Here is a 119,973-nt window from a genome sequence, read left to right as displayed (position 1 = left end):
AATGTTTTCCTCACACAAAGGGTTTTACCACGTATATTTGGTGTTCATTGTTCTTACTTCTTGGTTAAATCCTTTAATTCGGCATCTTATCACAACAGTTATTAAAAAAAAAAGGTGGGTGGTAGTAGCTGCTAAGCAATGATCAGACTTTCTTGTAGGAGAAAAAGAAGGAAGAGTTATTGGATTTGAAATATTATATGAGAGGCGATGCACATAGTCAATTACAGTTCAGAATTCATGTGAAATTTATGCCATCTGTATAGATTACAATGTGCCCATGGGCTTCTAATTCGAGTTCAGTGCACAATCTTTACGGTGGTTCTGTGTCGTACTGCTTCTGCCATCAGCTGCTGAGCCTAGGTTCGTTGTGACGGTTCGGTTTATTGACCAGAGTTTAGGCAAAGTCATAGAGGATGTTTCAGGGAAAGTTCTCGTTGGGTTCAAATGCATGCAAGTCGAGTGCAAACAGGCCCATATAAGCATTTTGATCCCATGAACCCAACAGTAATAGGCCCCAAGAGACATCTTGTGACAACATTATCTGGATGAAGAGATTCTATTAATACAGAGCCGATTCCGATACGAATGTATGCATACAGGAATCATGGGGGACAAAATACCAAGAGACATGCCAATGAATATGAAAAAAGCTTCATAACTTCTTTTAGAAGAATACGACAACAAAATATCAAACATAGGACAAATCGAAGGTTAAGAAGCGCCGGTTGAATAGGTATCGGAGCGTGATCGCTAACAAAGAAGAAAAAATTTAAGAGGTGGAGAGGATTTATAGTTTTTAATTAACTTTTCATGATTCTTTACGGTAATTTGAGACGAAAATATAAGCAATGGTGCAGGTCGAAGGTTAAGATGGTGTGAATCGAAAGAATGGCATTTTTTTTTTTACCTTACTTTTTGGGAAATAAACAAACCAATAATAATAAGAAGAAAAATGATGACACCCGAGAGCACTACATGCACGTTGTTTTAGCATTTGGATTCTTAGATATATTGATCGGTAGCACCTCATAGAAAAGCACCAATTCTGATATACCGAAACCCACTTACTCAATCAAACTCGAGTCATTACTTCACTAGTGAATGCTACATACGAGACGTGGCAAGTGACATCAACTGAGTACCTTCTTATAGAGATAGCCTCACCGAATTGCGAAGTTCGTGAAAGAAACAACTGCTTGTTCATATATGTTGCTTCGACTTGGAAGTTAAAATTAAAGGCGTATTTCTCTATTCATTTCAAGTTGTCTGGATAATCAATTAACAATTCGAGTCAAATTAATAAGAGGAAAAATTAGAAGAAATTTATTGGCATTTGAAGTAGAAAAACAGTAAAACCGAGCCTCATGGAACAAGACGCAATCTTTCCTTATTCATTGTCGACAACTTCGTAGGCATATCAATCAATATATACGATACTAGTAGGAACCCGAGCTGTCAATAGCCACCAACTCCATAAGAATTTTCCCTACATTTTAAAATGGCAAAATTATGATCTCATCATAATTTTTCGATTGCAAATATGATCTTCTTTGGCAGGTTAATGAGTCACTTCGCAAACTAATCATTTCCATGTTCAGCTCCAACAATTTCCAATTAGCATTTGCAAATACTACACGCATTTTTCGGAAACTTCGTTGCAACATTTCTTCAATCCGCAGCATTCTGAAACCAATCCTGAAGCTCTAATCTCAGCACCAATTCTGAACTCTTAATTCGACAATGGCTCTAAATGGTATTTACAAAGGCTAATCTCATTTGTTGATGAATGCACTTTACAACTTTGTAAGCATTTTCATTGGTAAATGTATGAGATTCAAAAGATGATGGTCAGTAGAATTTACGAATCGTATGGATAAGTTAAGAAATAGCTCTTGCAAGTAAACAATAAACTGCCATTGAGATCAATTCCAGCAACCATGAGAATCCAAAAGAATGACACTTCTCATGGTTTCACTTTCAAAAAATGCAACGGTATCCAAATCTACCTTCAAACTTATTGTCTAAGTCATCAAAGGCAGGCTGATGTAGACTCAATTGTGGACTGAGGGGAAGCCGAAATGAATCAATTATTTATGAGGTTGTCCAAGACACAGAACCTGGAGACTTCACTGTTCCTCAGCTATGATGCTGATCTCCCCTTTCTCTAGCATGTCATAAAATGCCCGAACTTTCTTCTGCTCGTTCCAGTGGTGCATTTTCCAGAGGGTGCCAGCAGCCAGAGCAATCGTGAAGCCTATTATTATCTCCTTGATGACACTCGGTCCCTGCAATGTAGCGTGAGCAACTTTGTGGCCAGCCATTTACCTCCTATACACTAGGACGAGCAAAACCTAATGACCCAACAGACAGACAGCAACAAACAGAAAAGAAGTGTCACTTCTTGTTTCTTCTTTGGTCTATGCAAACCATGTCAACAAGAAATAATATTGCGAAAACAATACACAGAGTAACCCAAATATATCATAACACTTTCATAATATATTTAAAATCTTAGTAATATATGTCTAAGTAAATTTACTCAGAATAACATAATTAACCTGGCATGATCAAATCCAACGAGAAGGCTCAAAGGTGAAGAGGGAAGAAGTCTGTCTTCCCAAGGATGAAGGTGGGTTAAGCATTCGAGATCTCAACACTTGGAACAAAGTTTGAGTTTTAAGGACTGTTTGGTCTCTACTACTTAACTCGGGTTCTCTTTGGGTTGCTTGGGTGCACAAGTTCCTCATTAAAGGCAAGAGTTTTTGGGTAGTTAATGCCCCTGGTGATTGCTCATGGAGTTGGAACAAGATATTGCAGTTGCGACCTTCAATAAAATCGTTTATCAGGTATAGCATGGGTTCAGGTGAGAGTATTTTCTTTTGGCATGACCCATGGATATTGGACATCCCTCTCTCGGATTATTATTCTAGAGGATTTTTTTGCTTCCTAACTGTAGAAAAAACTCGAAGGTAAATTTTGTTCTAAAGTCTGGTGGATGGGAGTGGCCTCGGACATCTGACGTCCAAGCCGAGGAATTGAAGTTACTAATATATGCTCTTCAGTTGTAGCAGTAAGATAGTATTGTTTGGACTGAATCTAGAATTAGACGGTTTACTTCTACCTCAACTTGGGAGCAGCTCCGAACAAAAAAATGCAAAGGTTCAATGGAGTAAAGCGATATGGTTCTCGTGGAACATTCCAATGGCCTCTTTTATTTGTTGGCTCCCTTTGAAAGATAGGCTTGCTACAAAAGAGAGGCTACTGAGATGGGGGCTTATAGTAATGGCTCTAGAATGTGAATTATGTGGTTTGGAACTTAAATCTCAAGACCGCGTGTTCTTTACTTGTCCAGTTACTGAAGCTTTTTGGAAGAGTGTTCTAAGCAGGTTTGGTGTTCACAAACATGTTAAGAATTAGACATATGAAGTGGAGTGAGTCTGTGACTTTAAACGTCGGAAGTTTGATTATATTGTGTTGCATTTATGTTGAACCTGCTATGTTTATCAAATATGGCGGGAAAGGAATGCTCATGTTTTTCAATGAAAATGCAGCATTGTTTCCTCCATTCTATAGCAGATTACAAGTCTTGTACAGTTTAGAGTGCAATCTATTTCGAATCTAGAGTTTAAGTTTAGATTCTCTTTAGCTGTTAGGAGTTTTAAATTTTGATCTTGATGTAAATAGTTTTATTTAATGGTTCTCTTTGGGTAAGTGTCCTATGTACATTCTCTCTTTGGTTAATGGAATTCATCACTTACCCAAAAAAAAAAAATTTTGATCACCACTCGAGCATTTATTAGATATCTGGGCAATATACTAAGAATCCACGTAAACTTTCCATCCAAACTAGATTGACATCAAAGCAATAGTTAAATGACGTAGACATCAGGCCAAAATTCCTTCATCTCCATCCCAGACATTCAGTATCGATTAGCTTATCTATCTATCTATCAATCGAATGATCAATATGCATTAGCATCTAGACCCGACTGCGAACTCAAAGCTCGAACTTTCTGTCCTGCATTACATCCACCATATCAAATCAATTAAACACGATTGTTAGTCTACAAATCTTCAGAACCCTAAAGCGAAACCAGTTACCTCTTTTCACTTCAACTGGGCAATGGCAATGAGAGGATCGATCTGCTTCGCACCCACCGCACGAAGAGGATAGTGAATGAACCGATGAGGAGGAAGAGCTGAGCAGCCGCTGAGGAGAGTGAGACGTAGACAAAGAATTTCCTGTCAGTTCAGAGTCCAGACCTTAAAGAGATACGAATATGGGCCGTATGGGCGTTGAAAATGTCAATGGATGGGTGAAGAGTTTAATTTTGGATAAATTCGGGGTGCGCTCCCTATAGTTTAGTAAAATGCGGCTCGCATCCCCTGTTCGAAAAGTATGTCACAAAAACCCCCTTATTTTTGCTGAAGTGGCTTTATATGGACACGTGACTTATATTTTCTTTTTTTAATATTTTAAAAAACAAAACTTGAAAATAAGAAATTAAAATTGCCGTCTATGAAGGAGGACTAGGGGGGGGGGGGGGGGGGGGGGGGGGCTCAGCATCGTTGAGGGGGAAGGGGGCTTGAGCAAGGTTGCAGATGGCATCTAAGGCTACTAATGACCTCACTTGGGATGACAATGGGCTCTGAGTAGCCACCACGGCCCTGAGGGAGGGAGGTATCAAGGCTATGGTAGCTCACTAACGGCCGGCACCATCACTATACTGGAGATCCCAGCGAAATTTGTAGCCTCAGGCGACTTAAGTTTAAGTGGAGAGGAGGCAGCCTCCGACGTGCTAGCTACCACCACCCCGATCTGCCTCCCCACTTTCGCTCTTGAAAGAGAGAGACAGAGAGGAAGGAGGCAAATCATGGCACAATGATTGCTTGTAGGAGGCTACAAAAGCCCTGAGCAAGTTGTCGGCCGCTTCGGATGCCATCAAAGACCTTGCTCATGGGGGAGGTTCTCTTCGGCAAGCTACCATCAGCCCCTCTACCTCAATGGGATTTTTTTATTTAAATTTTAGTATTTTTTTTTACCTTTTTTAAAATGAAACTATAAAAGGCTACGTTATCAGATATGTTTACATGGCACCACATAAGTTGCCCCCTCAAAAGAAAAAAAAATAGAGGGTTCGTGTCATATGTACCTGGCGTTCTATTAAACGATAGGAGATGTACGAGAATTTGCTATTTAATTTCCCCTTTTATTTATATTTTCTTGAAAAACAAAAATAGTATCTGAAAATATTATCTTGAGTTTGCAATTCGGCTAAAATTATTACAAAATTCATGAAAATCTTCCAATTTTTTTCGATGTTTTAATTACTCAATTTTTTTTTGTTAACTCCGGATTCCTCATTTCAAAATTCTTCATTTATATTTTCTTCCCTCATGCGTTCTCAAAAGTGATATGGGAAATTGGCTATTTTCTGGGAGGAAAAAAAGAAGAAAGACTACATTTTAATTATTGTGAGAATGTAATAAAATTAAATGCAGTGAAAAAAATGGGAAAAAGAAAACGAATCTGCATTTTAAGAAGTCTGGAAACCTTTTTTTATGAACAAATGGTTATAAGTTTTTGGATTTCGTAGGTATTAGTATAAATGCAATATATAACAAATTCATTGTCTTTTTATTTAGGGTAAATTACAAAAAAAAATCCAAGTTTTGTAAAATGTCTCAATTTTGTCCTAAATTTTGTTTTGTAACAAAAAAAACCATAAGTTTTCTAAAATGTCTCAAAAATGACCTCCGTTATAACTTCCGTCAATTTTTGCTGTTGATGGTGGGTCCCTTTAACAGTCCACGTAGGTCACACGTAGGCAAAAATTGACGGAAGTTATAACGGAGGTCATTTTTTAGACATTTTAGAAAACTTATGGTTTTTTTTGTTACAAAACAAAATTTATGACAAAACTGAGACATTTTACAAAATTTGGATTTTTTTTTGTAATTTGCCCTTATATTTAATATAGAATATTAGCATGAATATTTTTCATTATTGCTTACCATGTATAGTTTATGTATTTTAGTCATGTATAGATAGTTTACATACTTAGAACTCTGTACATCACTATTTATTCTAATGAATTCACCTCACACGGTAAGTGTGTATTCAGGCAATACTCGGTCCTTTCTACATGGTATCAGAGCTCTAATACGGATAACTCCGATTAGCTCATCTGCTTCCGCTCTTTCTCTTTTCTTCTTCTTCTCCAATTAGTGACCATGGCCGATACCACTTCATCTTCACCCCCTGTTATTCAGACGCCAACCACTATTCCAACAATCCCAGTCAAACTCAATGGCCAAAATTACCTATACTGGAGAGGTGTCATGACACCTTTACTGGCCACTTACGGTCTACTAGACCATGTTGAGGGTCGGGCTACCGTTCCGAACAAGACAATTGCTGAAGCAGATGGTGTCCAAGTCACAAATCCTGACTACCTAAGATGGGAATCTAGGGACAATTTCGCCCTCACTTGTGTCATGCTGGGAGTCACCGAGGCAATTGGGGTGACTATCCTCACTGCCAAAACATCTCACGAGGCATGGACTTATCTGGAATGGGCTTTTGTTAATCAGACAGCTGCACAGGAAGATTTGCTTGATCAACAGTGGCGCGATTTGAAGAAAGGTTCCAAATTGATGGCTGCATATATCAATTATGTAAAGGAACATACTCTAAGGTATGCCCAAATCGGGAAGCCCAAGACCATGGCTGAGATTAATCGTCGGATTTACACCGGGCTCGGTCCCGAATGGGAACCCATTGTACTTGCTCAATCCGAACGAATGCTTACCATTAGCACGGATGAGCTTCAATCGTTGCTTGTCGGGCACGAAGAGCGGCGTTTGTATGTAGCCACCCATGGAGATCAAACAGTGTAATCGATTTCCTCCGTTGGCGCTATCAGCACCCCATTTTGGTCCACCGGCTCTAGGATATGACATCAACAAGGCTTCTGACTAGGGTTCCACAACTCTAACAAAAAAATGACGACGGCAACATATGGAATTTTGCAGCATACACAATTGATTCCGAAGAGTAAGGCACGAATTATCAATATTCGAACCGAAGGCAGTGGACAAAGGGGAAATCACGTCTCTGTATCATTTTCTTCGGTGAGAACGACTATCTTCGTGGATTCTAGAACTAAGTTCGATATTTTTAGATCAAGGTTTGGTGAGTTGGGGACATTTCAATGCAAAAATCACGTCGAGAGCCCTTTCGAGCAAAAAGATAAAATTCGTGGGAGCTGGGGTGCCCAAACAGTGAATATAGCAGCTCGAGCATGGGATTCGACGCATCATATCATGGTCAATCCTGAACCTAAAAGGGTGAATTCCATATGCTTGACCTAGGAAATCGAGTTAGGTTCAATTTTATGGGTCGTTCATTCCAATATTCAATACAGAGAGAGAGTTATGAATTTTTGAGCGCACCATGCCCGAAACTGTTAAACCGGGACAGACTCTACCAATCGAGGGAGAAATCCATAAGCAATTCAATTCTTCGCGTCTTCGAGCATGGCCAACGGCATTGGATTCCCAATTCACTGTAGATTCAGAAAATCAAGAAAAAGGGGATGCATTTTTGGCTAGATTAGTACAGAATTAAGGGTCTCTTCACAGATAAGGACCAAATTTCCCGGTTCGGACCAGCTATCGAAGAAAAATTGTTTCGAGAACTTCCCGAGGCCGAACGATCTTCAAATTTTACAAGGATGTGCCCAGCTCATGTAGGGATCAAGGAAAAATATCACATAGACCGAAAGGTTCATGAGAAATTCAGGAAAATTCCGGATGTTCGGGTCATCCCATGGACCAATGGTCACAGCTCTGCCTCTCCTGCCTTTTTTTCCCCGCTGCCCCCATTTCCTCTTCTGGTTCTTCTTCTCTTTTCTTTTCTTTTCTTTTCTTTTCTTTTTTCGGGGGGTCCAAAAAAAAACGAAAAAACCTCCAGCTCACTCTCAGCTGACGTTCCCTTAGCTGGCAACGAAAAAAAACCCTAAGGCTCAAGGGAAAAAAAGGAAAGCAGATGGTGTCCAAGTCACAAATCCTGACTACCTAAGATGGGAATCTAGGGACAATTTCGCCCTCACCTGTGTCATGCTGGGAGTCACCGAGGCAATTGGGGTGACTATCCTCACTGCCAAAACATCTCACGAGGCATGGACTTCTCTGGAACGGGGTTTTGTTAATCAGACAGCTGCACAGGAAGATTTGCTTGATCAACAGTGGCGCGATTTAAAGAAAGGTTCCAAATTGATGGCTGCATTTATCAATTATGTAAAGGAACATCCTCTAAGGTATGCCCAAATCGGGAAGCCCAAGACCACGACTGAGATTAATCGCCGGATTTACACCGGGCTCGGTCCCGAATGGGAACCCATTGTACTTGCTCAATCCGAACGAATGCTTACCATTAGCACGGATGAGCTTCAATCGTTGCTTGTCGGGCACGAAGAGCGACGTCTGTATGTAGCCACCCATGGAGATCAAACAGTGTAATCGATTTCCTCCGCTAGCGCTCCTCTCTCCAGAATACTCAGTGCTCCTCTGACTGAAGCTCACTACGTTGATGGCCGGAACATTTCGAACAGCCACAACAAGGGTAAAGGTAAGGGAGGAAAAGGAAACGGAAAAGCAGGAGGTTCGAGTGATCGCTCGGCTTCCTTTGGTGTTTCGTCTGATCGCGGCAGTGGGAAGAAAATCCCCAATCAGGGATCGGGTGGAGAAGACAAGTTGAGCGGGTCGGGTTATGTCAGTTCGGGTCAAGCCTACCTGCGTGTTGACCCGCGCCTTGGCCTGATCAACTATGGGCCTTATTTCGGTAGTCGGCCCAATCCAATCACTTCCTCCGCCCGTGGGTCCTTTCCTCTTGGGCCGAATCAGCAGCACGGTCCAATACAACACTCCAAGCCCAGTTTTTCTATTGTCTGTCATATTTGCAATCGAGTTGGTCACACCGCGCCATTCTGTCAGTTCTCTGGAGCTCAAGCTCATATGGCCTATGGATCCTCACCGGCACTCTATGATCCAGACTGGTATATGGACTCGGGAGCTACACACCATGTGACTTCAGATATTTCTAACCTCAGTATTCATGATGATAATCAGAGTTCTAATCATCTTTTTGTGGGTGATGGTAAATCTCTCCCGGTTTTAGCCTCTGGTTCTCTACCATTAAACTTCCTTCATGGCCTTTACATCTAAATCACATCCTTTATGCTCCTAATATTTCCAAAAATCTCATTTCCATTTCCAAAGTTGCTAAAGATAATGCTTGTTTCTTTGAGCTTCACCCAAATTGTTTCATTGTGAAGGATCGTCGTACACGCCAGGAGCTTATGCGTGGCCTAGTTAAAAATGGACTCTATTGTTTTCATTCGAGAGGCAGGCGCATCAACCGTCCTCAAGCTCATTTCTCTGTGTCCGGGTCCAGTATCTTATGGCATCAACGCCTTGGGCACTCCTATTTTCCCATAGTTTGTTGTGCTTTACGTTTTCTTAATAATGATCATGTTGGTCATATCTAAATTGCAGTCAATGGTATCTTCCACCGTATCTCTTGTCCTCATGTTCCTCAACAGAACAGCTCTGCTGAACGCAAACACCGTCATATTGTTGACATGGGTATCACATTACTCTCTCATTCTTCTGTTCCATCGAATTTTAGGATTTTGCCTTCGAAACAGCAGTGTACCTTATTAACAGGTTAACTACAAAATCCCTTGGTTTCAAATCTGCTTTCGAGGTACTTCATAGTAGTCTACCAGATTACTCTAATTTACGGGTTTTTTGGTGTCTTTGTTATCCTTACTTACGATCTTATATACGTCATACATTAGAACCTCGATCTCAACCCTGTGTCTTCCTTGGATATCCTTACCATTATCAGGGATATCGATGTCTAAATTCTATCACTGGTCGCATCTTCCTATCCACTCAAGTTGTTTTCGATGAGCATTCATTTCCTTTCAGGACAGGTGCGCCTATCTCGGTGGATGCTAGTCGGTCCTCAATTGGTCCCGCACTTGCTACTAGTATGTCTATTCCCTCCTCTTCAAGTAACAATTCTACTTATATTCCCATTCCTTCATCTGTTTCTATGCCTTTTCATGAGCCCTGTAGTCCCGCCACCCTACCTTCTAAGTTGCATGTTCCAACTCCTGAGATTCATGACCAGTCCATTGAGTCTGGAATTCCGGTTGGGGATGTTGTGGGTAATGATGTTGCACCTGCTACTCAGAACACTCACAGGATGGTGACAAGGTCTAAGGATGGTACTCTGCCTCCTCCTCGATTCACCATATCTCGCCATCCTTCTACTTTCTCTTTTTCCACTGCCTTGCAGGAACCTCAGACCTTTGCACAGGCTCGTAAACACTGTGCTTGGCGGGAAGCAATGAAGGAGGAATATTTGGTATTACTCCAAAATCATACCTGGGATCATGTCCCACCATCTTCTGCGCAGAACGTGGTTGGCTGCAAATGGGTTTATCGCATTAAACAGAAAGCTGATGGCACTATTGATCACTATAAGGCTCGATTGGCGACAAAGGGCTTTAATCAGAGAGAAAGAGTAGATTATTCAGAGACGTTTAGTCCAGTCATCAAGCCGGTTACCATTCGGACAATTCTCTCTATTGCTGTCTCATCTCAGTGGCAGATTCGACAACTGGACGTGAAGAATGCATTCTTTCATGGGCATCTCGCTGAGGAGGTTTATATGTCTCAACCTCCCGGTTTCATCGATGCCTCTCGTCTTAATCATGTCTGTCGACTTCGTCGATCTCTTTACGGCCTCAAGCAAGCCCCCCGGGCTTGGTTCCAGCGACTCAATACCTACCTTTAGAGACTTGGGTTTTCGGATTCCAAAGCTGATCCCTCGCTGTTTATCCTCCGAGGACCTAATTTTCTTGTCTATCTTCTCGTCTTTGTTGATGATATCATCCGGACAAGAACCCCAGGTGCACCCTTTAACTCCATAATTACTGCCTTGCAACAGGAATTCGCCATGAAGGATCTCTATCATCTTCACTATTTTCTTGGAATGGAGGCATGCACTGATGGTACTGGACTCTACCTCACACAGTCCAAGTACATTCATGATATCTTAGCTCGCACTTCTATGCTGGAATGCAAGCCTATCAGCTCTCCGGTCTCATCAGGATCTCAGCTTTCTCTTCATGATGGAGATTCTTTTCCAGATCCTTCTCTCTATAGGAGTACAGTTGGTAGCCTCCAGTATCTCTCGTTCACCAGACCTGACATTGCCTATGCGGTAAATCAGGTCTGTCAGTTTATGCACTGTCCAACTACTGTTCACTGGATGGCGGTAAAACGTATCCTACGATATCTCAAGGGTACAATCACATACGGCCTTCATATTCGTCCAGGCCCTATCTCATCTATTCATGGTTTTTCGGATGTTGATTGAGCGGGTAATCCCGATGATCGTCGTTATGTCAGTGGTTTCATTGTTTTTCTTGGCTCCAATCCCATCTCTTGGAGCTCCAAAAAGCAGAGGACAGTCGCCCGGTCGAGCACTGAATCTGAGTATAAGAGTCTCGCCAATGCCACTGCAGAGATTCTATGGCTCCAATCCCTACTTCAGGAACTTGGTGTTTCACAACATCACCCTCCGACTCTTTGGTGTGATAATATCTCTGCAATTTATCTTATGGCGAATCCCATCTTTCATGCTCGGACCAAGCACATTGAGCTTGACTATCACTTTGTGCGGGAACGTTTCATGCGCAAGCAACTATCCATTTACTTCATTTCCTCCGATGACCAACTAGCTGATGCACTCACCAAAGGCTTATCTTCTTCTCATTTTGTTGACATCCGCTCCAAGCTTCACGTGGCACAGTCCCCGTTCGACTTGCGGGGGAGTAATAGCGAAGATTAGCATGAATATTTTTCATTATTGCTTACCATGTATAGTTCATGTATTTTAGTCATGTATAGATAGTTTGCATACTTAGAACTCTGTACATCACTATTTATTCTAATGAATTCACCTCACACAGTAAGTGTGTATTCAGCCAATATACAGTCCTTTCTACAATATTAACCAAAATTGGGGTGTGTGTGGATCATTCCTGATATATAGTTGAAATTACTTATTGCTCTACCATCATCAGTCAAATGGAAAATTTCAAACCCACAGCACCGTGTGTGGATACATGTCGTTTTTGCTTAATAGGCATTCATTCGATTTCGAGAGCATATAGATCCCGAATATATGACGTATATTACAACATATATATTACACATGCTAGCTAGCATGACAACACGAATTTCTTCTTTTTTTTTCAAATAGCAACCATTAAAAAAAAATAATGTAGCGTCAGAAATTAGGGGGGTATTGTATATTCACCGCCTTGCTTATTCATGCATCCTAAAATAAAATACACATATTCAAAGAAAGAAAGATATATATATATACACACACACACATACACATACACATATAATTACATACACATATATATAATTATCAGTTAGATTAAAGGTTGAAAGTTCTACCTATAAGAAGAAGGGGTGAAAATTCCAAAAATAACCAATATCATGTCTGGTTTTCGGCAATTTTCTTTTCTTGTTTAAAAAGAAAATTCTTCATAGGTCATCACCATCACAGACTAAGCCTTTCACGTCTCGCGTTGCCTCTCAATACAAGAAATATTAATTAAGTGTTTAATTTTTAAAAATTGAATGGGTTAAATTTTTAATGAAATAAACAAGTCTTGTTCGATGAGAAAAAAAATTATAAGTACTAAATTCTTCATTGTTTCATATTTTTATTTACTTCACTGCTATGGAACTTTTTTCTGTTTTGAATTTTTGTCCCCGTCATTTTATTATATTATTTATTAAAAAGTAGTGTCAAATATTAGTTAAAAAGGGGAGGTACATATCAGACGTCGATTAAATGAGGAAGAGGGTGGTGCTGGTTTCGTCACAGGCTAACACAATGCATATGGGATCACCGGCGATTATGGAGGCCGCCTGTGACCTCCTCTTTACAGCATTGGTGGCCTGCGACAGGCGAACTGCCCGGATGCCGCTCTTCCCTATCAATCACATCTCCTTTTATCTTTTTGTCCTCTCTTTCCAAGTGAGGAAAAACAGTTTTGGTTGAGCAAATTGATTTTAAAAAAAAAAATGAGAAGGTCTAGTTACTTTAACAACGAAAGGCTCATAACAGGATTTTAAAAAATGATTTAAAACTAAAACAGCAAAATGTCAAAAGATAGAGGTCTAAAAGTGTCTTTTTCCCGTCAATTTTATTTATCAATCAAATAAGTTGTTATTAAGTACAAATAATTTAATTTTAAGCTTAATTGAAATAAATAAATAAATACATGCTAAATGTAAAATATATTTAATAAATAGTAAATATTCTGGTATTTAACGGAGGAATGATTTATCTTTAACATATATGTTAGGACTTGCTAAATTGATTTTTATTCGAGAAAATAAATATTATTTGATGTCTAAAGTATTATATCATATTCAAAATATATATCAGCGTGTTATCTATAACTCATCCTATTATGAGAATATAAAATCTGATGCATTATCAAAAAACTATCCGAAATTTCCATAATTGACAACAAAACATAGAATAAGTGCCGGACGATCCACATATTTTTGCATTAATGTATGTATCATGAGACCCACTCAACATTACATAACATTTTTTTGATCACCATTCTAACATATCATTTGACCATTAGGAAAAAAAGGGGGAACAAAATAAAACAAAAAGTCGTGCCTCGCACCTATGAGTTGCGCCCCACTAAATCAATGACGTCCTTCGATTTCCCTTTCCATGCACAAACATATATATACATTCATCGATCGAAGCTCAAATCACACAACTTCATACACAAAAACAACTAAGAGAACCAAGATTAACTCAAGTGAGTGATTGATGGCCTCTTTGTATGGGAAGATCAGTGAAGCCGAGCAGGCGAGGCTCAAAGCTCGCCGGAAATCCTGGAGGAGGATCATCACCATTGCCTTGTCTTCCGTCGTCCTCGCTGTTGTCATAGTGGCTGCTGTTGTTGGGACACAGTCCCACAGAGCTGGCTCCAAGAAGGATGGAGTGGGCAGCGACCCCAGTTCGTTGTCGACCTCGGTGAAGGCCGTGTGCGATGTGACATTGTACAAGGAGTCGTGCTACAATAGCATGTCCCAGAAAGTGAAGCCCAACCAGTTCGTGCAGCCGCACGATCTGTTTAAGCTGTCGGTCATGGTGGCGATGGACGAACTGAGTAAAGCGTCTGAGCATATCTCGGGTCAGATGAAGGCGATGAATGACTCGGCGGCAGCGGCAGCAGTAGACAGCTGCGGGGAGCTCCTGGACCTTGCGATGGATCATCTGAATGGCTCTTACATGTCGGGCCTAGATGCTTCAGATGATCTACGGACCTGGCTCAGCACGGCCAGGACATGTCTCGAGACTTGCATTGATGGGTTCGACGAGTTAGCCCTTGGGCCGTTGAAAGGCACGGTCAAGGGCTACCTGAAGACCCCGCAAGAGCTCACTAGCAACAGTCTTGCCATCATCACGTGGATCTCGAACATCATGGGCTCGATCAAGTTGAGGCGGCTCATGGGGTTCGACTATCCTCATAAGAGCAGCCAAGTGGCGCCCAAGCCGTTGCATCATAAGGACCAAAGCTTCCCCGAGTGGCTTAAACCCAAGGACCGGAAGCTCATTCAGAGCTCGGCGGATCTGAGGAAGATTGCGAATGTGGTGGTGGCCAAGGACGGGTCAGGGAAGTACAAGACCATCAAGGCCGCATTAAAGGCCGTGCCTGACAAGAGTGACAAGAGGTATGTCATATACGTGAAGAAAGGGGTTTACGTGGAGAACGTCCGGGTCGAGAAGCCCAAGTGGAACGTCGTGATGGTTGGGGATGGCAAGGACGCGACCATAGTGTCCGGGAGACTGAACGTTGTGGATGGGACCCCGACATTTCAATCCGCAACTTTCGGTAATTAGTCTTTAACTCTCGAGTCTTTTTATTTAGTATATATGATATATTCACTAAAGATTCTGTTATTCTTGCTCGTGGTAGCTGTTTTCGGGAAAGGATTCATTGCCCGGGACATGGGGTTCCGCAACACTGCAGGCCCGAGCAAGCATCAGGCGGTGGCGCTAATGTCTACTGCAGATCAGTCGGTGTTCTACCGTTGCAAGTTCGACGCATTCCAAGACACCCTGTACGCCCACTCAAACCGACAGTTCTATCGGGAGTGTGACATCTTAGGGACAGTCGACTTCATCTTCGGAAATTCGGCAGTCGTGCTCCAGACATGCAACATCCGCCCCAGGGTCCCAATGAAGGGCCAGCAGGACACAATCACTGCCCAGGGCAGGGTCGACCCAAACCAGAACACTGGGATATCGATTCAAAACTGCACCCTTTGGCCGTGGGGGGACCTGCGTAATGTAAGAACCTATCTCGGGAGGCCATGGAAGAATTACTCGAGGACAGTGTACATGACCTCGTTGATGGGGGGCTTCATCGACCCCAAGGGCTGGCTACCTTGGACAGGGGACTCGGCGCCGAGCACGATCTACTATGCAGAGTACAAGAACTACGGGTCAGGGTCCAACACGAAGAACCGGGTCAAGTGGAAGGGGCTGAGGACAAATCTAAGCACCAAAGAGGCTGAGAAGTTCACCGTGAAGTCATTCATCATGGGGGACAGTTGGATCAAGAAGGCCGATGTCAGCTTCAAATCTGGCCTGTGAGAGGGGATACATATCCACATACATGACACCTGAAGGAGGAAGTAAAAATTAAAATTTGGCTCTATTTATAATAATTTTCTTCTGGATATGCATTTTTTTGGTGATCAAAATCACACGCAATATTAATTTAGTATTGATTTCGAAGAGCTGGTTCAATAAATTCATGGAACTGAAAGATAATTATAAGGTTTCACATTATTTTGCCCAATATATACACAGTATGCATGTCTCATCCATCTATAATGTATTCTTTCTGCACTATATTGATCAACTGGATTTTCTCGTGCCGTGTCTATTGTTGTAACATGGTAATCAGAGAGCGACTGCTGAGCTTGTGATTTGGGTAGTTTTAACCTATTGGGACAATGGCGATTTCATTACGCTTACAAAAGGTTTACTGCTCATGTGCGACTACTCCATATACAAACTAAGGCAAGGTATCCACAACTTCGACAAAATGAGAGAGCACATGAACGAGATCAAGGACCGTCTGTTTGCCAAAGCAAGAGGCATACGAGATTCTGGAGCTCCCGGTCCAGTACTGCTGGAATGTGTCATTTATGCATGAGCAAGTGCCTTGATCTCATAAGCACAAATCAACTTGTTCTCTTCCAGCTACTAACAATCGATACAAATGCTCTAGGTCCTTTTTTACAAGCTCCTTCTCCCCGAGCCAAAGTCACAGCAACTTATAAGAAAAATGTGTGGCGATTTCATAACAAATTGTTGTTCAACAGTTTAAGTGCCAGCAGTTTCGATGTCATAACGAAGCGTATCTTCCTATTGTGTAATGTTTCACCCAAAAGGTAATCAAACTTGTCAAGTGACTGATAGCACCAAGGAATAAAGTGCATAACTGATAAATTGTGAAATGCAGGGACATCTGAAACGGATTGAAACTTTAAGGGTAAATAAAGACAAAGGTAATAATTCGTAGGTTCCGGAATGAAAGTCGTTTTTCTTTTATTTCTTTTTTTTTATGAATTTCATAGGTAGACGATTACCCCACTACATCCGAAGCTTCTCAAATCCGACTCCAAATTCAAGTGGTAGTGGATCCAATTGAATCCATGGATGCTACCCTACAATGAAATGACCTTTTATCTACGTAAGAAAAATTTATACAAAAGAAGATTTAATTATTCTTTTTATATTGGAGTTTCGGATCGATAACTTAAATTTTTGCTAGAGTTTTTATTAAGATATCGGTAACTATAATAAGATGAGCATATATAATACGAGAAGTTAGATATTAATTATTTCATTAATATTTTTTTCGGTGTGTAACATAGTATATAGAAGGGTTTGCTTACTATGGGATAAAGCTCTCCCATCAAAAATTTGTTCTATTCACAATACTCAAATCCAAGACCTCACTTAATGAGAATAAGTATCGAACCGCTTGAATTAACTCTAATTGGTATTTCATTAATATTTTGTTCAATATAATTACTTCTCTTGAATTATTGCATTAACTAGCCATGTGACCCATATTTTCATTTATACTTAATACTACTCTTCTATTCCGTGTGTTGCAAGGGTTCGTTATTGCATACCTATTATTATTTTTATGGGATTTACTCACATTTTTAACAAAATACTTCTTATTAATAAAAAATGATTAATTTCAATTTAAAACAATAATTCTCAATAGCATTAGACTAAATATAAATAATCCAATAATAATGTTGCAACTAAGTATCCTATCCAATATGAATTATATATCTATTTAATCATTGATATATCATTACAACGATTTATCATGGATAATCCGTTCACATATTTACTGATTGTTAAATTTATTTTTGCTCTAGAAGTACTGTTTTGTGGGCTTTTAATTTTCAAATGTTAGTCAATTATATATATATATATATATATATTAATTTTGTGAATAATAATTTCATGAAATTAATGATTTTATTTGCAAATGACATCAGTATCATTAAATTAGTTTCCTTGCAATAATATTTTTATTTTAAAATTAATAATAAATTAATTATTTTTTTTACCGTGCTATCTATTGCAATTCACCTATTGTTATCACAAAGTTATATAACTCATTTAGATCCTTGAAAAACCAATTTCTTTTAAGTCATTTAGTTGATTATTTATTATGTTGATTATTTGAACAATATTAATTAAAATTTGTATATTTATGAGATTATGCATTGTCATATATATAAACCAATTTTTAGCTATTCATATATATATATATATATTTATATTTATATCTAAATATAATATTCTCTATAGAATCAATTTCTGCACTTAATATCACTTACTAATAATTTTTTAAATTATATTAACTCGAAAAACTTGCTCTTGTATACATTCAATAGTGTATTTTACTACAAATAGTGTTAGATATATGGATACGATAATTAATAATATAAGTTTGTAATTATATAAGTAATTTAAAATTATCTTTCGTATCTTGAACGTCTATTATATCAAATATAATGGTTAAAATAATATAAAAATATAAACTATATTGAAATCTTATTTTATGACATAAGAAAAATTTATAAAAATTATTTATCAGTAATGCAAATTGACAATTCTAACCCTATTAAATATAACCTCATTAATTGCTTTTAGGAGTCAATTTTACTTATATATATGGATGATATGAAATATACAAAACAACAGTCATTTAATCTTAATAAACTAAAACTGTTGTATACATATTCACATAGCACGTCATCAATTTTCTTTGTTTTTCTTTATTGTTCAAACGTTTAAAAAAAAACACATAGGGAGACATACAATCACATGATTAGAGGTGGTACAGTGGAATTGCAACATTCCCTTTCTAGCAAATGCCAGAGATCGATTCTTCGTGCCCGCACACTTTTATACCTGTCACTTCTGATTTTCTTCTCTTTTTTTGATTTGATGAAAGATAATTTAATCACTTTATTTTCATTTTCTTGAGGTATGACATTTACATACTTATATAAAATTAAAATGGATTAAACTTTAGATAAGTACCATGATATAATGCGTAATACACTAAATTTATTAGTTTTGTTTAATGACTAAATAAAATTACTTGCATAATATTGAAATGCAAAAAATTACCTCCATATCAATTTTTTTTTATTTTCATGATATAAATGATATTTTTATTTTTAATAATTATCTAAATTAACCCTTTCAGTTTCAATTTCTTTCCTCATTCTAAAGAAAAACCATAATTTAGAAATGTCCATACCACTATCAGGTGTGGTATTTAATTATAGGGGGAAAATACACAGTTTCCAACAAAAAAAATATTAATCCATCACTTGTATCAAAATACATTTTTCTGATTATTTTATATTTATGTCTTGAGTTATCTATTGATTGAACCTTAAATAATATGACGTGACCCATCATATGAAGTATGACATAAGATAAATGAAACAAAGATATTTTTGGTACTATAAGTTTAATTTTCGGTCAACTTGTATCCTCTAAATTTTAAAAGTGGCGAATTAATCCTATATGTTTGTTTTGTAAGGGAATATTGGTCCATTTCGTGACTTACATGATAAAAAATATCTTCTTTATTTCAAAACTTATAGGATAACATTTTAATTGAAAGCCAACTTATAGGACCAAAAATGTCTTTTTAAAAACTTATAGGATCCAAATTGTCTTACGGAGTAAGCGTATATAACTGATTCGGTAGTTTTAAATCTTATAAGACTAAAATTGACTAAATACCAAACTTATAGAACTAAAAATATATTTTTCCTTAAGATAAATAAAACAAATGGTGAGTTGACTAATCATAAAACAATAAAAATTTTATAACATATACAAAAGCTTATAATTTTCAAATATAATGAAATGATCCTCAATTTTTCAAATACAAATGCACATGAAATTTTTGATTATATCAATTAAGTTTAAAACTTAATTTGATTGAGTTAAAGGATCTTTTTTTGCTTACCTATTTACTCTTTATGGTAATATACTGTGCACATGCTTTATTAATACCAAAATTTTATTTATATATTATTCATATATTGTGAGATCGATCATGCTTTAGAATATAATCTATTCCTTAAACAATTTCATAAAATTTGCAAACAATTAATATTCTTTGATTAGACCAAATATTATTAAAATATTTTCATCTAATTATTAATCGGATAAGCCATTCCCCCGCAGCAGGGCGGAGGACTTGTTTCCAGTATCATTTAAATCTCCTGTATATGGGTGGCGAGCAGGGTGGATTTTCCCACCCTCAGCCACCATCCTAGATTATTATTATTATTTTAATATTTTTTGAATTGAAGTATATATATCTTTTTTATGGAGTTTATCACATGAAAGAGCGGGATAGACGGGGCATAAAGAAACCAGAGAATTCGACGTGGATAATGAGAGAACGAAACTAGAGGATTTGACACCGTAAACTTACGATTCAAATTTCCTCATGCACGTATAGACAGTTTTCCCCATCTGCCAATTCTTAGATGACGGAAGAGTCGTTTGAAAGAACTGCAGTTAGAGTTGAAGAGCTAAATGTTGTTCTCCGGTGCTTATGCAGAGAAGAGTGATTAGAATATTCATCAGTTCATGATAATTGTCTTGGGATGGCATTTAATCAAATAAGTATAGGAAGATCATTTCATTTGCGTGACCAGAATTAAAGATAACGAAATGCTGATTCCTTGACAGAAACATGCTTAATTATTAGATACACATTGACAATGAGATGCAGTCAGAACGCTGAAAGATCACGGCATGATTCATGGACTGACAGAGTTTCACATGCTACCAGAGTTTCACACGTTCATATGCGACTACTAATGGTTGCTGTCTTTTGGAACAACGAAGTAGCAGAGCGATTTATTTCAATATTCAGAGAGAACGAAAGACAAACAAGCACACAAACACTCCTTCACCCATTGCAATTGGTAGAGGTCAAGTTGTTGTTGTTGAGCCAATGAAGTCCACTGCTCGAGTGAATACCTGAGAGCGGTTTCCATCTGGAATGCTAAGTGGAGGATTCAGGAACAATGGCGCCAGAGGAAGCGGGAACTATGGAGGAGGAAACAGAAGCTACAACGGGGGTGGGATGAACAACCCGCCTGACCTTGGGAACAGAAACAGTGGCAGAGGAGGGCACTTCCTTCGTGGGTGATCAAAATAATTACATTTGATGACGTTCATCATTTAAGTGAGTGTAGAGAATAAAGACTTGACATGCTTGGACGAGATCATTCGCATATGCATGCATATTTGAGCAGCAAGTCTAGAAATCATGAAATTTTCTTCATGCGATAATATTTTTCAATTTTGCACTTGGGAATCTTGGTTTAAGCGATCAAACGTTCGGCCAACTCCCTTGTAAACGAATATGTGATCAGACCGAGTTCGAACCATGGTGATTTACGTGGACTCAGGACAGAATCTTGTCTCGTGAATACTTTCTTTGATCAGCAAATTTTATATCCTATGATCTGCAATCTTAGCTTTTCCATGGATTGATAAAGATATCTTGTTTATAACTCTCGATATCTTATTCATATTTCGATAAAATGTGTCTTCCTTGGAGAGGGCTTGTCATGTGAATGGGTGATAAAGGGAGAGAAAGAGGTTGTACGGAACAACTCTGTCACTACATCGCCAGACTGAAAACCAATATGTTTAGACGCCCATTCGATAGTGCAACGGCCTTTTCCGACAGCAGTTTCATGCCCCCTCAGACCACTCAAGCTACCGGCCATTATCGGCAAGGAAGCATTCATCAAGACCTCCACAAGGACGCACTCGACAAGACTTCCACATGGAAGTATTTATCGAGACTTCCACATGAAGCACTCACCGAGACTTCCACAATGAAGCAACTATCAAGACTTCACAAGGAAGCATCTATTGAGGCTCTGAACAAAATCATTTGCTTATCCCTAAAATCATTCCAAGAGCGACATGTATCCAAGAAAAACTTCAATCATTTCAATTTGTTTGAAAGGGAAAAAGGAGAGGTAATGTCTATCCCCAAATAGTAATCCGGATTATCCATCAACCTCAGTGACCACTAATTCGAAATTGATGCGGTAAGGAACTATAGAATATATGAATACCACAAAAACAGTAAATCAACCTTTGTTGCACAGCATATAAAGAAAGCAATCTCATAGAAATCAGAATTAAGCAACACTATCTAGAGGGGGAATGGCACAGTGGTGCAACTCTCGCCTAGTGACCAAGATGTCTCAGGTTCGATACCCAGTGAGACTACCCCCACCCCTTTATTAGATATTTAAGATTTCTATTTCAATGTACTAGGCTCATGGGCCTCCCTTATAACCGGAAAAAAAAAAAAGAATTAAGCTACACTATTCATTAATCAACACAACTTTAGCAGTTACGTAAACATCAAAGGTGCGAGCAACTGAGCGAGATAAACAGTAAGCTCTCATGGCCAAGAAGCCTCAAGCAACCGCTTGAGCGACCAAACAAAAGAGCGTGGATAAGAAGGGGACAGTAAAAATGTTACGCATAACTAACTACTATGGGCTCTGCCATTCAGACCCCACAGCGAGGGGCAGATGATGGGCTTCATTATAAAGGTTCCCGAAAATATCAATATAATAATAATGGCCCAAAGAAAGCCCGGTCCAAACACAAGCCCACGAGCCCATTCAAGAGCAGTTATCTCCCTCTATGCTCTATAAATAGGAATGATCTGCCCCCGGAACGTGGGGTTCCGGTCTGAATCCGACATGGTTAGGCACCCCCATAGTGTACCGGACATCAAATAGGAAGTATATTCGTCGACGGCATTAACTTAAACTTCCTTTCATACCGCGTGAAAGTATTATCGCTCACGGTATTAAATTATTAGTATGCATGTGCTTTTGCTGAAATTTCTCCCATCGTCTAGAAGTCCAATCAAATTAAAATCTAGCAGTTCACCCAAAGGGAAAAAGAAAAATAGCAAAGACCGACTCTTACGGCTTGTTTGGATACCAAGAATGGAGGGGTGGGGTGGGGTGGGGTGGGATTGGGATTTGAAGGGAAGGGAAGGGAAGGGGTGGAAAGGGCTTGGAAGGGAAATAAAATCCTTTGTTTGTTTTACATAGTAATGGGGAATGATACGATATCCCTTCAATCAAAATCCGGCATCTTGTTTGGATAAGCTAAATATTGGAAATGATTAGATGGTATTATAGTTTTCTTATTTTTTATTACCAATTCCTCCTAATTCCACCCTTGCGGTGAAATTGAAAAATAAGGGGTTTGGTGGGATTTACAACCGCTCCTTATACCTCCCCTTACCTTAAAATCTAATGTCCAAACATGGGATTTGGTCCTCTCCCTTTCCCAGTCCTCTCAATCCCTCCTAAGCCCTTAATCCAAACATACAGTTCGGTCAACTTCTAGACAAGCTTTCAGGATAGTCTGGCTAATTAAAATAGAACTGACCAAAAAAAAAAAGAAGGAAATTTAGCATATCAATATCAATTTTTCTATTTTCATAAATTTCAAAACAGAAAATTTTGTAAAAAAAAATTAAAAGTATTATGATTTATTTAATCACACACTGTATCAAAATGACTCTTTGCATGCATAAACATCCTAGTGAATATAATTTAAGTAACATATTTATTTTATCTAATTTCGTTGTATCAATTTTTAATATGATTTCATAACTTAATTGACACCATTTAAGGATGCTCGGAAAACGCACATAAACATGAAGAGGAACTTTTACGTATGTAATTATTAATAAGAAATGTACTTTTTTTTTATTTGCTAGAATAAGAAATTTAACTAAAACAGGTTATAAAAGGTTTTAGAAATAAAAGAAAAACGAAAGGAATGGCCGAAAAAATACGAGGGAAAAAAGAATGCAAACCAAAAATTTCATCTATGGTAGATATAAGAAGTAGGCCCTAGAAAATGAGTTGGCACGCCAACTTCTGGTCCAAATGTTTTGTTCTCAATCAATAATTATCTTTTCATGATTCCCAGTGACAACGACAAGTGATCAACTTCTAATTTCTATGCCATGTGGTAACCTCTGGCTCCACGTCCTGGCTATATATGTTATGTGCATACACATGTTTAGAAAGCTACTGATCATATAGTGCTATATTATATATGGTCCTCATGGACGTTGTCCTTTTCTAAATTAAAGTGGCAACCTTGACCTTATTTATGGTCTTCTTTATAATTTAGTGAATTACTATAGGGAGCATCTCTGATTCATTGAACTTACAAAAGTTAGTCCTATGCAAATAGCAAAGATGAAACTACACCGTGCTTCACACTAATTTTAGAGTTGCACTCGCGCTATGCATTACGTAGATTTTCTCTATTATTCTTCATCTAATACCCACTTCCAACAAGCAGCTTGGACGTCAGTCAAAAAGTCTTCAACCCGATGTAAGAAGCGGTCGTGCACAAACCAAACATGGTCGCAAAACCAAAATTGGTCCTCTACCCTATTGGATTTGGAAAGAGAAGCCACGAATGCATTTCGTTTCTCCTCATGACTCCTTGAATGGATAGGCTACCAATTCTCCTTATACAATTAATAATTTCTTGCCTATATTTAATGTGGATTTATTACTATATATAAAAGAGATTTTCTTTTTTCAATATAATCGCGAGGTGTTCTCAGCCTATTAACTTACACAATCTAAATTCTCTGAGGATATTCGCTCTAGTCTAACTACGAGGTGCTCATTTCAGTGAGTTTCTAAAAGTTTTGGAACGACAAGGAGCCATGAGACTAAAGTTGTGGCAAACATTCTAATAACGAGAATGACGCACAAAACAAAATATTGATCTCTCAATGGATTGAATTTACATGTAATTCATTGATTAAAAATCCACTGAAAATATTTCATGATCACCAAATTTATGTTCAGACAGAATTAATCTCAATTAATAAATTGAAGATACATTCGATCTCTAGTGGATCCTACTATTGTCAAAGCCACCACCAAAACCATATATTAGGAGATGTTGAAGTGTGAACCCTAGTATCCAAAAACTTAATTGGGCCCCGACCAATTCAGTCAAGCCAGGTCGGCCAATTAAAGGATAAAACTCTCCTTGTATGGATTTTCTGCATTTACAAGAACTCAAATCTAAAATCATGTTTAGCGAAATAAGCGTCAAACTGCTTGAATTAATTCATGTTGGTGAAGGAAAATTATTTTCATTTATCTTTCTGATAACCAAACCGAATCATATTTTCCATGTACAGAGAAAGAAAAATGTGGTACGTCACTCATATTTTCCAAAGGAAAAATAGACTTAAAAAAGCAACAAGTAAGAACATTGTAGTAAGGCATCATGAAACCAAGAGTCTCGATCAACCAACTTCCTGTAACAATTCAATCACGGATCCCAGTGAAAATAGGGAAGGGGATCCCCAATCCAATCCATTAATCAATGGTGAATTTCTATCTTCTTTGTAGGAGATAGAGTAGGAAGGATGCATGGGTCAGTATCAGTGTGCAATCTCTCACAATAGATTGCAATTCCTAGATAGTCAAATTAAATCAGTGACTATTAATCGATTTTAATTAGCATAACCCTAATAGCGCAACCCCATGACAATCAAACCGAAGGAGCTAGCAACTAAACGGCTAGAGCTCCCTCGATCGGTCAAACCAGAGACCGTCATTGGGGGAGCCGGCCTATTTATTTATTTTTTGTTCGTTATTACTTAATTTCTTCGTTTCATAACATATATATTCCACTATATACGTTTCTTTCCGATACGTACCTATGGAACCTTAATTAGTCTACGGTTACAGAACCTTAATTAGTTTTAGATAAAAGATGAACTCCACTCATCCGGGGATTAGCTACAATCCTCTGATGAAGCATTAAGTCCTGCCCGGCCTGCATCATTGAGGACCTCTCTCTTTCCCAGGGAAATGAATAAGAAGTGGAATAAGATCAATGGTATTTGAGCCGGCTAGCGTATGCTGATTCATTTCTATGAACGATTCAAAGGCAGAATATTTATCTATATACCCTGCTTAAAGAAGTTCCGTATACGGATAAATTCCTACGATTGGCCCTAAAATTTTGAAAATGATATCTTATCCGTAAAGCAATGGTGAAAAGGACCCTGTTCAAAAACCTAGGAAAAAAAATGGGGAAAAAACAAAAACCAACTCTTTTAGTTGAAATGGAAAAAACCAACTTGAACAAGAAAAGAAAATGTACGTCTAGGCCAGGCCCGTCAGCCTACTCCTCACCAAACGATCAATGATTTGGATTCCCGTTTGATTCGTGGGGTAAACGGACCCCACTAAAATTTGTAAAATATCAAAATAACTGTGGTGTCAAGTGAAAATTGAACCCATTTTAGTATTCTTCTCCCTCTTCTATGACAAAAAGAGTAAATTTTGGGGCCAATTCCAAAAAAAAAAAGAGTCAAAAATCTCTCTCCCACGTGATATATTATCTTTTTTCCCAATATTTTTTTTAGATAGATTAGGAGGAAAAAAATATTTTTTTTCCCAATATTTTCCCTCTTATAATTGTACTATTGACACAAATTAACGAAAGAACCGCCTGATTGCCTCTAACTCCACCGAAACAACCCAAACGATGAACGAAAATAAAAAAGAAACAACTAAATTCCGTCTCGCATACGGCCAATTGGCACGTTTACTTCTGACCCCTCTCATTTTTGGGTAATATGATCACTCTCATGTTTCTCTTAAAAACTGTATGCAATTTCAATTAAGTTCTTTTTTTCCCACTTTCTCATCTACGATATAGTTTCTGTATGTCTGCAACTACAACTAACAAAGTTATTCCTTAAATAAATAAAAATAAGTATAAATATAAAAGTATAAAGTTCACAAAAGTGTTTCTCAATTTCTAAAATTTCAATATTGCCCTCCAATGTATATAGAGATATTATATCTTTTAGGGCTCTTCCTAATTCAATAGTATAATTTTTTTCTATAAAACTCAACCTATGTTTCTCAATATTTCAAAGTCTGTATTCACCATTTGAGGGTTTGTGTTGATTTGTTTTATTTTTATTTATTATTATTTTCAAAATTAATTGTATATGGGAAGTTATTTGTGGAAAGGCATGACTCTTGGATTATTAGAGATAAGTCTCATTAATTATAGAAAGTCATGTACACTAATTGTAAAGATGTATTCATTCATATTGTGATTGAATGTGCCTATTTATTGGAAAAACACGATAGTGATGTTTCTTTCACTAATATAAATACCCATTTTTCTCTCATTTTTAAAATATTTAAAAAATTCTATTGTCTTCCAATGATTCTCTCTCTTCCCCCTATCTTGAAAGTCCTTACAAAATATTCCAAGATCCAAATCCTTATTTTTTGTTCAAAAAATTTTTGATAGCAGTCGATGGATCTTTGAATTTTTTGAATTTTCTATTTGAGAGCACATTAGAAGATCTCCAGTAATTCGTTGTATTTTGGGAGTAGGACATCATCACGCTATTGCATCGAGGTAGTAGTGTAAATCTACTTTGAAGTCAATGTCTTCCAGACATGACTCGAACCGGTTCCGCATACAAAACTTTTCCTCATTTTTCATAATTGTTGATTGTGTGTGTTCTTCGTGTTTCGTGTATAGAGTTTCCAACATAGCAAGCTCTTCCCTGTTCCTTTCCGTGTTGGTGTTATTAGCAATAATTAAGTAACTTCAACTAGTTTCTCTCTGATAATAAAATAATTAACTATTTCCCAACAACAACCATCTATTATGCATATTCACAGATATATTGAATATAATCATTTCATTTATTTATTAGATGACACATGATGAATCTTCACAATATTAAAATATCAAAGAAAAAAGAAAAAGGATTGGAAAGACACAACTCTTCAATCTTTCCGTTGATTGGTCACCTTCTCCGGTTTTTCCCTTCTCCTCTGGGCAACAGGAGAACGCGCGCAAACTCTTTCAATGACCAAAGTTTTTTTTTTTTTATAACCTACATGTTTAAACTTTTAGAAGTCGATGATTATGTTTCCGATAAAAATACTGTCTCTTGTACCCTATCCTTATATGTAATTTTGTTTTGGATTTTCATAAGATACTTACTGGATTAGGTAGTTTCGTTTGACAGTTTTTCTCTCTAAGATCATAAGCTTTATTTTCTGTCAAAAATATTTTGAGTACTGGAAAATTTTTATTTGAAGGAAAAATTTTCAGTATTGTACAACACTTTACATAAAATCTAAAGGACATATAGAGATTAGGTTTAACCTCTATCCATGTGTATAATATTTTATGTTTAATTACATAAAAAATAAATAAAAATTTCTCACGTGCAATACACGCGAATACCTACTAGTTCCTTAAAAAATATACTAGTTTCTTAAAAAATATAATGTCATATTGTATACCTACAGAGTGTATAAGTTTATTTTTTTTCGATCACTATAAGATTTGACATCATGCATTTTACTCGATTCTCTTTTATGTATTTTACCTTTTTATGAAGAGCTATACATATATAATATACATTATTTTTTACAAATATTCATTCACAGATTTAGACTTCTTCCTCTATATTGCTTTTTTCTTAAGAAATTATACTAATTAAATAAATGCTTTTTGAATTACAGGTAACAATTTTTTCTCCCTTTATCCATATGGGAAGAGCCAACAATGAATTTTAATTTCTTTATTAATTTATTTTCATAAATTTATAAAATCCAAACATTTTGATTTTCTTAAAGTCAATCATATCTTCCTTTACTTAATATTATTTTCAAATCTTATTCGTACCTCTCTTTTTATGAGCAAAACTATAAGATTTATATTATTCGAAACACACTCCATGAAATAAAAAGAAAAATGATATCATATATGATAAAATGATACTATCTTTTAAAAAAATTAGATTATTTACTATTACTAGCAAGTTCATAGTCCTTACAAATAACCATTAGTTTCGGTTATAAAATTTATTGATTATTACACAAACCATTATGATGAATCAAAAGTTTAAAAAAGAATTTTAATCCTACGGCAACGTGCATGGTCACCCTTAGTACTAATTAATTGTGTAGATGTATATACTGAAATGTTAGAGGTGTCTCGCATCATGCCTTGAAAACTCGAAGACCCAAAGGAAATGAGGTAGAATCGACCGAAGAGGTGAGGACGTGTCGTGACTGCGGTCAGGGAGCTTACACCGCGGTCAGGGGAACCCGACTTGGTCAGGAAGTCGCAGATTAATATCGAGACCGCAGTTAGGTCTCGTGAGACCGCGACAAGGTGACAAGTAGCAAGTGTTGACCGCAGTCATGTATGGATAGATCGTATTATGGATATTCTTGATATTATGGATATTCTTGATTGTGTAATTGTATATTAGGGAAACTTGTCTATTTGCTAATTGATGTTTTTGGTAGACTTAGATATTAGCCTAGAATAGTTTATAGTTTCCTTACCATGTAATACATGACAGACTATATTATCTGTCCATGGTCGTAATGGAATGCAAGTTGGATTGTTCCAATCTTCACATGGTATCAGAGCGCCTACGCTCCTGGACCGATTGAAATTTTTCAGGCTACAAAATGTCTGATGTGAGTGATGATGAGAGGAGCCCGATAAGGGATACTAGCTCATCGAAGGGAAAGAAGGCAGGGGATGGCTCTGGAAGGAGTGTGGATGTCCCGCCTGTTTATCGCCTTGCTTCCTCAGATAGCACAGGAGCACAGGTGATTGCATGTACCCTTAATGGTGATAATTATTTGACATGGTCACGAGCCATGTTGATAGCTCTTCGGGCAAGGAACAAATTGCCGTTCATCGATGGAACACTCCAGAAACCAGAAGAGGACGATTCTTTGAGAAAAAGGTGGGAGAGATGCAATTCTACACTTATAGCATGGATTTTCAATACAATGGAAGAGAGGCTTCAGGCCACGGTTGCGTATGCAATTAATGCAAAAAGCCTGTGGGACGACCTCAAGGAAAGGTATTCCGAGGGCAACCAGTCGCGTGTTTTTCAAATCAAGACCGAAATTTGCCTATTGAAGCAAGAAGGCTTGGGAATTCGGGACTATTACGGGAAGTTGAAGTTGCTATGGGACGAACTAGAGTTTTATCTCGAGCACCCGAGTTGTAGCTGCGGAGCGAGAGCTACGATTATGGCGCAACGGGAGACGGAGAAGACGTACCAGTTTCTGATGGGATTGACCTCCGAGTTCAACACGATTCGGTCGACAATCCTCAGTATCGAGCCGTTGCCGAACCTCAACAAAGTGTATAACATGGTGGCTAATGAAGAACGACAGAAAATCATTGCTCGTTCGCGGGAATCAGCCCCAGAATCGGCGGTGTTTCTCACAAGTGAAGGAACAGAGCACATGAGAAGGGGAAACAGTAGGGCACAGCTAATCACGGAAGGGAAGACAAGCTGCACTTACTGTGGGAAGTTGGGCCATGTGAGAAATACCTGCTGGGCCTTAATTGGATATCCCTCCTGGCACTCAAAGTCCAAGTCTGGAGCAGGAAAAGGCCCAGCGCTTGGACAGGCCAGACAAAACCCCGGGCCGAGCAGGAAAGCCCAAAGCGCGCGAGGCCCAGACCGCGCAAATGCAGTCCAGACTGGGCAAGAAAGTGGGTCGCGGGCCGAACGTTTAGAAGCCCTCCCCGATGAACAGTTTCAACGATTATTGTCTATGCTTTCACAGGATACCATGGATTCCGGTCGGCTCGTTGGTAATGATTTTAATTTTGTAAATTTGCATAACAAGTGGATTTTGGACACGGGAGCTTCGAAGCATATGACAGGATGTTTTGATAATTTCTCGACATCCTTTCCAATTAAGGGAGGGGCACCAGTACATATTCCTAACGGGGGAGTGGTACAAGCCACTCGAACGGGAACCGTGATAATTGAAGGCTCTATCGAAATTACTGACGTGCTTTATGTGCCCACTTTCAATTGTAATCTGATTTCCATTGCTCGATTATCTAAGGAGATGAATTGTTATGTGACATTTTTCTCCGATCTATGTGTTATCCAGGACCGCACCTCGAGGAGGACACTTGGAGTGGGTGAACTTCGAGGAGGGGTTTATTATCTAAGCCGAGTGGCTACCGCACCGCAATCATGTCAGGCAGTCATAGAGGAATCCGCAGACATCTGGCATCAAAGGCTCGGTCATCCGTCTCGCTTGATAAATTTAAAGGGTATTGATTTGAATTTTGGAGATAGAAGAAATATGGAGTGTGATATATGCCTTAGCGCAAAACAAACACGCTCACAATTTTATTTAAGTATGAATAAAGCTAAGTATCCTTTTCAGTTGGTACATTGTGACCTTTGGGGGCCATACAGAGTTAAAGCTAGCTGTGGGGCGAATTATTTTTTGACTATAGTCAACGACTTTAGTCGAGGTGTGTGGCTATATTTGCTACAAGAAAAATCTGAAGCTAAACGATTTATTATTGATTTTTACAATTTAATTAAAAATCAATTTGATCGTACGATTAAGATACTGAGAAGTGATAATGGAATGGAGTTTTTGTCAAGGGAGTTGCAAGATTTTTTCTCTACGCATGGAATTGTACACCAAACGTCTTGTACAGAGACGCCGCAGCAGAATGGACGGGTGGAAAGGAAACACCGACACATCCTCAATGTTGCTCGGGCACTCATGTTCCAGGCCTCGTTACCGACACGGTTCTGGGGAGAATGTGTGTCTACTGCAGTTCACCTGATAAACATCACTCCATCGTCTTTGCTCGATAACAAAAGCCCACACGAGGTACTTTTCGGCAAATCACCTAACTACTCGAATTTACGAGTTTTTGGGTCGTTATGTTATGCTCACATGCGGACCAAGGATAAATTTGCACCAAGGTCCCGGAAATGTGTTTTCATCGGATATCCACATGGGAAAAAGGGTTGGCGGCTCTATGATTTGAAGAATCAACAAACATTCGTGTCAAGGGATGTTCGTTTCTGCGAGACGGTTTTTCCTTTTGCCTCGAACAGTGGAGAACCGAAGCAAATGAGACGAGGGAGTCCGCTGTTTTTGAGTGAAGGCCTGCTCACCATTTCTCGAAGTTCTTATGAGGAATCCGGACTCGGCACACGGCAGCCCAGCGAACTCAGAAATGATGGGCAGTGGAACAGCCCAAGGCCCAGTCGAGAGAGACAAGTAGGCCTGGAAATAAAGAACGAGCCCAGTAGCAGAGATGAGTATGGTCCAGCCCGACAGGATTTTGAAATTGGCCGGACAAGAGGACATATGGGCCAGACTCAGAAAGAAAGGCAGAGAGTGAAGCCCACAAATGGGGCCAGTCCAAATCAGAAGGAAGCAGGCCAAACAGAAGGAAAGAAGATAATAAGGCCCAGAAATGAGGCCAATCCGGAACGGCAAATTACGGAAATGGGCCGGGCGGAGGAAGATGAGGGTTGTACACATGAAATAAGGGAGAATGGATCGGCTTAAGATAAGGGCCGAATTCTGGAGGTGAGGGGGAGTCGATCAATATTGGAGAACTCGTCTAAACCGGGTTCTTCGCTGGAAAATTCAAATTCAAATCGGGAGAATAGTGACGAGAATAAGCAAGTACTGAGCATGGATAAGAAGGATATCTTGTCGGAAGTGAATTTGCGGAGATCTAAGCGGGTTTCTAGTCTTCCTAAGCACTTCAAAGATTTCATTGTCCACACTGCTCGTCACAAGACCCCTCCTCCTAGTTCATTCATCTCCACGGACTCCTCAGGTACGTCCTACCCTATTGAGAAGTTTATTGATTATTCGGGTATATCTGATCATCATAGAGCATTTCTAGCTGCAATTGACTCTGACAGTGAGCCCACATCATATCGGGAGGCCGTTAAGGATCAAAGATGGAGAATTGCTATGGCAGAAGAAATCCGCGCACTTGAATTGAATAAGACGTGGACAATTGAACAACTTCCTCCTAGTAAACGCCCTATCGGGTGCAAGTGGGTGTATAAGGTGAAGCGCCGGGCCGATGGAAGCATAGAGCGTTATAAGGCTCGATTAGTCGTGAAAGGCTTTACACAAGTGGAGGGAGTGGACTATTGTGAGACTTTTGCACCAGTGGCCAAGCTGGTGACCGTACGGTGTCTTTTGACAGTCGCAGTGGCAAAGGAATGGCAAATCCATCAAATGAATGTCAATAATGCCTTTTTACACAGGGACTTGGACGAGGAAGTCTATATGGAATTGCCTCCGGGTTTCTCCACTTCTAGGAATGGGAATGTGTGCAGACTCCGCAAATCTTTATATGGACTACGTCAGGCATCAAGGAATTGGTTTTCTAAGTTCGCTGATGCACTTCGACAATATGGGTTCATTCAATCTGGTGCGGATCATTCCCTTTTTACCTTCACTCGAGGTACAATTTTTCTTGGCGTATTGGTTTATGTGGACGACTTAATCATTGTTGGGAATAGTCGTAGCCATTGTGACTCTTTCAAGGGCTATCTGGATAAGTGCTTTCGTATAAAGGACTTGGGACCCTTGAAGTATTTCCTTGGCATTGAGGTCACCAAAATGGACTCTGGACTTTTTCTCAGTCAACGAAAGTATGTCCTTGACATCCTGACTGAGTGTGGTATGTTGGCATCGCGACCATCACCTTTTCCCATGGAACAGCACCATCGCTTGTCCACGAGTTTTAGTGACTTATTATAGGATCCTGCTAAGTACAGACGACTGATTGGGAGGCTAATTTATCTGACTATTACCAGGCCAGAAATTAGCTATTCTCTTCATATTTTGGCACAGTTTATGCAGGAACCACGCCAGGATCATTGGGATGCAGCTATGCGGGTTCTTCGATACTTGAAGCAGTCTCCTGGTCAGGGAATTTTTTTGCAGCCCACCTCTCTCGAACTTGAGGCTTTCTGTGATTCAGATTGGGCAAGTTGTCCTTTGACCCGCCGTTCTATTACGGGTTATTTCATTATGCTTGGAGGCTGTCCAGTCTCATGGAAGACAAAGAAACAAACCACAGTGTCACGCTCATCTGCTGAAGCAGAATATCGAGCAATGGCAGCAACTGTTAGTGAAGTTATATGGCTACGAAGTCTTCTTTCTTCTCTTGGAGTAAAACTGACCGCGTCGACGCAACTATTCTGTGATAATCAAGCTGCACTGCATATTGCAGCTAATCCTGTATTTCATGAACGAACGAAGCACATTGAGATAGATTGCCATTTCGTTCGTGAGCATCTCAAGTCAGGCGTGGTAGCTACCAACTATTTGCCTACAAGACTACAATTGGCCGATATCTTCACAAAGGCATTAGGTCGAGACCGCTTCCGCTTCCTACTCTCCAAGTTGGGCATTCGTGATCTTCATGCTCCAACTTGAGGGGGAGTATTATGGATATTCTTGATATTATGGATATTCTTGATATTATGGATATTCTTGATTGTGTAATTGTATATTAGGGAAACTTGTCTATTTGCTAATTGATGTTTTTGGTAGACTTAGATATTAGCCTAGAATAGTTTATAGTTTCCTTACCATGTAATACATGACAGACTATATTATCTGTCCATGGTCGTAATGGAATGCAAGTTGGATTGTTCCAATCTTCACAGATCGCAGTCACAGGGTTGGCCAACACAGAGTCAACATGATTTCAGGATGTCTTTGGTAGGAATATTTTGTATCTTGTTTCCTACATTAAAGGGGATATATTCTAGGGGATTCTAGGATATACTTCAGGGATATTTAATGAATATGGGTCTTGTACTCTATATATAGAGATATTCTTGGAGCACTAGGTAAAGACGAGACATGACGGTGAAGATCATGAGAGAGCTTAGTATAAGACTTGGTCTCGATGAGAATAGGTTAGGGTTTGGGCTTGGGAGATACGAGTATGACCTCGTTGTAATCTCTTTTGTGCGATCTAGTTGATACTTATAATTCCGCCATATTATTCGTGTGTTGTTTTTCAATTTTCTCATTTCTTCAAGTCGGTCAGATCGCCTTCAGTCCTAACAAGTAGTATCAGAGTGAGGTTGAAGATGGCGATGGTTCCAAAGTTCAAGGTGGAGATATTCAATTGAACGAATGACTTTGATTTGTGGCGGATCAGATTGACGGACCTTCTAGTCCAACAAGGACTAGAGGACGCACTGAATGGAGGAGCTAGCCTACCAGAGAACCTGTCCGACACGAAGAAGAAGTCGATTATGGGCAAGGTACTGAGAGCCATATGACTAAGTCTCTCTAATAAAGTCTTGCGGCAGGTACGCAATAAGGACTTAGCACCGGAAGTGTGGGAGAAGTTAGAAGCTGCATTGTATATGACGAAATCATTGACGAGCAGGTTGTACTTGAAGCATCGCTTATACCGATTGAAGAGGAGTCAGGGCACCTCCGTGAGTGATAACATTGACGTATTTACGCGGATTGTGGTGCATCTTCAGAATGTCGACGTCAAGATTGAAGATGAGGATCAAGCCTTGTTGTTGTTGTGCTCTTTACCAGAGTCCTTTGAGAGCTTCGTTGAAACCATATTGTTTGGGAGGACAAGTATCACATTGGAGGATGTCACGGCGTCATTGAACTTGAGAGAGTTGAAGCATGAGGTGAAAGAGGTCCAAGCCCATGGAAGCAATGGTGAAGGGCTTATTGCGAAGGAGAGACAATCTGAGAAAGGGTCTCGTAGCAGAAGTAAGTTGAAAGGCAAGAAGTTGATTTGTTGGCACTGCAACGAAGATGGCCATCTCAGAAGGGACTATCCCCAAAGGAACAAGAAAGAGCCAGTGAATATAGGTGAACCTGATGGGAGTGAAGGAAAATGAGAAATTCTCATTGTTGTAGCTGATGAAAGGACTGCTAAATCGAACTAGTCAAGTATTTGGATTCTTGATTCTGGAAGTACATACCATGTGTGCCATGATAAGAATTTGTATACTACTTACCAATCGATTGAGGCTAGTAAAGTTCATATGGGCAACATGCAATTATGTAAGGTAGTCGGGATTGGTCAGGTCAAAATTGGAGTCCATGATGGAAGTGGGGTGGTTCTATCTGATGTAAGGCATGTTCTGAAATTAAGAAAGAATTTGATCTCTCTTGGTATTCTTGATCGGTCTAGGTATAAGTACAGGGTCCAAGACAGGGTCATGAAAGTCTCGAAAGGTGCTGTTGTTGTAATGAAAGGAGTGTTGTTGGAAGGACTCTATATGTCTTGCGGAGTAAAGTCGGTTCTACATTAGCAATCGAGTGGATTCCCAAAGAAAAGTACTTAGATATTCTCGGGTACGGAAGGGTGAACCAGTGCAAGGAGTACACAATGGCTGGTAAGTCCTCGAAATCCCTCATGAGAAGATATGTTGCTTTTGATGAAGTTTCCTTGACCAAGCAGTGTAAGAGCGCATCCTAAGTGAAGGTGAAGCCTCGTACGAAGGCGACATATTGGAAGAAGGTGGAGTTTGAAGACTCAAGTACACCTGAATCTCGGCCTGTGGTGATAGGATTGTGAGGCAACAACTCCTATGGAATGAGCTAGTTGTAGACAGGTAGGGAAAGCATTCAAGACCGCTGAATGGGCTTAGAAAACTAGTGGTTTTAGAGAATGCCTAAGACGTGACAAATTTAGCTTGTCTCATGGTCAGTGAAAATTCTGTAGAAATTCTTATAGAGCCTAACACCTCTTAGAAGTCTGAAGGAGACTTGGACTTGAGCGGCGTGTGCATATGTTGAGGTGGAGCCTGTGAAGGGCTGAGCCAGTGAGAGTTGTGGTGGAAAAAGAGCATGATAAGTTAGGTCGTGTTTTGGCTCGATGTGAGCCAAGGTGGAGATTTGTTAGAGCTATCTCGCATCAAATCTTGAAAACTCGAAGACCCGAAGATCCAGAGGAACTGAGGTAGAATCGACTGAAGAGGTGATGACGTGTCGTGACTGCGATTAAGGAGCTCAGACCGTGGTCAGGGGAAGCCAGCTTAGTTAGTAGGTCGTAGATTAATATCGAGACTGCGGTCAGGTCTTGTGAGCCCGCAGTCCGGTGACCAGTAGCAAGTGGTGACCGTAGTCAGGTGTGGACAAACCGCCGTCACAAGGTAAGCCAACACGGAATCAACATGATTTCAGGATGTCTTCGGTTGGAATATTTTGTATCTTGTTTCCTACATTAAAAATGATATATTCTAGGATATTTTAGGATATATTTTAGGGATTTTAATGGATACGAGTCTTATACTGTATATATAGAGATAGTCTTGGAGCACTAGGTAAAGACGAGATGTGACGGTGAAGATCATGAGAGAGCTTAGTGTAAGACTTAGTCTCAGTGAGAATAGGGTGGGGTTTGGGCTTGGGAGATACGATTGTAACCTCCTTGTAATCTCGTTTGTGCGATCTAGTGGATACTCTTAATTCCGCCAAATTATTCGGGTGTTATTTTTTTATTTTCTCGTTTCTTCGAGTCAGTTGGATCGCCTTTGGTCCTAACATGATCTACTTATCCTATAAAATTATCATATCTCTAATTAATTATATATTTATATGATTATATTTATACGAAGTTAATAGTTAATTTTTTAAAAGAAATGATATATCATATTGAAAATTGTCTATAAAATATGCTTACATTGATTAATAGAACCGATACTTATAATTCTGCTTATTGTGTAGAATGAAGTGTAGGTTATTAATATAGGCTCCTCGGTATCGTGCAATTAAAGACTTCCATTTGTTGAACATGAGCCTGCCACATAGGCTTTTTTAGCAGTTCCTCAGCCTAAGGTGAATCGTCCATTTGCATGTATTGTATGAATACATTACGAGTCGATAATCTTTGATTTCTTGATTTTTTTCATCTTTGTTGATCAATTTTTATTTATTGAGAGAGCAATAGAGGAAGAAGAGTCGACATGAAGGAAGATAGTGGTTGGATACTTCTCACATATTGTTCTTTCAAATGTCTTTTAGAATCAATTATCAAAAATATTTTCTTTACAAAATTATAGAATAATTAAGAAGATCATATCAAACATATTACACCTTCTTTCATAGTATAGACACTTCAATATATTAATGAAGTATGACATGTTATTACAATATTATGCCAGGTGTTTTTCATCGATTGATTAGCATATGAATATTCGCTCAATGTAATGCCTCCTTCATCCTACGTGGCACGATTTGGTGTTTTGCCTCAACTTTTTATATGTGTTCTTTTATCACAAGTCTGAATTTGCCGTATTAAAATTCATATAATATAAATAATAAACTTTTTACATGTTATTAAACTATAAGTTCATACAAATTAGCACTTTCATATTTAAATTTTTATAATAAAATTTTCTTCATAAAATCCGTTCAGCGTGGGGATCTATTAAACTAGTTATATTGTAAATTTCTCATAATTAACTATTAAAAAATTCTTAATATAAAATAAAAATATATAATATGTTAAAGCGAAAGAGTGGAGTTCATAGATTTGCATTAGGAAAATGAATCTGCCGAATTAAAGTAGGGGCACTTTTCATGCAAATCATTCGGCATTTACCCAATTTGGAGGGAATTTACTTTTGTCTATAAGAGAAATTATATTTCCTCCGAAAATGAATCTGCCGAATTAATGCTACTCTCTCTCATTAATAAATTGCCCCAAAAGTTGTATAAATTGACAACAATGCCACAATGAGGGGAGTCGGCAGATTTCATCCTCCGAAATAGGCAAAAGTAGCGAATGCTCTTTCTATAAATATATTAACTCCGCGTAACGCACGGGTCCTATGGCTAGTTACAATTCAATTTACTCTAGTTGCAAGACTTTTACATGATCAATTACGTATAGATCGTCCTATTGTTATATCAAATTATTTAGATTATTGTTTATGTAAGTTTATGTGCATTAATTATTAACAAATTTTTTATATTATTTTTAATAGATTATGGAGAGATATTGTAAAAGGAAATCGACCTTGGCACCGGAGGCACGATCAAATGGAAAACAGACAGTGATGGAGAATATAGTTTGTTTAGCTATTTATATTGAATGAGATGTATTTGATACTATCGATAATGAGTTAATTATACCAAGATTTCAAAACATGAAATCTCAGAGAGGCAATTGTAAGAGGTTTAATATATTCGATCTCGATGATTGACTTTTTATTGATGTTTTTATTTGCAATATTATTATTAATTTATAAATTATCAATTTTTCAACATCAAAATATATATTGTAGTTTTAAGTTTTAACCCACTAGTTTTGGGGTCCTAGATCTATCACTGGTCATTCCCTTGTCACTTTTCTTCCTTTCTTTGTTTTTGTTTTTTTTTTCCCTTATATACATGCGAGGATTGAATTAGATTTTTAATTGAAGGACGAGAATGGTATCATTGTAGTTTTCTAAATCGCATTTCTTGTAATTACCATAGAGATTTTTTTTATTTAAATAAATGAACTGCTTGTTATTTTTATATTTTGATTACAAAAGTAGGTATATAGACGTAGAATGAGATAGCATAAGAGAAAAAGATATGAATCTTATAAATGTTACGTTGAATTCGTAATATTTTGATTTTTGGTGGAGGATGTGCTGATAAAGTGAAGCCATTCGTTAGAGGAATCTCAATATTTAGTAAACAGGAATTATTTTTCGAAAGCATGAAAAAAAAAATTCACCTTTTGTTTTGGGCCCAGTGATTTATTTTCTTTAATTGCTTTTTTTTTTGGTCAATGTTTTTCTATTACTTTATTTCTGTCATACAATATAATTTCAGCACGAGCAAAATGCGTTGGCCCCCGCAGGGTCCCAAAAGGTTGTAGCAGCCTTCTAAAGAGAAGTCCACGCACAAAGCAAATTGAGAACGACTTGGTAATTATTATTAAATAAAACAAAGATCAAGAAAAGCGATTTAGCTATTACGACCCTGTGTGATAAGGACACGGCATCTCACGCGCGGATACTACGGCGCACCACTCATCCGATGGCGGGGAGACCCTGTGTCACTGGCACGCGAGATCATATTAAAATTTTTTTAAAGAAATGTAATTGTAATAATTTGTATATTATATAAATTGTAATTTATCTATACTGTCATATCAGATTGAGGACATTTCGCATTTCTACCCGGTCTGACAAACCATTACATAGGAAGCAAATATCTGGACGTCGAGTGGAAATTCCCTTTTGGTGGTTATTCAAACACAATTGTTACTTTTCTTCTTTTATTTAATATTTTTAATTATTTAATTTAATTTATAATATTAAATTTTCTTAATTATTTATTTTATATTTTAAATTTAATAATATAATCATTACTTTATTTTAATTATTTATTACTTTTTTATATTTTTCTCATAATTTAATAACACAATCATTACAAACCAATTAAAATCAAAATTCAGCTCAACTCAATTCTAATACCAAACACCAAACATATTCTGAGTATGCCAATTCTTTCATTTTCAAGAACTCTAGTTTGACATTTAACGATCAAATAAAATATTGAGCAATGCCTATTCTTTCATTTTTATTTTAACCCGTTGTCCCAACTTGTATGCATGTTAAAGCTCGATGGCGACAGGCACGTTCAATCACATCAATCGGAACTTGACGTACTTTCTAATTAATTTGGACTCAGACAAATGAAGATTAAATTAAATAATTTTGCTTCGATGGTCACTTTGTGTATGGTTTTTATGATCGTTGGCCAAAACCTATTCATCCAGAGGTATCCTTTGCTTTGTATCTTACTTGCTCGGTTTAATATTTAATAGTCGCCTCTTGGGAGGATAAAGTTTTCTTACTCTTATAAAAAGGTCAAAGTTCCTTTCTCTCTCAAATATATAATTGAGGTACGTCGTCAATTTTAATTCACCAAAATAGCACTAGATTATTTATTTTTCAAATCATAATTAATTAAGGTGGTATTTTATTATACAAATTAATTATTTATAGCACTTAATTTGATCTAACTTGTTTGATAAATTCAAAATAAATTTTCTTAAGATAATAAGTTGAAGTAAAAAAAAAAAAAACACCTCTTTAATCAAAGTGAGAAACCTATAGTAAGTTAAAGTCAAAAAAACCTCTTACTCATAGTGAAAAACCTATCGGAGAGGAAAGGGTGTTGAGGTGGATGGAGGGATCCACCTGAGATAACCACTTCGATTATACCTGAGCTTTGAGTGGAGTAAACAGGGCTCGAGTTGGTGTGGGATATTAGAGTGACGATGTTGACACTTGAAGTGGACTCTGAGGTGATTTGCCATCTTCTCTACTCGAACAGAGACCAAATGGGTGGGAATTAGGCGTTTATTAGAGACGGTGCGGTGTGCCATCGAGATTGGTCAATGATTGTAGCAGAGCATGTTTATCGCGAGGAAAACATATGTGCGGATTGACTCTGATTTGCCGTCCCTCTGGGAATTCATAGGCTAAGTAGTTGTCCTCACGGACTCAATCTCGTTTTTGTTGGAGATGTCTAAGAGCCATCATGCCTCAATTCTATATTTTAGTTTATTTATTTAATGTCATTGGATTACAACCCGTAATTCACCAAAAAAAAAAGGCAGAATATATATATATATTTTTTCAAGTCTACATTTGGCCCAAAGAGGTGGGGAAAAAAAAAAAGTAATATGCATTCACTTCTACCACCGAAAAGTTTCGGATTCTTGTATCCGTTTATTTTCCTTTCTCTTGCCAGCCCATTAACCTTTCCTGCATATAGTTAGCATCATTCTGCATTGTTTAAGTGGGGATATAAATGAGTCGAGACATTCGTCAACGGTTCGGACTCGGCTCGCTCTTATAAAGTTTCAGCCCAGCTCAGCTCGAGCTCGCCAGTTAAATGAGCCGAGCCAAACTCAATGGTATTCGGCTCGTGAAGCAAGCGAGCCTAAACAAGCTTTTCATTTATTTATATGTATATATTTTGATAAGTTATTTATAAGTTATATATATATATATATATATTATAAGTTATTATGGTAGTTCAATCTAAGTTCATGCCCAATCCAAGCACATGTGAGCTCGAACTCACGAGCCTATAGAAGTTCGAACTCACGAACCTCATAGGAGTTGAACTCTGTTACCTTGGCAATCATATATGAGCCAAGCTGAGCATTCGTTAAATACAACGAACCAAGTCTAAACTCGAAGAGTTACGCTCATGCGAGCTCAAGCCCAAGCTTGCGAACTAATAAACTAGCCCAACTCGAGCTTAGTAAATTCGGGGCTCGGCTCAGCTCATTTACACCTTAATTGTAAGTCCAATTTAGTATGACCCGTATTCATCGTGAACCCTCGGAGCTCGATCACCAATCTCCAATCTGATGTTTTCCATCGCATCCAGAAGAAAATGGAGCGGCCTGATTTGGATGGAATATAACACCGTAAATCGACGCCGCTTAGACGAATGAAGAAGAGCCGTGATCCGGCAGATCTCCAGTTTTCCGTCTCATCTTCCCCACACAACACATGCCGACCCCACAAACCTGTCGTTTTGCACATCAATTTCTACTTGTGACTTAGGACCAGATCTTGGACGCAGACGGACCAATCAATCATATCTTTTTCTTTGTTTGAAATTAAAATAATCCAAAGATTTCGATTTTTTAATAGTATGTCGGGTCTGCTGTTCTACGGGTGAATGTTTGTCCTAATCATGAGATTAGAAGGTTACCCATTTTCCTGATCTCATTGCCGAGTCCCACTTGGATTCTGCTTTCTCAGCTTCGGCACTGTTCATGGATGTTCCAGGCTCATCATGTTCTTGTCCCCAGGATCTTTGATTTTTTTTTACCACCAGGTCCCATTTGTTGAGTTGGTCAGTGCATCGGACTGTTCGAGATGTGTCGTCAATTAACCGCGATGTTTTAGCAAGCAAAGTATATATTTTGTCGAGAAAATTAGCTGTTTGATAACAATTAATGATCTTGCCAAATTAGCTGTCTGTCATAATTACCATTATAGTCCATCTTCCTTGGATCAAATGATTGAGCCGAGCTGGGTCACAGTGGCCTCTGTTCCTCTGCTCTGACGTGCGCAGTGATGCCATGTGGAGGCTCTTTGGCTCCCAAATACCCTCAGCCTCATGTTCCAATGGCTTCCTTTATATACTCTTACCGACAGAGCCTTGAGTTCTCGTTCGATTTGATCGCATGCACCAGAAAGAAATTGCAATAGAACCAAAGGGAAAAGGGAGTCCTTTTATTATCCCGTGCAAGTATATATGCCATAAGGCTTCATTACCCTTCTCTCTCAGTTTCTTTCAAATTGGCAGAAAAGCTAGAATGAATTTATTCTCCGTCTCTTGTCATGACTCTGTACACGGAGCATATTTGCTCTTCTTGGTGTTCTGTAAAATGCTTAGAAGTGAAGAATCATTGTCACCGTACGTGTTACTTACTTTCTCATTACTAATATCTTGTTGGGTTCTGATCTTATATATCAAAGCAGAGTTTTTGGGGCTGAATTCTGGTTGAGCTCATAAGAGTTGAGTGCCGAAGATGGCGGAGGGGGAGCACATGAAGGAGTCATTGTTGAAGAAGCATTACTATGAGAACTGCCCCGGCTGTAAAGTCGAGCATCTCAAGGAGTTGCAAAGAGGCATACCCATCAAACAGTTCCTGACGATGTGGATGATTGTGCTCTCCACTGGTAAGAGCTTGTTTGGCTGCGACCGATTTCCCGGCTTCTTATTTCCAATTTCTTGAAGGATGAGGAATATAAAAAGAGGAAAAAATATCGTGGGATTGCATTTTTACATTATGAAAATATAAAAGTGCTTTTTACACTGAAAAAAAAAAAGCTTTTTGTTTCTAAGACTTTTGCCTTCATTATTTACTTTAAGTTCTGTGCTAAGATGATCATTTTAGAGAGACATTAATCTTTATTGGAGTTCCTGGCTTTGTCTCTGGCTTTCCTGTCATGGCTTCATTGAACCTGACGAAGGGATCCATATTGGAGAGCGGGCTTGCGGGTATGCGGGGGAGGAGGAATTTCTTTTATAATGCATATGCGACTGGAGTGCAAAGGTGGTGGAAGTAGCTTAAGAGTCCAATAATTTTTTCTTTTTCTTTTTCTTTTTTTTGTCCCCTTTTAATAGGTTGAATGACTGGCTAAATACTGTTCAACCACTAGGAATTTCACAAACAATTTGAAGTAAAACATTCTTCAATGGTTGAATGAGAGAATTGAGTATAATATTTCTTCTCTCGCACCTAATCCCCGCGATCGAGTGAAGTACGGGTTTTGCTGATATATGTCCTGTTGTGAATAAGATTCTTCGCAAAAGGTTATAATATATGTATTCTTCAGCCCTCAGATCTTTGTTCTCTTTCTGGTTCTCACATGAAATTTCATTTGAAGTTTTTTGTTTCAATAAATTTTATTTCGCCCGGGCTACTCATTATTGATTTGCTTCGATTTATGCAAACGCAAGGAGTTGAAGTTCGCTTAACAACGACAAGGACAAAGTTGAATTGATGAGATGTGTTCTTATGAACTTATTGCAACACTGTAACCATACTGTGGATCAATATAATCATTTGAATGAAAATGTAACCTTCTCGTGCTGTCTATTCTGAGAAAATTATCTCTAACTATGTTCTTCTCCCTCTCTTCCAGCGCTGCCTATATCATCTCTGTTCCCCTTCCTGTATTTCATGGTGAGTCACGCTCAAACAACTTCAGATACGAGAAGACCAAATGCTCAAGCAGTCTTTGTGCACATATGTTCAAAAACACTACTTGATCATACAAGGTTTGATTTTGACTGCAGATTAGGGATTTTCACATAGTGAAAAGAGAAGAAGATATTGGATACTATGCGGGTTACGTGGGTGAGGCTTTATACTAGTTCGTTGGTTTTGCTCAATGTTATACATTCTCCAACAATAGAAACCTTCTCACTCATTAAGCCTTTCTCTTCAAGGTTCTGCGTACATGCTTGGCAGAGCTCTGACATCCGTGTTGTGGGGAGTAGTGGCTGATCGCTATGGTAGAAAACCAGTTATCATCATTGGGACTGCCACAGTGTAAGTAAATTTTTAGGGTCTATTTGTCTCACTATAAGCTTTCTATATTGGACAATCTTTCTGATGAGTATTTCTAGAGAAAATATTTTGTTCTTCTCATGCTTGGCGGAACGAGTCTAGATGCATTTGCTAGTTTTCTCTGGTTAGAACAGAATTTACTGCTGTACAATGGTTTTCAGCACACCAAACACCACGAAATCACTGACTACCTTACTAAGAAATATTTCACATGAAACAAAGGGGGCATTTGTTTTTCTTTTCTTTCCCCATAGATAAGTCTGTAAGATGATAAACACTGTAATTTATTCTCCTCAGAGTTATATTCAACACTCTTTTTGGCCTGAGTGTCAATTTTTGGATGGCCATTGCTACGAGGTTCCTCTTAGGGGCTTTGAATGGTTTGCTCGGACCAATAAAGGTAATCTATTGTGAATGCGATAGTTCATTTCTTCATACAGATGCATGGTTCTCGAGGTTCATCTGATATATGTGTGATGAAACAGGCTTATGCGACTGAAATATTCAGGAACGAATACCAGGCATTGGGATTATCAACTGTAAGCTTTTTATGTTTCTGGTTGATGTAAGCTTTTCATTTGATTAGTTTATTTCAAGTTTGAGAACTTATAGAGGAGAACTGGATTCAGGTCAGTACAGCATGGGGAATCGGGTTGATCATCGGTCCAGCTCTTGGTGGCTTTCTCGCCCAGGTACAGCAGAATTTTTCATCTTCTACCATGAAGTGATGTTCGTTGCATCCAAAACGTCAAAGTTTCTCTCCATAATCTCTTTTTGGCTGGGCACTTACAGCTGATCTTCTGATTTTTGTCAATTAATTACTTTCAGCCAGCGGAGAAGTATCCTAATATATTTTCTAAAGACTCTTTGTTCGGGAGGTAATCTTCATGACCTTCTTTCTTCTACCTTTTGTTACTGTATTCAACAAGTTCTTAAAGAAACTTGATGCCATGCAGATTTCCCTACTTCTTGCCTTGCCTTTGCATCTCTCTCTTTGCATTGGGAGTCATGATTGCTTGTTTTTGGCTTCCTGTAAGTTCTCTGACTAGTTCAAGTCATGCATAATTTTATCAATTTTATCTTTCATGTATGATAGCCGTCACTGTTATCGATCAGTGTCTTAAAAATTGGAGCTTTACTACAGGAAACATTGCACAAGCACATTCAAGATGGTGACTCGTATGACAAAATGGAGAGTGGAAAAGATAAGATTGTCGAAGCAGGAGAGAAGACTCCAAAAAAGTCTCTGCTTAGGAATTGGCCCTTAATGTCATCAATCATTGTCTACTGCATTTTCTCACTTCACGATATGGCTTACTCTGAGGTGTGTCCCACTTGATCTAAATCAATATTCACACTTTACAAGTCTTATACTTGGTATCAGAGTTTGCTGTTTAGCTTGCTTTCTATCTAATCCATCATTATTTAAAGAACTCTCTCTTTCTAGATCTTCTCATTATGGGCAGTGAGCCCGAGAAAGTTTGGGGGTCTCAGTTATTCGACTGAAGATGTCGGGAACGTTCTATCAATATCAGGTAAATGCTGAACAGACTCTGTTGTCTGTTCAAATTTTATCTTTTAGTAAGTTCTGTGAAATTACTTACTCACGAGTGGTTAAAATTCTGTTATTAGGTGCCGGCCTTCTTGTCTTTCAGACATTTTTATACCCATATTTAGAAAGACTTCTTGGTCCCATCATGGTCACTCGTATTTGTGGGGTATGCTGTCCTCAATTATAATAACTGCATTTTCTCATTTCATTGCCTACCTACCTGTAGCCAAAAGGGGAGAAAAATGATCCTTTCTTTCTTGCAGATAATGTCAATTCCTCTGCTATCAAGCTATCCCTTTATTGCTATGCTATCAGGAATCAGTCTCAAAATACTACTTAATTGTGCATCTGTGGCGAAGAACACTCTCTCTGTGAGTTCATCATCTCCCGTTCACTTTTACAATCGATGTTGACCCTCTAGAGTGCAATAAAAGTCATCTGATTGCTTTTTAATCTAAATTGAGGAGCATTTTCATGTTCAGCAGTAAAAGTTAATGCGTCATTAAAGGGGAAAAAAAAAAAAAAGACCACAGGAGCCAGAAATCTGTACAGGCTTCTTTTATTAGAGTCCCACGATATGCTTTCTGGGAATATGGAAAAGGCATGAAATGAGATGTTGCTGCTGTAAGCAAACTGTCCATTAGCTATATGAGGTCTCCTATCTGAATATCTGGTGATTATTGCTAGGTGTTCCTTCAGGAGATAATTGGACCTGAGTTAAAATAGTTTAGCCTAACTTGTTAGGAAACAATGTACATGACGATAAGACGTTCTTTTCATTCAACAGATGCACAACGGCAACTCGATGCTTTATAGAAATTAATTTTCCTTGAAAAAAGCATCATTGCTTGAACTTTTTTCTTTTATGGATATCGCCTCTTTAATTTGCCATCTATCTAACTCGTGATGAATCCTTTTTGTGTGCAAACAGATATGCATCATCACGGGCACGTTCCTCCTGCAAAACCGAGCAGTGGTAATACTTTCTGCATGAACTTTATTATCTAATTCTCCTTGTTCAGCTTCCTGATTTCCATCCTCGTCTAAAGGTTGTAATCTCTCTGAACGTCTAAACTTGAACAAACAGGACCAAGAACAAAGAGGAGCAGCTAACGGCATTGCCATGACCGCTATGTCTCTTTTCAAAGCAGCAGGCCCTGCTGGAGGAGGCGCTATGTGAGTTCCACTCATTTGCTCATTAATACATAGACTAGTAAAACTAAATTTAACCGGAGAGAGTGCATGAAATTTATCCGTCCAGAAGTATCTGGAAACACTTCTTTTGCTGTATGTAGAACGATTTATTGGTCAGGTTCCAGCCCCCGAGAGCGAAAAGTTTCGAACTTCTCATTTTGTGCTTTGAGAGTTCATATTATTTGCTCGTAAAGGCCCATCTTATCTCTATGACCAATTTTCATCTTTTGCAGTTTCTCTTGGGCACAAAAGCGCCGAGATGCAGTCTTTCTTCCTGGTAAATATTAACTTCATCTTTTTAATAGTTTCCACCAGAAAAGTGTTGACATCAGAAGCGTGAAAAACTTGAGCATTTTCAAGAAATAGCATCGCTCTGTTTCTCCAAATTGGGTTCCGCAAATATCATTTTCCTTGCAGAGTCCCTTTTGGTATCCGTTCGAAACGATCCCTTTTGTCTGTAAGAGAAATGGGGTAAGAGAGAATCTGCATATCTCGTGTAGGTTAATGCAAAAACTTCATGCTCGATAACCTTGTGTGCAGGTAACCAAATGGTTTTCTTCATCTTGAACATCGTCGAGTTTGTCGGGGTCCTCATGACATTCAAGCCGTTCCTTGTTCAACGCGAGGACTAGAAGCGACTTACGAATAATGCACCAAGTCCCGCATTAGGCGGAACTTGAGGATTCTTGCAAGAAGAAGCATCTTGGAATTGATTCAGTGTTGTAAGTTGTTAGTGTATTTTGATTGTTTTGAAGGCTAGAAAATTAATCACTTGATTTGCCCAGGTAGAGGCTTCAGTAACAATATCTTGTCCAATTAAATCCTCATTTAATTGGCATCTTTTTTTTTTCACCATCTTATTGCAACAATAATACATTACGGTATATTCCCAAAATTAATGAAGAATCTTGTAAGAACTGAGGGTACGTTTGATTTATCGGAATGAAAATGACGAAGAATGGAATTGACAACTATTAGAATTGAGAGGAAATATAATTAAAATTTTGATAAAATTTTATTTGTTTGGTTGGAGGGAATAATAAAATTGAGAATTGAAATTTTATATTTGATTGATCGGAATGCATGAGGAATACAATATATGGCAAAACATATATGCCTCGATTTTAATATTGACATAAAAATAGAGAAGGAAATTAATTTTTACGTAAAATGTAGTTTACTTCCTAAACTTTGAGTCTAGCGATAAAGTGCCTCCTAACCTTCAAAAAATTACATTTTATCACCTGACCTATTAAATGAGAAGTAAAGTGCACCCTCGGCGATTTTTTCGGCCAAACTTTAATATATTAATTTTATATTTCAGGAAATAATTTTAAAAACTAAAAAACAATCGAAAATTGAAAAAAAAAAAACGAGAACAATCATAGAGAGAGAGAGAGAGAGAGAGAGAGAGAGCGAGAGAGCGAGAGAGCGAGAGAGCGAGAGAGAGAGAGACCTTGATCGCCTTGGCCATCTCTGACACAACTATTCAAGCAGAGGGTGAGGAACCCCAAGCCCATGTCTATCCCGAACGCTAGCAGCTAGCCCTCTCGAAGAAGATGAAGAAGAGGAAGCAGAGCTGAGGCCACTGCCATTGCTGGTCATGTTCAACAGCTGTGTGGCCTCGCTCGTACCTCATTCTTCGATCACTTCCACAACCATTAACACTGAGAGACAAGAGAAGATGGAAAGGAAACAACAAGAACAACATGATCTGTAATGGCATACACACAAAATTTTATAGATTTTTTTTTAATCTCAGATCCATGGTTATCAGAATTGCAATTCGAATCATAGAATCGTATGATTCTGCGATTCAAGAGGGAGTCTCCGATTCCAATTCAACGGAATGAATAGGGATGGTGCAATCGGGGCCTGAATCGTGCACTTAATCGCTGAATCGCAGAATCGGCCCAATTATGTAATTCTGGATTCAAGCCCGAGTCGGCCCAAACCGGGCCCAGAAGCGGGCCGAAGCCCAGGCCCAGAGGCCCTCTTTTTTTTCCCCCTACAACCCCCCCACCAACCTCCCCCTCTTCCTTCTTCCCAATTGGGTTTTCTAGTTAACCCTAATTTCTTCCATCGTTGATCATTCTAATCCGAGCTTGTCGTTCAACCATTGTCCCTAAATCTTTGAGTTTCGAAGAGTTTTGCCCTAAATCTTTTCATCCACCTCCTATCGCAAGCTTCCATCCACATGCTTCTCCCGTTTTTCGAGCTTCCATCCACCTGCTTCTTCCGACGAGCTAGCTTGTCCGAGACTCCGATTGTAACGATTTTGTATCTGTGGTCTCAGGTCTGTACTCTGTAAACTCTGTACTGTCTCTCTATATTTTCTTTCGAATGTATTTCATCAACAAGTTTTTGTATTTCAAAATCGTCTTTTGTTCCTATTCGTGAGCCCTCATTCTAAGTAGTGCCAACCTTTCTTTCTCCCTTATTCCAATATAACTTTCTATCTCGAAGGCTTTAGTGGGACATGCTCTTGATTATATGATAGAGTAAAATTCTTTGCCTATTTCAAGCTTACACTAGTTAGCAACTCATCGGCATTTTCGAGCTTATTATTGCCTTTTGCATAGCTATGCAGGAGCCAGCCATTACATTCAGCGTTAACAGCAACATCAAGTGCCAAGATTTACGGTTACTTAGATCAAAGGTGGACAAATCGTGATTTCATAGAGCTTAACACTAGTAGCGCAAAGTACTGCGGTTGGAACAAACTCTTTCTTTTAGCTTTCTTTGTTCTTTTCATCTCAAGTTTGCAATAAAAGAATCATCACTCTTAATTTTCTCTTGTATACTTGGTCAGGCAGATTGGACAAAATTATCGTCTGAATAATGCTTATGATAATGAGCTAATTGAATGATATTAGGGACGGAATTGTCGGGAACACAAATAGGTTATATGATATGAGATAGAGGTGATTGTTCCCAACATCAATGATTGATCTTTTTTTTTTTACTTAGAAAAGTATGCTACACACACACATATATATATATATTCTTTTTTTTAATTACAGGTAGAATCTTACAATTCACGATTCGAATCGCGATTCACGATTTTACGATCCTTGATCGATTCTAACAACCTTGCTCAGATCTCTCTCGCTTCTCTCCTCAAGTGAGAGATTTGTTTTATTTCAGCTACCATCACCCCTTTCTCGAGTTTATTCTCGGCTTTTTTTTTTCTAATTTTCTTTTTTTTTTTAGTTTTTGAAATTATTTGTTGATATATGAAATTATCAAAATAATATTTGGCCGGAAAAGTCGTTAGATAAGTCGTCAGATGTGTGCTTTACTTCTTTTTGAATAAGTCGAACGGTATAGTGTAACTTTTTAAAGGTCATGGGACACTTTACCGTTAAATTCAAAGATTATGAGGTAAATTATATTTACTCTTAATTTTTTTTTAGGAATAAGCCACTGTTCGTCTTCTTATTTGTGCGAAGAAGAGGAACGGTAGCATTTGCAAAGTCAAATCCCGATTGTTCCACGGTTTCGGAGGCACGAGGGTTTGCAAGCCCCACAGATGGATCGGGCCTTGCAGCGTGAACCCTAGACCAAGGATTGGATCCCTCGATTTGGGCGAACCCAAGCTAGGCCTCATAGAGAGATAAAAAGCTTCTCTCTCTAGCTTGGTGCTTTCCGAGCCTTGGGCTCGCCTAACCTGTGCTCTGGACCCCTGAGCTAAGGTCACCCAAGGCCGACGAACCCATCGGGAGATGACAGAGTCGGCTGCCGCCGCTGCAGAGGGAGAGGGACCGCCCAGCCACCGTTGCGAAGAGCGATTTCCAGCGACTTCAAATCGGAAACTAGGATTTTGGAAGGTTATTTTCGATTTTCAGAAATTTCGTCGTCTTTGTACCCGCCGCAGCCCACCCACCTTGGCCGTGTCATCGTTACATGTTCGCCTTGCTGATCGAAGGGGGGTTCAGGTAGTGAGGGAGTGTAATTGCAGAAGAAGGAAGAGCAATAGAAAGAATCGATCAGATTGGAGGAGAGAGAATGAGAGATGAGGAAGACGATGAACAAAACAAGCGGATTGCACACTTCGAAAATTCGAATAATGGAGAAGGACATTTATGGGATTTCGCCTCTATTCTTAATGAGGGTTCTATTTGGAAATGGCCATTTCCGAATAAGTGGTTTTCCAAACTAGGGAATTGTTATTCCGGAATACATGGAGAAGGGAACCCGAATACTTGCGAACCAAACATACCCTGAAATAAGCCGCGTGGCATCGAAAATCTATCAACAATGCAGGTTCAGTCGGTCCTATGTCCGTGTCCACTCCTGCTAGGAAGATGGAAACTGTTCATAACAAAACTTGAAGGAATTATCTGAAAAATTTTAGTGGATAATAGAGGTGGATTGACCATTATAGGTGGCCTAAATTTAATGAAGGAAAAGCAATAAAGAAGGTTTTGGAGGGCAAGAATGCCATTTAACTAGTTGCTTTTATTTGAAATTGAACGGAAAATAGATTTTATTATATTATCCGCATTGGTTGGCCCAGATTGGTCCCGGGTTTCATTTGTCAGTCTTATAGTCCACATAAACGAAGAAATTTATTTTAATTAATAACATTTTCCACCAAAAATAAAATAAATATCCTCCTTTCATTTAATTTTACTCGTATAGAAAATTAAAATCGAGGATATTTATTTTTCTAGTAAGTTCAACTTTTATAGTTTTATCACTAACAAAAGTAATCTATTTATTTAAATATCATAAAAATTACATGATTGGCAAAATTTTTTGCGTTTGGTGTATTACCATTTGAGATTGCATCATAGTTTAGATTCTGATTGAGATAGATTTTCATTTCAAAATTATTGGTAATGTTGATTGCCATGTTGGATTGATAATGTTATACATTATTGATAATCCTGTTTATAATCTAGATGGGTACTTCCTTACTGGAAAAGTATATTGCCAATGGTTAAATAATTTTAGGGATTCAGATTATCAGTAATATGCTTCAATCAAATATGATAATGTTGTGTGCGGATACACGAGAGATCACGGCAAAAATAATAATCGGAGTGTCGCATTCTTATTGGAGTTCAAAATATTAGAAGAGTTCGGATCTATCTCGGGTACGGTCACTGCATTCCAATCGTTGTATCTCCAATCTCTACCTCAGATTTCCAATAATTCTGCCAAAATATCAGAAAATAATTCTTGATTAATTAATTTTTATGCATTATTTTTTTAATAAGGATAATAAATATCAGAAAATGCCCATTGTTCGTTAAGAAGGAAAGAAAGAGCAGGCGAAACTCAATTCTCATCACAGAAAGGGAAAATATCAAAGAACCATGTCGACGACGACGACGACGCTGGCTCTGCTATCACCGGCGGCCGGCACCAGAACCGCCGCGGCAATCTCCAGCCGCCCCAGCACTTGCCTATTCTTTTCACCTCCTTCCTCCTCTTCTTCCGTAGACACCTTGACCGCCGCTCTCACCCGGAGAAGGTGGAGGATTCGCTGCGAGGTCGCACTGAAGCCGTCCGACTCCGAGGCGTCGACCTCGCCGTCTTCCGCGGAGGAGGACGAGTTCTCATCGAGGATTGGGGCGAGGGTGAGGGTGACAGCGCCGGTGAAGGTGTACCACGTGCCCCGCGTCCCGGAGGTGGACTTGACCGGGATGGAGGGCGTGCTGAAGCAGAACGTCGCCATCTGGAAGGGTAAGCGCGTGTCGGCTAACCTCCCCTTGAAGGTCGAGTTCGTCAAGGACATTGAAGGGCGTGGCCCTGTCAAGTTCTTTGCTCACCTGAAGGAGGATGAGTTCGAGTTCATCTGATTTTTGGCTGCGATTGCTGTGAATTTGAACTGAGAAGATTTGGGGGTAAATATGTACGAAGTGCCCCCAAAGTGAGATGCTTGTTTGTATGTATCGCAGTTCTTCTTCACTTCGATAGCTCACTGTAATCTGCCATTAATATCGATGCTAAGTGCTCATTTTTCTTAGTATTGGGCGTGTTTCTTCTCATACGTTCAGCTGATAAATGCAAAGTACTTGCTTTCATTATCTGTTCGCATCGTTAGCTGTGCTAACTGTGATCGAGTAAGTAATTTGGCATCGAATGTGCTCAGTTGTGTTCGGGCATATAAACCAACTGCTCCATTTAAGTATTATACATGGTGGATTCATGAACGGATTCTGAGTTTAGTCGCTTTGGGTACTGTTTGAGTGTTCTTTCACTGATGCTAATCTTTGGAGATTTCCTTACTATTGAAACTTCTCGTGATCGGTTCTCATTCTGGGGGGCTCGCTGTGCTGTTGTTGAACTTGCTGCCAGAGAAATTTTACTTGCCCTTTGAATATTTAGCATCGTCTGTGCTTAAGTTTGTTTGTATCGCTAAGGATGTTTTTGTGGGAACTAGGTTGTGATCTGATTGCTCGCTTTCTATATTCAGATGTAATTCTCGTCTGAGTTCCTAAGAAATTGGTCAAATTCTTAGAATGGTAAGAATAGTGACAGATGCGTGCAGGAATCCATCAAATATGGTTCTAGCAGATAAATGTTGCTGTTTCATTGTTGATCACAAGGATTCTGCAGGTATGGTCATTCCTCTTGCGTATTATGGAGCAAGCTCATGTAGATGACTTTACTTCACCGCAAAAGTGTTTCCTACTGATAGATTTGGAAACCCTGTGATGTGCTAGAGTCGATTCTACTCAAATGATACTATATATGTTCACATTGCAGATAGAGTTTTAACCTTTGTCTTTGGCGGAATTGTGATGGATTTCTCTAGGAGTCGCTCATTGATAGTAAAAGAAGAAATAACTGAGTGGAGAATGGGAATGGGATCATTTTATATTAGTAGGCTTATGAACTGCTTGTATCTCAGATTACTTTTCTGCAATGCGCATACCTGAGATTTGTAGCTATTGGTATTAGGTATGTCAAAATGTTTTTCTGTGTTATCTTCTCAGCTCTGTTTTGATTTTTATGGCTATTGTCTGTGCCTCGAATAGTTACAGTCTCTGCACATTCTGATGTTCAAGCATTAATGTTTTTATTATTTTTTGGCAAGCGATAACTTCAGTTTAGCATCCAATACATACTCCATGTGTGATTATGTTGACAATTCGTGACAATCTCTTTCAGGCAGTAGCATCTGCTCTCTTCAGATGCAGTTCGTAGTTGCAACTGTTAGACATACAAAGTCGAGTTTCATAAATAAGGGGCTATCATGGAAGCAGTTGCTTCATTTGGTTGTTTTACCCTGTGACTCAAAATAGTTCTTGCAATTTTTCGATGTTCGCTGAGTAACTTTTTTGTTTTCATTTGATATTATATATTTCGACATGTCAGGTAGCAATTTTTTGATCTTGAGTGACCCAGAATGGCGGTTTTCCTGTATATGCTAATTTGAGCTATCATTTTCTTCAAATTGAATGAGACCCCGCTAATAGCCCCTACACTAAAGATCTCTGGAAATTGTGTCAATCAACCGCTGCTACGAGCTGAAACCATGTTTATTGTCATGAGACCGTAGTAACCTGCCGTGATTGATATAATCTGAGAAAGATTCTTTTAGACCGGACCTGGGAAGACGTTTCGAGTCTTCATAGCAGCAAAGCAACACAGGACAATGGGCTGAACGTTTACTTGTAAATCAATAATGGAAATCCTAGAGAGTTCTTTTACAGATTTAAAACATTGGACTACGTCTCTGACTCACTTGATTTTCTTTTCCCCAGTGCCACTATATATGGTGGATTTCAAGTTTCACTCCCAACATCCGATGACATGTACGTATATTTCTGTGACCACGTACGCTTCTTTGGTCACCTATACGATGTGGATGAACATAATGTAAGCTCTATTCTTCCCAAAGGTACGTAGGGCGGTCCGATATTTTCCCAAAAGACCCGAATGTTCAGATCTGGAACTGGATCTTGCCAACCGGTTTGGTTCTCTAGCGGAGGAGGATATATGCAATTGAATGACTGAAACTGAAGCAATCAATGCATGCTATATTTTTCCTGTGCGGTTCATTCAAGCTCTGGAATTGTCCTTTTTCCTCGAATTCATTGCAATCATAATTTTCAAATGTTCCCTTCATATAGCTTTCGAAGCCGAGTCCGGGTTGAGCTCGTGACCGAGTAAAGAGCAATGCAACAGCACCGTCCTTCGTTGCTCCGACTCAGGCATGCTTGCCAGACAGTCCAATGACTGAATTCGGCAGTGAGCTTCATAGAGATTTATCTCATCTACATCTGAGAGGAAGAAGTCATTCTTTTTGCTACAAGAAGGTATAGTTCGAGCAGTGCGAGTTCGATCTATTCCTGGTAATCATGAAGATTGCATCCAAACTTGTACTAAGGGATGTCAAATCAATCAAGTTGAAGGAGAGGAACTGAGGAAAGATCAGAAGAACCTTCCACCACCATTTTTATTTATTATTTGTAACAGTCCACATAATAAGATCTTGTGGAAGAAATTAGATTATTAATAGAAATCAAAGCATATATATTATATATATGTAACTGTAGGTGATGCAAGCCTGTGAAGGGGCCCCTAAAACCAAAAACCAGAGGGCCAGCAGAAGCAGCAAATGTGTCCCGTATTTGTAAATTGACATCGCAACTGCAACACCGCATCTGGTGTTTCCTTCTCTTTTGGCCAACCCCAAGGTCCTCTAATAGATCCAGAAACAAAAATGTCGGACCGAATTTATATGGAGGGGTTCCGATCCGCGAGTTTCATAGTTTTCTTTTTAATAATTAATTCCACGAGGAGATCCGGGCGAAACCTGCGGTAGATCAACCCGGTCCATTGGGTTTGATGTTTCAATCGATATAATGAGAATCACGCAACATTTACGGTCCAAACCGATGGTTGCCTCAGTAAATTTTGATCCAGCCAAAGACATAAATAGTAAATGCTATCACGAAACCTAGTAGTCCTACGTGTTTCAAATTAAATACAAAAACGTGATATGCATGTCCAATTCTATCTCTCTCTCTCTCTCTCTCTCTCTCTCTATATATATATATATATATATATTTTCCCTTAAGGGTCGGACGCATGCTCATTTGAATTGGACGTAATGCTTTGTTTCCTTTCATGAGCAAAAGGCATGGAGTTGGAGAAGGTGGGTTAGGAAATTGTACGGAATAGTCGATTTGAAACATCATTTTCATCTAAAATTGTGAATAGACAACATTTATGGAGTAGGAACTCGCATGGAATTGCATTTAAAATATCGCTCTTCCTTTTCATTAAAACATCATTTTCATCTAAAAATATATCACTCACTCTTCTGCTTCTAAAATCGCAAAGAAAGTAATAGCAGTGAATTGTTTAGTTCGTAATCAACTCTAAAAGGTTTGTCTTAATTATCTGATGGCTACAACAGCAAATATGGCGAGAAGGAACTTAACGGAAATCGGGGTATCGATGACAATTACCTAAAGAGATCTACCGTGCAGTTGCAGATTAGCTCACGATCAATTTTTTCACCTCTAGAATTGCTAATGGTAACCGTAGATGTGGGATTGAGGTGAGATCATAGGTCTTAATGGCCCTCTCTCCAGACTATCCCAATCGTGGATGATCGATGTCCTTTGGCTTCATGTTCGACACTCGAGATACTGCACGTAAAAATTGACGTGAAGTCACGCCATATGATGCAGAGATAAAATGACTAGGAGGAATTAATTACCAAACCCTTGTAAAAGGTCAAACCTAACGGAAACCAAATCAAGAGAGAATTGAGAGGAAAAAGGTCTTTTTTTTTTTAAAACTAAAACAAGATAGTCCCAAAAGTATTGGACCAACCTTCCAATCCATCAACTGCCTCTGCGTGTAGGTATAGGTGTATCGAGTTGTAACGCACACTCGATGATTACGTGGTGGCTCCCACATATATCATCAATAATAATTTAATGAAATTTCCCAAACAATTAAAAAAAGAAAGAAGGAAAAAGAACCAAAATTGAAAGGAGGAAAGAAAGAGGTGGAAATTACTTAATTCAAATTCCAGAAAACTGGTAAGCAAAAGCACACATGATGAAAGAAAAGCAATAATTAGGGTCAATTAATTTAAATTAGGGATAAGGTGAGGAGGGTTAAATTAAATTAGAAGGAATATTTATGGTGGGGCAACAGCACACAATGCCTAATTATCAGACTCATCTTTTTCTCTTTTTTTTTTCTTTTTCTTTTTTTTTGTCTTTTTACAGTTTTTGATTTGAAGAAAAGGAGGGAGAGAGGGAGGGAAGGGAGACAGTGAGTAGTTTTCATGAATATTTAGGACACATTGCATCCCAATTTCTTCCCTTTTACACTTTCCCCCCTGCAAGATCAAATTTTGAATTAAACCCATTATTATTGTTCATCTCATTTAATTATTATTTCCCATAATTATTCATAATTATCGATAATTACACCGACAAAATAATAAAGTAATAATAATAATAATAATAATTAGATTACAATAACTATTTTATTAAAATTTCTGGGAAGGGGAGCACAAATCTTGACAGTCCTCCCTCTACCCCTTTCCTTTTCGACTCTGCCTCCCTTCTCCCTTCTTTTCTTCTCTCTTCTCTGTGTTGTCTCTCCGAACTCTGAAACCCCATTGGCTGCTTCCGGCATCAGTCAGTGTGTGTGATTTGGCTTTTGTTTCTAGTCGTGTCGGCCGAAATGTGGGTTTTGAATTTGGAACCAAAACTAATCCAAGTCCGAGATTTTTGAATGCTTCCCTTGCACTCTCTTCCTGTGTTTGAGTGCGAGCCAAGAACAGGGGAGGAGTAAGTAAGGCAGGGGGACCCTGAGAAGATAAGAAGCCAAAAAAATCGTTCCTTTCACTTCTGGGCAGCTCCGGCGAGGACCGAAATTAATTGGGTACTCGCCTGTTCTCCTCCATTTTTGCTCCTTCTGTCGGTACGGTTTTCTGGGTTGTTCGGTTCTTGGAGTTTGATCTGATGGGCGGTGGCCTCGTTTCTTGCTTCCGGTTGGGTCTCCGACAGCAATGAGGGTGTGATAGGGAGGGGACCTTTGGAGGGTTTTCAAGATCTGGCTTAATCTGTGAGGATCTTGAGGGCTCGCCTGAACGGCCTGCCGCGTCTCTTGAATGTCTGCGGAGCTCTTCCTGCTATTAGGGTTTCCTATCCGTTTGTGCCATGACTACCAAACGGGCGTACAAGCTACGTATCCTTCGTTTGTTTGGATGTGGTTATTTGTTCTGAGAATTTGTGGCATAATTTATGTGTTTCGATTGCGTCGGTGGGAGTTTTTTTTTTTTTTCTCTCTGTTATGACGATTGATGGTTCTTGAAGCCTCCTTAACCAGAGATGCAACAGAGGAGTTTGTAGCACATTCTGCATCTGTGAATTGCCTCAAGATTGGGAGGAAGTCGTCCCGGGTTCTTGTTACGGGAGGGGAAGATCACAAAGTTAATCTTTGGGCCATCGGGAAACCCAATGCAATATTGGTCAGCTCCATCACATTCCACTGCTAAAATTTATTTACTAACGTTTCAAATATGTAGCCCTTTACTTCTAAAGTACATAGCTTGCTCAACTGCTTTGTTATGGAGTTTTATATTGCAACTTTTATCTGTTGCTACTGCTTCTTTGAGACTTCCATATAATTCACTCTTCACTACCTTAATTAAGAGCAGTACATCATGGAAATGGAAAACATAAACTTTTGCTGATGAGTTGCCTCCCATTGTGACCTTGAGTAAGTGCCAGATTATAATATGCTCTTGTGGTTAATCTGGATTTTAATTGTTTGAGCTTGTGTGGATATATAGCCCTTTAGGTTCATGATGAGATATAGTTTATCAAATTAAATTTACTTTACATATTTGCGGAGTACCGGAACAATTGATTGGGTTTAATGCTGTCATTTCCAGAGCTTGTCTGGGCACAGTAGTGGTATTGATTCAGTCAGCTTCGATTCCTCAGAAGTATTGGTAGCTGCAGGTGCTGCAAGTGGTACCATCAAGCTTTGGGATTTAGAGGAGGCAAAAAGTATGCTCCTGAATCACTAATTGCTAATCGCTGATCTTTCTCAAGTTGAAGCCCTGTCCTGATTTATCACATCTTTTTTGGCCTTATGCTCTTTGCAGTTGTTCGTACTTTAACTGGTCACAGATCTAATTGTATATCTGTGGACTTTCATCCCTTTGGGGAATTCTTTGCATCGGGATCTCTGGACACGAATCTGAAAATATGGGACATCAGGAAAAAGGGCTGCATCCATACATATAAGGGTCACACTCGAGGGGTCAATGCAATCAGGTTCACCCCAGATGGCCGTTGGGTTGTATCTGGAGGAGAGGACAACAGCGTCAAGGTTAGGGTTTCTTGAATCTTTTACAATGTCAGGGGCCCTATTGGGAAATGAATTCGACCTATGACCCTCTGGTCTTTCTTCTACTAGAAGTCAATGCATGCAATTCTATTTGGCTCTATAACAGTTCTCTAGTTCAAAAACAGACCTAAAGTATTAGTGTTCAACTTGCTTCTAGCCAATTACTATGTGCAAAGAACTTTTCTTTGGCAAGTCTGTTATCTAGCTAGAATGAATAATTACCTGGATCTGTTGAATAATAATATGCATACAACTCAAACAGCTATGGGATCTAACTGCGGGAAAGCTATTGCATGATTTCAAGTGTCACGAGGGTCAGATTCAGTGCATAGATTTTCATCCCCATGAGTTTTTGTTGGCAACAGGTCAGTATGAATTTCATACATTCCCACTTTTCTTGCGTACTATGGCTGTGATATCATTTGATGAGAACCTCCTTATAAATTCTAAAGGAATTATACCTTTCTAGGCTCACCAATTCTCAATGTACTTTGTAGTTTGAGTTAGTTTTCTGCTTCTGTGTAGGTTCATCTGATCGGACTGTAAAATTTTGGGACCTTGAGACTTTTGAGCTGATTGGTTCTGCTGGACCCGAGGTAAAATTCGTGTCCCACCGATGGGTTTAGATCTAGGGAAGTTCCTGGATGATTATGTGGTTACTTATTTTCTTTTCTTGATGACATGTCTTGTAACACTATTTTTCCCATGGCAGACCAGTGGAGTTCGTTGTTTGACTTTTAATCCTGATGGAAGGACCCTTCTTTGTGGATTACATGAAAATCTTAAGGTGGGACTCATCAAATATTGGTCAGGTTTCAAGCAAATGGAGTCACTGTTGATTGCATCATGTTTATCTAGTGTTTGAGAATCTCGTATGTGTTTTCTTTTGTTTTGTAGGTTTTCTCTTGGGAACCTGTAAAGTGCCATGATGCTGTGGATGTGGGATGGTCCAAGCTTTCCGATCTTAACGTACACGAGGGAAAGCTCCTTGGATGCTCGTTCAATCAAAGTTGTGTTGGCGTCTGGGTTGTGGACATCTCGGTACCATATCATGTCTCTCAACCAGCTGTTATTTATTTTCCATTTTATGATGTACGGCCAACCTGTTGTGGGTTCATGAACTCCATGCAAGTTTGTGGAAGTCTAGACCTCATCTTAAAGCTCATGCCGGTAGGGGAGTCAAAACTGAGATGCGTGGCTGTAGCTCTATTTTTAACTGGTCCCTGTTTCATTTTGTGAACTGGAAAATATTTCCGGTGTTCCATTCTATCTTCTTAGCAAACAAGGAAACTAGAGGAAAAGAGTGCTGCATGAATACTTACAGGACATTTGGTGACATTTTTCAAGAAGAGGAAATGAAAAATTGGAAAAGGTTTTGTGGTTTTCTAAAGCAAAACAAACCCTTCAACCAAGCATTGGGGGTTCAAATTTATTATTTGCTGAAGCTAAATTAGATTTGACATTCAATTTGATTCAATCTCTTTGAACTTTTTGCTTCTTGACAGCGAATAGAGCCTTATGCTGTTGGCAGTAAGCGTCTCAATGCTCAATCAGAATCTAAAAGTGCTTCGTCAGGAAGCCTGTCAGTATTAAATGAGAACACCGTGAAGCCGAGCTCAGGGAGGCTCTCAGTTTCTGAGAACACTACAAAACCTACTTTGGGGAGGCTCTCAGTTTCTCAAAATTCAGATTTGTTGGTTAAGGAAACAAAGTCTGTTGCAAGATTGTCAGTCTCACAGAATACAGATCCTGTTAAGGAGTCAAAAAGTTTGGGATGTACGTGCTCTGTCTCTGGATAATTCTTTTATTCCTTCTGAAATATCATTTGTTCCTGATAGTTCCTTTTTGACGTTTTTCCATAAAGCAACTGGAAGTGTACCAGGAACTCCTCAAAGGGTCAGCATACATGCCAGTCAGAGGGCTGCTCAAGCAAATTCGGGCACTGTTCCCAGTGTAGCAGCAGCCCCTAAAAGAACCTCCACAAAGTCCCAGTCATTGATTAATTTTCCAACCTATAACAGAGCAGATGTTGTGCCTGTTATTGTCCCAAGAACCGATTCGAAGCCAGAGATAGCTTCTGATTCGAGAAAAGAAACTAGTCTTGCTTCGAGGACAATGCCCTTTTCTCTTCAGTCAAAGTCTATGGAGTTGCGGAAGCTCTCCAATGGAAGTGATGACTCTGAGCAGCCCACCGTCTCTGGGCAGTCCGAAACCGCGGGTTCTAACTGCAATGGACCAGGCAGCTTTTCAACTAGGAAGACCCTTGCTCCCATGAAAGGCCAACAAGATCAAGGATTGCCTGAAAGGAGTGCTAATGATAATTGGCCTCCTGTGATAATTAAGACCAACGCTAGTACCATGATTGAACCTCCTGTTGGTTTGCGGAATGAGAGTTGTACGTACCCTTTTGATTCCCTCATCGCTTTTGTTATTCTATAGTTTCTGAATATTCCAATGGATAGAGAACATTTACAGGTATGGACTATACAAAAAGGCAGCTCTAAAGTGTGATATAAACAATATTATTTCCTTTTATCTATATTGTCAGGAAAAGTGGCTAACTGGATAATTTGTAGACCGATGGGACACTAGATAAAGAAAACTTTTTTACTGAAGCTGAACTATCTAGATATGCAGTCCTGAGAAGTAGGGTAAACCTCACTGACAAGTGTCTTATGAGCCTCTGTAGACCCTACTTGTTTGAACAATTGGAATTTGTTTTAGTCGGATTTCCCAAATTGCAGCGAATATATAGCTGGGATATGTTATTCATTTGTATCATCTTTTTCTTCTTTTTAATTGTTAATTGACGAATTTGTTGCTCCATCTCTAAAATTTTGTTGCAGTTGAGTCTCGGGGCCCAAAAGTAACTAGAGAGCCGATCGCCACAGAGGGTCAAAGGGGAGGTATGTCTATATCTAGCCATTACTTGTAGGTTTTTATGGTAGAACTATTTCAGTGTTGTCTCATGTATTCTCTTGGCACTCAGGGAGGATGCGTTCTCTCGCCATTAATTGGGAGAAACGAGATAGACTTGATCCCGATGGTCCTACTTCAAATATTTCTGCTCGGGCTGGGTCAGCTGTTAATATGCTTCCTTTTAGCACGGTAGGAAAATTGTTTTATGCCATATGTTGCTTGGGTGCTTCTCCAGTTATAAATATATTTTGATGCTTTTAGTATTCCACATTTCTTAATCCTGAAAAACCAAAGAATTCAAAGAAATAATATACTAGATTGCATCTCACTATTATAATCCCAAATGATTGGTAAAGTGCAATTCATAATATTTTCTTCTTTTTTTTTCTTATTTTTAGGGAAAAATAAGAGATGTTGAGCATTAAATTTAGGAAATTTTCATAATTATAATCTCACTATTTTATTCTTCCAAATTAATTCTAATATTCCTTTCTTCGGTATGGATAATCAAAACAATCTGTCATATTTCAGTGCAAGGATCATTTGCTATCCATCTATCTACCTTTCATTTGACCCCCTGTAAAGTAACCAGCATTACGTTCATATGTGTGGTTTGATTTTGCTTCTGTCAACTTAAGTTAAATGATTCCAAATTCTCAATATTTGGTGCTGAAACAGAGGGGCCGATTGCCATCAGTCGAAAAAGAAACACCTGCCAGTGACGAGGATGCTGTTGCAGATGTGATGGAACAGCACGATCAGTTTGTGAGCTCTATGTATGCTCGTTTAGCCAAGTTACAGGTATGCCTTTGGAAATAATTTTCTTTTCCTCTGTCTTTATTCTTGGCAATGAGTTTTTTGAAGGTGAGGGTTATATTGTCGCTAGATTAGATCATGTGTCTTGTTATGATAATTCAGGGCATATGTTCTATTATGCTCAATCTTATTTCTTGATCTTCTCGAAAAATTTGAGGTCTTCACTTTCTGAACATGTGGTTTTTTCAATATCTATCCCCTTATTTACCCATGGTTATTTGAAAAGAACTTTTAGCCCTCACTGACTCCGTAACTACTGACATTGATTTGGAAAATTCATTGCAGGTAATCCGTGGATCTTGGGATAGAAGAGACATAAAAGGAGCCATTGGTATCATGGAAAAAATGTCTGATCGTCACGTGAGTAGTTTATGGTCTATAGTTTTAGGCTGAGTCACCTTTTGGCGATTGGAAAACTTCAGAGTGCATCTTAGACCTTGTCAAGTAACTTCTCACACCACCTAATCTTCCTGAATGATGATATTTTCAGGTCCTTGCGGATGTAGTCACCATTCTGACGGAGAAAATTGACATGGTAACTTTGGATGTTTTCACATGTCTTCTACCACTCCTCGCTGGACTTCTTGAGAGTGACATGGATCGGTAAATTCTCTTAACTCTCCCTTTAAAGTCGCTTTGCTCTTAAATCTTTTTCCCTTACAAAAAGAGGCAATTTTCATGCTGTTCTTGAGAAGCACATCTTATGAAACTGTTACCGTGTTTATCAAGAAAACAGAAAAGTAGGAGAATTTTCTCAGTTGTAGTTCATGACTTCATGTACCCTTATGGTCTCTTGAACTCTTAGTCTGAAAATATAGATTGTATCATTTAGCTGTTAGTTTCTTTTGAAGCTAATAAAATGATATTTATCTTGAAAAACCTTTCATTTGTGCTCCCATAGAATTCATAATTGAGGCTCTGAGATCTGACTATAATACCTTAATGAATTACAGGCATCTGTGCATCTCTTTGGAGATTCTTCTCAAGTTGGTCAGAGTATTCGGCTCCATGATTTATTCAGCAGTATCAGCACAGACCCCTGTCGGTGTCGATATCGAAGCCGAACAAAGGTATATGCTCCCACAACATACTTAGTTGAAACTATCTTGAACCCTGTGGTAAATTCTTATATGAAAACTCGTGCAATTTTCATTAGGTTGGAACGGTACAGTCTCTGCCACACAGAGCTTGAAAAGGTCAAACGCTGCTTGCCTTCTCTCACCAGGTTCATATCGACCTTCTCCACTTGGCTTGATTTTCTCCGTTACTTGGAAGTTCATAACAATATGCCCAAATGTTGTCTTTTTTACTCGTAGAAGAGGTGGATCAGTGGCGAAATCTGCACACGAACTGAGTCTAGCTTTTCAAGCAGTTTCATGAGTCTCAGAAGATCTTCCGGTTCAAAGCAAATTCATTCTCAGGGTTTGTGTACAGTATTTCTCTGCCGTGTTGCTTAGAATCTCCTCTATCGGTGGACACGACTACTGCCCTGATATAGACTTCCTCTTAACTTCAAAGGGAAAAAGACTAATCAGGCATCTCCTCCTTCCTGCTCTTGGGTCGTCAGTTTGTTTAGGCTCGGGATGTTTTGGCAGAGAGAGGTGTGCAGTTACTGAGCTAACCCCCTCCTGGCACATGGAGCTTGTGCTGTATTTTCTCCTTTTGTTTTGAGATACGAGTGGAGCGTGTATTTAAGTGATGATTATTGTTATTTTTTAGGACACAGAAATTTCGAAATGATCCCGCAAAATGAGAAATGAATGGACCTCTATAATCTTTTGGGAGGAGTGAAATTGTAAAGGCTGCAGTTTCTTTCTCTAGTGATGTATGCTGTGAGGCTTCCTTTTTCTCTCGTTCAACATTTGATTAAGAGTTCGGTATATGGAAGACCCTTTTGGAACAACTGCGGATTGGACTTCTGTTTCTTCATGAAAACCCTGCAATTCTTATAACCATCCCTAACAATGTCACCAAATCTGCACGCCGGTGATTGTTATTGATATGATGCATCAAGGCAGTCTTTCTGGTCCTTGGCATTGCTGGGTAAAAGGGTTCACTTCGAGCTTGATGACCATTATTTGATTCGCTCCAATTCCCTTGCTTTGGACCTGGGGTGTGTTGGAAATGACGGGAAGCTCGAAGTGATTTCTTCACAGGGATGGATCAAAAACTTGTAACATTTTCGGTGGATGGATCATGAAGAACTTGTTGCTTTTATTGGTTGCAGCTCTAGGATTAGTAGAGTGAGAAGCTGCAATGAATAATCCACGCTGTTGTAGTGCATTATCATACGGACCAGCTGAGAGAATGTGATGTGAGGCCGAGCTGACATATTGATGGGGCGAAGTTAGATGCGACCGGATGATCGGAGCAGAAGAGCAATGGCAGAGAAGTTTTCCACTAGAGGATTTGTATCATATATGGATTGCACTCTCTGGAAATGTTTCAATACGAGCTAGCAAAGACGGCTGGCTACTCGGGACGGGCGCAAATGGGCATACATGTTAAATCACGAGTCTTGCATTCTTGCCAAAGAAAAGGAGATCTTGGCTTCGGTCGATGGGAGAGGAAGGCGTGGTTGATCAAGATATGGATTTAGGAAATGTTTCCAGAGCTTGTTCGAAGTGTTTAGCCTGAAGAATAAAGCCGGTTTCATCATTTAGATTAGACTACAGTTGATGCTAGATCAATAGTTCCTAATGATTTTGGAGATTCTGATCAAACAGTAACCTTAATCAGTTAGTCGACAAGAAGAGGTTCTCCCCAAGAAGAGGATCGGTGGAAGCTCGACAATCTCGAGCAAAATCGACGCCATAAGTGTTTGGCTATAGTGTCTATGCTGAATAAGATTAATTAATAACTAGTTGAAGATTCGGGTATTGCACAAGCAAAAAGTAAATAATTTTTTATTGCAACTAACGTGTTCAAATATTTATACATGTTATATTGCAACAAATCATTCATATCATATACGTATGAATTATCCTGACAAAATAATTAACTGCATCCGATAACATATAAAATAAATATGAACGATAGATCGAACTTAAAAATCCAAGGAAAAAAAAGAAGGAAAATATGCATAGATATATTAGTGAAGAAGAAGAAAAATTTATTGTGTCGGAAGATGAATGAAATAAAAAAAAAATGATGATGTTAAAAATTTGACGATGTGCACTTATATAAGAATTTTATATGCCAATTGAGATATTGACAGTTTTATTTATTTAAATATTGCACAATATCTATCAATTTTCAATAAAAATATGAAAGGAATATTATTTTATACTAACTTATATCACATCCTTTATATATTATATCTTTTTATCTTTTACAAAAATAGGATATATAACCATTATGGTTATTGTTATCATTTTTATAAGTGAATAGTTACTTTTTAATGGAAAAGAAGTATGGTGGAGTGATACATTTCTTTATATGGAACCAATTCCAAATACGATTTTCGCAATAAGACTTCTAAGTGTCTTTTTATTTCTCTTTCCGTATACCTTTACTAGCTCATGGACATGTCTTATAATCCAAGTGTGGGGAAAAAAGACTTTCAGAGAAGCTTTCCTATTGCCTAGACTTTATCCTTTCAAGAAATTTTATGGTGCAATCGAGTATTTTATTAAAAGTTTAAGTAAAATTCCCATAAACTCCATGTAACTTACTAACAAGGGAAGTAAAGGCTTTTCAAATTTCATGTCATTTACTTCAATTGTGAGGTTTTTTTTTTGGGTGAACCTCAATTGTACATAATTTACTAGAAATTTAAAGTGATTTGCCCATATCAATTTCTTAATGGGTAAATTGCACTAGTGGTTCAAAAAGTTTTATAAATGTTTCAATATGGTACAAAAAGTTTTTTTTGCTACTTGATGGTACAAAATGTTTTAAAGTTGTTTCAGTATAGTACAAATCGTCATCTCGCCATTGACGCCGTCAAGTCGACGCTGATAGTGCAAAATCGATTTTTGTGGGATGTTACATGATGGTGCAAAATGTTTTGAAGTTGTAATTTAATAGTACAAAATGTTTTACGTAAATTACATGATGGTGCAAAATTTATAGATCTTGTGAAGGACGGCTTGACGACGTCAATGGCGAGATGACGGTTTGTACTATACTGAACTAACTTTGAAACATTTTGTACCATCAAGTAGCAAAAAAAACTTTTTGTACCATATTGAAACATTTGTAAAACTTTTTGGACCATCATTATAATTTATCATTTCTTAATATACGTATAACTTACTCAAGTATGTGCAATTTATTTAAAATTGAACTACTTTACTACCACTTTTGATAAATTTACTTTGCAAATTTAAAAAAGTGATTACACTTTAAACCTTTCTTATTTTTCCGGTGTTCAAGTATACTTTTGATAAAACAAAGCACCCAAAATCCACATTTAATTAAGAGAGATCTCATGTCTCATAGTTCATTCTTGGTTTCAAATCTCATAAATCAATGCACGTAAGACTTTTCCGAATATACACAAAGTGAAAAAATCTGAATTTATTATTGAGGTCAACGGGAAACAGAATCCTGTTTTTTTTTTTTGCCTCTTTTCCCCCTTAATTTTGGTCATAAGTTACACAATTAAGCCCTCCATTGTCCTTTCTTCCCCTGGGCAGAGAAAAATCCAAAATTTGGTAGTGCTTTTTGTTTGTTTGCCAATAAAAACATTGCTTGCAAGAAACTCCTTACTAATAACGTGCATGACATGATATACAATTATCGGGAATTATGAAAATAAAAAGTATAATTTATCATGACCAATTTAATTAATAATAACGCGTCGTCATTGAACATGTATAAACCAAGGCCAGATCCCTAATTCTAGTTCTTTGCGAAAATTTTGAAAAATTGTAGAGATTTAATATAGATGAGAAGTCACCATATGATATTCAAATAAATAATAATTTCAACCAAAATTAATTTTATCCAATTTTGGTATGTAGTTTATGAATAATAATGTAATACAGTTCTGTAAGTTCAAATATAATATATATATATTTGAACTTTGTATAGGTTTGTGGTAGCTAACTCGACGTATGTAATATGCCGTACGTATCCTGTCTTGATTCTATATATAATTTTATGATGCCTTCGACTACTTACGTGACTCATAAACAACTAGAGATTTAACCGTTTTGTCAGGAGCGCATGTGATAAGAGAATGTTAAACCGTTAAACATATGGATATAAACCGGATAATATAGTTGGGTCCATTCCCTCCTCGCTTACCAAACTTATTACTCGATTTCTTTCTTCATATGGAAAGTATCACTAGACATCTTTAATAACATTAGAACACATACATACATGTATATTGATATGAATATAAATGCGAAGTAATTATCCGTTATCAAGGAAATATTAATTCTTACAGACCCAACTAAAATTCCCGTGCTTGCAAATATCATGTATATTGAAAACATGCGAAAAAGGAAAAATGGGGAAGGATTTAATTGGCATGCATATAAAAAGAAAATAAGGGGGGGAAAAAAAAGAACCGTAGAGGAGAAATTTTGGTATGTAGGGTAAATCTATTAATGGCCGACAGATTATCTTATGAAAAATAATTTACCCCGAAACAAACTCAAACGGAATGAATGATTTCACTAACAATTTTAAATGGTTTTTTTTCCAAAAAAGAAAAAGAATTTAATCGGAAATTGCTCTTTGCCACTATTAAATTCTGCTTTTCCATCATCAGTAACTGATTTATTTATTGGCCCTTCCTTTTTATTATTTAATTTCATATATATATATATGTCGACAAGTACAAAGCCAAAGAGGAGAAGGAGAACGAAAAGAAGAAGATGATGAAATTAACGACAGAGTGGGAATGGAGGCTGCTGCCTCGGTACAACTTCACAAATCTGCAGTATGCAATGGACGCCACCACTCCTACCGTCCCCATCACTCTAATTCCCAAGTCCCCCTTGGTAATAAATTTCTTGTAGTTTATGTGTGTGTTCATATTTTTTTTTTATTGTAAGCTTTCGGGATGCGAATATAAATTTGGGTTCTACTTAACACTGCATAAGCCCATGGACCGGTAAGAAGTTGGGGCCTCTTCATTTATCCCGCATGCGGCGGGCATTCAATGACGTCTCTCTGTAAAAATGGCTCTTAGCGCAACAGGAGTCACGCACGTGAATTGATTATTTTTCGGGATTCTTCATATCCATTAATTAATAGGTGGCCACGGAAATGGGGTCGACTTGACAAATTATCCACACAACTTTTGTCTATCAGCGTTGCGCGGGATGCCCATACTAGTCATTAATTAGATCTAGACTTAGCCGTGACCGAAATCGGGTCAAAACTATCAATAATAAGTTGGCTCAGATGGTACAAGGGCTAGCATGCCTCCGATTAAGGTCTAGGAGTTAAATATCTTTACCGATTGATTTTTTCTAGAAGTGGATGGGGTTTCCCTTTATGCTTTCAAATATTTTCAAGTGGTCTTCCCTTAGGATCGGAGGTTCGGGATGAAGCTATGAATGTTAATTTTTTTTTTCTTTTCTTTTAACCCAATTATAATCTCTTCCCATGCAATTTCTTCCCATAGTTTAAATTGTTGATTGATAATTAAACTGTGTTCTTCTTCTTTCTTAGGACATGACTAAGTTTATGTTCTCTCCTTTCTTGATGTTGTGTTTTGGTAGGCAAAAAGTAGCACCGTTGAGAGTTCAGGTGAGAACGCAGGATCTGAAAGCGGGACGATGAGCCACATGGAAGGTTGCTTTAAGCTGTCAGACTTCTGGGACTCGTATGACCAGTGGAGCGCGTGCGGGGTCGGGGTGCCCATAAGGCTCCCGAATGGCGACTGTCTTATGCAGTACTACTGGCCTTCCCTCTCTGCCTTGCAGCTCTTCACTCGCCGAAAGATTAGGTAATTAGGCCTCTCCGTTGTTCCTTCTGAGTACATGCTCATAGCAAAGTCATCGAACTGCGATTTGAGTCTTACATTCAAAACTCTTATCTTGCAAAAGTATGAACCTAAAACCAAGAGACGAACTGTAAAGTAAGAATATCACATTGTTATATATCGGATAACATGAGTTGAGTTTCTGCATTATAAGTTGGACTAAAATTTTTGTTGTCTAAGGATTCCCATGATGAAGGCAAGATCAGCGACCAAATCTGAGAGCAATGCTTTCACCGGCGAGAAAATTAAAAGCTCATCGGATAATCACCCGAGCTTGGAAACAGGTGCAAATCATAACTCCTACGATGATTTATTTCAGAGAAAAGAAAGTAATCCTAGTTTTATTGTATGGACTCTTTTTTTTTTTTGTGTTTTTCAGATGAAATAATAATATTGGGAAACACAGAAGAGGTTGGCGAACTGTGCTGTCAGTACAACGACATAGTCAATCCCTACGGGCGTCCTCCTCTTACTGAAAGGGTATGTGTACTTCACATTCACGCTTATAAGTTTGAACCAGACGAGCTATGCATTAGTTAATATACATAAATCAAATCACCGGTCAATTTATGGGGAGGTTTTGTTCTGATTTAATTATAGACGCAAGACTGTAAACTAATGTGGTGTGTGATAAATAAAGCGCTTAAAAATTAAGCACTTAATTAGTTAAAGGAAGGAATATATAGGGAGAGCATAGGAATGATAACAATGAGAAAATGTTTTGTGAGGGGAAGAGAGAACCAATGAGTGAAAAATGACATATTTTATTAAGTCAAATTTTTTTGCTTACTCATTAAATGGTTTTTGACTCATTCATTAAGTAGATAAAATCATTATCTTTGATCTTTCTAAGACAATATCTTCCATCAGTATCTTTCTCTCCTATTCATTTTCTCAAGTTTTTAAACACTTATTTTATTAATTTGTAATCAAATACAAACTAAATGTAACATGCTTGCGTGATGGAATTTAATGTTATACAAATATACATGTCGGATGTGCAGGTAAGATCGTTAATCGAGAGGTACCCTGAATTAGTAACTTTGAAGAGCAGCGATCTGACTTCTCACAGTTGGGTGGCAGTTGCATGGTATGTAATCACGTTTTTATTCTTCCTCTATTTTTTGAGAAAATTTTCGGTTATCCTATCTCATGATGTAACTTGACTAGAATTGCAACAAATAGAGATGACCGAGCTTACTAGCACATGTTTATGATAAGGATATTATGGACCTCTTCACACTTGACTAATACCATCCCTAATCGATCCAAAGGGCTTTTACTATCAGAGGTTCTAATTACAATTCGAATTTAGTACCCCAAGGAATTATGGGATTGCACTTTCTTCCCTTTCTGGGATGTAGAATAGGATCGGGGTTAAAATATCCGATCTAAACAGAGGGATTTGGAGGAATAATGTTCTCGATGAATCCTCGAGCAGGCGAGTTATGGATGAAAATTGTTAGTGATTTTGTTATCATTTCAGGTACCCAGTCTACCGGGTCCCAATCAGCACAGTGAAGGAGTTGAATGCATCGTTCATGACATTTCACAAGCTCAGCTCAGCTTCTCCATGTAATCTCTCTCCTCTCTCCCTCCATGTTTCCATGTTATTAGCGTCTATTGGGATCATGAGGTCCATCTCTTTGGCTTCTCGTTTCCTAATTCGGGAAGCCACGGATGTGTCAGGAAGTCAAGAGGTCGAGTCCTTTCCCTCACTTCATGCATGGGTTGTTCACATCCGCTTCTTTTGTCTCGGTTCATATGGTATTTCGAGCATAAGCAAGTTAAAATATTTGCAGGCATCAGCATTAATAATCAGTGACTTCTGCAAAATGCTTCTGCAGGCACCAAGAGAATGTTGCCGGTCGTGGAGACCGAAAACATCAAGCGCGAGAAGATGCAACTAGCTGGGAAGAAAGCCGGAGGTGAAGCCAAGAGTAGACTCCCCCACACAGCAGTGATTCCTCCATTTGCCATGAGCACTTACAGGATGTCCGGGGAGGTCTGGTTCAGTCCCGGGACAGACGACCTTCAGATGGCCATCTACTATCAGCAGACTGCTTGGCGCTGGATTAAGCAGCACAAATTCAAGCACCATGACTTCAACTTCTTCATGTCTCGAGGTATCCGGTCGTGATGATGCAAAACTATACAGTTTAGCTCTCCAACTTTTGGGCTCAGTTACGCCGCAACCCCCTGTGATGAGTAGTACCTGCAGAGTCGCCAGAGGCGTTTCTCATCTAGTTGAGGGAATAATCTCCAGTTTCCTTTCCTAGCTTGTTGGATACTCGTTTTATTTTTAAGCTCGAGTTCCGGACATTTCCGAGGGTTCTTGTTTGCCACCCAAGGTAGAAATTGAGCTAGGGACAATTTAGCATATAACCAACCTTTCTGTTCTGACTATATTATTCTTAACCCAAAAAAAAAAAAAAGGAGAAAAATGAAAAAGAACATCTTCTGTATGATTTTGCTTTCAGAAACTATGTTACATGATATGATATTGTTTCTGCTGTTCTTGTTGGATATGATTCATAATGTTCTGTTGGCTTAGACCAATTTCAGTTCTTTTGGACACCTAAGAATGTACATATACAGTGTGGAAAAAGAAAAAGAAATGCCAAAAACAAAATGAATATGTAAGAAAGCTAATGTAATCCCATATCTAAATTCTTCAAATCTTGAAGGACTTGTATCCGTCTTCGGGGTCAGTCATCCCTTCTTCCCAATCACCGATTCGTCGACCACCAAAGACAATCTGCTGAATGCCCAAGTATCTGCCAGACACGATAAAAGAATTGCAATAAAAAGTTGTGTAGTTACAAGGAGCAAATACATGCAATAAAAGAGGAATATAACCAGGAAAAAGCTAATTCGCATTTTTCCTATGATTTGACATCCTGATATTGAGACTTACTCTGAGCTTAGTACTGTCATGCAGTTGAGGAGCACGTCGATGGCCAAGTAGTCCGATGTCCCCAAATCCACCCTGAGGTCAGAGACATACGACAGAATCAAAACCATAAAATATCTGGGTACTGTGAGCAGAATATGCTCGGAGAATGAGATGAAGTAGGCAAGAAATGGAGTGTAATCAGGATCATACCAAAAACGACCCCAGTTGTCTTGGAACTCAACATCACCAATATCATGAAATGATGATGGCATTACTTTCATTCCCTTGTCAGCATCATAAAGGGGATCATATTCCACCGACATGTTCACCAGCTGCAATAGATACACTTTAGTTTTTAGGGGAATAACAATCTGATGACAAGAAATGCCAGAGGAATCTTATTCCAATTCCAAGATCTGCTCTTAGACAATTGGAATATCTGAAAAATATGCACCTAATCATTTTGTGGAAATGAGAATCAGACATACACCTAGAGATTTCTCCTTGGACGTGAAGCATTGGTGGCTAAAGAAAAATATATCTTGTGCAAAATGAACCACCACTAGAACCCACACATATGCCTTAGAATCAATAACAGACTGATAAACTGATCGAAAGGGCAAGGTGAGGTATTGATAGGATCTTTGCATTCAGAGTTTTCTTAGATTACATGATCTGCAACAGTTTTGTTATCTAATTCATGCCCCAAATTTGATCTCTCTTTTCATTACGAAACTCACTCCATATTGCCAGGAAAGAAAAGGAGAATCAATCCGAGAAAAGATATCTCGGCACATATTTGCCCATCTTTTTATTAAAAGATAGTTGATGACTAACTTACTCTGCACAAGTATATGGCTTGCTAGATAGATATTCCTGTATGACAAGAATTCTAACCTGCAGATTAGAGGAATTAAAAGCACCAAGGCGTCCCATAACATACCATGATTGAATCACCTGTACGTATCAGACCTCATGAGCTATCTGACAAAAGTATACAAAGGCAAGTACTGAAAGCTAAACAATAGTCATCCCCAATCCAATACACTCATCAAAATATTTAAATATTTAGCAACTGTAAGGAAATAACTGTATTTTCACTTACACTTCCAACAAGATCAACTTCCCGATCAGAGGGTGATCCATAGAATTCAAACCATACGTATGAACCGGTAGGACTGAAGCTGCAAAATGAGCAAAGATAAATACATTACTACAGAGATGTCTCAATGCAGTGTCCTTCTATAAATAGTAAAAAAAAGATGTCTCTCGAATAATCAGCAGGTGCAACTCCCATGAAGCAAAAAACTGTATCTATGGCACAATTGCTCCTTATCCGAGAGTAATCATCAGAGTTTTAAGTGCTTGAATGGAAAAGACAGGGAGAGAGGGCAAGTACTTTCTAAAGCTAACTTTGAAGGCGAGGACAGAACCAGTTTTTGATTTGCGGAAATCCTGACCCTTCTTTCGAACTCTTTCCTCAACCTGAGACAGATCATGAAGTCTATCACTTATTCTGCCATGAAACATCACAAGACTGAAGAATGAAAAGTAGTACTGGAAAAAGGCAAGCTACTTTTGAAAGATAATACCGCACAGGAAGTGGAAATCTCCTTTAACAAAGAGTAGTCTAATCTCTTTTTCCCTTTCTTGTTTGGAACATAAAGTGATCAACTAACTTGTTATCCAACAGCCTTACAAAGATCTACTGCTTAGTTATCTCGAGCTCATTGCATGATCATGGCCTTGAAACTTTGTATATCCAGTAGAAAATGAAATATTTTTCCCCATTTTATCATCCCTTGACCATCATATCACATGTTCCATGTATGTAATGGATGCCAACATATTTATCGGAAGGATGTAAAGTGAAAATACTCTTTTCCTCATAAGCTCGGGGTTCCCGATGCTATCACCCAGAACAGCTCGAAGCTCGGCATCATCCTTGCAAGCGTCTTCAAGGACCCTGCGAGCATTACCGATCATAAAAACGTTCCATCAAATAGCCAACTTTAAGTAAGGAAGAGACATCACCCCTCTTTAAAATCATAAATCAAGATTTTTAACACGAACACAATCAAGCAGACGTTAACTCAAACACTTGGTGGGTAAAGCCTACTTGGCCCAGGCGGGGTAGTTGTGGAGCCGATCATACTCGCGCTTCCGCTTCTCCTCCCGGACTTTGAGCAGCCTCCGCCCTCTCGCGGTCGTCCCCGACCCTCTGGTCTTGACTGCCCCTCCGTCGCCCACCGACCTGCCATCCTCCTGCGAGCAAGAAACTGACACCGGAGCACAGCGAACGAGCCTCGGGAGCTTCAAGCTCGTGTCAATGACGGTAACGCTACTTGGGCAGTAAGAATTTGAGCAGCACAAGTACCCAGCAGCGACATACATGTTCGGGTTTCTCGACCGTTACACTTGTTCAGTGACTTCCAGTAGGCTCTTGCTGCTCAACGACGATGGAGGTGAACTAATCCGCCCCTTGCTTGGTCGTTTGAAGGAAATTTATGTTTTGCGCCCTATACTTTTGTACACATCATTTTGCACCCTATATTTTGTCTACAGTTTAATTTGTACCTTTTGAGCTCAAAATTAGGAGTGATCGATTCCAAATACCCTGTATTTTTCACGATATCCGGACCCTACACTGTAAGGAATATGTTCCAATAATTTGGAACATGGCCCTATCTTGTTGAATTTTGCAACCAGAACCTACCCGGAACTTGTGGTTCCACAAGTTTCGGGTACCTGTTGGAACCTGTAATTTTTTTTCTGTCTAGCTGAATAAAACAAAAAAAATCACATCCATAATCAGTAATCACGCCAAATAGAATATCAATATAGATTTAGATTAATCAACAATAAAAAATAATAATATGTCTTATCAATCTATCCACAAAACTAAAATATCCATAATACGATCTCATACAACAAAGAGTAATATGTCCTTACAATACGTTCATGAATTAAACATTGAAAAAAAAATAACGACACACAAACATGATTGAGTACTATTTGTTTGAATAGTCCTCCATAAATCACCATAATTCTTCTAATATTCATCCAGCACATGTGTGACACATATGGTACAGTATAGAGTCCATCAAAGTTGCACGACCTGAGGAAAAATAGCCACTTTCGCAATTCACACAACATCATATATGTTAAATATATAACAATCTAGAGGTTAAGGGGCCTAATGGAATGAAAAGCAATAAAAACTTAAGGTAAAAATTTGAAAATTAATAAATATTTTATTATGCTTCAAGTAGTACTACCAAAGTAAAAGAACAATAGTTTGTTTTATTTGGGCTCAGAAGTCGCAGACAAAGATGAAAGAGTGAAACAAAGTCCCAAAGCGGTACCGTCATTGAAGCATGAAAGACCAACATTGGCAAGATTCCCGAAGAATGAAACCAACGTTGCTTGCAAAAATGTTATGCTGCAAAATGATCAAAGCTGACATGATATATTAACAAATATATGAAATACACCCAAACCAATATCTGACTAATTTACCAAATGGTTTACTCTTTCCTCTTTTTTTCTTTTTTCTTTTTTAAATATTCAGTTCCGGATACTGATTCCCTGGAGGCAGGAACCAGAACCGATTTTTCACCGGTTCCTAATTTTAATACCTGGATCCTACTCTATTGTCAATATGAGCTACCTAGACCCTACCATAATGGGTAGGTTCAAACCGATTCCAAATATACCCGATACCCGTGCACACCCCTACTCAAAATACCTCTGCACCTCGAAGTTTATTATAACACCAATCCTTCGGCATCCATAAGTTTGATTACAACTGCATTTGCTATGAATGATAACAAAACTCGATTAAGAACGACCTGCAATTTTCCATAAATACTGCAAAGAACAATACGTTATTGTAACAAAATCATCGGCATGCCATTTTGGCTATCTCGAATGATGCTAGGGATTAGGATGCAAGTCCCTTGGAGGTTTAGCAAACTATGAAAATACTGGCCAAAAAAGAAATTGACAAGTAGTCACAATTTGTAAATATAGAAACTTTGGGGTGCAATATGTGATTTTCTAAGCGTGAGAGACTGAGAACCGGCAACAGGAACAGCCGAACCGAACCGGAACTGTCATCCCGATTCGATTATCAAACCCGTTTCAGTAGCGGTTTGACCCATATGCGGAGCAGACCGCAGCTCGCTGTTGCTCCGACTTGCCTTCTCTCTGGTCCTCTGTCCACTTCTCAGACGCCATTGATTTGCACCTCCGAGCTCATTCTCTACCTGCTCCTTCGAGGTTGAGCTACTCAACGTCTCTCCAGCTAACCTAAATAAAATCTGGGCAGTTCATTGTTTCTGAAATTATTAGCATTTTAAGCAATTTCTCTTCTCAGATTTCGAATCCCCTGCAAGAAGATGACTTGAAGGGTTGTAGCAGTTGCCGGGAAGAGCAGAGCTTGATCTCGTAGAGATGATAATGCTGTTTCGCATTATCCGAAGCAAGAGATTGAATCCGATACTTCTGGGAGCGAAGAAGAATCTATCTTTCTCAGTCCCATGTAAGTCCTCTAATCCAACACTCTGCGACTCTTCAGCCAGAAAGCAATTGGATACTGAAACCGCAATTCCTGAAGAGATCTTCAAGTCGGCCCCGAAGTCAGGCTCCTACAAGCTGGGTGACTCCTCCTTCTATTCCCTTATTGATAGCTATGCGAGCTCGGGGGATTTCTGGTCCATCGAGAAGGTATTTGAGAGGATGAAACGCGAGAGTAGAGTCTTCCTCGAGAGGAGTTTCATTACTGTGTTTAAGGCTTACGGGAAAGCCCGGTTGCCCGAGAAAGCCATCGACTTGTTCTACCGGATGGTCGATGAGTTCCAGTGCAAGCGCACCGTGAAATCATTCAATTCAGTGCTCAACCTTATTATCCAAGCTGGTCTATACAATCGTGCTGTGGAATTCTATTCTAGTATTATGAGTGCTAAGGATGTCAGCATAACCCCAAATGTGCTCAGTTTTAATCTGATCATAAAGTCTTTCTGTAAGCTGGGATTGGTTGATAGAGCGGTTGAAATATTACGAGAAATGCCCGCCAAGAACTCTGCCCCCGATGTGTTTACTTACTGTACATTGATGGACGGGTTGTGTAAGCAGGATAGAATCGGTGAGGCAATTTGTCTGTTGGATGAGATGCAAACTGAGGGTTGCTTTCCAAGTTCCGTGACTTTTAATGTACTGTTAAATGGGTTGTGCAAGAAGGGTGACTTGGCACGTGCCTCAAATCTAGTCGATAACATGTTCCTTAAGGGTTGTCTCCCTAATGAAGTAACTTATAATACTCTTATTCACGGTTTGTGCCTGAAGGGGAAGTTGGATAAGGCCGTACAACTTCTAAATCGAATGGTTGATAGTAATTGTGTGCCTAATGATGTCACATATGGGACCATAATCAATGGACTTATCAAGGCAGGGAGGGCTGCTGATGGAATCCGTGTGTTGAATTTTATGGAGGAAAGGGGCTTCCCCGCAAATCAGCACATTTATTCTTCTGTACTAAATGGGTTGTTCAAAGAGGAAAAATATGAAGAGGCGAGGAGAATGTGGAAGGAGATGCTGGGAAGGGGCTGCAAGCCCAATGAGGTGGTCTATGGGGTGTTCATGGATGGACTTTGTCAAGAGGGAAGATCGAATGAAGCTGAGGAAATTCTCCAGGAAATGACGAGTAATGGGATAAAGCCCAATGCTTTCATTTACAGCTCATTGCTGAGGAACTTTTTTAGGACTAGAAGCAGTGAGAAGGCTCTTCTTATGTGGAAAGACATGGAAAACAAGGGATGTGCTGTAAATGAGTTCTGTTACAGTGTGATGCTTCAAGGGTTATGTCAAGAGGGAAAGCTCGAGGAGGCTACCATATTGTGGAATGATATGTTGGGAAGAGGATTTATGCCCGATACTGTGTCCTACAGCACGTTGATTCATGGCCACTGCAATTTGGGGGATGTGAAGAAGGGCTTAGAGCTTTTCAATGAGATGCTTTATCGGGATTCACTGTGCCAACCTGATGTAATTACATATAACATACTTCTTGATGCTCTGTGCAAGGAAGGTAGCATGGCAAGGGCCATAAACCTTTTAAACAATATGATGGACCGAGGGTGTGATCCCGATTTGGGTACCTGCAACATTTTTTTAAAGGCTTTGAGAGAGAAATTTGATCCGCCTCAAGATGGAAGAGAGTTCCTTGACGAACTAGTACTTAGGCTCTTCAAGCGTGAGAGGACCCTCGGAGCTTCAAAAATTCTTGAATTAATGCTGCAGAAACATCTGCAACCAAAACCGCTTACATGGGAAAAAGCTGTGCAGCACCTCTGCAAGCCTAGAAAGGTCCGGGCTTCCATTGACAAGTGCTGGAACCGCTTAATTTGTTGATTTTCCATAGTAAGATTGTCTTCTTCGCTAATTATATGAGCTGTTTCTGGTTTCTTGTGACACCTGACTTTACCTTTCCAATACGATATTTCATTATCATATTCTCGTCTTCAGCAGGGTGTAGTTAACTAACTTCACCAGCTTGATTAGGGTCTCAAATTAAAAGTTGCTGATCTGAACTGCCAAGGAGCTGATTCATTTGCTGCTGGAGGGATTTCTTAAGTAACGCATTTTCTTGGGACAAATTTGCCGTACAGTCTTCCTTTGCATTTGAGAAGCTCATCATTTGTAGGCTGCAGAAACTGTTCATAATATTCCTGAACTTGGGCTCTACTTATATTCCGTGCTTCTAAGTGTCATGAGAAACTTTGTAATGAATAACAGCTTTCAGAGAAGCTTTGGTGGAACAGTATGAGGTACAAAATAGGGAGTGTCGGTCTCCACAGAACTGTCTCTGTTAATTTGTCATTGTTTTCTGTTCATTTTGTTCTTGCTTTCTGACTTCATCCACGTTGCTCAGCTCTATATCAATTTTTACTGCTAAGGACTGCACTAGCAGCTGAAGTCATGGATTTACTTTATGAATCGTTTATCCTCAAAATTTTACTTTATGCACTAGTTCATTCAATTGTTAGTTGTTACTTTATTTCCAAAATGATGTAATAGATTTTTATGTTACGCTTTTTACTTTGTATGTGAAATCAATTAAAGAAGCATTTATACTGAACGTTATTCATACTGGACCCCTAGTTTCACTTTGAATCTCAGACAGCGCATCATACACATTCATTTTGCTCGCCAAAGTAATGGACAAGAAAAAGTAGGAATCTGGAGCTAATATGTCATCTATGGCCCAAAGGAACCCAATTCTCGAGAGTTCATCTTTCCCCATCCTCTGGTATAAATACCCAAGTCACCTGTCCATTTCCTCATAAGTTGTACAAGTCCCCTCAAACATTACTCTTATCGTCATAGGGTCTCCCTTGATCTCATATACATAATTCTTTTGTCCTTCTGTTTGTGGTGAAGGCTCTATTATTTTTCTTCCTCCAATCATGATTGCAGTAAGTATAGAACTTACATGCGCATTGCTTATTGTTTTGAACAGGTAATATAGTCTTCTTCAGCTTACAACTATGATGGCATGTCCGGGGCAGCAGGGCATCCTTTCCATCTTAGACTCTGATTGCAAAACAATAAAAAATAATTCACTACGCAAGACTTTGTCTGCTGATATGTTGTCCAAAAAATGGTTGCCAGAGAACAAACTCTCTGTTTTCGATTCTTACTCACAAGGCAATAGACAAGATCAAGAGGATGAAGAGAGGAGAGTTCTGGAGGATCAGAGCAGAGTGGATAGCAGTTGGAGCTCTATGCTAACTCAAAAGGCTGAAAATGAAGAGCCCACCAAGTCTTCACTTCCACCTCCATATGTTCACCCTCTTGTGAAGAAGTCTGCAAGTTCTTTGAGCAGCAAGAGTCTCGAGGTTTGTACTGAGAGCCTTGGTTCTGAGACAGGCTCCGAGAAGTTCTTCCCATCTTCTCCCTCAGAGTTGGAATGCAACATCAGACAGGAAGGTGAGGAACTCGAAGAGAAGCATGAGACACCTACACAAATTTCTGATACAGATAAGACGTGCTTTGAAAAGTACGAAGTTGGAATTGGGAAGAGAAGACGGGATCAACATCAGTCATTCCCTCCTCCACTTCCTTCCCTTTTTTATCACCAACAGGGGGCATCTCTTCACATGAGCTCCCGTCGGGATTGTGGAAGGTTAGTCCTCAAAGCTGTCTCTGTGTCATCTCCGAACAACTTCCAAGCCCAACGAGAGGAAGGCCGCCTTGTTCTTGGTTTCTCCGGTTGTCCAATCTCTGACTTGGGAAGCAAAATTGAGGAAGAAGAAATCGGTGAAGAGAGTGATGAGATGGTGGAGGAGCTTGATGAAGGGTTTTGGAACTCTGTTCAGAATAATAAAGAGAAGGACGAGGAGACTGAAGATGATGATCAAGTGGAAGAGCAACAGCAAATAGAGACCGAGACTCCACGTGGGTCAATCAATGTTGGCCAAATGCTGCTGAGGACAAATAAGCCAATTACAGTTCCACAATCTCTTCCGCTGCTGCCTAGGGCTGCAGAAATGGCATCTCCACCACCAGCGCCAGCGGAGGCAGCAGCTGCTTCTTTCAGTGGACACCAGATGCTCCGTCAGCATCCACGCATCAGAAACTGTAGCACAAGAGAAGAGGAAGATGAGCCCCTCTCTGAAGGGAAGAAGAGGATGTGCTTGGAATTGGCTCCTCTGTCTAGGGGCTGCAGTGAGCAGCGGAGATCTGTCCTGTTCTGTCGGCCCCGAGGGATTCTCACAGCTTAAATTGAAGCATTCCAATGTTTAAGTATACTCATGAATCTTATCTTTGATTTTGTATTCCAGCACTTGAAAAGAGTTTATGTGATCAAATAATGTGCTTAATTCGAATTCAGTGAATTCTAAATTTTTCAATCATGAATTTGGACTTTGAAGGGTTTTAGAGTTGACTGATTTGATCAGATTTCATCTCTATCTCTCGAACAAGAAGAAGAAGAAGAAAGGTTATGAAAGGAAGTTCAGGACTTCTATGAAAAGCTGTAAATGCTGATCTTTTGGAAATGTAACGAGTGGCATATTCTTCTTGTCGGATTCTGAAAATGAAGGGAATGAGATGTTGATTCCCAAATTGTAACATCACGGATCCAAACAAATCCCACCAATTTAGGCTCGTAGCCCTATCCACAAATTTTCCGTATGCAACACCATGGGCCTAATAACATCATTGAAGAACTAACGTGGGATTAAAAGTGTGACTAGACCCGTGATAATAAACCTTTATCAGCATCACAGTATCCTTTTCCTGGATTAAAGCATCCAATTGTGCATTAGATTAGCACAACGCCTCGTGCTTAGTATAGTGGACATTTCGTTCGTACCAACTCGGAGAGAACTTCAATGTCTGGCATAACTTGTTGAAAACCAACCTTTTTCACCAACTATGCAACCCATTTTTCCTTTAGCACAGATCATGTGGTGAGATTGACTGCAAGCTGAATAAGCAATTGTCCTCAAGCTAAGTTCTTTCCTTTTCTTCTTTTTGGCCACGCTGTGAAATGAAATTGGATTGTATCAGTGAGATTGATGAGCTACTACGATCTATAGATTCTCCATCTATATCTAAATCCAACGAGAATAGGATCGAGTTGCTTCTGGCTTTGCTGGTTGTCATAGCCAACTAGCTTATGTAGCAGTAGCCTTTCCTACACACATACGCCTGCCAGCATGCCAGCTTGGTTCTGGATGAAGCCAGCTGAAAAATATGATAGGCGGAGGGAGGACCGCCAATTTCATAGCACCAAAGAAAGGGAATAGTTGGATTGAGGATTGGAGAGGGAACTGAAAGAAAAGGTTTGGGATGGATTTAGGGGAGTCTGTGCGTCTACACATGTTGACGAATGACTTCTCTTAATCTCAGCCTGAAAGTTCGTAAACTTTGAATTGTTTTTGTTGACCCTTCGAAACCTCAAATTGATTAAGGAAGTACACTGACTTCATTCTCAAGGACGTTTCTCAACATACTGTACGGTTAAAAACCCGGAACACTGAATTCATATATAGCTCGTTAAGCTATTTTGTTCCAATCTCTTTCAAATAGCAACACTACATCCTGCTGATGCGAATATAGAAACGGTAAAACAAACAAAGAACATCCTTTCCCATGAACATGGAGTTGATGTTATTCCTATCCTCTAATGAGGTGTGAGGACGTACATCTTGCATGCGTGAGAATCGAGGGTTGCACTCAGTTCATTCTTCACAGAGGCAGAGGTTGAATGCTGCAGAACTCAAGTAATAGGTAAGCGTGAACAAAAACGAAATACAGACGACATTTTAAGCGTCTAATAGAGAAAATAATTCAGGATTCAAACCTCCCATAGGTCCCGAGCATCCACAATAGCTGAAGAGTCGAGACCAATATCGCTCCATTGGGCTGTTACTGTTGCCTTAGAAGTCCCTCTGTTGATAAGGACTACTGCTACCCTGTTGCCACTTAAGGGACCAGCCCAAACCTGTTTATATATACCAATATATCCACATTAACAAGTTACATATAAACAATTGTCTGGGCAAAACCATCTGCGATGTTCGACTTATTTAGATCTGTCACCTCTAGATCGCCGTTCTTAACTTTCTTTCCTTGTACCCCTAGCTTATCTGTGAGAAATCAGCATTTTAGTACAAAAGGAATGACGCTAATATTTTCTGATGTAATTTGGCTAGATATTCCTATTTTCTGACCTTGATTGACTGCAATAACCTCCTTGTTGGTAACCAAGGAATATGTGTCATTGTCCATCGACCGAATATCGCATCCTAGAATAAGCGGGGCCTTCACATGACCAAAAATAAAAACATGAGGCATCGACTCAAATAGAATAGAGAAATCAACGTACGAAGAAACTGACGGGGCCAAGGCTTGGAGAAGTACCTTAGCTAAGGCCCAGATGCTGAAGTGACATCTGTACTCTTCCATGGACATGCCTCCATTGCCCACTTCAAGCATGTCGGGATCTAAATGAAAAGAAACAGAATATTCAGCACAGCACGACTAAGCTCAATGCAAAATAATAGAAGTGTAAATTTAAAGAGATTTGATTGTATAATGTGGAGTATAGACCGTTCCATCCTCCAGGTCCAGCATAAGAGGCCCATTTATCATTCATATCAGCTCTCGATATCATACTGCCCGTAAAATGAAAACTGAGTTAGTAAAATTATATCATTTCTGTTCACTAGGATGAGCTGATGCTTGGTTCTGTACAATATCTAGCTATATTGTTGCACCTTGCCCAATTATTGTGTATGTCTCCGGTAGTCCTCCAGCTATTACCGATTCCTACAGCCCAGGTCGCGGGATCTTCTTGTCCCCTGCACAATTATTAAAATCGGGGGATCAAAGCACACGCATCAGAGGCAACAGAGTTCCTTCTCATGAAATCTGTCTAGCATTAATAGTTTTGCTGCTTAAAAGCACGGAAAAAATCTGTTTAGTACCATTCGCAAAGGGAAAAGAAAATGGGCCGTCCAGTGTTTAGAAGAGCCTTGCTCATCTTCGAGTATCTGCCCATAAATGAATCGACCGCTCTCATTAGTTCGTTTATGATGCTACTCTGTCAAGTGATTCTAAGTTTACCTTTCTTGTGGGCTAACTCCATTGTTGTGGCAATTATCGTACTTCAAATAATCGATTCCCTGCATAGAGAGTTCAAAAGGCCATGATTGAACTGACACTAGGAATGGGTTGAACTAGGAATATCTTGAACAATCAAGACAGTAATATATTTTGCATAAGAATATTCGATAAGCTATTTCCTGAATACTTAGACATTAACTAGGCCATTAACACACCCAAGAAGCAAATGCGTTGGCATCCTGTTCCTCAAACCCGAGCGAACCCGGCATTGTCTTGGCACAAGTCAGTGTCCTGCATAAAACAAGTAGAACCCCGAACTCAATAAAGGCAGTGCCTCTTGAAAAGTGATTTCTGAGTCAGTCCATAACCACAGGCTATCAGAGCCATGCTCTAGTATGGCTTGTCTCGAAAAGCTCTGGGGATTATCTTTTCCAAGCAATACTAGTTTTTTGGGTGTGAACCCTGATATCCATATATTAATTCCATATTTGAAGTTGCGATCAGATCTATTCATTAAAAAGAATCGATTCAATACATTTCCTTTGTACCCATCGGTGCTATATTGGATTTGAATCAGATTTCGGATCCATCTATATTGATTGACTGCCTCCACTATATTGTTGATAGCAAATACCACTATTTCTGGTTTTGGATCTTCCAAATCATTCTGCAGGAGATCCGGACCCATTTTGTTCTGATCCTTTGTTAAAAAGATTCATTCTCTTCATAAAAAACAGGAGGTCGAACCAATAAAGATTTCTTTTCCGATTCATCCCTGAAGTTGAATACCTCATTCAAGAATTTTTGTTGATCCAATACATAAGAATCAATAGAAAAGGCAAAATCCCTTATGATACTCTGGTGAATAGTTCCACATACTTAATTATCTATTGTAGAGAAAGAGAACGGCTCTAAGTTTAATTTTCCATCAAAGTACATGGATATCAAAAAGAAAGAAAAATATTGGTGATGATTCATCATCAGGACAATTGAGGATCTGGGGTAAATAATTAATACCCGGCATCGCCATATATCCCAAGCTTGAGGCCCTTGCTGTGGACGTAGTCTGTTAAGGCATTCATACCAGAGGGAAACATCGTAGCGTTTGGTACTAAATTTCCCTGCACGTGAAACGGGCAACGTTTTCAACCCGTATCAGGAGATTGCAAAAAATAGGGCCACTACAAGTATATCTGTACCTTGGAATCTCTGTCAAGTTCAGCCCAACAGTCATCTGGTTGACATTAAATGAGAATTTACTCAGAAGAAAATTTGCGTAATGTCAACTCATTTTAAAACTAGGCAAATTAGTTACCAAGATTAATATACTCGTATCCCAGGGCCTTTAGTCCTGTTGAAACCATTGCATCCGCTGCAAATGCCAAAGAAACGAGTATGTGTAATTTTCTAATTGCATTTAGAAAGATTATCATATAAAATTGACCAGCATATTCATATCTTACATGAGTGAAGGATAAAAGAGCTTTTCGTTAAAAATCTCCTCACAAGCAAAAAAGGAGAAATTATGAGTTTTTACCTATCTGCCGTATTAGCTCTTCATCAAACTTGCACGGGAAGTGATTAAAATTGTTCCATCTGCATGGACAAAGCCGAGAGAGAGAGAGAGATAAATGCAAATGCAACTCCTGTCGAATTTGTTTTAATGCATCCTCATATAATAACTGAATTATTATATAAGCTTGCAAGGAGGACCCAGAAATTCCGAGCTGGTCCATTTTACCTACTATGATCCTTATTTCCGATTTGCATATTATGCAGAAATAAGTTTGAGAGATAAAGAACAAGAGCTGCTCACCCCATTTGAGGAGTTCGACCGAGACCATTGTCAAGCAGGTTTCGTCTTGTTTCTGTCTTACCTAATTTCCTGATGTGATCAGCATTTGCAGCTTCTGCCACGAAAATGGCACTTAAGAGAACCCAAACAACTGGAAGAAGATATCGAGATAGAGCCATGAGAAACTATGCTCTTTTCTTCACGCCTTCATCCATTGAATCCACCATAAAAGAGGCATAAATACAATCACAACGGCAATAGATAAACTCTGGTTCTTTTGGACTCATCTAGCAATGCAAACTCAGAGGAAATGACAGACTGATATATGGAAAGGTCCGAGAAAATAAAAATGTAACTGAGCTTTCTATTGGCTAAACTAATATATTGTTTTTATACAAATGCAAACATTCTTTTGTCGTGTTGAAGTATGTCTTGGTTTTTCCAAGATTCTCTACGGCGGCATTTGATTAACCAAAGAGCTGTGCTGTAATATTTGCCAAGATTTTTTCAACGAATGAGTTCTTTTAAGAAGTCAAAAGTTCTTGTTTTTCTTCGTACAGTTGGGCAAAGTTATGATCTGTCAACGTGATTCCCCATGAAAGATGTCTTACTTCATTCTCAATGATACAACAATGAGACAGATAACGGCATCTTTTACGGAGACCATGAAAATCATCAGGAGTCAAGTCAATTTCATGGAATTTGCTTATTGCAAGAAAAAGGTCCAATCGTGTCATTTTTACAACCGAGTTTATGTCGTCGCAACATGTTTACAGATATTTTCTGTCCTCAATCATATTCACGAAGCCTAGTTGTAAGTGGAAACTAAAGGAGAATCTAATGAGGCCTCTATTGGTTTAGTGGTTTGTGAGCAGAAAACATATCGAGAATTTTTCATAAACAATCAGATCCGGAACTACACTTATCCAAAAAAATAATCAGATCAGGAATATCTTCACAAGCTGGTCCAAGAGGGATGAGAGCAGGCATATAATCCATTCCGACTTCAAGGATGGTTTGTTTAATCCTTTCCTGTCTCTATCAGATTTTTAATAACCTTTTCTGCTGGGACTTAGCTTCATCAGGAAAGAAGTGAAGACTTTGCATCTGTTCTCAGTAAATTATGATATATATCAGAGGGTATAGACAATGAGTAAGTTTAAATTATATCGCAATGTCATAGCAACTAATTCTGACGGCTCGTGATATAAATGGCTCAATCGGCATGATATTCAATTCGACAGAAAAGTCTATGATCAACTGAACCATAAAAGCCTCTGCCATCGGTTGGCATCTTTTCTCAATTTTCAAATTTCGCTGTACTATTAGAAATGCATATTCGTCTGAAGTCGCTCCTATCTTCCTATAAACACATGCGAGTATGAACTATAGTTCTTTTGCACCTCGGTGAAAACTGAACCTATTTGCAAATATTACCGAAAATATTTGGTAATTAAAAGTTTTATTTAGATTTATTTAGTCTGCTACATGAATAACTAACAGGAAAGTGTACATGCCTTACTTTTAAGGCATGACATTACATATTAGATGTAAACTATTGCATAGGAAAGCATATCGGTGTAAGTTGAGGCTAATTTTCTGGCAGAGTGTCATTTTCCATCTCGTGGCTGGGACTCTTACTGTGGTGTGAGAACGTACATCTTGCAGGCATGAGATGCCACCTGACTTGAGATTTGCCCTTGTAGAGATGATTGAGTCGAGTGCTGTGAAATGAAGATAGGAGCGAAAAGGAAATACAAATGTAAGAATTAGATAGTAACTATGTCAGTGCAAGAGAAAGACTAAGTTTTCGAATATTACTGCCCACAAGTCGCGGGCATCGACCACGGTTGATGATTGGAGGCCGATATCAGACCAATCAGCAGTGATATTCGCCAACGAAGATCCTCTGTTCCATAATACAACAGCTACCCTGTTTCCTGTTAGAGGACCAGCCCAAACCTACACCCGAAAAATTTTCTCCACAACATAAAAGGAAAAGAAGAAGAGAAAACGTTTCACGACATGAAAAGTAAAATGATGAAATTATCACCTCAAGATCTCCATCCTTCTTCACTTTCTTCCCTTGAACTCCAAGACTATCTGAAATTGGAATTGACAATATACAATTATTTTCTGATTTCTCGAATAGATACTATCTATACAAAACATGCTAAATCTGCCATATCTCCTATTACCTTGATTGACCGAGATGACCTCCTCGTTGCTAAGCAACTCAAAGGTGGTACTGTCCATAGATCTCACGTCGCATCCGATCAGCAGCGGGGCCTGCAAAGATTTGTAAGTAACTTGACAACGGAGTGGACTTCGAGAACTCCATACTAACCGGAAAAGTTTGCAGATGCAAAATGTAAAAGCTTTTGCTATTTCGGAGTTTGAGTCGTACTTTTGCTAATGCCCAAATGCTGAAGTGGGATCGGTATTCCTCCGTGGTCATGCCTCCGTTTCCTACTTCAAGCATATCGGGATCTAAAAGAAGTCATCAGCAGAAGAAAATAAGTGAAAGTTCAAGAAAAAGAGAATATCATAATAGGGAAACAGCTTTTTGCCGAATGAGAGACCGAGAATCCTCAGAAGAAGGATCAAGTAACCTTACCATTCCAAGCACCGGGTCTAGCATAAGATGCCCATTGGTCATTTTGATCTGCAATCGAAGTCATTCTGTTCTGAAGTGATTAATGACATCAGTTTTTTAACATAAAAGCAAACTCTATACGACCAAACATGGGACTGCATTCTCGAATGACTCCTGCGACTTGCCAAGGAAATGTTACCTGTCCCAATTATCCTGTATGTCGTCAGTCGTTCTCCAACTGTTACCAATAGCCGGGGCCCATGTTGCCGGATCTTCCTGTCCCCTGTTGAACATCATTTAAGAAGCTATGGGATTAGCCAAAACCGAGAAAAGAGAAGCGACTTGCTAGTCATTTGTTAATAATTGAACTCACCATTCACATAGGGAGAAGAATATTTTTCGACCCGAATTCTGCAATGCTTTGTTCATTACAGGATACCTACTCACACAACAAGAAGAAAATGATATCTTAAGTTAAAGAAAGAAAGGCTTATCTTATATCATACTCCACGTCGATTTCCAGCACAACTGAGAATTTGCGGCTGACCTTTCCTTGGCACTGGTGCCTGTGTTTTCGCAGTTATCATACTTCAAGTAGTCGATCCCCTGCACTCGAAAAGTGATAGTTCGGGTTAGAACAACTCGAAGAGGTGATTAAGAAACTTTATGCAACCTCCAAAAGACGGTTATCAGTGTAATAAAAAAAACACACCCACATAGCGAAGGTTTTTGCATCGTGTTCTTCGTGCCCAAGCGATCCTGGCATTGTCTTACTGCAAGTCTGTATTCTGTGGTGGAATACATACATTTGCAATCAGTAGAATTATTTCATTCAATTAATCATTCAGGCGGTGTTTTACGTAAATGAACCAACAGATTTATAAATGAGATCATACCCGGCATCGGAGTATATACCAAGCTTAAGCCCTTTGCTGTGGACAAAATCTGCTAGAGCCTTGATCCCAGAAGGGAATGTTGCAGCTTTTGGAACCATATTTCCCTGCCAAAAAAATTGAAAATAAAAGGCATTTCCTTGATTAAAATTGAAAATCTTCAAAAATATTCGTAAAATATCACTGGACCTATAACCGATTGGGCCTATATCCAACCATAAAGCTCGAGCCGATAGATTGTGGTACCCAATCTCTTATGAAACCATTAGATTTTTCTTAACTTTTCCGTCTGGGATTTTTCACTCTTAACACCCGCAATTACATGGCAAGGTGTGGCTTTGATGCTTCACCTACACGTGCCACGTGGACTTGAACGGCCGCGTTCAAGAACTGACTAGGAGTCGGGACTGGACTTTCGTGCTCGAGACTTAACCATGAGGTGGACTTTTTCTTATACTTCGGGCGAGAGGAGGGGGCTAATTGATAATGAGGCCACACTGGAGCCGGACTAAGATGAGGCGCAATTTGGTTGCCTCAAAACTAGACTTGGCATGGTGTGAGCCTAGGCGTGCGCACGAAAGCGTAACCACTCTGATACAATGTAAAATTTCACTGGTCCTATAAGCGATTGAGCTCATCTCCAACAAAAAAGCTTGAGCTGATAGATTGTGATTGTGGTACTTAATCTCTTATGAACCCATTAGATTCTTCATAATTTTTCTGTATGAGATTTTTTACTCTCAATAATATTATTTCGACATATGTGATGAAATTAAACTAACTGAGAAATTAGGTAAGTGCAATTATTTATAATTAGATAAAACTGGCTGAAATTTTAAGGAGGGTTAATAATGTTCATTTAGCTACAGAACACAACAATTCACCTGAGAATCTCGGTTAAGTTCAGCCCAGCAATCATCTGTTAATATTAAAAAAAAAAAAGGAAACAAAAAGAGAAATAAATGCCAGAGGGAAGCAGAAATTATCAATCAACTTCTATTCGGTACATGGATTTAGAGGAATTAAAATTCCAAAGTAAGTTGTCGCATGATCATGGTCACTTAATTATTACGACGATGAAGAACAATATCGAATATGAAGCCGAAAGTGATAAAACAGAATGAATGTTTGACAGGGCGAGAAAGATATTCGATCACTTTAATCATATTTTCGTTTAATCTTTTTTATATGTTGTGATTGAGAAAGACATACCTAAATTAACGTATTGATAACCCAATGCGGCAAGGCCACTGGACACAATTGCATCCGCTGCAACATACAAATCAACAAAATAATATATCGCCCATCGGTGTCTTCTTTTTTTATTTCAATGTTCATTTGCAATAATTCAAAATTTGTCATTAAAAAAAGGAAAATAAAGGCAATAACAATTAATATCAATTGAATATAAATTAAAATATATTACCAGTTTCCTTGATGAGTTGCTCGTTAATGTTACAATTGAAGTGATTCCAGCTGTTCCACCTGATTATATTATGTTAGAACAAGCCAATATCAACTTCATGACTTCATCAAATTACAAAAAATAAATTATTACTTCTGAAAAATAGGAGGAGAAAGAGAAAAGGAAAACGAAAAATCCACGGAGTTGGATGTATCAGATATGAGCCAGGCCCAGCTCAATATGATAAACTGAACAGTCAATTAGGCCCACAAACAGTGTCATCGAAATAACCGGACATCCAAAGGCATCCCCAACCAGAACCAATCCATCCACGGCCACCTATGACCACGTTCAGTCTCGTCGCTGCCACCACCCACCGACCACCATCGATGTCCACCGCCTCCTACTGTGGCCACCATTTGGCGATCACACCAGCATTTGCCGCTACCTGACCTAGCCCTTATAAAGATTTAGTTGACGATTTCTATCCTAATGGCATCTGCGTTGTCCATAACACCAGCTGCGATATACAGGATTGCGCCATAATAATCAGTCATATCATTTCAGTGCAAGGCATTCCATCCTTCTGAAAGATATCCAGTGTTATCATCCGAATTGCAGCCTAGATATGCTTATCGATGCCACACATCAGCCTCACAGTGCTCAGATCACGTATTCACTATATTCATGGATATCGCTCCACGGTCCACACTCGATATTTCTCTTCAACTTAAAGTAGCTATCCAGATCGCGTGGGTAGGTCCACTTTAACAAGCAGGCGAGCATAATCTGATCACATAGAGACATTTTTATGGTTGTCTTAATTACCCAGTAATTATGTTAATCTTCTTTAGAATTGGTAGGTTTAGTCGGGGCCACTTTTGCTTGACAGAACAGAAGAGTCTTCTGAGGAAGAAGACATTTTGTGTAATGGGAACATCACAGAGTATTGCATCACAAGAGACATAAAAAAAATTTACTTTTGTAAATAATAATTTCTTTCTTTTGATTTTTCTAAAAACTACTAGGTATTGATGAACTCTTAATTGATTTATAATATTATTACGTAATATACCCGTTACATATAAGATTTTGTCCTAGTCCTTTCCATACATAATATATAACTGAGACCAATAAAAATGGTGGTAGGTGAAAGGTACTTTTTGTTTTATTTGTAAAACTCAACAAAAATAAGGACACTAAACACGTTTCGTGATTTATGTGGATTTGCTTGGCCATGTTGTATGTTATATTTGATATACGATCGTGTGATGGGAAACGACAAGTTGAATATTTTCTAGTAGTAATCATTTCTTAATCAAAATCAATTGAATATCCCCAAATGACTCAAACCCAATTACGTAAGTGATAAATGATAATAATTAAGAGCAACATCTAACCTAAATGCAATTGATCTCTTGAATTACTCAAACGTTCAAAATCAATCAAGGTACAGCTAATTAATGATCAAAAAAACCTATTTATCGTATAGTTTAAGAAAAAAGCAAAAGAAATTAGTGCAATAACACTAACCCTCAACTAAAATTCTTATCGATGGGACTTCCATCCCCGATAATTAGCCCCTTAGTCTTTCATTGTAATCCGGAAAAAAAGAAAAAGAAAAAGAAAAACAATAAATAGATTGATTAGATATGGGAATTTAATAATAATAATAATAATAATAATAATAATAATAATAATAAAAGAGAATGTTGCTGACACAGCACTGCTAGCATTTGAAGGAAAAAACGAAGGAAAGCGCGATGGATTTGGATACAGACAGGGAAGCAAATTGTCTTGATGGGATTTCTTCTTTTCTTCCAACACAGCTTAATAGAAAGCCAACCTGTTTTCTGGGACCGATGTTAATTATTCAATGCATTGCAGGGCATGGATCTCATATTCTAAGTTTGCCACCAACATTGTCGGCGAGCGTACACATATATCTATCGTATTCAGCGCAGTCAGTAGTTTTCATAAGTTAAAGAAAATAAAATTCGTCTCACGGAGACATGAGAGATTATAATAATAAGCATCAGTTCTAGCTGACGCATATGTAGCCATTGCTCATAGAACAGAAGTCTGTGCAGTGTACGTACGTGCTTAAATTATATGTCATTGGTTAAGTGTAAGATATATGTATCTATATATAGGAGTAACCGAGATCGGAGGACGATGATGAGATGGAGGAGGGAGACGAAGAAATTAAAAACCCTTACCCCATTTGAGGAGTTAGACCAAGGCCATTGTCCAGCAGATACCTCCTGTTGGAAGAAGAAACATCTCCTCCAACTGACCCGTTCTCGAATCTGACTCGAGCTCCGCGCACCAAGCTGCACTCTGGTAGCAATACTGACGCCAAAGCCACAATGAGCAAAAGGCAGGGAAATGCAGAAGCCTGACGAGGACAACCTCGTGAAGGAACCGCCATTAGTGCAGCTTGGTGTGTTAGATGAAGAGGAGGATTAAGGAGGAGGAGAAGATAACAGAGTAGCAGTGTGATGGGTAGTTGGGGGTATGTATATATAGAGAGAAGTGATAAGGAAGATTTGAAAAAAAAAAAAAAAATTTGTGAGATCACAAGGTGTGTGTCAACTTAGCGGCCGGTACTAATCTCTATTTGAGTGTCCGGTAGAAATTGGTCCTGAACTAACTTTCAATGGATTTCGAATTCTTGCACTTCGCTTATTGGAAATTAAGTTTCATGGCTAGGTCACATTCTCTAAGGTTAGACCGAAGCTCGAAGGAGAATATCTCTTGGGTGTAACATGTATATCACATGGCATCATGTTACAAAAACTTAAAAAATATTCTTTATTTATTTTTAAAATAGTATCCGGTCACAGATCTATAACCTCACCTACCTAAAATATACATCTATTGTCTTAATTAAGACACATTCCACGTGCTATACTCCTTGCATACAAGACTTTTTAAGCTCGAATATTCTTGTAATTTAACCTTAAAAATTAAACGTGCATGGAAGAAGATATTCTTGTTGTCTGTTGCAATCTAACCAAGAAGTAACTGACAGATTACATATCTCGTGGGACCTATATTACCAATGTTATAAGGCGATAACACTCCATTCATATTCATTAACATTTCTTTCTCATATCTCCCTTAATTGGTTCGACATATCCGATATGTGAGGATTAGAATTTGAATCTTTACTGCAGACACCAAACGGGTAACGACATATCAAAGAATTTCGGAAATGGTCAAATTAATTTTACGTACTCTCCTGAATTTCTCGATGATTTGGTTTGTCAATTCGAGGATTCTGATTAAGTTACCTGTCCCGAATCAATTATATAGGAATGGTCCCAATTGAGAGAAGCGGTGCTTGCTCAATTATAGTCCTGCCGGGCGTGTCTTCTGCGGCACCCCACCTATCATGAGAAGATACGCTGTGGAAAAGCCATTGGAGGGAAAAGCCTGGGACCTATCAGATATACGAATTTCTAACCCCTCTGGAAAGCTAAATTGAAAGAGAATTCAATGTGGAATTTTCTTAAGAGAGGACTTCGGGGTTGACTTGGATTAATTGGTCCTTCACTCCGATAATTAGTTATGAGTCAATAATATTGTGGAATATCTTAAGCTGTGGTCGGGGTGGCATCCATCCATCAGTTCCCATCATGAGCTGGACAATTTGATGGGGATGAGAGAGGAGTACGTAAATTCTAAGTCGATGAAGAGATGAGTGTAGCTGGGGAAGGACTATTAAGGTCAAATAAACATCATTTCTGAAGACAACGAAATGGCAACAGGTAAGATATTTATTTGCAATGAAATGATATGTGATTTGTTCAACTGAACCCATCGAAATATTTGTAGGAATAACAAAGAGTAGCTATTTTTCATGAGAAAATCTTCAGAAATTCAATGGAGTCTCTAATTATATTATTGGTATAAAAAAAGTAATAATTTGATCTAAAATATAGTTATTGATATTCTAATAAACCCCTAACGAAAATTTAAATTGTCTCATAATTTTCAGCGAAATATGTAAGAAAAAGAATTGGATTATCTCTTAAGTTATCTTAGTTTACATCTACGGAGTCGATCAGATAAACCACCACTTGAATTGGAACAGGATTTGGGGAGTTTCGAAGAAACATAATAAGTTATCGTAATTCGAGAATCAATTACATACTTATAGTAAATTGAGCGGTATAAATTATATACTTATAGTCAATTGAAGGGATATATAAATTCAATAAAAGGAAATATAATATTTAAAATTCTATTATGATATATACATAATTGGAATAGAAATATATGCATACACTATTATATATATATCTTTTATAATTCATTTACCATTTATATGCGATTAAAATAACTTATAATATATCTAAAGACTTGGCTGAATGACTGAATCCTCACATATTGTGTGAGGTGAAATTCATTAAAATATATAGCGGTTTACAGAGTTCTAAGTATGTAAACTATCTATATATGACTAAAATAAATGAACTGTACATGGTAAGAAATAATGACAAATATTCGTGCTAATCTTCTCTATTACTCCCCCGCAAGCTGAACGGGGAGTTTTCCACGTGCAGCTTGGAGCGGATGTCAGCAAAGCGTGAAGAAGGTAATCCTTTTGTGAATCCATCAGCTAGCTGATCATCAGAGTTAATAAAGCGAATTGATAATTGTTTGTGATCATCAGAGTTAATGAAGCAAATTGATAATTGTTTGCGCATGAAACGCTCTCGCACAAAGTGATAGTCAATTTCAATATTCTTTGTTCGAGCATGAAAAATAGGATTCGCCGTAAGATATATCGCAGATATATTGTCACACCAAAGTGTCGGAGGGTGATGCTGTGAAACCCCAAGTTCCAAAAGGAGAGACTTAAGCCATAAGATCTCAGCAGTGGCATTTGCAAGACTCTTGTATTCGGACTCGGTACTCGATCGAGCAACTGTTTGCTGCTTTTTAGAGCTCCAAAAGACGGGGTTGGAGCCAAGAAAAACAACGAATCCACTGACAGAGCGACGATCATCAGGATTACCGGCCCAATCAGCATCGGAGAAGCTGTGAATAGATGATGTAGAACTTGGACGAATATGAAGTCCATAGGTAATTGTACCCTTGAGGTATCTTAGGATACGCTTCACAGCTAACCAATGAGTGGTAGTGGGACGGTGCATGAATTGACATACCTGATTGACAGCATAGGCGATGTCAGGTCTGGTCATCGAGAGATATTGCAGACTACCCACTACACTCCTATAGAGAGAAGGATCATCAAAAAGATCTCTATCATGAAGAGAAAGCTGGGAGCCTGATGTGACCAGGCAGCTAATAAGCTTACTCTCCAGCATAGAAGTTCAAGCTAGAATGTCATGAGTGTACTTGGACTGTGTCAGATAGAGTCTGGTACTATCTGTGCGAGCTTCCATCCCAAGAAAGAAGTGGAGAGGACCAAGGTCCTTCATGGAAAATTCCTGTTGTAAGGCAGTAATAATGAATCGAAAAGGTGCACCTGGTGTCCCAATCAAGATGATATCATCAACATAGACCAGGAGATAAACAAGATAATCTGATCCTCGGAGAATAAATAGCGAGGGGTCAGCCTTAGAATCCGAAAAGCCAAGTCGCTGAAGATAAGTATTGAGACACTGGAACCAGGCCCGAGGGGCCTGCTTGAGCCCATAGAGAGATCGGCGAAGATGACAGACATAGTCAGGGCGAGAAGTATCAATAAAGCCAGGGGGTTGAGTCATATAAACCTCCTCGTTGAGATACCCATGAAGAAATGCATTCTTCACATCTAGTTGTCGAATCGGCCATTGAGAGGAAACAGCAAGAGAGAGAATAGTCCAAATAGTAACCGGCTTGATCACTGGACTGAATGTCTCTGAATAATCGACACCTTCTCTCTGATTGAAGCCCTTCGCCACAGACGAGCCTTATAGCGATCAATGGTTCCATCGACCTTCTGTTTGATGCGGTAGACCCATTTGCAACCAACAACGTTTTGCGTAGGTGATGATGGGACAAGGTCCCAAGTGTGATTCTGGAGCAATGCCCGATACTTTTCTTCCATCGCTGCTCGCCAAGTGGAGTGTTTGCGAGCCTGAGCAAATGTTTGAGGTTCCTGCAGAGCAGCAGAAACAGAGAAAGCCAAAGGGTGGCGAGATATAGAAAATCGAGGAGGAGGTAGAGTACCATCCTTAGATCGCGTCATCATCCTGTGAGTGTTCTAAGTAGCAGGTGCAGCATCAATACCCATAGTATCCTCAATCGGAACTCTAAAACCCGTAGACTGGTCATGAACCTCAGGAGCAGGAATGGGTGACTCGGTAAGTAAGGTGGCAGATCCACCAAACTCATGAAATGGAATAAATACAGATGATGGAATAGGAATAGAAGAGGAAGTTATACTGGAAGAAAAGGGACTAGACATACCAGTAGCGAATGCAGGGCTAGAAGAGGATCGACCAGCATCCACCGAGATAGGCGCACCTGTCCTGAAAGGGAAAGAATACTCATCGAAAACAACTTGAGTAAATAAAAAAAATGCGATCAATGGTGGGATTCAGACACCGATAACCCTGATAGTGATAAGGATATCCAAGAAAGACACAAGGTTGAGATCGAGGTTCTAGCTTATGACGTGTGTAAGGACGTAAGTATGGATAGTAGAGACATCCAAACACCCGTAAGGAAGAGTAATCGGGTTGATGACCATGAAGTATCTCATAAGGAGATTTGAAAGCAAGGGATTTTGTAGGTAACCTATTTATAAGGTACACCGCTGTTTCGAAAGCAAAATCCCAAAATTTTGGTGGAATGGAAGAGTGAGAAAGTAATGTGAGACCCATGTCAACAATATGACGGTGTTTGCGTTCAGCTGAACCGTTTTGTTGAGGAACATGAGGACATGAGATACGGTGAAAAATACCATCGTTCTGCAATTCAGATTGAAAATCTGCAGAGAGAAACTCTTTTGCACCATCTAATTGAAAATACTTGATTCGATGTCCGTAGAGATTCTCGATTTGAAGACGAAATGCTCGAAAGATATTAAGTACATCAGACCCAGATTTGATAACATAAAACCATGAATATTTACTATAGTCATCAAGAAAATGAATATAGTAATGATGACCGGTATGTGAAGTGATTGGTGCAGGACCCTAAATGTCGGTATGAACAAGTTCGAATAAAGAGGTGCTTTTATAAAGAGTAGGTGGAAAAGAATTATTTATTATCTTTCCTTCTTGACAAGTAGGACAGATATGACCGATATGATCATTATTCAGAGAATATGAAGTATGTAAGACACGACTAATAATGGGAAAAGACGAGTGACCAAGACGTTGATGCCATAGGACACTGGACCCCAACACAGAAAGATGAGCTTGAGCTTGAGGACGGTCAATGCGCTTGCCTCTCGAGTGGAAACAGTAGAATCCATCTTTAACTGGGCCACGCATAAGCTCCTGGTGAGTATGACGATCCTTCACAATAAAACAATCTGGGTGAAGCTCAAAGAAGCAAATATTATCTTTGGCAAATTTGGATATGGAAATAAGATTTTTGGAAATATTAGGAGCATAAAGTATGTGATTCAGATGTAAAGGTCGTGAAGAGAGTTTGATGGTAGAAGAACCAGAAGCTAAAACTGGAAGAGATTTACCATCACCCACAAAAAGATGATCAGAACTCTGATTATCATCACGAACACTGAGATTAGAAAAATCTGAAGTCACATGATGTGTGGCTCCCGAGTCCATATACCAGTCTAGGTCAGAAAGTGTCGGAGAGGATCCATAGGCCAGATGAGCCTGAGCCCCAGAGAACTGACAGAATGGAGCGGTGTGACCAGCTCGGTTGCAGATCTGACAGATAACTGATAAACTGGGCCGAAAATGTTGCATTAGGCCGAGCTGCTGGGTAGGCCCAGAAGAAAGAGACCCGCGGGCGGAGGAGTTGATTGGACTGGGCCGACCGAAATAAAGCCCATGATTGATCGGGCCAATGCGCGGGTCAATACGTGGGTGGGTCTGACCCAAACTAACATAACCCCACCCGTTTTGCCTTTCTTCTCCACCCGCTCCCTGATTATGGATTTTCCGCCCATTTCAATGATCAGACGAACCCCCAGAAGCACCTGAGCCGCCTCCTTTTTTCGTTTCCTTTTCCTCCCTTGCTTTTGCCCTTGTTGCGACCGCTTTGGTTGTGCCGACCATCAACGTAATGAACTTCGATTGGAGGGGCACCGAGTATCCCAGAGAGCGGAGTCGAAGAAGCTGTGACCGAGGCCGCATTCTGGACCGCCACATAGAGGTGTCGTTCCTCATGGTCGACCAGAAGGGATTGTAGTTCCTCAATGCTCATGGCGATCATCCTTTCTGATTGGGCAAGCACAATTGGTTCCCAGTCGGGACCAAGACTGGTATAAATCCGTCGATTAATCTCGGCAACAGATTTGAGCTTCCCTATCTGTGAATAGCGTAGAGCATGTTCTTTGACTGCTCCAATAAATTTCGCCATTGATTGGTCTCCCTTTTTCAGGTCGCGCCACTGTTTATCAAGGAGATCCTCTTGTGCGGCAGTTTGGGTGAGGAAGGCAGTAGCGAGAGATGTCCAGGCTTCGTGAGAGGTCTCAGCAGAAAGGAGGGTTACACCAATTTCCTCCGTGACTACCAGCATGATGCAGGTAAGGGCAAAATTATCCCTTGACTGCCAATTGAGAAAATTTGAGTTGAGCGTAACTATTCCATCTGCTCCAGTTTTAGTTTTGCTCGGTACTATGACTTTGCCTTCGACATAGTCGAGCAATCCATATGTGGTAAGCAGAGGAGTCATTACTCCTTTCCAATAAAGATAATTCCTGTCATTAAGCTTAACAGGTATAGTTGGAAAAGATGAAGGAAGAGTAGTGGAATTTGAGGAAGAAGAAGGAAGAACTATGAGGGTTGAAGGAGAAGAATTGCCAGCCATAACTGCCGAGAAGAAGATAGGAGAGTTAGAAGGATAAGCGAAAGCAAGCCGATCAATTGGGAGTTACCCGGTTGAGAGCTCTGATACCATAAAGACTTTGCAAAATGACTGAATCCTCACATATTGTGTGAGGTGAAATTCATTAAAATATATAGCGGTTTACAGAGTTCTAAGTATGTAAACTATCTATATATGACTAAAATAAATGAACTGTACATGGTAAGAAATAATGAAAAATATTCGTGCTAATCTTCTCTATTAATATCAAGTATAAAAATTTCCTTTCATTAAGTTCAAAGAAGAAATTTGATATATTTTATTGAATATGTTGTTTACATAATTAAACTGACGATGTGCATATATATAATACAAATGGAATATATTTTGTCACATGCAAAAGAATCGATATATATATGTATATATAGGATGAAGATAGAAAGTTTTAAATAACAAAATCAATAAATATGCATATATATAATACATACAAAATATATTATTATAGATGCAGAAGGAATCAATATATGCACATAATTTATATTGACGTATAAGTACTTGACTCTAAGCTTATGGGAATAAAATCAACAGAATAGAATGAAAATAAATATCAATGGAAAATAAAACAAAAGAAGTATTACCATTAAGAAGCAATTCAGGAATTGAAGCCTAAATAAATAAGAAAAAATTAAAAAAAATTCAATTAGTCATCCATTTATCTAGAAATCAAGATCCTGCTTCTAAAGCCCCATGTACATATAAGAATGAAAAGCAAAATACATGAAACAAAAAATCTCAAAGTATGAAATAACAAAAATCATTATCACAATGTCTAACTACTCAACTCAAAGTTTATGGAAAAATTTTCAATAGAGAAAAATGAAGAAAAATATGTAAGGGCAAATATACCAAAATAGTGTCAAATGAATTCATGTCATTGTATCTACTTTTTATTATTTGCATATCAACAAACTCAAACTTTTCTCGGTCGATTGATCTTCTTTCAACTCGGTCACTGACGTTGTAAGTAATAACAATATCTTTAGATCCGAATCTACTGGGCGGTATCTCGATAAGGATGTAATTATCTTGATGGTGTATAAACCCCCTTCACAAAGTAACTATCTTAACAAATCGATATGAGACTTTTTTATGCTTGCATGTATTAAAAGAACCCTGATTTCATCAGAAACAATAATAATTAAATAAATATTCAAGTTTTGTATTTGAAAATATTATAATAAGTCAAAAATACCAATATATACTTCTTTATCAAGGAAAATCATGTCAAGATTAATTACTTCATTAATCCTTATGTTCACGCATCTCACAATCTTATCAATCTCACTTCAATTGTCCATGTATCTTTCTTAGGATCCAATTCTTTTATTATGTGATAAACCATTATAACGCCTCAAAATCTGCAATATTATACATTAAAAAAGATAAATAAAAAGAAATGAAAAAAAAAGAAAAAGAAAATCAAATTTAATGGGAAGGAGAGTTCATAGTCACCTTTGCTTGTATAATGGCAAAAAAAAAATCTGCAATATTCTACTTTGGTTTTTAGTTCATCGCGCCATATATATATATATATATATATATATATATATATACACACATACGGGCAAAGGCAACTCTATATTATATGTCCGAGCAGTGTATACGCATACATACAAAGGGCAAAGGGTAAAGGGCAGGTCTATATTATATATTTTTATTAGTTTCCTAACTCTATATTTTGAATATGTTGATCACCGATTACTAAGACACGGTAATTGGAATAGAATAGGCAATCTTACTAAGACACAGCTTTTGTGAAACAAATAAAATATTAACCATTATGAGAATAGGTATATAGCGTACTGTATATTTTGTTTCAATGTATATATTTTATAAGGTTATATGCATATAATTTATATATTTTACTACATAATTAATGATAAAAATTCCCTCAATACATAAGTGATGATATTGCAAAGTGAGAGAGTTCCGTTTTTTATTTTTAATGATGTGGTGATTTGAAAATTCGTCTTGCACTTCATTTTCATATATATATATATATAGATTATGTTGTGCTATATGCAAATAATATAATATTTATATGCTCTGTTTCTTATTCTTGATGATGTGATGGCATGAGAATTCAGTTCGGGTATATATATATATATATATATATATATGAGTTTATTGAAGGATCACCGACCTTTCATAAAAAACCAGAGTTTTGATATGCTAAGATTTTCATATCCTAAATCGATCACACAATTTAATATTAATATCTTAGAAAAGTGAAATAATTGAAATTATACAATTAAAAATGGAAAAATAATTTTAAGTAAAAAACAAATGTGTCAATTTTTCAAATATAGTAAGACGCACAATCTTAAATAATTATTTTAGGAAATTAAATAATTGTAAAAGAGAATTATCTAAGGTACATAGTCTAGAAAAATTAATAATTTCCTTCACGATAATTATCATGACTAAAACTAATCAATGGAATCATTGATTTTGATTCAATGTTGCTTTGGCAAATAAATAAATAATTTCAAAATAATTGTTTTGTTAAAGCAAAGATAATTGATTTAGGAAATCGAAGTAGTTAGAGAAATAATTATTTAAGATAATCAAATTTGGAAAAATAAATTTATTTTTGTTGACAAAATTACCAATAAATCATAAAAGGTTAATGACTTACACCTAATTAATGCATTTATCGAATAGTATATATTGAGATTTGCATTTATTAACATATCTCTACTTTGAAAAATTATATTATAATTACAATTTAAGAGATTTTAATTTATGATCTATATTAAAAAAATATAAAATCATAAAAGGTTAATGAATTACATTTACTGACATATTTATTGGATAGTGTATATTGAAAATTTTCATATACTAACATATCTCTGCTTTGTTATCATAAGAAATTTAAGAAAAAATATAATATCCATAAAAACCATATTATATTATAATTATAAATTAAGAGAGTTTAATTTACAATCTGTATTATCTATCTATATTTCTATATATTATATGAAAGAAATTTTTAGAAGGAAAAGTCTTACAATATTTTTTGGATTACACAGTTGAATATTTATATATATATATATATATGACATTGATATAAAAGGTAAAAATTTTCTCCAAAAATATAGATAATAATTGGTATCGAATTTTGTATAAAATAATTATTGAAACTCCAAAGATTAAACGGATAATCTATCAAGAAAAAAGTTGGTAAATTATGTTCTATATTGTGAACCTTATCATGAAAATTTAAAAATTTTAAAAGATTCCAACGAACGTATTGAAGAAAATAATTAATATGGATTTTTGAATAAAATAATTTTTGAAACTCCAAAGATTATTTGGATTATCACCTATCAAGAAAAAGTTGGTAATTATGTTCTATATTGTAAACCACTCATGAAAATTAAAATGATCAATAAAGAATCCTACAAACATACTGATCTTGTCATCATTTTTTTTATTTCATTACTTCTTGCGTTTATAGTATAATACGATCATGTAATAATATTCTAATTATCCATGTATTATTTTTAGATCCTAATTCTTTTCACATGCGGTAAACTACTGTGGCACCTCAATATCTACTATATTATAACTTATAAATAAATAAATAAATAATCAAAATAGAATTCTCAGGTGAAATTGAAAAATAATGAACATAAAAGATAGAGAAAATACTTACGGCTAGATGATGGTATGAAAAAATAGCACCTAAGAATTTGCTGCTATAAATAAATAAATAATGTGAATTCTTATGCAAAATTGAAAAATAATGAAGGGAGAAGATAAAGAAAAAACTTACAATTTTGAAGAACTGAATGAAAAAATCTCTTAACTCAGGAAGATTTACGTAGAATATATAGATGGTAAGTTTTATTATAGAATGAAAATAGAAAATTAGGAACTTGTTGATTGAGGAAAACTTCACTTTCCTTTACATGATATCTATTAGCCATATATGCTATATTCATTTAAAAAAAACGAAATATTTGAATATTTATAAAAAATCGATTTTCCTGATATTTATAATATATATTTTAGGTTATCGTATTCTCGCGACTGTGATTCATTTTTCTTTATTCATTATTATATTTTTAATAAATTCATTTTACTTATAATATATTTTATTCAACTTTCGATGAATAAACAAACCAAAACAATAAGTGCGTTCACATTTGTTATTTTGTCCTATAAGGCAAATAATTTTTTAACGATGAAGTAAATAATAAAATTATAAAGTAAGACAATTATATATACGTTGCTTAACGTTGAAGTAAATAATAATATTATAAAATAATATTTTAATATATACGTTTACTTAACGATGAAATAAATATTATTAATATCCATGTTTATTTTTCTATAAGTTTTACAACAAATTAATTTTCATGAATTTCGTTGTAAAATTGATTGATAGCATACTCGATCAAGCACGTGGTTTTCTCGCGTACTACGTACCACATTCTACCCTTTCGGGACAAATGTTTGGATCTATTATGACATAGTCTTTTAGGATTTAGGGTAGTATGGGTACATACGGATTCTTTCTCTTAACCTTAAAAATTAAACGTGCATGTAAGAAGATATTCTTGTGGTCTGTTGCAATCTAAACAAGAAGTAACTGACAGAATATCTCGTGGGACCTATATTACCAATGTTATAAGACGATAACACTCCATTCATGTTCATTAACATTTCTTTCTCTTATCTCCCTTTATTGACTCAACATATCCGATATGTGAGTATTAGAATTTGAATCTTTACTGCAGACACCAAATGGGTAGCGGAATATCGTGTCATTTTTACTACCGAGTTTATGTCATCGCAACATGTTTACAGATAATTTCCGTCCTCAATCATATTCACGAAGCATAATTGTAAGCGGAAACTAAAGGAGAATCTAATGAGGCATCTATTTTGGTTTAGTGGTTTCTCAGCAGAAAACATATCGAGAATTTTTTATAAACAATCAGATCCGGAATCTCTTCACGAGCTGGTCCAAGAGGGATGAGAGCAGGCATATAATCCATTCCCACTTCAAGGATGGTTTGTTTAATCCTTTCCAGTCTCTATCGGACTTTTAACCTTTCCTGCTGAAACTTTGCTTCATCAGGAAAGAAGTCAAGACTTTGCATCTGTTCTCAGTAAATTATGATATATATCAGAGGGTATAGACAATGAGTAAGTTTAAATTATATCCCAATGTCATAGCAACTAATACTGACGGCAAGTGATATAAATGGCTCATCGGCATGATATTCAATTCAACAGAAAAGTCTATGATCATCGGTTGGCATCTTTTTTCAATTTTCAAATTTCGCTATACTAATAGAAATGTATATTCGTCTGAAGTCACTCCTATCTTCCTATAAACATATGCGAGTATGAACTATAGTTCTTTTGCACCTCGGTGAAAACTGAACCTATTGGCAAATATTACCGAAAATACTTGGTAATTAAAAGTTTTATTTAGATTTATTTAGCCTGCTACATGAATAACTAACAGGAAAGTATACGTGCCTTACTTTTTAGGCATGACATTACATATTAGATGTAAACTATTGCATAGGAGAGCATATTGGTGTAAGTTGAGGCTAATTTTCTGGCAAAGTATCGTTTTCCATCTCGCGGCTGGGACTCTTACTATGGTGTGAGAACGTACATCTTGCAGGCATGAGATGCCACCTGACTTGAGATTTGCCCTTGTAGAGATGATTGAGTCGAGTGCTGTGAAATGAAGATAGGAGCAAAAAAGGAAATACAAATGTTAGAATTAGATAGTAACTATGTCAGTGCAAGAGGAAGAGTAAGTGTTCGAATATTACCGCCCACAAGTCGTGGGCATCGGCCACAGTTGATGATTGGAGGCCGATGTCAGACCAATACGCTGTGATATTCGCTAACGAAGATCCTTTGTTCCATAATACAACAGCTACCCTGTTTCCTGTTAGAGGACCAGCCCAAACCTACACCCGAAAAACTCTCTCCACAACATAAAAAGGAAAACAAGAAGAGAAAACGTTTCATGACAGGAAAAGTAAAATGATGAAATTATCACCTCAAGATCTCCATCCTTCTTCACTTTCTTCCCTTGAACTCCAAGACTATCTGAAATTGGAATTGACAATATACAATAATTTTCCGATTTCTCAAATAGATACTATCTATACAAAACATGCTAAATCCGCCATATCTCCTATTACCTTGATTGACCGAAATGACCTCCTTGTTGCTAAGCAAGTCAAAGGTGGTACTGTCCATAGATCTCACATCGCATCCGACCAGCAGCGGGGCCTGCAAAGATTGGTAAGTAACTTGACAACTGAGTGGACTTCGAGAACTCCATACTAACTGGAAGAGTTTGCAGATGCAAAATGTAAAAGCTTTTGCTGTTTTGGAGTTTGAGTCGGTACTTTTGCTAATGCCCAAATGCTGAAGTGGGATCGGTATTCCTCCGTGGTCATGCCTCCGTTTCCTACTTCAAGCATATCGGGATCTAAAGGAAGTCATCAGCAGAAGAAAATAAGTGAAAGTTCAAGAAAAAGAGAATATCATAATAGGGAAACAGCTTTTTGCCGAATGAGAGACCGAGAATCCTCAGAAGAAGGATCAAATAACCTTACCATTCCAAGCACCGGGTCTAGCATAAGATGCCCATTGGTCATTTTGATCTGCAATCGAAGTCATGCTGTTCCAAAGTGATTAATGACATCAGTTTTTTCACATGAAAGCAAACTCTATACGACCAGACATGGGACTGGGTTCTCGAATGACTCCCGCAACTTGCCAAGGAAATGTTACCTGTTCCAATTATCCTGTATGTCCCCAGTCGTTCTCCAACTGTTACCAACAGCCGGGGCCCATGTTGCCGGATCTTCCTGTCCCCTGTTGAACATTATTTAAGAAGTTATGGGATTAGCCCAAAACCGAGAAAAGAGAAGCGACTTGCTAGTCATTTGTTAATAATTGAACTCACCATTCACATAGAGAGAAGAATATTTTTCGACCCGAATTCTGCAATGCTTTGCTCATTACAGGATACCTACTCACACAACAAGAAGTAAATGATATCTTAAGTGAAAAGAAAAGACAGGCTTATCTTATATCATACTCCATGTTTGGTTTCCAGCACAACTGAGAATTTGAGGCAGACCTTTCCTTGGGGCTGGTGCCTGTGTTTTCGCAGTTATCATACTTCAAGTAGTCGATCCCCTGCACTCAAAAAGTGATAGATCGGGTTAGAACAACTTGAGGAGGTGATTAAGAAACTTTATGCAACCTCCAAAAGGCGGTTATGAGTGTAATAAAAAAACACACCCACATAGCGAAGGTTTTCGCATCTTGTTCTTCGTGCCCAAGCGATCCTGGCATTGTCTTACTGCAAGTCTGTGTTCTGTGGTGGAATACATACATTTGCAATCAGTAAAATTATCTCATTCAATTAATCATTCAGGTGGTGTTTTACGTAAATGAACCAAAAGATTTATAAATGAGATCATACCCGGCATCGGAGTATGTACCAAGCTTAAGCCCTTTGCTGTGCACATAATCTGCTAGAGCCTTGATCCCTGAAGGGAATGTTGCAGCTTTTGGAACCATATTTCCCTGCCAAAAAAATTGAAAATGAAAGGCATTTCCTTGATTAAAATTGAAAATTTTCAAAAATATTATTTCTACATATGTGATGAAATTAAACTAACTGAGAAATTATGTAAGTGCAATTATTTATAATTAGATAAAATTGGCTGAAATTTTAAGGAGGGTTAATAATGTTCATTTAGCTACAGAATATAACAATTCACCTGAGAATCTCGGTTGAGTTCAGCCCAGCAATCATCTGTTAATATTAAAAAAAGAAAAAGGAAACAAAAAGAGAAATAAATGCCAGAGGGAAGCAGAAATTATCAATCAACTTCTATTCGGCACATGAATTTAGAGGAATTAAAATTCCAAAGTAAGTAGTCGCATGTTCTTGGTCACTTAATTATCACGACGGTGAAGAACAATATCGGATATGAAGCCGAAAGTGATAAAACAGAATGAATGTTTGACAGGGCGAAAAAGATATGCGATCACTTTAATCATATTTTCGTTTAATGTTTTTATATGTTGTGATTGAGAAAGACATACCTAAATTAACGTATTGATAACCCAATGCGGCAAGGCCACTGGACACAATTGCATCCGCTGCAACATACAAATCAACAAAATAATATATCGCCCATCGGTGTCTTCTTTTTTTATTTCAATGTTCATTTGCAATAATTCAAAATTTGTCATTAAAAAAAGGAAAATAAAGGCAATAACAATTAATATCAATTGAATATAAATTAAAATATATTACCAGTTTCCTTGATGAGTTGCTCGTTAATGTTACAATTGAAGTGATTCCAGCTGTTCCACCTGATTATATTATGTTAGAACAAGCCAATATCAACTTCATGACTTCATCAAATTACAAAAAATAAATTATTACTTCTGAAAAATAGGAGGAGAAAGAGAAAAGGAAAACGAAAAATCCACGGAGTTGGATGTATCAGATATGAGCCAGGCCCAGCTCAATATGATAAACTGAACAGTCAATTAGGCCCACAAACAGTGTCATCGAAATAACCGGACATCCAAAGGCATCCCCAACCAGAACCAATCCATCCACGGCCACCTATGACCACGTTCAGTCTCGTCGCTGCCACCACCCACCGACCACCATCGATGTCCACCGCCTCCTACTGTGGCCACCATTTGGCGATCACACCAGCATTTGCCGCTACCTGACCTAGCCCTTATAAAGATTTAGTTGACGATTTCTATCCTAATGGCATCTGCGTTGTCCATAACACCAGCTGCGATATACAGGATTGCGCCATAATAATCAGTCATATCATTTCAGTGCAAGGCATTCCATCCTTCTGAAAGATATCCAGTGTTATCATCCGAATTGCAGCCTAGATATGCTTATCGATGCCACACATCAGCCTCACAGTGCTCAGATCACGTATTCACTATATTCATGGATATCGCTCCACGGTCCACACTCGATATTTCTCTTCAACTTAAAGTAGCTATCCAGATCGCGTGGGTAGGTCCACTTTAACAAGCAGGCGAGCATAATCTGATCACATAGAGACATTTTTATGGTTGTCTTAATTACCCAGTAATTATGTTAATCTTCTTTAGAATTGGTAGGTTTAGTCGGGGCCACTTTTGCTTGACAGAACAGAAGAGTCTTCTGAGGAAGAAGACATTTTGTGTAATGGGAACATCACAGAGTATTGCATCACAAGAGACATAAAAAAAATTTACTTTTGTAAATAATAATTTCTTTCTTTTGATTTTTCTAAAAACTACTAGGTATTGATGAACTCTTAATTGATTTATAATATTATTACGTAATATACCCGTTACATATAAGATTTTGTCCTAGTCCTTTCCATACATAATATATAACTGAGACCAATAAAAATGGTGGTAGGTGAAAGGTACTTTTTGTTTTATTTGTAAAACTCAACAAAAATAAGGACACTAAACACGTTTCGTGATTTATGTGGATTTGCTTGGCCATGTTGTATGTTATATTTGATATACGATCGTGTGATGGGAAACGACAAGTTGAATATTTTCTAGTAGTAATCATTTCTTAATCAAAATCAATTGAATATCCCCAAATGACTCAAACCCAATTACGTAAGTGATAAATGATAATAATTAAGAGCAACATCTAACCTAAATGCAATTGATCTCTTGAATTACTCAAACGTTCAAAATCAATCAAGGTACAGCTAATTAATGATCAAAAAAACCTATTTATCGTATAGTTTAAGAAAAAAGCAAAAGAAATTAGTGCAATAACACTAACCCTCAACTAAAATTCTTATCGATGGGACTTCCATCCCCGATAATTAGCCCCTTAGTCTTTCATTGTAATCCGGAAAAAAAGAAAAAGAAAAAGAAAAACAATAAATAGATTGATTAGATATGGGAATTTAATAATAATAATAATAATAATAATAATAATAATAATAATAATAAAAGAGAATGTTGCTGACACAGCACTGCTAGCATTTGAAGGAAAAAACGAAGGAAAGCGCGATGGATTTGGATACAGACAGGGAAGCAAATTGTCTTGATGGGATTTCTTCTTTTCTTCCAACACAGCTTAATAGAAAGCCAACCTGTTTTCTGGGACCGATGTTAATTATTCAATGCATTGCAGGGCATGGATCTCATATTCTAAGTTTGCCACCAACATTGTCGGCGAGCGTACACATATATCTATCGTATTCAGCGCAGTCAGTAGTTTTCATAAGTTAAAGAAAATAAAATTCGTCTCACGGAGACATGAGAGATTATAATAATAAGCATCAGTTCTAGCTGACGCATATGTAGCCATTGCTCATAGAACAGAAGTCTGTGCAGTGTACGTACGTGCTTAAATTATATGTCATTGGTTAAGTGTAAGATATATGTATCTATATATAGGAGTAACCGAGATCGGAGGACGATGATGAGATGGAGGAGGGAGACGAAGAAATTAAAAACCCTTACCCCATTTGAGGAGTTAGACCAAGGCCATTGTCCAGCAGATACCTCCTGTTGGAAGAAGAAACATCTCCTCCAACTGACCCGTTCTCGAATCTGACTCGAGCTCCGCGCACCAAGCTGCACTCTGGTAGCAATACTGACGCCAAAGCCACAATGAGCAAAAGGCAGGGAAATGCAGAAGCCTGACGAGGACAACCTCGTGAAGGAACCGCCATTAGTGCAGCTTGGTGTGTTAGATGAAGAGGAGGATTAAGGAGGAGGAGAAGATAACAGAGTAGCAGTGTGATGGGTAGTTGGGGGTATGTATATATAGAGAGAAGTGATAAGGAAGATTTGAAAAAAAAAAAAAAATTTGTGAGATCACAAGGTGTGTGTCAACTTAGCGGCCGGTACTAATCTCTATTTGAGTGTCCGGTAGAAATTGGTCCTGAACTAACTTTCAATGGATTTCGAATTCTTGCACTTCGCTTATTGGAAATTAAGTTTCATGGCTAGGTCACATTCTCTAAGGTTAGACCGAAGCTCGAAGGAGAATATCTCTTGGGTGTAACATGTATATCACATGGCATCATGTTACAAAAACTTAAAAAATATTCTTTATTTATTTTTAAAATAGTATCCGGTCACAGATCTATAACCTCACCTACCTAAAATATACATCTATTGTCTTAATTAAGACACATTCCACGTGCTATACTCCTTGCATACAAGACTTTTTAAGCTCGAATATTCTTGTAATTTAACCTTAAAAATTAAACGTGCATGGAAGAAGATATTCTTGTTGTCTGTTGCAATCTAACCAAGAAGTAACTGACAGATTACATATCTCGTGGGACCTATATTACCAATGTTATAAGGCGATAACACTCCATTCATATTCATTAACATTTCTTTCTCATATCTCCCTTAATTGGTTCGACATATCCGATATGTGAGGATTAGAATTTGAATCTTTACTGCAGACACCAAACGGGTAACGACATATCAAAGAATTTCGGAAATGGTCAAATTAATTTTACGTACTCTCCTGAATTTCTCGATGATTTGGTTTGTCAATTCGAGGATTCTGATTAAGTTACCTGTCCCGAATCAATTATATAGGAATGGTCCCAATTGAGAGAAGCGGTGCTTGCTCAATTATAGTCCTGCCGGGCGTGTCTTCTGCGGCACCCCACCTATCATGAGAAGATACGCTGTGGAAAAGCCATTGGAGGGAAAAGCCTGGGACCTATCAGATATACGAATTTCTAACCCCTCTGGAAAGCTAAATTGAAAGAGAATTCAATGTGGAATTTTCTTAAGAGAGGACTTCGGGGTTGACTTGGATTAATTGGTCCTTCACTCCGATAATTAGTTATGAGTCAATAATATTGTGGAATATCTTAAGCTGTGGTCGGGGTGGCATCCATCCATCAGTTCCCATCATGAGCTGGACAATTTGATGGGGATGAGAGAGGAGTACGTAAATTCTAAGTCGATGAAGAGATGAGTGTAGCTGGGGAAGGACTATTAAGGTCAAATAAACATCATTTCTGAAGACAACGAAATGGCAACAGGTAAGATATTTATTTGCAATGAAATGATATGTGATTTGTTCAACTGAACCCATCGAAATATTTGTAGGAATAACAAAGAGTAGCTATTTTTCATGAGAAAATCTTCAGAAATTCAATGGAGTCTCTAATTATATTATTGGTATAAAAAAAGTAATAATTTGATCTAAAATATAGTTATTGATATTCTAATAAACCCCTAACGAAAATTTAAATTGTCTCATAATTTTCAGCGAAATATGTAAGAAAAAGAATTGGATTATCTCTTAAGTTATCTTAGTTTACATCTACGGAGTCGATCAGATAAACCACCACTTGAATTGGAACAGGATTTGGGGAGTTTCGAAGAAACATAATAAGTTATCGTAATTCGAGAATCAATTACATACTTATAGTAAATTGAGCGGTATAAATTATATACTTATAGTCAATTGAAGGGATATATAAATTCAATAAAAGGAAATATAATATTTAAAATTCTATTATGATATATACATAATTGGAATAGAAATATATGCATACACTATTATATATATATCTTTTATAATTCATTTACCATTTATATGCGATTAAAATAACTTATAATATATCTAAAGACTTGGCTGAATGACTGAATCCTCACATATTGTGTGAGGTGAAATTCATTAAAATATATAGCGGTTTACAGAGTTCTAAGTATGTAAACTATCTATATATGACTAAAATAAATGAACTGTACATGGTAAGAAATAATGACAAATATTCGTGCTAATCTTCTCTATTACTCCCCCGCAAGCTGAACGGGGAGTTTTCCACGTGCAGCTTGGAGCGGATGTCAGCAAAGCGTGAAGAAGGTAATCCTTTTGTGAATCCATCAGCTAGCTGATCATCAGAGTTAATAAAGCGAATTGATAATTGTTTGTGATCATCAGAGTTAATGAAGCAAATTGATAATTGTTTGCGCATGAAACGCTCTCGCACAAAGTGATAGTCAATTTCAATATTCTTTGTTCGAGCATGAAAAATAGGATTCGCCGTAAGATATATCGCAGATATATTGTCACACCAAAGTGTCGGAGGGTGATGCTGTGAAACCCCAAGTTCCAAAAGGAGAGACTTAAGCCATAAGATCTCAGCAGTGGCATTTGCAAGACTCTTGTATTCGGACTCGGTACTCGATCGAGCAACTGTTTGCTGCTTTTTAGAGCTCCAAAAGACGGGGTTGGAGCCAAGAAAAACAACGAATCCACTGACAGAGCGACGATCATCAGGATTACCGGCCCAATCAGCATCGGAGAAGCTGTGAATAGATGATGTAGAACTTGGACGAATATGAAGTCCATAGGTAATTGTACCCTTGAGGTATCTTAGGATACGCTTCACAGCTAACCAATGAGTGGTAGTGGGACGGTGCATGAATTGACATACCTGATTGACAGCATAGGCGATGTCAGGTCTGGTCATCGAGAGATATTGCAGACTACCCACTACACTCCTATAGAGAGAAGGATCATCAAAAAGATCTCTATCATGAAGAGAAAGCTGGGAGCCTGATGTGACCAGGCAGCTAATAAGCTTACTCTCCAGCATAGAAGTTCAAGCTAGAATGTCATGAGTGTACTTGGACTGTGTCAGATAGAGTCTGGTACTATCTGTGCGAGCTTCCATCCCAAGAAAGAAGTGGAGAGGACCAAGGTCCTTCATGGAAAATTCCTGTTGTAAGGCAGTAATAATGAATCGAAAAGGTGCACCTGGTGTCCCAATCAAGATGATATCATCAACATAGACCAGGAGATAAACAAGATAATCTGATCCTCGGAGAATAAATAGCGAGGGGTCAGCCTTAGAATCCGAAAAGCCAAGTCGCTGAAGATAAGTATTGAGACACTGGAACCAGGCCCGAGGGGCCTGCTTGAGCCCATAGAGAGATCGACGAAGATGACAGACATAGTCAGGGCGAGAAGTATCAATAAAGCCAGGGGGTTGAGTCATATAAACCTCCTCGTTGAGATACCCATGAAGAAATGCATTCTTCACATCTAGTTGTCGAATCGGCCATTGAGAGGAAACAGCAAGAGAGAGAATAGTCCAAATAGTAACCGGCTTGATCACTGGACTGAATGTCTCTGAATAATCGACACCTTCTCTCTGATTGAAGCCCTTCGCCACAGACGAGCCTTATAGCGATCAATGGTTCCATCGACCTTCTGTTTGATGCGGTAGACCCATTTGCAACCAACAACGTTTTGCGTAGGTGATGATGGGACAAGGTCCCAAGTGTGATTCTGGAGCAATGCCCGATACTTTTCTTCCATCGCTGCTCGCCAAGTGGAGTGTTTGCGAGCCTGAGCAAATGTTTGAGGTTCCTGCAGAGCAGCAGAAACAGAGAAAGCCAAAGGGTGGCGAGATATAGAAAATCGAGGAGGAGGTAGAGTACCATCCTTAGATCGCGTCATCATCCTGTGAGTGTTCTAAGTAGCAGATGCAGCATCAATACCCATAGTATCCTCAATCGGAACTCTAAAACCCGTAGACTGGTCATGAACCTCAGGAGCAGGAATGGGTGACTCGGTAAGTAAGGTGGCAGATCCACCAAACTCATGAAATGGAATAAATACAGATGATGGAATAGGAATAGAAGAGGAAGTTATACTGGAAGAAAAGGGACTAGACATACCAGTAGCGAATGCAGGGCTAGAAGAGGATCGACCAGCATCCACCGAGATAGGCGCACCTGTCCTGAAAGGGAAAGAATACTCATCGAAAACAACTTGAGTAAATAAAAAAAATGCGATCAATGGTGGGATTCAGACACCGATAACCCTGATAGTGATAAGGATATCCAAGAAAGACACAAGGTTGAGATCGAGGTTCTAGCTTATGACGTGTGTAAGGACGTAAGTATGGATAGTAGAGACATCCAAACACCCGTAAGGAAGAGTAATCGGGTTGATGACCATGAAGTATCTCATAAGGAGATTTGAAAGCAAGGGATTTTGTAGGTAACCTATTTATAAGGTACACCGCTGTTTCGAAAGCAAAATCCCAAAATTTTGGTGGAATGGAAGAGTGAGAAAGTAATGTGAGACCCATGTCAACAATATGACGGTGTTTGCGTTCAGCTGAACCGTTTTGTTGAGGAACATGAGGACATGAGATACGGTGAAAAATACCATCGTTCTGCAATTCAGATTGAAAATCTGCAGAGAGAAACTCTTTTGCACCATCTAATTGAAAATACTTGATTCGATGTCCGTAGAGATTCTCGATTTGAAGACGAAATGCTCGAAAGATATTAAGTACATCAGACCCAGATTTGATAACATAAAACCATGAATATTTACTATAGTCATCAAGAAAATGAATATAGTAATGATGACCGGTATGTGAAGTGATTGGTGCAGGACCCTAAATGTCGGTATGAACAAGTTCGAATAAAGAGGTGCTTTTATAAAGAGTAGGTGGAAAAGAATTATTTATTATCTTTCCTTCTTGACAAGTAGGACAGATATGACCGATATGATCATTATTCAGAGAATATGAAGTATGTAAGACACGACTAATAATGGGAAAAGACGAGTGACCAAGACGTTGATGCCATAGGACACTGGACCCCAACACAGAAAGATGAGCTTGAGCTTGAGGACGGTCAATGCGCTTGCCTCTCGAGTGGAAACAGTAGAATCCATCTTTAACTGGGCCACGCATAAGCTCCTGGTGAGTATGACGATCCTTCACAATAAAACAATCTGGGTGAAGCTCAAAGAAGCAAATATTATCTTTGGCAAATTTGGATATGGAAATAAGATTTTTGGAAATATTAGGAGCATAAAGTATGTGATTCAGATGTAAAGGTCGTGAAGAGAGTTTGATGGTAGAAGAACCAGAAGCTAAAACTGGAAGAGATTTACCATCACCCACAAAAAGATGATCAGAACTCTGATTATCATCACGAACACTGAGATTAGAAAAATCTGAAGTCACATGATGTGTGGCTCCCGAGTCCATATACCAGTCTAGGTCAGAAAGTGTCGGAGAGGATCCATAGGCCAGATGAGCCTGAGCCCCAGAGAACTGACAGAATGGAGCGGTGTGACCAGCTCGGTTGCAGATCTGACAGATAACTGATAAACTGGGCCGAAAATGTTGCATTAGGCCGAGCTGCTGGGTAGGCCCAGAAGAAAGAGACCCGCGGGCGGAGGAGTTGATTGGACTGGGCCGACCGAAATAAAGCCCATGATTGATCGGGCCAATGCGCGGGTCAATACGTGGGTGGGTCTGACCCAAACTAACATAACCCCACCCGTTTTGCCTTTCTTCTCCACCCGCTCCCTGATTATGGATTTTCCGCCCATTTCAATGATCAGACGAACCCCCAGAAGCACCTGAGCCGCCTCCTTTTTTCGTTTCCTTTTCCTCCCTTGCTTTTGCCCTTGTTGCGACCGCTTTGGTTGTGCCGACCATCAACGTAATGAACTTCGATTGGAGGGGCACCGAGTATCCCAGAGAGCGGAGTCGAAGAAGCTGTGACCGAGGCCGCATTCTGGACCGCCACATAGAGGTGTCGTTCCTCATGGTCGACCAGAAGGGATTGTAGTTCCTCAATGCTCATGGCGATCATCCTTTCTGATTGGGCAAGCACAATTGGTTCCCAGTCGGGACCAAGACTGGTATAAATCCGTCGATTAATCTCGGCAACAGATTTGAGCTTCCCTATCTGTGAATAGCGTAGAGCATGTTCTTTGACTGCTCCAATAAATTTCGCCATTGATTGGTCTCCCTTTTTCAGGTCGCGCCACTGTTTATCAAGGAGATCCTCTTGTGCGGCAGTTTGGGTGAGGAAGGCAGTAGCGAGAGATGTCCAGGCTTCGTGAGAGGTCTCAGCAGAAAGGAGGGTTACACCAATTTCCTCCGTGACTACCAGCATGATGCAGGTAAGGGCAAAATTATCCCTTGACTGCCAATTGAGAAAATTTGAGTTGAGCGTAACTATTCCATCTGCTCCAGTTTTAGTTTTGCTCGGTACTATGACTTTGCCTTCGACATAGTCGAGCAATCCATATGTGGTAAGCAGAGGAGTCATTACTCCTTTCCAATAAAGATAATTCCTGTCATTAAGCTTAACAGGTATAGTTGGAAAAGATGAAGGAAGAGTAGTGGAATTTGAGGAAGAAGAAGGAAGAACTATGAGGGTTGAAGGAGAAGAATTGCCAGCCATAACTGCCGAGAAGAAGATAGGAGAGTTAGAAGGATAAGCGAAAGCAAGCCGATCAATTGGGAGTTACCCGGTTGAGAGCTCTGATACCATAAAGACTTTGCAAAATGACTGAATCCTCACATATTGTGTGAGGTGAAATTCATTAAAATATATAGCGGTTTACAGAGTTCTAAGTATGTAAACTATCTATATATGACTAAAATAAATGAACTGTACATGGTAAGAAATAATGAAAAATATTCGTGCTAATCTTCTCTATTAATATCAAGTATAAAAATTTCCTTTCATTAAGTTCAAAGAAGAAATTTGATATATTTTATTGAATATGTTGTTTACATAATTAAACTGACGATGTGCATATATATAATACAAATGGAATATATTTTGTCACATGCAAAAGAATCGATATATATATGTATATATAGGATGAAGATAGAAAGTTTTAAATAACAAAATCAATAAATATGCATATATATAATACATACAAAATATATTATTATAGATGCAGAAGGAATCAATATATGCACATAATTTATATTGACGTATAAGTACTTGACTCTAAGCTTATGGGAATAAAATCAACAGAATAGAATGAAAATAAATATCAATGGAAAATAAAACAAAAAGAAGTATTACCATTAAGAAGCAATTCAGGAATTGAAGCCTAAATAAATAAGAAAAAATTAAAAAAAATTCAATTAGTCATCCATTTATCTAGAAATCAAGATCCTGCTTCTAAAGCCCCATGTACATATAAGAATGAAAAGCAAAATACATGAAACAAAAAATCTCAAAGTATGAAATAACAAAAATCATTATCACAATGTCTAACTACTCAACTCAAAGTTTATGGAAAAATTTTCAATAGAGAAAAATGAAGAAAAATATGTAAGGGCAAATATACCAAAATAGTGTCAAATGAATTCATGTCATTGTATCTACTTTTTATTATTTGCATATCAACAAACTCAAACTTTTCTCGGTCGATTGATCTTCTTTCAACTCGGTCACTGACGTTGTAAGTAATAACAATATCTTTAGATCCGAATCTACTGGGCGGTATCTCGATAAGGATGTAATTATCTTGATGGTGTATAAACCCCCTTCACAAAGTAACTATCTTAACAAATCGATATGAGACTTTTTTATGCTTGCATGTATTAAAAGAACCCTGATTTCATCAGAAACAATAATAATTAAATAAATATTCAAGTTTTGTATTTGAAAATATTATAATAAGTCAAAAATACCAATATATACTTCTTTATCAAGGAAAATCATGTCAAGATTAATTACTTCATTAATCCTTATGTTCACGCATCTCACAATCTTATCAATCTCACTTCAATTGTCCATGTATCTTTCTTAGGATCCAATTCTTTTATTATGTGATAAACCATTATAACGCCTCAAAATCTGCAATATTATACATTAAAAAAGATAAATAAAAAGAAATGAAAAAAAAAGAAAAAGAAAATCAAATTTAATGGGAAGGAGAGTTCATAGTCACCTTTGCTTGTATAATGGCAAAAAAAAAATCTGCAATATTCTACTTTGGTTTTTAGTTCATCGCGCCATCTATATATATATATATATATATATATATATACACACATACGGGCAAAGGCAACTCTATATTATATGTCCGAGCAGTGTATACGCATACATACAAAGGGCAAAGGGTAAAGGGCAGGTCTATATTATATATTTTTATTAGTTTCCTAACTCTATATTTTGAATATGTTGATCACCGATTACTAAGACACGGTAATTGGAATAGAATAGGCAATCTTACTAAGACACAGCTTTTGTGAAACAAATAAAATATTAACCATTATGAGAATAGGTATATAGCGTACTGTATATTTTGTTTCAATGTATATA

At 38.2% G+C, this 119,973-nt stretch overlaps 12 protein-coding genes across 29 annotated transcripts; 7 read left to right on the top strand and 5 right to left on the bottom strand.

Moving 5' to 3' along the window:
* Nucleotides 1-1,848: 1,848 nt before the first annotated feature.
* LOC116194821 (cytochrome c oxidase subunit 5C-2-like) lies at nucleotides 1,849-2,351 on the bottom strand. The gene has a single exon (XM_031523719.1). The coding sequence runs from the start codon at nucleotides 2,319-2,321 to the stop codon at nucleotides 2,127-2,129; it is 195 nt and encodes a 64-aa protein (XP_031379579.1). The 5' UTR covers nucleotides 2,322-2,351; the 3' UTR covers nucleotides 1,849-2,126.
* An 11,586-nt stretch (nucleotides 2,352-13,937) lies between these two features.
* LOC116195203 (putative pectinesterase/pectinesterase inhibitor 24) lies at nucleotides 13,938-16,077 on the top strand. The gene is made up of 2 exons (XM_031524198.1): nucleotides 13,938-15,026; nucleotides 15,111-16,077. Exons 1-2 carry the CDS (start codon nucleotides 13,958-13,960, stop codon nucleotides 15,788-15,790), a joined length of 1,749 nt encoding a protein of 582 aa, XP_031380058.1. The 5' UTR covers nucleotides 13,938-13,957; the 3' UTR covers nucleotides 15,791-16,077.
* A 26,564-nt stretch (nucleotides 16,078-42,641) lies between these two features.
* LOC116196909 (protein ZINC INDUCED FACILITATOR-LIKE 1-like) lies at nucleotides 42,642-48,466 on the top strand. Of its 4 annotated transcripts, none has more exons than XM_031526851.1 (18): nucleotides 42,642-42,972; nucleotides 43,206-43,406; nucleotides 44,376-44,416; nucleotides 44,530-44,590; nucleotides 44,683-44,785; nucleotides 45,101-45,203; nucleotides 45,289-45,342; nucleotides 45,433-45,495; nucleotides 45,632-45,681; nucleotides 45,760-45,835; nucleotides 45,948-46,127; nucleotides 46,251-46,338; nucleotides 46,436-46,521; nucleotides 46,619-46,726; nucleotides 47,287-47,331; nucleotides 47,443-47,531; nucleotides 47,783-47,826; nucleotides 48,090-48,466. In XM_031526851.1, exons 2-18 carry the CDS (start codon nucleotides 43,256-43,258, stop codon nucleotides 48,179-48,181), a joined length of 1,434 nt encoding a protein of 477 aa, XP_031382711.1. In that variant the 5' UTR covers nucleotides 42,642-42,972; nucleotides 43,206-43,255; the 3' UTR covers nucleotides 48,182-48,466. The 4 variants fall into 4 exon arrangements, with proteins under 4 accessions (XP_031382711.1, XP_031382709.1, XP_031382710.1 ...); XM_031526849.1 differs by having other exon boundaries at nucleotides 43,203-43,406; nucleotides 48,090-48,404; XM_031526850.1 differs by lacking the exon at nucleotides 42,642-42,972 and adding an exon at nucleotides 42,986-43,140 and having other exon boundaries at nucleotides 48,090-48,404.
* A 4,325-nt stretch (nucleotides 48,467-52,791) lies between these two features.
* On the top strand, nucleotides 52,792-53,643 carry LOC116193485 (ferredoxin-thioredoxin reductase, variable chain-like). Its single transcript, XM_031522204.1, has one exon. It carries the CDS (start codon nucleotides 52,874-52,876, stop codon nucleotides 53,357-53,359), a length of 486 nt encoding a protein of 161 aa, XP_031378064.1. The 5' UTR covers nucleotides 52,792-52,873; the 3' UTR covers nucleotides 53,360-53,643.
* A 4,405-nt stretch (nucleotides 53,644-58,048) lies between these two features.
* Nucleotides 58,049-65,535, top strand: LOC116196210 (katanin p80 WD40 repeat-containing subunit B1 homolog). 3 transcript variants are annotated; one of them, XM_031525827.1, is made up of 19 exons: nucleotides 58,049-58,421; nucleotides 58,547-58,727; nucleotides 58,880-59,010; nucleotides 59,437-59,554; nucleotides 59,653-59,879; nucleotides 60,160-60,262; nucleotides 60,423-60,493; nucleotides 60,610-60,684; nucleotides 60,795-60,938; nucleotides 61,403-61,673; nucleotides 61,762-62,292; nucleotides 62,744-62,803; nucleotides 62,887-63,005; nucleotides 63,495-63,617; nucleotides 63,918-63,992; nucleotides 64,123-64,235; nucleotides 64,586-64,702; nucleotides 64,789-64,857; nucleotides 64,949-65,535. In XM_031525827.1, exons 2-19 carry the CDS (start codon nucleotides 58,700-58,702, stop codon nucleotides 65,010-65,012), a joined length of 2,439 nt encoding a protein of 812 aa, XP_031381687.1. In that variant the 5' UTR covers nucleotides 58,049-58,421; nucleotides 58,547-58,699; the 3' UTR covers nucleotides 65,013-65,535. The 3 variants fall into 3 exon arrangements, with proteins under 3 accessions (XP_031381687.1, XP_031381688.1, XP_031381685.1); XM_031525828.1 differs by having other exon boundaries at nucleotides 58,049-58,727; nucleotides 64,952-65,535; XM_031525825.1 differs by having other exon boundaries at nucleotides 58,049-58,727.
* A 3,914-nt stretch (nucleotides 65,536-69,449) lies between these two features.
* Nucleotides 69,450-73,043, top strand: LOC116198056. 3 transcript variants are annotated; one of them, XM_031528370.1, is made up of 7 exons: nucleotides 69,450-69,589; nucleotides 70,316-70,542; nucleotides 70,759-70,862; nucleotides 70,958-71,058; nucleotides 71,583-71,668; nucleotides 72,065-72,153; nucleotides 72,426-73,043. In XM_031528370.1, exons 1-7 carry the CDS (start codon nucleotides 69,464-69,466, stop codon nucleotides 72,716-72,718), a joined length of 1,026 nt encoding a protein of 341 aa, XP_031384230.1. In that variant the 5' UTR covers nucleotides 69,450-69,463; the 3' UTR covers nucleotides 72,719-73,043. The 3 variants fall into 3 exon arrangements, with proteins under 3 accessions (XP_031384230.1, XP_031384231.1, XP_031384232.1); XM_031528371.1 differs by lacking the exon at nucleotides 69,450-69,589 and adding an exon at nucleotides 69,875-70,027; XM_031528372.1 differs by lacking the exon at nucleotides 69,450-69,589 and adding an exon at nucleotides 70,019-70,131.
* On the bottom strand, nucleotides 73,025-75,958 carry LOC116198058. The gene is made up of 8 exons (XM_031528373.1): nucleotides 75,594-75,958; nucleotides 75,353-75,440; nucleotides 74,874-74,959; nucleotides 74,580-74,658; nucleotides 74,372-74,431; nucleotides 73,685-73,806; nucleotides 73,496-73,567; nucleotides 73,025-73,355 (listed from the first exon to the last, which is right to left on the bottom strand). The coding sequence occupies exons 1-8, from the start codon at nucleotides 75,866-75,868 to the stop codon at nucleotides 73,253-73,255; spliced, it is 885 nt and encodes a 294-aa protein (XP_031384233.1). The 5' UTR covers nucleotides 75,869-75,958; the 3' UTR covers nucleotides 73,025-73,252.
* Nucleotides 75,959-77,617: 1,659 nt separating this feature from the next.
* LOC116195795 (pentatricopeptide repeat-containing protein At4g20090) lies at nucleotides 77,618-81,129 on the top strand. 11 transcript variants are annotated; one of them, XM_031525150.1, is made up of 3 exons: nucleotides 77,618-77,755; nucleotides 77,853-79,894; nucleotides 80,994-81,129. In XM_031525150.1, the coding sequence occupies exon 2, from the start codon at nucleotides 77,930-77,932 to the stop codon at nucleotides 79,883-79,885; it is 1,956 nt and encodes a 651-aa protein (XP_031381010.1). In that variant the 5' UTR covers nucleotides 77,618-77,755; nucleotides 77,853-77,929; the 3' UTR covers nucleotides 79,886-79,894; nucleotides 80,994-81,129. The 11 variants fall into 11 exon arrangements, with proteins under 11 accessions (XP_031381010.1, XP_031381013.1, XP_031381003.1 ...); XM_031525153.1 differs by having other exon boundaries at nucleotides 77,853-79,840; nucleotides 80,994-81,122; XM_031525143.1 differs by lacking the exon at nucleotides 80,994-81,129 and adding an exon at nucleotides 80,036-80,386 and having other exon boundaries at nucleotides 77,853-79,840.
* On the top strand, nucleotides 80,618-82,371 carry LOC116195796 (protein FAF-like, chloroplastic). The gene has a single exon (XM_031525155.1). It carries the CDS (start codon nucleotides 81,022-81,024, stop codon nucleotides 82,255-82,257), a length of 1,236 nt encoding a protein of 411 aa, XP_031381015.1. The 5' UTR covers nucleotides 80,618-81,021; the 3' UTR covers nucleotides 82,258-82,371.
* A 1,093-nt stretch (nucleotides 82,372-83,464) lies between these two features.
* On the bottom strand, nucleotides 83,465-87,187 carry LOC116196931 (alpha-galactosidase-like). Its single transcript, XM_031526890.1, has 15 exons — nucleotides 86,925-87,187; nucleotides 86,646-86,704; nucleotides 86,424-86,480; nucleotides 86,308-86,342; nucleotides 86,126-86,229; nucleotides 85,324-85,399; nucleotides 85,109-85,167; nucleotides 84,970-85,035; nucleotides 84,760-84,843; nucleotides 84,593-84,657; nucleotides 84,404-84,486; nucleotides 84,214-84,304; nucleotides 84,083-84,129; nucleotides 83,844-83,984; nucleotides 83,465-83,750 (listed from the first exon to the last, which is right to left on the bottom strand). The coding sequence occupies exons 1-15, from the start codon at nucleotides 87,080-87,082 to the stop codon at nucleotides 83,664-83,666; spliced, it is 1,212 nt and encodes a 403-aa protein (XP_031382750.1). The 5' UTR covers nucleotides 87,083-87,187; the 3' UTR covers nucleotides 83,465-83,663.
* Nucleotides 87,188-88,348: 1,161 nt separating this feature from the next.
* Nucleotides 88,349-94,331, bottom strand: LOC116194117 (alpha-galactosidase-like). The gene is made up of 15 exons (XM_031522846.1): nucleotides 94,017-94,331; nucleotides 91,819-91,877; nucleotides 91,605-91,661; nucleotides 91,277-91,311; nucleotides 90,396-90,499; nucleotides 90,212-90,287; nucleotides 90,047-90,105; nucleotides 89,873-89,938; nucleotides 89,699-89,782; nucleotides 89,521-89,585; nucleotides 89,311-89,393; nucleotides 89,102-89,192; nucleotides 88,957-89,006; nucleotides 88,725-88,865; nucleotides 88,349-88,627 (listed from the first exon to the last, which is right to left on the bottom strand). Exons 1-15 carry the CDS (start codon nucleotides 94,226-94,228, stop codon nucleotides 88,541-88,543), a joined length of 1,269 nt encoding a protein of 422 aa, XP_031378706.1. The 5' UTR covers nucleotides 94,229-94,331; the 3' UTR covers nucleotides 88,349-88,540.
* Nucleotides 94,332-106,221: 11,890 nt separating this feature from the next.
* On the bottom strand, nucleotides 106,222-111,629 carry LOC116193501 (alpha-galactosidase-like). Its single transcript, XM_031522223.1, has 15 exons — nucleotides 111,343-111,629; nucleotides 109,142-109,200; nucleotides 108,928-108,984; nucleotides 108,600-108,634; nucleotides 108,299-108,402; nucleotides 108,115-108,190; nucleotides 107,951-108,009; nucleotides 107,774-107,839; nucleotides 107,599-107,682; nucleotides 107,421-107,485; nucleotides 107,211-107,293; nucleotides 107,001-107,091; nucleotides 106,856-106,905; nucleotides 106,623-106,763; nucleotides 106,222-106,524 (listed from the first exon to the last, which is right to left on the bottom strand). Exons 1-15 carry the CDS (start codon nucleotides 111,552-111,554, stop codon nucleotides 106,441-106,443), a joined length of 1,266 nt encoding a protein of 421 aa, XP_031378083.1. The 5' UTR covers nucleotides 111,555-111,629; the 3' UTR covers nucleotides 106,222-106,440.
* Nucleotides 111,630-119,973: the final 8,344 nt, after the last annotated feature.

Source organism: Punica granatum, chromosome 2, assembly GCF_007655135.1.
Source record: "Punica granatum isolate Tunisia-2019 chromosome 2, ASM765513v2, whole genome shotgun sequence".
NCBI lineage: Eukaryota > Viridiplantae > Streptophyta > Magnoliopsida > Myrtales > Lythraceae > Punica > Punica granatum.
This window is presented reverse-complemented; position numbering and strand designations above follow the sequence as displayed.

Excerpts from the sequence above, each read along its gene's own strand:
- LOC116194821 (XM_031523719.1), bottom strand. The coding sequence starts at position 2,321 with ATGGCTGGCCACAAAGTTGCTCACGCTACATTGCAGGGACCGAGTGTC.
- LOC116195203 (XM_031524198.1), top strand. The coding sequence starts at position 13,958 with ATGGCCTCTTTGTATGGGAAGATCAGTGAAGCCGAGCAGGCGAGGCTC. Across the intron at positions 15,027-15,110 it reads ATTTCAATCCGCAACTTTCG|CTGTTTTCGGGAAAGGATTC; the intron begins GTAATTAGTCTT and ends TGCTCGTGGTAG.
- LOC116196909 (XM_031526851.1), top strand. The coding sequence starts at position 43,256 with ATGGCGGAGGGGGAGCACATGAAGGAGTCATTGTTGAAGAAGCATTAC. Across the intron at positions 47,332-47,442 it reads TCCTGCAAAACCGAGCAGTG|GACCAAGAACAAAGAGGAGC; the intron begins GTAATACTTTCT and ends TTGAACAAACAG. Across the intron at positions 47,827-48,089 it reads AGATGCAGTCTTTCTTCCTG|GTAACCAAATGGTTTTCTTC; the intron begins GTAAATATTAAC and ends CCTTGTGTGCAG.
- LOC116193485 (XM_031522204.1), top strand. The coding sequence starts at position 52,874 with ATGTCGACGACGACGACGACGCTGGCTCTGCTATCACCGGCGGCCGGC.
- LOC116196210 (XM_031525827.1), top strand. The coding sequence starts at position 58,700 with ATGACTACCAAACGGGCGTACAAGCTAC. Across the intron at positions 61,674-61,761 it reads GGAGTCAAAAAGTTTGGGAT|CAACTGGAAGTGTACCAGGA; the intron begins GTACGTGCTCTG and ends TTTTCCATAAAG. Across the intron at positions 64,858-64,948 it reads TGCTTGCCTTCTCTCACCAG|AAGAGGTGGATCAGTGGCGA; the intron begins GTTCATATCGAC and ends TTTTACTCGTAG.
- LOC116198056 (XM_031528370.1), top strand. The coding sequence starts at position 69,464 with ATGATGAAATTAACGACAGAGTGGGAATGGAGGCTGCTGCCTCGGTAC. Across the intron at positions 70,863-70,957 it reads TCACCCGAGCTTGGAAACAG|ATGAAATAATAATATTGGGA; the intron begins GTGCAAATCATA and ends TGTGTTTTTCAG. Across the intron at positions 71,059-71,582 it reads GTCCTCCTCTTACTGAAAGG|GTAAGATCGTTAATCGAGAG; the intron begins GTATGTGTACTT and ends TCGGATGTGCAG.
- LOC116198058 (XM_031528373.1), bottom strand. The coding sequence starts at position 75,868 with ATGTATGTCGCTGCTGGGTACTTGTGCTGCTCAAATTCTTACTGCCCA. Across the intron at positions 74,659-74,873 it reads TTCAAAGTTAGCTTTAGAAA|CTTCAGTCCTACCGGTTCAT; the intron begins GTACTTGCCCTC and ends CTCATTTTGCAG. Across the intron at positions 73,807-74,371 it reads TTAATTCCTCTAATCTGCAG|CTGGTGAACATGTCGGTGGA; the intron begins GTTAGAATTCTT and ends TATCTATTGCAG.
- LOC116195795 (XM_031525143.1), top strand. The coding sequence starts at position 77,930 with ATGATAATGCTGTTTCGCATTATCCGAAGCAAGAGATTGAATCCGATA. Across the intron at positions 79,841-80,035 it reads ACCTCTGCAAGCCTAGAAAG|GGTCTCAAATTAAAAGTTGC; the intron begins GTCCGGGCTTCC and ends CAGCTTGATTAG.
- LOC116195796 (XM_031525155.1), top strand. The coding sequence starts at position 81,022 with ATGATGGCATGTCCGGGGCAGCAGGGCATCCTTTCCATCTTAGACTCT.
- LOC116196931 (XM_031526890.1), bottom strand. The coding sequence starts at position 87,082 with ATGGCTCTATCTCGATATCTTCTTCCAGTTGTTTGGGTTCTCTTAAGT. Across the intron at positions 83,985-84,082 it reads TTAAGAACGGCGATCTAGAG|GTTTGGGCTGGTCCCTTAAG; the intron begins GTGACAGATCTA and ends ATATATAAACAG. Across the intron at positions 83,751-83,843 it reads ATGCTCGGGACCTATGGGAG|CATTCAACCTCTGCCTCTGT; the intron begins GTTTGAATCCTG and ends TGAGTTCTGCAG.
- LOC116194117 (XM_031522846.1), bottom strand. The coding sequence starts at position 94,228 with ATGGCGGTTCCTTCACGAGGTTGTCCTCGTCAGGCTTCTGCATTTCCC. Across the intron at positions 91,878-94,016 it reads GGTCTAACTCCTCAAATGGG|GTGGAACAGCTGGAATCACT; the intron begins GTAAGGGTTTTT and ends TAATATAATCAG. Across the intron at positions 89,783-89,872 it reads TTCTTCTCCCTATGTGAATG|GGGACAGGAAGATCCGGCAA; the intron begins GTGAGTTCAATT and ends GATGTTCAACAG.
- LOC116193501 (XM_031522223.1), bottom strand. The coding sequence starts at position 111,554 with ATGGCGGTTCCTTCACGAGGTTGTCCTCGTCAGGCTTCTGCATTTCCC. Across the intron at positions 108,635-108,927 it reads TTATCAATACGTTAATTTAG|ATGATTGCTGGGCTGAACTC; the intron begins GTATGTCTTTCT and ends TAATATTAACAG. Across the intron at positions 107,486-107,598 it reads ATACAGGATAATTGGAACAG|CATGACTTCGATTGCAGATC; the intron begins GTAACATTTCCT and ends ACTTTGGAACAG.